Source organism: Octopus sinensis, linkage group LG4 (genome assembly GCF_006345805.1).
Source record: "Octopus sinensis linkage group LG4, ASM634580v1, whole genome shotgun sequence".
Taxonomy (NCBI): domain Eukaryota; kingdom Metazoa; phylum Mollusca; class Cephalopoda; order Octopoda; family Octopodidae; genus Octopus; species Octopus sinensis.
The window spans coordinates 103769792-103899791 of NC_043000.1; the positions used below are offsets into that span (position 1 = coordinate 103769792).

A 130000-nucleotide genomic window follows, 5' to 3' on the forward strand; every position below is an offset into this window, starting at 1 on the left:
TTTGTGGGCAGCATTTAATTCTTTTCAAATTATTACACCAATGTAATTTTGTATGCTAATTATGAAAATCACTTTCATTTTTGACACAAATTAATAAAAAAAAAAGTAACAAAACATTAAATTTCGAAATTTAAGTTAGTTAGAAACTTCCATTATCAACACACTAGAAGTTGCACTCATCATTTCCATAATAGACACACTTACATGGCATCTGTTTCCTGTTTTTAGCCAAGTGTTTGAATAGTGTGAGTTATAGTGTTATAGCTGCAGATACGACAATTGTGACCTTTTACAGATCTTGTCAAGTTCATAGTACAATTTCATAACTGTTACCTATCTATCTCTCTTACATTTATGAAATTTTCTTAACATTTATAGGTTAATGTTTCCATTTTCTTTCATTATATTTTTTCATACTTACACAGTTAGGTTTAGGGGTAAGGTAGGGTCAAGTTTAGAGCTAGGGTTTGGTTGCAACTGTAAAAATTATGACTTTTTCTCAAAATTTGTTTAGAATTCATAGAATGTCGTTCTTGTTCATTTGGTTTTTTTTTCTTCTTTCATTTCCAAAATAATGAAAATGAGACCCTATTTTTAGACATGAATGTATAGATTGTTAAAAAACATGCATTACATCAGTACACACCAAAGAATCAAACAAATGCATATACCTATATGGAAACAGTGAATATCTACACAATAATAAGACGTCAGTCAATCACTCCTCAGAAGATCATTTATATACTTGTCCCGAAACAAAACATTAGAGTAAGAAATATATAGAATTAACAAACATTAATTAACAATTTATATTCTAATAGACTAGTGAACTAACATATGGAAATACAGCAAATATGTCAGACAATACACCTAATAGAAATACACAAACCACACATAAAATCTATTACATGAACCAAATGCACAAAAACTATCAGTCAGCTTAACATCTAATAAAAACCTTTGTGAAATGCAGCACAGAATGCAACAATCACACCTGGCTGTAGACTTAATCTAGTATTATATTATAAAAACTCCAAAGCCACATTCTTATGAACAACACACCAGAAACATGTGCTCCCAACAACAAACTGTGGTTGACCAATATGATCTATAAATTTGATTGCAAACATTAGGATACTAACTTACATAATGTTGGGGACCCAGGAGGAAGCAAACCAAAGGGCTACCCCAGATGGCACACACTCTAACTACGCCATTGTGTATCATTGCCTTGTTTAAAATGTTAAAATGCGATTTGGTAACAATTTCGCTGCCATTTCTAGCTGGTTGAGTGACAGCACAAAGTTTACAAGAAACTGTATGGATGCATCCCAACTTCTATTAAATTACGTTTTGGTTTTAACATTTGCCTATGTCCGAAGTTCACTGGCATTTTGTTTTCAGACATCGTTTATTACACCATCACATCACTAACTGATCTGATGGAATGTTACCTAGAGAATTTAGAGACTAGATAAACAAAAGGCCAAGATATTTACTGGTGAAAAGTTTAGGTTGCATTTATAGCCAGAAAACTAACATTTTTTAGCAATATCTATTTAATTATTATAAAAATGGAGCTCAGTTAAAACAATCAGTGGTAAAGGCATGAATCTTGGACAAAAAAATTCTCATTCTGAGAATATTCATCACATAAATGTGACCATGTAATAATTTATACTAACAATTTCAGAGAAGATGGGTGATATGTAAATGTTTCTTTTAATGAGGTGGTGAAGCATGACCTTCAAATGTTGGGCCTCACCAAGGCAATGACAAGTGACTGAGACCTTTGGAGATATGCTGTGCTTGAGAGGACCTGGTAAGCCAAGTGAGACCATAACCATGGCCTATGCCAGTGCAGCATAACCAGCACAATTTAAGAGTACCCTTCAATCATTGGGCAATAAACTGTGCTTGCAAATACCTGATGAGGCAAGTAAAGTCATTGTCATGGTCGATGACAGTCCTGCTTGATTGGCCCTTGTACTGGTGGCATGTAAAAAGCACCCACTACACTCTCGGAGTGGTTGGCATTAGGAAGGTCATCCAGCTGTAGAAACATTGCTAGATCAGATTGGAGCCTGGTGCAGCCCTCTGGCTTGCCTGCCCCTCATGTTCCTCCCACCCCTCTCCCTGGGTCTGCCTCTGATGAGGTTACATCCAGCTTATATGCAATCATTATTTTATTGCATTCTGTTCACAAATGCGGTTGGGACCCACACATAATGTGGTGATCTATCAACTGAGTTTACTCAGTTATTAATCTTTCTATATTTGTTTTGTTGCCATAGATAGGTTTTCTTTATTATGTCAGAGCATTTTGAAACAAAGCCTACCATTTATGCAACTTTGACATAATTCCGGAAATCAAGAACATTGTATACTCCAAACCATATTACAGTAATAAAGTTAGGTGGATCACAAGGAACTTCTTAGTTATTACACTGAAAAGTGTTTATCCAAGTTTTAATTGAAAAATGAAGATGTTCATGTATAGAAGTATTATTATTAGAAATATATTTGGCTTTCCTATGAATGTTTATGATTTAGACACAAGGACAATAGTTTATGAGGGGCTGAGACAAGTTGCTTGACTGGTATTTTATTTTGTTGATTCCAGGAAATCTGGACAAATAAGAACAAAATCAGTGACATGGAACAAATCAATATTATAAAATAACTTCAAAAATAAATTAGTTTACAAAATCCTTGTCTGGATTTGTTAAAAAATTTGTAACATTTATAAAATATAAAGTAACATTTACTGATGTAGTTCACTATCATTTTGTTTTTGTTACCATGGAAACGTCATTTATTATGTCATCACATCACAAACTATTAGCTATTAACTAAAGAATGTAGATGAGAGGACTATTTGTGCCTTGTTTAAATCGATTGAAAATATTTGGTTGTCTTCATTCTACATTTTCTTTTTCAAATTCCCTGTATGGCACAGATAAGTATAAGATCATCATAAAAATGGAACTCAATACCAGTCCTTAAAAACTGATTTTCACATCACCATTACAATCCTAAGTTTGTTAATCTAAAGCAGTTCTTCAAAGATTTGAATCCACATCATGTCTTAGTCTTCACAAAAGTTACGCATTCATTATATTATTGTATTTAGTGAGGAAATATAGTTGGGTTTCACACATGTAAATATGGTGAGCTGAAAAACTTAGTGAACTTCAGTTTATTTGCACAATTATTCACCTGCCAATATTTGTTTTTTTGCAATAGATATGTTTTGTTTATTATGTCAGAAAAAAAACATTTGATTCACAAAATTCCTTAACATAAAGAATTGCATTCCAGAAACAGAGTAAAAAGCATTATACACACCAAATCATATTACATTCAAGGAACCTCTTAATTATTACATTGATGTATGTTTATCCAGGCTTAATTGTAAAAAACACAGGTGACCTACTTTCCTTTTCCTATTATGTATAGAGGTTATCTTCTTTAAGGTATCTTTGACCTTTCTATAAATATTTTTCATGATTTAGACACAAGTGCAGTCGTTTAAAGGAGGACATGAGCCACTTGACTCATATAAATTTATCAAACATGAAAGGACAAAGGGGATAAATACCAGAAAGCTTCTTTCCTCCAACATTACCAGTTCTATTAATCCACTATCCTCTATAAGAAAAAAAATTGTTTTTAATTATTACAAAAAATTTAGATCAGATTTAAAATTTAAGTTACTCCTCCTATCAGTATTTTTACCAGGTTTCTTTTTATTGAGAAATAAATGAACATCCCAGCAAAATCATTTTATTTAGAACTAGCAGACATTCATTTCCTACACATTTTTTTATTCCGTTGCACTATTTTTTTATTTTGTTTCTGGGTAATATTGTAAACATTAACCAAATTTTGAATAAGAAAAATTAAATATCACAAGGGAGCATCAGGATTTTAGAAATGATTCGATGGGGCATGGCCAAAAATCGTTTATGAATCACCGGTGTTGCTTGGGATTTAAATGGCATAGTTAGTTGAAACATGTGATATGGGGAAGTGCTACATTGAGGACAAAACATTTGTAGAGTAAATGAAGGGCTAATTCAACTAAGTGATATGTCGTGCATATGTTTGGAAGATTCCAGGTCCTAACCTTGTCATGGAAAAGTGGGTGGGGGTATGTGATGTTTGAATGCACCAAAAAGCTCTCAATAGATATACTCTCCTTTGCAGCTGTCACTGCCGCTACCACGCGGAACAATTAGCAAACATAGGAACTACATTTATATGATAAATTAAGCCTGTGGGCATGCTCAACAGTACCACATGAGAGAAATCTACATGAAAGAAATGACGTGATAATGGTGAGGGGTGGTGGCAAGGAAGCACTTGAAAACAACACTGTCAAGCAATATTTCAGTTTGGAATCAATAGTCGTAGCTCAACTGTGCACTTCTTTGGATAAACAGCATGTGACCATTGTAAGGACAACTTGGCTCCCAAACCAAAACAATTCTGTATGCAGTGTCCAGGCATGCAAGGTCACATTAAGGACACTGTCTCAAATTATTATGGTTGGGTCTTAGACACTATAAATTATTAGGCTAATGTACATGTGATATTTTGGTTTATAATCAATAGCTAAAGAACATTTGTATGGGCTTTGTCTATGCTTAAAAGGAAGACTTTGAAACTGAAGAAAATAGTTGAATAATTGCTCAGGATTTAACATATTTTAGCATATTTTTAATAATAAACATAATGCATTCCAAACGGATTTTATTCCAACAAATTGCCATCTATGGTACTATGGGAACAGGCTATTATTCCTACCACTTATACAATACAGTTTGAAGTCTACATCAGTTCATCCATTTAATACAACCTACTTATATCATTTCAGTAGTTGTTTTTTCTAGTTTGAACAGAAGCAATGCGTAGACCATGCGAGCAGTCATATGTACCCCAGGAAAGGGGGTTTTCTGCCCCCAGGGGCCCCATTACTCATTATGTGAAAAATTTTTTAAATCTAAAACCATCTCTGGAACATAAGTAATGTATGTTCCCAGTTTAGAGAAAATCAGTCTCAAACTTCAGAAGTTCTGAGGGTTTACTTACACACACATCCTCAGTTTTATATATATATACATGTATATATAAGTGGTTGAGAAATTAACATAAGTATGTCATCAAGAGTAATGTTCCTTGAACCAATGAAGTAACTAAGTTATGCAATCATTCATATTGTTTACCTGGGAAATGGGGTTTTCTGCCCCCAAAGGCCCTATTACTCATTATATGAAAAATTTTATGAGTCTGAAACCATCCCTGGAACATAAGTAATGTTTGTTCCCAGTTTGGAAAAAATCAGTTGCAAACCTCAGAAGTTCTACAGGTTTACACACATGCACACACACATCCTCAGTTTTATATATATAGATAATTCGTTTATGACCTTTTCAGTTTCACATGCAAGATCTGATTTTTTAAAAATGTCTATGCAGATGGAGATCTAATCTGGATCTCTGCACTTTTAGGTTCTTCATAGTTTCATTCAGTCATATTTTGTTCAAAATTTCTAGACTGGTATGGTTTTGCATGCTATGACCAAACCAATATGAGAACATCATATAAGTCTTAAAACTAAGTAGACATTTAACAAAAGTAATCTGTGATTTTTTTAAATTAAAGATTTGCTGTTTTTCTCAATAGATGTGACTTTACAAATTCTTATAGAATTGCAACTGGTCTAAAAATGTTTCCTACCATTTGGCTCATTTTTGTCTTCTGCTATAAATACATTCACATCTGTCTTACTTTGAAAAACAATATGACCTATATGCTTTCCTATCGCAAAAGGAGTCATTTCTTTAAAATATATCCAACCTTCCTATAAATATTGGTACTGCTTTAAGTACAAATCAGGTAAACAACCTTGGTAGGATTTGAACATAGAATGCAAAGAGTAGAAGAAATACTGCAAAGTATTTTTCTTGTCATTTACGATGGATGTTATTAATCCAATACCTCTTTTAAGTAATAAGTTTTAATTATTAAAAGGAAAGGAAAATGACACATGTCCAGAACATTCTGGAAAATCATAAGAGAACATTCTGGAAAATCATAAGAGAACATTCTGGAAAATCACAAGGAAGCATTCTGGTAAATCATCTTAACTACAGTAACTTATTTAACAGGGAGTGATAAGCACTATATTTAAAATTATAACTGACCATTCTCATATAATCAAATTATTCCAACAGTTTATATCTGGCTGACTGTATCTTATTACAAACATGTCATTCACAGACTTAGTGACTTAGAAATGATATCTGATAGTAGGTATGCCCCATACAGTTTTTATTTATTGAAACATACCATAAATTGTAGATAGCTTTCATTATCAACTTTGATAGTCATAAAATGTAGCCAGAAACTCTGCTTCTCTTGCCAGTGTTGTTGAAAATTATTCTCTCATATTAGTTCCAAATTTTGGCACAAGGCCAGCACATTCAGGGGAGGGGCAAGTCAATTACATCGACCTCAGTGCTCAACTGGTACTTATTTTACTTTCATAGAAGCTACAGATAGAAAAACTTCTGATGACCCAAATAAACATCCAACTAGAACTGTTCAGAATTTTTAAACAAAATCTGAAATGACAATGAATTTCTTAGGAAAATAGTTTCAGGCGAAACAGATGAAAGAACAGGGACTAAACATATGTCTACTTTAATTTATTTAAAAATTCCACTATTCAACTTGACAATATTTTATCATCATCATCATCATCCAGTGTTTTAAATCCAGGTTTTGTCCCCATAAATGGGAGTGAGTGGATCTACCTCAATGCCATAGCAACCGCCCTCACACCAACTCACCATCTTGCCCGGTTTTGGGCAACCTCTGTTCTCAAGCCAACCCTCCCAATCTCCTCCTCCACCTGTCCCTCCACTTTTTCCTTGCCCTACCTTGCTTTTGCGGATCATTTACCTCAAACACCCTCCTCTGAACATGCTCCTCATCCCTCCTCAACACATGCCCATACCACTGCACTCCATTCACCCTAGCCAGCCATTCCACTGATTCCTCCAGCCCAGCATCCCCATCAAGTCCTCAAATAAAAAATAGCTGTTTTTGTACATCTGTTTCAGTCTCACTCTCTCTTAATTTGCTGCTCATGCTTTTAAGTGATAAAGACAAATCATGTTTTGCCAACTCACATATATCACATCAACAGTTACAAAAACTGCCTTCATTTAAGAAAAATACATGTAATTATGTTAATATTTGTGGTAAAAAGAATCCCTGATTCATAGGCTGTTTTGAAGAGAAGGCTCAACATCAATTATTACCCAACCCACACACTATGGTTCTTCAGACTTTGAATGATATTCCCATTGAACTTGGTTTGAATTCCAATAGTCTCAGTTTTAAAGATCTACAATATTTATAAAAACAAATGGCATACTAGTATTAACTCATAGCACTCCATACTGAACTTCACAGTCTACTAGACAGTATTAATGTTATAGAGAACAAAAATCTAGTTATAATGCCCCGCCACCACAATGAACAATAAGTTTCAAGGTGGGAGACGAGGAGGCAATTGAATGGTAGCAAGGAGGCAAGCTGGAAAATAAAAGTGAAAAGAAAAGGAAAGAAAGCAAATGAAGACAAGTTACAGTATGAAAGTTGACTCAGTGTTCCAGCAGTCAATTACGAAGCCTATTTTGCTTCTCGTGCATTAAAAATACACTTCCATTATATTCTTATTGGAGTGATTTCCCCTAAGTTATAGTTACCTCCCTTGTATTACCTTCGTTTTAGAAAACAATCTAACCGGTATCTATATACATTAATCCAGTGATTCCCAAACGATTTTTGGCCATGCCCCATCGAATCATTTCTAAAATCCTGATGCCCCCTTGTGATATTTAATTTTTGTTATTCAAAATTTGGTTAATGTTTACAATATTACCCGGAAACAAAATAAAAAAATAGTGCAACGGACGTAAAAAAATGTGTAGGAAATGAGTATGAAAAATAAAAATGCGCGGAAATCAACAGCTGTGGGGAGGACTTCGAAAAATTCACAAGACCCGAGCTTTTCCCTCATAACTTTGAGGGAAAAAAAAAATTTTTTTAATGAAATTTTATATAAAAAATTTTAACCGGCATAGATTACGATTGTAAAGAAATTTGTGGGAAAATCTTTTCCAATGGGCGGGGAAAGGACTTAGCAAAATTCATAAGATCGAGTTTTTCGCCCATAACTTGGTAACAGTTTATCGTGGATAGCGGATATAAATCCAAATTTTAAATATTCCTCTGAATATTGACGAACTTCTTTTACTTGCACTACTGTATTTTTGAATCGGCATAACTACAGATTTCTGCGCCCCCGACTTTGGATGATTAATAACTTTCAGAAAAATGGATATTTTTAATGAAATTGTCTATGAATATGTGTAGATTCCGAATATACAAACTTTTGTGGGGAAAGTGTTTTAGGAGGGGTTGGGATGGGTAATTTCGGAAATTTCACCGGTGTCCACTTCATTATGTCTTTCAAGAAAATGGATATTTTTAAATGAAATTCTCTACAAATATACCTCGGACTATGTAGATTCCAATGACATAAGAAGTTGGGGGGGAAACAACTGTGGGGCTATTTTTGAGAATTGTTCTGTACACACACACACACACACACACACACACACACACACACACATATAATGACTAGAGACCGAGACCTTTGAAAGTATGCTGTGCGTGGGAAGACCCGACGGGACAAGTGAGACCATAACCCGTGGCCTCTACCTGGGACGTAGTCAGCCCACTTATGCATACCTTTCTTTCTTGTGACACAAACCCTACTTGTGCAGAACTGTTGAGGCAAGTGAAAATCAAAAATCAAAATCGATCAACATCAATGGAAATTGTAGCTGTGATACCAGTGCCGGTGGCACGTAAGAGAACCATCCGAACGTGGCCGTTGCCAGCGCCACTCCGACTGGCGTCCGTTCCGGTGGCACGTAAAAAGCACCATCCGATTGTGGCCGTTGCCAGCCTCGTCTGGCCCCGTGCCGGTGGCACGTAAAAAGCACCATCCGATTGTGACCGTTTGCCAGCCTCATCTGGCACCTGTGCCGGTGCACGTAAAAAGCACCCACTACACTCATGGAGTGGTTGGCGTTAGGAAGGGTATCCAGCTGTAGAAACACTGCCAGATCAGATTGGACCTGGCGCAGCCTTCTGGCTTCCCAGACCCCAGTTGAACCGTCCAAGCATTGCTAGCATGGAAAACGGACGTTAAACGATGATGATGATGATGATATATATATATATATATATATATATATATATATATATATTATATATATATATATATATATACATGTATATATATATATATATATATATATATATATATATATATATATATATATATATATATAATTAATCATATAGGGTAGCAAAAAATTCAGAAATTATTTGCCACCAGCGGTCCAGTGGGAAAAAAGAAAATAGTCAGAGACTATTAATAAATTCAACAGCAAAATTAAGGAACGGCCATAATAGGCCGTTCAACCCACTAGAAATAGCAGCCAAGGCTTCAACCGCAAAAGAGTATTAATTCCGTAAACCAGGAGAAAATTAAAAAAAAACATTTAACCTGTTATACTTTATACAATGCATCGTTTCATCTATTTTTTTATGGTAAATCAGCCTGATTAAATTAAATCAAGCTAATCTTCCATAAGCCAACAGATTCATCAGTAAAGTAGGCCAGACGGGAGAGATATTTTCACGAGGTAGCACCACTACTGCCTCGGCAATATCTAACCTAAAAATTTTTAAATCATCGTACTCGCGCCAAATTTATCGGCAGCAAATATAAGCTGCCGATTCCATTTCGGAATTAAACAGAAAATTCATACAGCTGGATGCCCTTCCTAACGCCAACCACTCCGAGAGTGTAGTGGGTGCTTCTACGTGCCACTGCACGAGGGCCAGTCAGGCGGTACTGGCAACGGCCACGCTCAAATAGTGCTTTTTACGTGCCACCTGCACAGATGCCAATTCAGCGGCACTTGCAACGACCTCGCTCGAATATTTTCACGTGCCACCGGCACAAGTGACAGTAAGGCAACACTGGAAACGATCATGCTTGAATGGTGCTTTTTATGTGCCACCGGCACGAGAGCCAGTCAGCGGATGGTGCTCTTAGCGCTCCACTTGAACGAATGCCAGTCATGCGAAACTGTCATCGAATTTGATTTCGATTTCACTTGCCTCAATAGGTCTTCGTAAGCAGAGTTTAGTGTCCAATGAAGGAAAGGTACGCATAAGTGGGCTGGCTACACTACTGGCATAGGCCATGGGTTATGGTCTCACTTGGCTTGCCGGGTCTTATCAAGCACAGCATATTTCCAAAGGTCTTGGTCACTAGTCATTGCCTCAGTGAGGCAACGTTCGAAGGTCGTGCTTCACCACCTCATCCCAGGTCTACCTCTTCCACAGGTTCCATCAACCGCTAGAGTGTGACACTTTTTCACACAGCTATCCCCTTCCATTCTCACCACGTGACCATACCAGCGCAGTCGTCTCTCTTGCACACCACATCCGATGCTTCTTAAATCCAACTTTTCTCTCAAGGTACTTACACGCTGTCGAGTATGCACACTGACATTACACATACAGCGGAGCATACTGGCTTTGTTCTTTGCAAGCTTACGCATGTCCTCAGCAGTCACAGCCCATGTTTCACTGCCATGTAGCATGGCTGTTCGCAGACATGCGTCATACAGTCTACATTTTACTCTGAGCGAGAGGCCCTTTGTCACCTGTAGAGGTGGGAGCTCTCTGAATTTTGCCCAGGCTATTCTTATTTTAGCAGCTACACGTATATACATATACATATATACATGTACATATAAAGGATGTTTTCGGTTTGAACGGCAGTTTTTTTAAATAATTTCTATGTAACTAAAAAATTTTAAACTTCGTATATTGGTAGAATGGGTTTATAAAACATCTTTTTCTCTTGGCTTTCTTGAGAAAATTTGTAAGATATTTGGTCTTTAATTTCTTGCATTTCGGTAATATCAACCAATCAATGACGTCTATTGAGGTGAAAACGATTTCTGCCGTAACATTTTATGGCGGCGTCATATGAAAATGTCTCTGTTTTTTATAAGAAAAATGATACCCTGTGGCCATAAACTGAGGGGTCACTCGTAAGCAGAGCTGGATAACAAAACCGTTCCCTCTTTAGTGTCCACCCATAATTATGACCCTAGTATCGATCTATTGCATTTCAATCTGTTTTAGGGTTAGGGTTAGGGTTAAGGTTTTGGTTAGGGGTGGGGGGAAGGGTATCTTTTTTTTCTTCCGAAATGTAAATAAACTCAATCTGTTTCTTAAACGAGGGACATTTTCATATTTCACCACCAGAAAATTTTACGGCAGGTAATGTTTTCACCTCAATAGACGTCATTGATTGGTTGAAATTACCAAAATTGAAGAAAATATCTTACAAACTACAGAAAGCCAAGAGAAAAAGATATTTTATAAACACATTCTACTAGTATACGAAGTTTAAAAGTGTTTAGTTACATAGAATTTATTTTAAAAAACTGCCGTTCAAATCGAAAAGATCGTATATGGGGATATATATATATATCAGCTAGAGGAGTTTAAAACCTCTAAGGAATAATTAAATCCAAAGGCGCTCCTGGTGATTACCTGAGTAGGAACAGTCCTTTGTAAAGTTGTACGGTAACAGGTAGTTCGGTAGGTAAATCGTAGTTTAGGTTATTTTCCTAAAAATTTACTCACAGAAAAACTTACAGAAATTAATACCGAGAGTCCTACCTATGGTCCACAATGGGGCAAATCTAAGTCTAGCAGTCTATACAATTGGTCAGTTACAATTTGAACCGAGGTCAGAAGTTAAGATGGTTACAAAGGATTTGTTTATAAAAATAAACAAGAAAAGGAAAAGAAGAAAAAAGTTACAGGGGAGAAGTCAATGAATAGGTAGTATGGGGCCGTTTATGTCTTGCAGCATCTTAACGTTATGACATGCATGAGGGAAGAGTGAAGGAATCCACGCGATAGTGGATAAGGGGAAGCAACTCGTACTGGTAATTCAGTATATCAATGAAAGCTATTACAGAATATACATAAACTTCACCTTACGAAGGAATTGTACGATAAAGAAGACACGGATGAATCAATCGTAAGAAACAAGAACAATTACAAGCCTATGTAAGGTAAGAATAAAGATTTAGATAAATTTTGTTATTTCTTATCTACCTTCTCTTATAAAGAACTTCCACACCCTAAAATCAAGCCCAATACCAGTCGAAAGGAATGGGATATTATACATGAACGGAAAAACAATAACAACATTATAATTAAGGCAACAGATAAGGGAAGTGGGCGATCTTTCGTTACAAGAACACACGACTGCTAGTTACAAACCACGTGCGTTTATTTACATTTGTGAAGATGATCGTCGATTTCCGTAAAAAACGGTACTTATTACATATTTAGAAGTTATTTGATGAATTAATATAAACTAGCTGGATCCGTGTAAAATTCACGGAAAACAAAAAATGTAAGCATCTGTAAACAGTGTACTGGTGCCATCAGTAATATTTGTATATTATGATCGTCTGTCTTTACGTTCTGAGTTCAAGTTCGGATCTTTTCTATAGAAAGTAATGTAACACCAATGAAACTGGGGATATACAAGTTGGTGATGATGGATGCTACCAATAAGGTGAGGGTTGGCAATGAATTTAGGGTACAAGTAGGGGTTGTAGGAGGGGTTCACCAAAAGTGATCAACTGATATTTGCTTGTGTACTCCTAACTTTTCTAATTAAATTAGGTCAAGCAAGAACAATGGGATTCTACTTTTGCATCAGGTTTGAATATGCTCAATGCCTCATAGCATCCGTGTTATGAAGCAATGTCAAAGTAGACACTGAAGCATAATAGAGTGCTCTACCTCATTGAATCCTTCCAAACCATCCAACTCATACTAAGATGGATGATGATATATGTGTGTATGAATATACACATATATAATGATGTCTATTGACATTCCATTGAATAAACAATAAATGAACAATTAAGTGTGTGTGTGTGTAAATATTTACTTATACTGAGGTGGTATCAAAAAGTTCCCAGACTTGTTCTGTAGCACACCAACAGATGGCAGCACATGGTTGTGTGTGTAGTGAGAGTTAGCAGTGACCTTCATGAGGTAGTGTGCTGAGAGTAACATCACTGTGTTTACTTCGCAAGTTGGGAAATTTGTTTTTGTGATCATGTGTATGCTGCAGTCTGTGATTTTGTCACAGACAAAAAGTTAGGAAAAAGAGCCACATGAAATTTTGTGCTAAACTTGGCAAGTCTGCTACAGAGACATTGGGCATGGTTCAGCAAGCTTATGGTGATAAGGCAATGGTTTGTACACAATGTTTCGAGTAGCTTGGGTGCTTCAAAAGCAGAAGAATGTCCCTGGAAAACAATGAGTGATCTGGAAATGTGGAGAAAATTCATCAGTTTGTGCATAAGGATCATCGGAGGACAATCAATGACATTGTTGATGTTGCTGGTCTGTTGTATGGGTCTGTACATGCAATCCTAATGTCTGAATTGAACATGCAGCATGTCTCTGGTACGTTTGTCCCCCACCTGCTGACCACTGAGCAGGAAGAACATCGCACTGAAGTCTGTCAAGATCTCCATCAGCATGCTGTTGATGACTCACCCATCATGTTGGGGATCATTACTTGTGATGTGAGTTGGGTCTATTGGTACCTTGAGACAAAGCAGCAATTGTCACAATGGAAGAAGCCTTGATCTCCGTAACTGAAGAAGGCACAACAGCTCAATCAAGAGCATGTTCATCATTTTTTTTTTGACATCTACAATATTGTGCATCAAGAATTCATCCCCCAGGGTCAAACCATTTAATCAAGAGTTCTACAGCAACTTTTTGAAACATTTGAGGGAGGACACTTAGCAAAAGCAACCAGATCTGTGGAGCATGAAGAATTAGATACTTCACGACAACAATGCACCATCACCAAACTCTCCTCACTCGTGGGTTTCTTGCCAAAAACAACATGGTGTTGCTTCCATTCATATTCTACTCACCAGATTTAGCACATGCAAACTTCCATCTCTTCCCCAAGATGAAAAGGCAGCTCAAAGGTCATTCTTTTAATACAGTTGTTGAGATCCAGAGCAAATTGCAGAAGCTTCTCGACTTGCTTACAGAAAATGACTTCCAGACCACATTCTTAAAGTGTTTTGCTATGCAAGGTGACTATTTTGAAGGACATGATGTTAAAACTTAGGTAAATAAGTTATTTTTTATTAAACATAACTAGGCCAGGAACCTTGTGATACCACCTCATATGGATATATATATGTATATATATATATATATATATATATATATATATATATATATATATATATATATATTATCACATACCATTCACTTTTTGTTGCATGTATGGATCAAACGGAATTTGCTGGGGCAGATTTTCTAAAGCTGACAAGTTAATATTTCCCCATGGCCAAACATGTTCTTCAAGGACGACTGGAAACGAAGATTGCTTGTATGAGTGATGCTCATTTACAACCATCACGTGATGGCAAAAGAAACACACACACACACACACTTGTAATCTACAGGCGCTGAAAGGTATTTGTAGAAAATCTCATAAAAAAAAGTAAACATTTAAAAAAAGTTATGAGGGAACAAAGCCGACACGTATGAATTTCCGAAACTCCTCACCCTACCCTCGTAAACAATTCCGATATAAACGAAACCAACACCATCAGAAGCGTATTTGTAGAAAAATTTCATTAAAAAATATTCATTTTTCTGGAAGTTATGAGGAAACAAATTCGAGCGGAGGCACACTTGTGTGGGTATGCCAAATAATAAACTTCTTCACCTTAAACTAGTTTCAAAAATAACACACACATACACACACACAAGCGTGCGTGCATGCATACATACATACATACATTCAAGGCGCAGGAATAGCTGTGTGGTAAGTATCTTGTTTACCAACCACATGGTTCCGGGTTCAGTCCCACTGCGTGGCACCTTGGGCAAGTGTCTTCTACTATAGCCTCGTATATATGTATATATATGCGTGTGTGTGTTTGTGTGTCTGTGTTTGTCCCCCTAGCATTGCTTGACAACCGATGCTGGTGTGTTTATGTCCCCGTTACTTAGCGGTTCGTCAAAAGATACTGATAGAATAAGTACTGGGCTTACAAAAGAATAAGTTCCAGGGCGGTGCTCCAGCATGGCCGCAGTCAAATGACTGAAATGAGTAAAGAGTATGCATACATACATACGTTACAACAACGAAAGATTTATGACATGAAGTTAGCTATTACTAAGAGATTACTATTAACAAATAGAGTTGCTATGGTGACATATAAACTCACGTTTAGGCGTGGAACTTTTATTTTCATAACTATAACGCATTGAGATGTATATTTCTCAATTCCTTTTCCCCTGTGTGTCGTAAATATAAGTATATATATATAATGTAACGATTATTAATAGATAAAATAAATCTTGATGTAGCTATTTTTTGTATAATAAATGATACCACACGACGCAAATCAATTGTTGATATAGCGAAGAGAAAATTCTCTAAAAATGGGAATCAGTATTAAAACGAAAAGGTTATGATTTCTCTTTTCATTCATGTAATTGCAAACCATTCATGTCTAATACATCGATAATTTTTTTTTTTTCTCTCTTTTCAGAATGTAAAAATGTAAAATTCTGCAGCTGATTACTGTAGTAGCATAGCGGCTTTGCCAAAATTTGACTCTTTTTTGAAGAAATAAAATTACAAAGAATAAATTTATTAATAACAATAGTGATTTCAATTACACGATGAGGATGCAAATCATAAATGGAAGAAACATATGGTATTCCAGAACATCAAACTAACCAGTTACGAAAAATTTGTTAGGGAAACGTCAAACCATTAAATTCTTTTGTCAATTGTCAAAAGCTGAAAAATGAAGCTTTTGGGGATATAATTCTACGTCTAGCGAGTATGAGCATGCATGGATCCGCCAATAAAAGAGATATAGGAAACCCTATATTATTATAGGGTCCATGCATGGACCCTATAATAAAAGAGATATAGGAAATTTAAATTAGGCGCTGGTAAGTATTAAACAATCCCTCCCCTTTACGTATACATCATAAAGCTGGTATCTTGAAATATCAGCTACGTATAGTTATACTGAAAAAAACAAACCCAGATAACTCATACTCACTCACGCTGCAACATTTGTTTCGTTTCGGTATGTGTTCCAAGTAGCATTTTAGAAAAGCATCAACGTCAATGTTGGTGTTTGTGTGGTCTGACTTGAGCAGATGAACAAGTACGTGAAAATTCGTCAAATTGGCCAGGGGTCATTCGGTAAAGTGTTCCTGGTTAGACATAAACAATCTTTTGTGAATTATGTTATCAAAGAAATCGTTATATCTGGAGTAAGTATATTTCGATGCGATTCTCTTTTTTTTTCTTCGCTCAAGGAGTAGTTTGCTTAATATAAGTTTAACTAGAACAAAAAAAAATAAAACGTAAACATTATACATTCAGTTGTCACTGTATATATATATATATAAGTATGTATATTTGTATAATATATGTATCTATGTATAATATTCAGTACGATTGTAACTTGGGTTCAATTTCCAGTCAGGACTCTTATAAAATCTCGCCGCTCGTGGGAAAGGCATGAACGTCAGAATATCCCATGTAGAACTTCTATAACTTATTACATTACAGTAAATGTACATTTATGTTTAAAACGTTAACCAAACATTCAAAATATGCTTAATCGCCCAACCTTTGCAGCGATCGGTCTTGTTAACGGTCGTAAACTCTTAGAAAAATACCAACAGAAAAACCAGTATAATACAATAGGTTCAAACGTTATTAGATTTTCGGACATGTATATTTAATATTAAAAACTATATACTTTATAGATCCATTATAGTCATCTTCACAAGAATCTTGTGTTGGCGACGGAGCATGAAATAATGTATAGAACACTCCTAAAGAATGTGTCATTACCCTATATTGGATCGATTGTTGAACATACATATTTAAAGCATCAATATCTTTTTTCATAGTTTTTTTAAGAAAATTTAATGATGATCGCGTTTGTATTATTCAGGCTTCTGTTTAAATGTTCTTTTGAGTTTACAGCCAATAATGGGAAGAATCGCCCTTTTCTTTCTTTCAATGGAAGATCATCAAATTAAATCACTATAAACATTCCTTCCTGGTGTATTTTAATATAATAGGTTGCAACTAACAAATTACAAGATGTGTATGTGTGTGTTACACACACATGCATATACATACATACATAACTGAACACACACACGTTTATGTTTATTTTTTTCTCCCTAAAGCATTACCATCCGTATCCCAGACGTTTGTAGTAAATAGGTTACAAACCCATCTCTTTTAGTTTTGTCAGCATGTTTATTGGTTTGCGACAGCCTTAATCTATTGTTACTGGATTAGTCTATAAAATGATTTACACCCAACACTTGAAACTAACAAAATATTCTTCAGTCACAAGTGTTATATTTTGCAGTGATGGACTGTACCTTACTAATGTACCTATCTATTCTACAGTCAAGTGGATAACCCAAAGATGGGGCATTGGGAGTGCTTAAACTTGTTAGAAGCAGCAGCCAAATTTCTTTCACAGGTCTGCTAAGTGAAGGTTGATCTGAACCTAAAGAACAACAAGAGCAACTGCTAGGTGGGCTGGATTAGTCAGAATTGTTGACCATTTGGTCTGATACATTTTTAACTTGTCTAGATACGTCTTTCTCTGTAAATTTGTAGTATTAAATATATACAATATTTTATATTGTGCTCTAGATTAATAATAGACATGGATAAGTTTTATACAGTAGTGTTATTTTATTTAATAGCATCAGACTTTTTAAAGAATTTTTCCAAATTTATCCCAGCCATTATGAATTTTTTAGTCACCAATTTAATTGACTATCAACTCAGATTAAAGTGATGATGTGGCAGATTTTATCTATTTATATTTACATTCATGCAATTTGTGCTATGTCATTCCAATGAATATTCAATAATTTCTTACATTCTCTACCTTCATCCTTTATCACACCATATATTGGTTTAAGATGGCAAAAATAGAGGCAAATTTGTGACTCTATCCTTATGGAAGAAGTGTTAGAATTGAGGTTAATATTTTTACCTTGTAGTTGAAGTATTGTTTGATAATTTTGCATTGTTGTTCAAGATGTCTTGATTGATATGGCAGATTTGGTTGTTTACCTCATGGGTCATGAGTCCAAATACACTGCTGGCATTTGGTGTGTTTCTAGGCAGAACACTTTATTATACATTGCCTCAGTTCACCTACCTGTTAGCAGGAATAGATATGAATACAAGATCTCTTGGAAACGAGGATCATTACTTGCCATAAACTGATGTGTTATCTAGGGAGCAGGTGTATTTTACCTCTGCATTACCCCATAAAGCCAGAAATAATTATTGACCCTGGGGACTTAGGAAGCATTATAAATTACAAATAACACTTGACAAGTAATCTGTAGAAATGGCAATTTCTGTTTACTTAGATATCAATGAATCATCAGATATCAGTACATTAGGAAGTCTATATGCAGTCCTAGATTTTAAAACCCAGCTTGGATACTGTAGCTACTATGTTCATTTTAAAAATATACTTTGATAGCTGAACATTTTATAAAACCTTCAGTTTATGTTACAGTTGCTAACATTATACACTTGAATAATTAATAATAATTGAACTGGAAATTCCACTCATGAATTCCTTTTTCTATGACAACAGTAATTAAAATTACAAATAGCTTATAAATGAATCCAAAACATAATCTTTATAACTCACAATATGTATTGTTTTATCAAATAGTTAATGTAGTTATTATATTACTAATCCTTTACAATACCCTAGTATTATATACAAATATCAACTGTACTTAGCTAGTCTGCTAAGGAAGTATCGAAAGACAACAGGGTGCCATAAAACCTCTACAAGATAAGGAACCACATGCTTTAAGATAGAATGAACTTGAAATGTATTATGAAATATATAATCAAGAACATTTTGGAATTTTTAATTTCATAACTTTTGATATGTTTTTTTTAGTCCTAAGTCAGCCCTGGTTTCAATAACCAATAGTTTGCAAGTAGTTTTTGCGTATGTGTTTTTTTTTTTAATTTATCAAAGCTGACGTGAAGGAGAAAATGAAAGTGAAGAGTGTGTAGAGGATAAGGTAAAATGGAGAAGGCGGTATTGGGACTTGTGAAACTAACCCCTACTTTAGCCTGGGAAATGATTTTAAATGCTTATTGTTGTGAGTGGTAGGGATAGTGTGCTTTTGGGTGGCACTATATTTGTGCTATGAGGATGTGGATATGTTCGGGTGTTAAAGAGTGATTTTGCATGTAGTGGAAAGGACCATACTGGAGTTTGCTATGACAATAAACTGCTCATCACACATCTAGATGTCCTTTTTTTAAGATGGTAGGAGATGATTAAAGAGGATTTACCTGTTATTTCTTGCAGGTCAAATAACTATGTAGATACCTCCTCTTTGAGTTAGTATTTTTGTTTCCTAGTATGAGTGATAAAACACATACTTACACAAACATGCAGAGAGAGAGAGAGAAAGAGAGGACAGGGTGATAGACAAACAAATATCTTATATATAGCTATCATCATCACCTTCCATGGTTGCATGTGTTGGACAGAGTTTATTGAGGCAGATTTTGCTGTAGCCAGATGCTCTTCCTGTCACAAACCCTCACCTGTTTCCCAAGCAAAGAAATAATGACACTATTTGTATGACAGTGACAATCATTTATAACTATCACACACTATTAAGATAAGAAGACACAAACACATGTGTGCACCACCCCCCCCCATTAGCTTCTTTCTGTTTCCATCTATCAAGTCTACTTGCAAGGCTTTTGGTTGATACAACACTATAACAGAGGACACTTGCCCAAGGTGTCATGCAGTGGGACTGAACCGAGAATCATGTGGTTGGGAAGCAAATGTCTTATCACACAGCCACACCTGTAAAACAATAGTAGTCAGGGACTAGAACATAAACCTGCTTAGCCCTTCCAAAAGGGTTAGGTAGGTTTATACAGAATGTTACTTGAGTAGCACAAGTAACATTATGTGAATGTAAACTAATTACGTAATAATATTGTCTTGTATGTATTTTTTTAAAAGAATAACACCAACCATTGACCATTAATTTTTATTTTGGTGAGAAACCTTCATCTGTAATATATGTTTTTTAGATATTTCTCTCATAATTTTTTTCTGTTTTGTAGATGTCTACCAGTGAACGTGAAGATGCTAGAAAAGAAGTAAGTATGAACTTAATTTTAACAAGTTATATCATTGTGCCTGCAGTTTTCGAGCAGTCCTATGATAAAATATGCTCCAGTTGAGACCATACCATTTTCTCAGCTATAGTGTCTCTTGGAATGTATTATTCAATTTTCCTTTCCTTTTTAAAAATAGTAGGGTGTGATGTGAAGGAAATTTCATCGTTATTTCTAGCAGATCAAGAGACCCTGTTAAGATTCCCTCATTTATTCATATACTTATAATACAGCTGGTGGAGGGTTAGTTTTATGCATGTAGCAGAGTGTACTTTAGTTAAATTCTTCTACATATTTTTTAGCTTGAATCAATGATGCTGAAATATATTTTAATGTTAGCCTATTAACCTAGTTGTGAAAGAAATAGGAATATAAACACATTCTTCCTATGCTTTTGATGTTTTGAAAAAAGAGATGTAGATCTCTTAATGGGCCACTTTTATGGTTTGCTGACTGCACCTCAGAGAAGATGTTCCTAATTTTCTTTCTTAATTAATAGCATAGATTCTTCAACTGCTATATAAAATATTCACAAATTAGACTATCAATGTAGCTTCCTTTGTAATTTCAATGGCTTGTCGTTAATCAAACAATACATATTTTTTGCACAACAAAAATTAAGCAGAAGTTCTGAAAGAAATTTCTTAGAATACTGGGGTTTTTTTGCTTTTTTTTTAACTTAACATATACCGTAACTTATTTCTTCTGTTTTAACTATTCTTACAAATTCCTTTAGCTTACTGTAATTATATTTTTAATAAATTATGAAATTTTGAATTTTAATTGTTCTTTCTTCCATTGAGTTACCACAATTCACACTTTATTTTTTGATAATAGCTTTTAATACAATAATGTGGGTGAAGTATTAAGGATCATTTTGTGGAAACATGCAAGGTAGTGGCCCATGGCTTGATGACCTCTTGGTGTGTCAAGATCATTGACCTGAAGTTTCTCTTTTTCAGTCAATGATTTACTTACATCAGAAAGTTGTCAGTGTAACCCTCTGAGACAAGAACAGCATCTGAAGGAAACTCATTACAATGGAATATATTTTTGTTGATTTTATTTTATCTGAAGCTTGCGTTTGCAATGACTTGTAAATTTTAAAAACATGTATTTATATTTCTTTATTTACTCTTGTAATTACGTTTTTTAAAGCAATAATAACTGCATTTAAAACAATAAATCCAAAGAAATTTTTTAATAAAAGAATTGTTTTTAAAATTACAGTGGGGTGCTTTTTTGAAACTTCATTTTCCTTTACATTTTCTTCCTTTTTTTTTTTTCAAGTGCAGCCTTGTCAGATAACTTTTAACTTTTGTGTTGCTTTCCAACAAATGAAGGCTCCCTGCTACTGTCATAGTTATGTTAGTATATATATATATATATATATATATATAATATATATATATGCCTCCAAATGTGAAGTACATTAAAAAGCTAACCAGAAATAAATATGCAGTGATGAAAAACAATATCAGTCATTAATTATTTAGGTAAATGAAGGAGACAACTCCAGATGTGTTTCAGTTTTCCTGTAAGCTCCTTAGCTGATGAAAGAATCTGAGTAAATGTACAAGCTTCTACACAGGTTAGATTAGAAAAAAAGAATTATTTCAGTGATGCCATCCTCATAAACTGTTTTGCTTTATTACTATTCTTGTTAGAGTGATGGTTGTCAGAGTTAGTAGTGCAAGAGACAGTGCATCATGGTATTTAGTTACATCCCTTTCGTTCTAAGTTGAAACCCTGCCAACTTCATTTGGGCTTCTAAAGTTGATTAAACTAAGTCAAGAACTGGGGATGAATATTATAATTGAGTGATCCCCAAAATAAGTAGTCATATTCCTATATTAGGAATCATTATTGTTATTCTTGTGTTTTTTTTTTCTCTTCTCAAGGTCGCAATGCTGGCAACTCTCAAACACAAAAACATTGTTTCCTATATAGAATCTTTTGAAGGTAATTTTTTGTTTTCTTGACTTTTTATTTATATTTTATTTTTAATGTCATGGCTGAATATAAATTTATAATGATTACTTAGTTAAATTATTGAAATATTAACAGTTACTGCTGTTCAGTTCTCTATCAGCCCTAATCAATCAAACTTGTGATCAAAAACATTCCTCCCATAACCATTCTACCTTATATTTTGATATAGTGTTCTTAGAACTACATAATCTAGTGTTTCCTTTCTTTAAGATGAGGGAGATTTACTCTTTGTAGAGCAGTGGTGGGGATTCCTTGCTTCATCATCATCATCATCATTTAGCATCAGTTTTCCATACTGCACCAGGTTCCAGTCTGATTTGGCATGGTTTCTACAGCCGGATGCCCTACCTAATGCCAAAAACTCCAAGAGTGTAATGGGTGCTTTTTACATACACCTCATCATCATCATCACCATCATTTAACATCTGTTAAGACCATACAGAGCTGTTGCAGATATTTGTGTGATGCCTCTCTGTTCTGAGTTCAAATTTTTAGTGTTAAATCTTGGTACAAAATTTTTTTCTCTTCATATTCAAATTTGATATCAGTTTTGCCCTGTGTTTAAGTCCCACCCCAAATTTTTCAGTTAATATCAAGTATAAAATAGTTTTATTTTACCAAAATGTTTACTTGTCATCACCATAACATTTGTAGTTGTTTTGTTCCAAGTCAGCTCTCACTGAGCAGGCTTAAGTTCGTTTGGTGTAATTTGAAGGATATTTAGCTACTTTTTCTAGCTAGATTAGATTATCTGGATTTGTTGTACACCATATTCCAATTGTATCAGTATTTTAAGTTCTGCTTTCACAACTGTAATTCTTATCCTTTCTTTGCCACTGCCACCTACTAATAGTACACCTAACATCTCAGGTGGCATTCATCATTCAGTCTCATGGGACATCCATATCAGAGCAAATTTCTCACCTACATATGTAAGCTTATGCTTACAATACTCAGTTCTGCCTTCATGCATAACATTACATATCCAATGGCATATGCTTGCTTCTGGATTTGAAAATAAAGGCAATCTTCCTGGATCCAGAGGCTAAGTTGGTGATCCTGGATGTGAACTACAGTGATGGCGGTGCCTCAGACTAGTGGCTACCTACTCTCCAACATGTGCTGGGCAGTTGAATTATTTCAAGCATCTGGAGGTATTCCTGGGTACATCTCGCACTTTAGTGCTAGTAGGGGATTGGACTGCTGTCTTAGACGAACATTCCAATTGGGTGGGAGTGGGAGCATCTGATAGGGGGGTGCTGACAGATATTGACTAGACAACCAGAATGTACCAATGTGGACTTGGACAAATTGCATCGGGTCATCTTGATCATACCTAGATAGAGTTTTCTGTAGGCTAGTGGATAAGGACAGCATAGGGTATCCACAGTTTCACATTAGTAAGGCTTTAGCTGTAGAAAAAAAGAAAATAGAGGGAGATTTAGTTAGAAAGCTAGATGAGGATCTTAGGACAGGCATTGCAACCGACGTGTTGGCAGCGAGGTTGGCCCTTGATCAACAATTCGATGTCAAACATGAAGACTCCATTGTCAGAGCTAAGGCATGTTCGGTAAGCAAGGAGGGGACTAAGGCCACTTGATGGGCCTACAAGGCAGAGGCTAAATGTGGCAACAGGTTGACCATTCTGTCATTGGTGGACCAGAATGGGCATGAGGTGTTTGAATCGAAGCAGATTTGTGCAACCTTTCAGCAGCACTTTGCTTGACTGTTTGGGACAAGCAGTGCGATGGATAACGGAGCACACTTTGGTATGTATGTGGACGGCCTGTCGCGACTCTCATTGAACGAGCCAGAGTGTTGCAAAAGACTGATAGCAACCTGGGAAGTATAGGAAGCGATGAAAAGCTGCACAACAGGTAGATTGTCAGGTCTGGATGGTCTGCCCTATGAGCTTTACATTTCAATGCCAGACTTGTTTGCAGGTATTTTTGTTGCAACGGGCAACAAAACGGGAGAATTCCTGCTTTTTTTTGTTGAGGGGTGGTGGCACTGCTGAAAAAGGACCCAAACAAGGGGGACATCATAGAAAATTTCAGGCCCATCACTCTGATCAATGCAGAGTTGAAGATTTTGGCCAAGGTATTACCCAAGAGGTTGGTGCTTGTCGTGGACAACCTGGTAAGGCGCAAACAGTCTTCCATGGGTAGATTGCTGCTTTGTACAGCAGTATCTGCTTGGTCATATATAAGTGAATGGTCACCTGTCAGAGCCGTTCAGCAACTTGCATTCAATCCTGCAAGGATGCTCTCTCTCTCTCTTGCCTTCTCTACGTATTGACTCTTGAGCCATTACTATGGAAGTTGGAGGCTTTGAAGGATGTCCTGTGTGATCTAGGATGTGGGAAGAGCATGTCTGCCTATGCTGATGACATCATTGTGATGGTGTTGAGTTACAAGCATATCGACCTGATTGGCAAGACACTAAGTGAATATGAAGGGGTGACAGGTGTGAAAATTAACATGGAAAAAAGTCAGTGGGCTTGCAGCTCAGCACCTGTAGGGGCAAGTCCATGCGTCCAATAGTGTCGTGGGGTGTTGGACAGACGGTCCTGTTGAATTGCTTGGGGTCTGGTTTGGTCCAGACCTCCAGGTAGAGAAAAACTGGGACGAGGTGAAGAACAGGATGGCCAGCCTCAGCCAGAAATGGAACAAGAGGAAGCTGTCCCTGAAAGGTTGAGCTGAGGTGGCGAACGCGTACATTGCATCGGTCATCTATTACCACTTGACCATTGTCCCTTGTCCCAACTGCTAGTTGACCAAGCTGGTGCACTTATTCTTTTACTTTCTGTGGAAGAGGCAGGTGCTCCATCTGCTGTCAACAGCTGCTGAACAGAGGCCTTGGCATGCCATGGTTGCTGATGCGCAGATATGCACTCAGGCTACAGCATCTCAAGCATTTCCTGGACAGTGAGCAGGTGTGGTCGCCATTCAAAAGACTCGCCTTTCCACAGCTCATCTCTTTGAGCTGCAATCTTGGATCAAGCGTAGACTGAGAAAGGACGCTTGGCACCTCGAGTGCCGTCAAGCACTCATCACCCTCCACCAGACGGGCAATGTGATCAGTAGTAGTTCCACTCTAGTGTTCTATATAGGGTTAGTGGAGGAAAAGTGCAACGATGTTCTTGGGGAAACTCTAGGCATCAATGATGATCAACTAAGCAGTCTGTTTGGGAGAACTTTTGGGCCAGGGCCCATGGATAACTTCCAGAAGTCCCTCGCCTGGCAGTGCTACCGAGGGGCACTGCCTGTTCAGTATAAACCTTACTAGTATGGAAGTGCGGTCAGCCAGGCCTGCCCAACGTGCGCTCAGAGTGACAAAACCATTCTGCACGTCCAGTGCCCAAGTATTGCTGACCTGTGGGCTTATGTCAAACAGCTGCTGTCAATTGTAGGATGGATCCAGCTATTAGCTGAATCCATAGTGAAGATTGCCTCACTGGCCTCCTTTAACAAAAAAGGGAAGGCAATTTTCATTTGTCTGGTGGCTGCAGTGAAAGAAATGGTATGGTGGACCCGTTTGAAAGGGCTAAAGTCAGGCACTTTCCACTTTGGTCAAGGTTTCATCAACTTTTGCAAGTTCCACTTGAAAAGGAAGGTGAGAGTAGAGAGAGAAGTGTTGTCTTCTAGCAAATTTATTGAAAAGTGGGTGAAAAATGGCCAGTATGAATGGACTAATTCTGAGATTACACCTGTAAAAGAAAAGTATAAAAGGAGAAAGGGCTCTTGCCCTGTTGACCAGGCACCCGTGGCTTTTATGGGTTTTTTCCAAAGCACTTCCCCCTATTGAGAGTTGTTACTTGTTATACTGTTATTTTCATTATCAAATGTTTACACGGACCTTTTTTTTTTTGCAAAACCCTTTGTTTATCGTCTTTTGTTGTCCTTCAATGTTTTGATTTATATTAGCCCTTGTGGCCAATAAAAAGAATGTATTATTATTATTGAGTGAGAGAGCAGTTCATGCCATCAAAGTGACACTGGGGTAAAATATACAAAGCCCAATATACCCATCATGACTACCCGTCTGATAAGGGTACACCAGGCACATGCATCACAACCATATATGCGCGACATGGTGATCTCATATCAAGATAAACAGCACATGACCTTGCAGGTGGGGCCCAGTTAGAATTTTCTTCAGGTTGAGTAGCCCATCCCGCTCAAAAGGTCCCTGAATAAGGGTTGTTTAAGGATGTTGAAAGAACCACCCATGTTTCCAGAGGTGAATTATTCAAACCCCAAAGAATCCCTCTCAACACATGGCTATGATGATCCCCCACTACTTCTGCTCGTGATCAGAGATGCACATATCGTCAGCCACTAAGGGACATCCTCAACTGGTTAAAGTCAAACAACTGACAAGCAAATCTGTGTTATTATTATTATTATTATTAGTATTATTATTATTATTATTATTATTATTATTATTATTATTATTGACATTTAGGTTTATCATTTCTGAAAATAACCTTGGCAGTCATTATGAAGTTTCTACCTTGTTTGTCCTTGCTTTATCATTTGTGTGCTTATTAATGAAACATGAATTATTTACTTCTAAAAGTAGTAAAACAGCCTGTGCACATCAATGATTCATTGAATAAATGAATTATTTTTAGTATACCACATTGTAGAACAAGAGGTAAGCTTTTAATGTGTTGTGTTCCTGACTTGATTATGATTTCCAATGTAGCTGTCTTCTGTTGTAAGTACCCTTCAGAAAGGTACACACATATCTTCTCTGTGTATCTGTATAAGAAATCAATATTTTATTCATCTTGTTCAAGTCTGATTAAGTCTAATTATTTGACTGTCTATAATCAAAAGTATCAATTCAGTGGTGATCAACCTTATTAAATTTAGGAGAGAGGAAAACAGATGTTGTAACATTCATGCTTTTCCCAGGTATTTAGTTATGCAAATAAAGGAAAATATTACAATTGCGAATTGAAACAAGTTCATATATTTGACTTATTGATGTTTAACCTTCTATACAATGTACATCCCTGATGCTTATTTTAGGATATATATATATATATATATAGACTTATTGATGCTTAACCTTCTATACAATGTACATCCCTGATGCTTATTTTAGGATATATATATATATATATATCATCATCATCATCCTCATCATCGTTTAACATCCGTTTTCCACGCTAGCACGGGTTGGATGGTTCGACCAGGGTCTGGGAAGCCAGGGGCTGCACCAGGCTCCAGTCTGATCTGGCAGTGTTTCTACAGCTGGATGCCCTTCCTAATGCCAACCATGCCGCGAGTGTAGTGGGTTCTTTTTACGTGCCACCGTCACAGGTGCCAGGGGAGTCTGGCATCGGCTAAGATCGGTTGGTGCTTTTAACATGCCACCGGCACGGAAGCCAGCCAAGGTGGCGCTGGCATTGGCCACGTTTGGATGGTGCTTTTTATGTGCCACCGGCACAGAAGCCAGTTGAGGCGGCACTGGCAATGACCACATTCGGATGGTGTTTTTTATGTGCTACCGGCGCAGATATCACAACTACTATTTCCATTGATATTTATTTCGATGTTCATTTTCATGTACTTGACTCAACAGGTCTCCTCAAGCACAGCGGGATGTTCTGGACTCCAAGGTACTTTGAATGGGCAGGGGCTATGCAGAACTGGTGCAGGAAGCAGCCCGGGTCTTTGCAGTCACAGCATATCTCCAGAGATCTCGGTCCTTCGCCATTGCCTCAGTGAGGCCCAACGCTCTGAGGTCATGCTTGACCACCTCATCCCATGTCTTCCTGGGTCTACCTCTCCCCCTGATTCCTTCAACTGTTTGGGAGCGGCACTTCTTCACACATCTCTCCTCATCCATCCACAGTACATGACCATACCATCGCAAGCATCGCTCTTGCACACCACATCTGATGCTTCTTATGTCCAACCTTTCTCTCAGGGTGCTTACACTCTGTCGTGCATGCACACTGACATTACACATCCAGCGGATCATGCTAGCTTCATTTCTTTCAAGTCTACGCATGTCCTCTGCAGTCACGGCCCATGTTTCACTACCGTGGAGCATGGCAGTTCGCACACATGCACCATACAATCTACCTTTCACTCTGAGTGAGAGACCCTTTTTCGCCAGTAGGGGTAGGAGCTTTCTAAACTTTGCCCAGGCTATTCGTATTCTAGTGGTGACACTCTCTGAGCATCCACCTCCACTACTAACTTGGTCACCCAGGTAGCGGAAACTATCGACTACTTCTAGTTTCTCCCCCTGGAGTGTGATGGAATCTGTTTTCTGAGTATTTGTGGTGTCTATTGTCCCTGTGCATCTGTCGCACATGAAGGCTATCTTATCAGTTAATTTCCCTTTGATGTTGCTGCACCTCTTATGTGTCCATAGCTTACACTGGGTGCATCTTATGGAGTTTCTACCTACGCCTTTCCTACAGATCGAGCAGGGCCACCTGCCCGATGGGGTATGTGCTGAGTTCGCCTTTCTGCTTACTATAACTTTGGTCTTTGCTACATTTACTCTAAGGCCCTTTGATTCTAACCCTTGCTTCCACACCCGAAATTTCTTTTCTAGTTCCGGTAGTGATTCTGCTATGAGAGCCAGGTCATCAGCATAGAGGAGCTCCCAGGAGCAACCTGTTTTGAATTCCTCTGTTATTGCCTGGAAGACTATGATGAATAAAAGGGGACTGAGGGCTGAGCCTTGGTGTACGCCTACTTCTACCCGGAATTCTTCACTATATTCGTTGCCAATCCTAACCTTGCTGACAGCCTCTCTGTATAGGGCCTGTACAGCCCTTATTAGCCATTCGTCAATCTCCAGTTTCCACATCGACCACCAGATAAGGGATCGGGGGACCCTGTCAAAGGCTTTCTCCAAGTCCACAAAAGCTATGTAGAGGAGTTTATCTTTAGCTAGGTACTTCTCCTGCAGTTGTCGGACCAGGAATATAGCATCAGTGATGCTTCTACCTGGCACAAAACCGAACTGCATCTCATCTAAGCAAATTCTCTCCCTAATGAGGTGGGTTATGACCCTCTCTGAGACCTTCATCACCTGATCCAACAGTTTAATACCCCTGTAGTTATTTCTATCTAGAGCATCACCCTTACCCTTGTAGCAGTTGACTATGGTGCTGCTACGCCAGTCATTGGGTATTACTCCATTATGAACCACCTGGTTTACAATGCGGGTGACTAGGCCAGCTGTTTTAAGCATCTCAGCAGTGATTCCTGATGGGCCGGGGGCTTTACCTGGTTTCATACCATTAATTGCCTTAACTACAAGGGAGCTGTCTATTCGGATAGCTGGTCCCTCTACTGGGTCAACATTTGGCAGGCTCTCCTCCTCCCATTCATTCTCCACATTCAGCAGTCTTTCATAATGGCTTCTCCAAGCCTCTTCTTTTCACCGTCATTAAAAGCAAGTGCCCCGTCATCCATGCGGACACATTTCTCTCCTGTAACATCACTATTTTCTCTCACACACTGTCTAGCAATCCGAAATACCTCAGTTCTTTGGTCCTCACGTCGCTGGACATTGGCAAACTTCTTCTTTTCTGCTACATCTTTGGCTATGTATACCTGCCGCCCAGCCTCCCTTTTGGCTACCTGGTACAGTTCCCTGCTACCCCCATCCCTCCAGGCTTTCCAGGCCTGTTTCTTTGCACTAATGGCTTTGTCTACTGCACTATTCCACCACCACGTAACTCTAGGTCTGGAAGGGACTTTGCACCATCCACAGACTTGGTCTGTGGCACTCAGCAAGCTGTCCCGTAGGAATTTCCAGCTACCTTCTATGTCCGACGTCTGTAGCTCCTCCTCCCTCTCATCAAATTTCTTGATGAGGATGTCCCTAAATCTCTGACCATGTGAAGGGTTCTTTAGCTTATATATATATATATTATATATATATATATATATATATATGGAAGTTATGAGAGGTAATGGTGTCACAAAGACCCAAAGGTCTCAGGTAATGCTGAGTAAGTGCTATGGACAGACCATAGTTAAGCTCCAGGTTCGGTGATTATGTGAATAAGGAGTCCATCATAGGTCATATATCAGCATGTGTATATATAAAAAATTTTCAGAATGAGACAAAAATCCAAGGCTGTGAAAGATTTTAGAACATTTATAAATAGAAGGTCTTACAGATGTTTCCGGGATATTTTATATATCCCTTCAATGGAGATGGTGTGAGAAAATGGTTAAGCAATAGTTAATTTAGATAAGATATGAAATAGAGAGTGAAGTGAAGGAATGAAAATACATGTGAGATATGCATGGATATTGCATCTGTAGATCCATTCTTTAGACAGAATAGTATACATATAAGATTCCAATACCTTGTGAGTAAGTTCCTATAGTATTTAAAATTGGTCATTCAAAGTATAGTGTTTGTGCACAATTTTATTGAATCGAGAGTTTTATTTAAAGTGACCTTGATTCAATAACACTGAAAAATATAAAATGGCAACAATTTACCCATCGCACCTGTATATCAACAACACACACACACTCATACTGATTTTTGCTGTTGTCAGAATTCAATATACATATGCTTCAGAATAAAGCATTAGACAAGTAGATTGTGTAATATGAATTAAATGAATGACAAGGGAACAAGAATTATATTATCAACTTCATTAGGTTACAGTTTTTTCAGCTATAAGAAGCAATGCACCTAGAGCTGAATGCTTGTGTGTCATCTTATAACATCTTCAGAACCTTAAAAAATTCTTTAAGGCTATGTGAAAGCTATAAAACAATGCACAAGCACTCAGCTCTGGGTGCATTGCTTTATATAGCAGAAACAGTTGTTAATTACTCAATTCCTGTTCCTCTGTCATTCACGTAATTTACACACACATGCGTGCATGCGCACACGTATTTATTATTTCATTTCTCTTTCTGCATCTTCTTCATTGTAGAATAAACCTTGATATCATATTTAGAACTTCATATCAATTTTTTATCTTTTCTGTTAATTATACTTTTGTTTACTTCTAGAATCTGGACGACTCTATATTGTTATGACATATTGTGAAGGAGGTAAGTTCTGTAGTAGTTTGGCTTTTTTTCAGTCTCACCAATAATATAGAAGTAAATATTAGAATATAAAACTATAAAGATTGTGTTCCAATTTTGCCCACTTCTCACTGCACTGTAATCCTATTATTGCATTGTTTTGTTGTATTACAACCTTATTACTGAAAATATCACACTATACTTATGTGAATTAATAATTATATTCAATATATGAAAACACATTTTGATTTTTACCATCATGGATATGTTTACATCCAAGTTAATTGTGGGACAAAAACAAATGTTCTATTATAATTTTGATTATCAGTTTCAGTTATTAGCTTCATTGTAGCTGACAGCTCATATATATTCTCATTAAGGTTTAAGTAACAGCTTAGAAAAACTTGTTGAAAATCAGATGATGAGCTTGATAAAAATATCAGATTGATACATGTGTGTACATGGGAAGTGTGTGAGGTGAGAGTTTTATACACATTACCATTGAGAGTGATAACTTTTTTCTGATAAACTCCATCTCTGCTTTTTTTCTTTAGGTGATCTCTACTCTAGAATTAATGACCAAAAAGGTATAGAATTCTGTGAAGAGCAAGTAAGTAAGCATTTTATCACCTTGGTGGTACCAACTTTAGGGATATATATTGTATTCTCTCTCTTTTTTTTTCTCCAGTCTTCTTTCCCATCATGGATAATGCATTGCTGAAAATTTGAACATTTTCTTTTTTTTTTATTTCCTTAGTCTGTAGAGGTGACATTGTACCCAGAGTATTTTAGATTCTCTTAAAATGGGGTTATTAATTGAAGGGAATGACATTTAGTTTGAAATAATTTAGAAGGTACTGGGAAAACAGGAGGCAAAAGATTTCCTGAGTTCGGAAAGGGCTGAGAGTTAATGTTTTACAAATAAGTGAAGGAATTGAGAAAGAAAATTTGAGTACATTTTGTGGATTCAAATGGGAATTGCATGCAGTAAACATTTTTAGAGAATCTTCAGATTTGGAAATGTGTTTCAAAGCTTTAGGCTCTTTGTTAATATTGATCCTTCAAACATACAATATGTGATGTACCAGTGAATACAAAGAAGAAAATATAGTGCTGGGGTTTGCTAAAGGATCCTCAACATTTATCTGTTGCAGAATTTGAAAACTATAACTCATCAGTACATATTCCAGCATGCTAATCACTTTGTGACTTTACCTGATTTAAGTTCTATTTTAGCAGCAGAATTTACTTACATTTAGAAGTAATTTCTAACAACACCACACTTTCATTTCTGCTCAAACTTACTTGTAGCACTTCCCTCTTGGGTTGTCATTTTTACAATATATATTCTTTCTGGACCCTTTATCAAGACTTATATGATACAATACTTCAATTTGAGGAATGGTGTTATATTGAACTCTTTTCCTTGTAATAAGCCCCTACCTTACAATAATCTTCAACTCCTCAAATACCACATCAATTACACTCTTCTTGATTTAGCCGTTGAGGAACCTCTATGTAATTCAAGAAATATCAGAAAACTCTTCCTCACATCTCACCCTGCCTCTTTAAAAATGGAAGGGCAATTTGGACAATTAAGTCTTTGATTGACAAAATGATTGGATGGTCAGGACTGCAATGGAATAACTTTTCATAATAAATCTACTTAATCAAAACTGTCCTGGGATTAAACAGTCTTGCTTTATAATTGAGAAGCTTACTGTTAGAAGATAACTATCATGCAGTTTCTCTAAAATATACAAATGTCTGCATTTTCAAAAACTATTGAAACCTGGAAAATTTGATTTAAAAAATAGAACAAAGAACAAAAACAAAGTAAGATGATAAAAAAAATGTTTAAAATTATATGTAATTTCTTTGTAAGGATTTTTGTTTTTGTTTTCTAGATCTTAGATTGGTTTGTTCAAATATGCTTGGCTGTGAAATATATCCATGACAAAAACATCTTACACAGAGACATAAAATCTCAGGTAATATAATTTATTTTATATCCAATTTTCCATACTGGCATGGTTTGGATGGGTCTATTACAGTACAATATCTCATCACTTGCCACAATACTTAATCATCTGATACATATAACACCAGAAAAAACTGGCCATGCATATAGTTTATGCATGCTTTTTATAGTTAGATACCTTTCTAAATCATGAATTACTTGACGGCATATACTGTGCGCATTGTATTAGTATCTTGTTATCAATACAAGCGAACTTGTCTGCTTGGATTAGAGAGTACTTTCCACTTTTTCTAATCTTTGTAAAATGTTCCAAGTTATTCGAGAGATGTAAAATTAAGTATTGACCAATGTCCTCCTGTGCCTAAATCAGAAGTTATTTTTATTATGAAGGTGGTAAGCTGGCAGAATCATTAGTATGTCAAAAAAGCCAAAAATTTTATATTATTTGTAGTAAAGATCGTTTGCCAATATAACATGGCAGTCCTGGTTTAGGATGAATGTTGTTGTAATTTAGCCCCAGGAGACATCGTCTCCAGCTGGCTATACGACACAATCTGTGTCCTTATATTTTCAAACAAGGGAATCTAGCACCCTCACTCAGCTCAAAACAATATCTGTGTATCATGATTTCCAGGTTATTTCCCTTCATCAGCACAGAATAATTATTTGGCTGGAGGTGGTGCTACCAAATTCCCATTCGAAATATATAGTTTTCAAAGTGACAACTAGTCACTGATCTATAAATTAGAAAATTACTATTTTTAAATTTCACAACGAGAGATATTCAGCAACAGTACTTTGTAGTAAAGATCGTTTGCCAACATAACATGGCAGTCCTGGTTTAGGACGAATGTTGGTGTAATTTAGCCCCAGGAGACATTGTCTCCAGCTGGCTATACGACACAATCTGTGTCCTTATATTTTCAAACAAAGGAATCTAGCACCCCCACTCAGCTCAAAACAACATCTTTGTATCTGTGCTGATGAAGGGAAATATTCTATGCTGATGAAGAGAAATAACCTGGAAATCACAATACACAGATAAAGTACTGTTACTGAATATCTCCCATTGTGAGATTTAAAAATAGTAATTTTCTAATTTATATTATTTGTCTAGCTCTTTACATACTGAGTTCAAATCCTACTGAGGTTAACTTTGCCTATTAACCTTTTGGGGTTGATAAAATAAAGTACCAGTCAGGTACTAGGGCAAATAGTATCAAATAAGCCCCTCCCCTCAAAATTGCTAGCATTGTGCTAAGTATGAAGCATTATTCTGGCAGAATTGTTAGCATGCCAAGTGAAACGCTTAGCGGCATTTTGTCTGTTGTCGCATTCTAAGTTCACTGAGGTCAACTTTAATTTCATTCTTTTGGGGTCGATAAAATAAGTACCATTTGTGTACTGGGGGTTGACGTAATCGACTATCCCCTCCCTCAAATTTCAGGCCTTGTGTCTATAGTAGAAAGGATTATTATTATTATTATTATTATTATTATTATTATTATTATTATTATTATTATTATTATTATTTCTTCTTATCACAGGTTTTGTTGGAACTCCTGGAGTCTTGCACATATAGTGGGCTTGGTACCTGCAGCCTACAGTACCATGCTATCTGTTCTTTTCAACTATCTAATATTTTCCTGATTATTCTGGCTGTGCCAAGGAGACAAGCTTTTGTATCAGTTTTACTGAGCACTCTATTCCAATTTCCTTTATATTCCTTTCGATTCCTTCTAATACTGTCCCCAAGGACCCAACAGTAATTGGCACTATCTTCACCTTCTTCATTTCGTACTTAAGAAGGTTGTATTTATCTATTTTTTCACCTTCCTTCTTGACTATTTGTGGGTCAAAGGGGCATGCAACATCAACTGTATAGTACATGTGGTGCACCTTGTCCACCACCACTAGGTTCAGTCTGTTATGCTCTAGCATCTGATCTGTTTGGATCGGGAAATCCCAGAGGATTTTGCTTCTCTCCAACTCCACCACTCTCTGTGGGTTGTGCTCATACCATTATTAAGATCTTCTCAGGTTAACAGTGTTTTTCTTAGGATGTGGGCACTACCCATGAGAACAGTCTTTTGTAGGTTTGCTATTTTGAAATTTCCTGGTATTTGATCATAGTGTTTAAGAGTGCCATTTGGTATTTTAGTCAAAGTTCTAATGATCACAGGTACAGTTGTTGTTCTTGAATGCCACATTTTTGAGACCTCCATTTCAAGGTTCTTGCATTTACTTAACGTTTCAAATGTTTTCACTGAAATATTGCTGGGATTGACATACTTATGAGCAGACACATTTTGTCAATGTGATTTTTACCATGATATCTGGTCTGTTAGCCTGTATAACACAATTAATTTGAATACTAAAGTCCTACAAATAGTAATGTCTTTTTTTCCTACTACTGTGGCATAGTGTGGTAATGTAAAATCGGTGTTAGTGAATAAAATGTCTAGTAGTATTTAGTTACTCTCCTGTACATTTTGATTTTAAATCATGCCAGGGTCAGCATTGCTTTTGTCTTGAGGATCCTTGGTCACCAATGTTGTGGGGTTGTGATGATGAATGTGTTTTGTGTTGATCATCATCATGTGCTGTAGCTGGCTGCATATGTAATAAATGAAGTAAACTCACAAACTTTCAACTTTTAACATATTCATTGTTGTAAATGGTTTACTATGCAGGCTGTTAACAAAAGCAAGATGCTGATAATATAACCATGGACTGGGAGGAGAGAGAGCCATGCTGTGTCTGTAGAAGGCTAGCTGTGATTCATTGTTAAGGAGTGTCTTTTGAAGCTGTCTGACTGAGACATCAAATATTTTTTATTGAGTGGAAAGGGGACAAATTTTAGATCATCCAATGAGCCATGTCACACCATAGCTTCATGCTGGTTAGTTGATTTATAGATCAATCACTTGAAACTGTGGAGGCTTGTTCGTGATCCCTAACTAAATATCTTGTGGTTGGGTTCAAATCCCTCCACTTTCATTCTTTTAGGAAGAATAAAATAAGTGTCTATCAAATATAGTGATTTCCCTAAAATGTATGGCTTTGAGCCTATCTTTGAAATTATTAAGATTATTATATTTATGTTATCAATGTTATCTTTTTTTAACAATATTATCGTTATGACTAATTGTTATTGTAATATTCATTATCTTCAGAATATATTTTTAACGAAAGATGGAACAGTGAAAATTGGAGATTTTGGTATTTCCAAAGTATTAAACAGGTAACTAAGATATTCATTAATTTATCCTTGATGCCTTACATGGGGTAGTTGCTTCAGGTATGGGGTAGGATTAGTAGTATAGAAGTGGGAGATAGGTATATATAATCTCTCCAACCTGAAATTGAAACTTGATCACAGGTACAGTCTATCAAGAGCTTACTTCTGTTTGGTTATGCTTACTAGTGCAGCTATTAGATCCATATTTTTAGGTAAATAGGGTAAAAGAAATTAAATGTTGAATTCATGCCTTAAGAATTACTAATCTTCATCGTTGAATTAATGTTCACTTTTTCAGGCATGCATGGGTTAGATGAAATTTGTTGAGGCAGATTTTTCTATGCTTGGATGCCCTTCCTGTCACCAGCCCTCATCTTTTGTTATATTTCTGCTGCTTTCAAATAAAGCATATTACTCTACCTCTGGTATTTGAGTACAGTATTTCAGACAGTTTTGTTAAAATGTCCGACGAACAGGAACATGAAACTGCTTTTGTTATATTTCTGCTGCTTTTAAATAAAGTATATATATATATATATATATATATATATATATATATATATGCCACGTAAAAGCACCTGTCCAGTGTCATGTAAAAGCACCCAGCACACTCTGTGAGATGGTTGGCATCAGGAAGGAGATCCAGCCATAGAAACCATGCCAAATCAGACTGGAGTCTGGTGCAGCTCTCCAGTTTGCTAGCTCTGGTCAAACCCATGCCAGCATGGACAACTGATGTTAAATAATGATGATGATGATATATATATATATTCATATATATATATATATATATATATATATATATATATATATATATATATATACACATAGAAGTAAATATATGGTACAACGAAGTACCGATATTTACTGGAAAATAGCAAACGTAATAAATACGACGCTAATGTATAGCTTCACTGCGTATGTACTAGCAAAAATGCGTGTGTGCAACAAACTTGAAAAAAATTGTCTTACCTCCAGGGAGAACATCTGAAAGATATCGGTACTTCGTTGTACCATATATTTACTTCTATGTATAATTTTCCCTCACGGGCTATTCTTTACTGGAAAGCAATACTTTCGTATTGCATTACTATTTATATATATATATATGTATGTGTGTGTGTGTGTAATACCAGTGTATGGGTCTGTATGTTGCTGTTTAGCCTCAGATCTGCTCTGATCTATCAGACCTATGATCAGATGTTTCAGATGAGCCCATATTATTGTCTTTTATTTTAAGTCAATATAATATCTCTGGTTACTGTATCCAACATGCTATTCTTTTTTTTCTCTAAGTATGTTAGGAATTAAAGGAGCTTTGGCTGCTATTTGTAGCACATTAAACAATCATTGAACAATCATGTAGAGTGGTATTAAGGAATTCAAATTTTGATGGAATTTTTGTATTCATACTTTTCTCTCAAAGGCATTGGTAGTATAAATTAGACACCTTCATTTTGTAATCAAAAACCAACTTAAGTACTTCAGTAGACACATACTGTTTTATATTAAATATAAAACACTTAGCCCTATCTTTCTGTCCATATGACTCTAAAGTAAAAACCTGTGTGCATTGTACATGCTCCTTTGGTTAACACATATACTTAATGATTATTCTGCTTTCATTTAAACTTAAATTGTAGAGCAGCTCCTCTTCCGTAAACTTTTAGCAATCATAGTTGTTATGGTGTTAATAGAAACCGATAAAACTATTACAGGTGTGGCCTCCCGTGTGATATGATAGAAATTTTCCTCTGCCAAATTTAATCTGTCAAAAAGGCTAAGCATAGCAATTTAAACTATCTTTATTGCTGCTGGATTTGGGTTATTTTGAATGCTAAAAGATTACAAGTAGCACAATGCAATTTCTAGATTTCTCTCTACTCATCCTGATTGACATCTGAAGTATTTGTGGTATAGCAAGTACTAGTATATATTTTTCTAGTACTCATGTTTCATTACCAGTGATATTAGTTTTAAACACAATGCAGTTTGTGCATTATCTTTTTTTTTTTAACATAGCTATGGTAGTACCTGCAATATATTCCTGGCTCAGATAATTTTATTTTTCTAACATATATTTTTCAGTACCTGTGATATGGCAAAAACTTGTATAGGAACACCTTTCTACCTTTCTCCAGAGATTTGTGAAAATCGGCCATATAACACTAAAAGGTTTGTTTTGTCTCTTGCTTGTTTCTTTGTTTCCTTTATATTTGTGACAATTTTAACTCGACTACTTAATCAACATCATCATTTCACTTCTTCCAGCCTGCATATTTGCTAACCTGACCATTCCATTGCGTAGATGGTGGTAAATTGATACTCTGTTATGCTAGTATGTCTGATTATTCTTTTAGCAGTGGAAGTCCTTGGGGCATAAGAACATTTCAACTAGCCAGGATGTTACTAGTTGATATCTGTCATTACAGTGCATCTTTAGTCAAGATATTTAATTCTCAAATGACTTACAGATTTACAATAGGTACATATAGAAATATGTGTTTGTGTGTGTATAACAAAACTGGAGAGTAGGTTCATAAATTAAATATGCAGGTGGGAGAGTGGCAGAAATACTTTATGGTGTATCTTCTAGCTCTCTAAATTCTGAGTTCAAATCCAACCTGCTTGGAGACAGCAATAGGAAACCACTCCAGTATTTATCATGTATATATACATTGTGATTTTTCTTACTATTTGAGACCAATGAAAGGAAACTTGAACTATACACAAGTTCTCTTTGCAGTTTTCTCTCTCAAAATATTAGGACGCATATGGAATTTTAAATAATTTTGATGCCATGTAATTTGAATTTGAATCGCACTATAAAAATACACACACAAACACACACACACACACACACATGCACACAGTCATCATTTAGTGCCCACATTTCCATGCTTCCATGGGTTGCATGGAATTTTAAGCAGATTTTCTATGGCAGGATACCCTTCCTGTCACCAACCCTCACCTCTAAGCAAGAAAATATTCCCCATGACCAGATATGTTTTCGCAGAAGATAGGGACACTTGTTTACAGCTTTCACATGAAATCAAAGAAAGGCGACAGTAACACACACACACATATGCACACAACCACCTACCCCCCCCCCCCACACACACACACACACAGTCATAAAGTCAGGAGGCATGAGAGGTGAATATTCCCTGTTGCTACTGGAATTGGTCAAATTGACGTAGACGCCTTTGATGAGAATCCAATAAGTTTTGAAACTTTATTAAGACTGTTCATCATGTTTCTATGGAGAAATAGCTAAAAAAAAAAGCCCTGTTTATAAGCTACCATCAGGTTTCTGTTAAATTGCAATGTATAAACCATCTTCTTTCAGCTAAATGTTACTTTAGTTATCTTCCTGTAATATATATTTCAAGCTTTCCCTTATCTCCAACAGTGATATCTGGTCCTTAGGTTGTGTTCTCTATGAGCTTACCAATTTACGCCACCCGGTAAGCACTATTTTAATTTGTATTTATTTTCTTAGTGAAAAATTTACTCCTTTACAGTTCATTTACAGATCTATTACAGTAAAATGAAGTAAAATTAAGCCTTTCAGCTTCAGAATACAAGACAGATTAGATCTGCTACCCCCAGAGATGATGTATCTATCATTTCCTTGGCAAAGATGTGGTGTAAAGTATGTTTTAATTGTTGTGGGTGGTTTATGGCTCATATAAAATATATCCCATTCCTCAAATTGAAAACATATCCTCTAAATTACCCTAAATGTACAGGTGCAGTAAATAATATCCTTCATGTTTCCATATCCTGTACATGATTGCATTGGTGTCTGTTATTCTCATTAATTCTTGACATTCATTAAAGAATTCAAGAATAGCAATTTCCCTAATTAAGCATTAATTATTTGGCAGTTAGTGGAGTTAAGTATTTTCTCAAGTATTAACTGCATTGAAATACTTATTCAGGGTTTATGAGTCAGAGTCTGACATCATTTCATCCTTTCAATCATCTTAACTCTTAACAAATTTGAGAAAGGAATTTCAAAAATTCACATATTCTGCATTCAAAAGTATTTTATTTCATTGCTACCCATAAACAAGTGCACGTATTTCTCTTCATGTTTATTTGTTTATTTTAAAATTTTTATCTTTTATTTTTTTTTTTAATTACTTCTAGTTCGAAGCCAGGAATTTGAACAACTTAGTTTTTAAAATTGTGAGGTAAGAAATGTTTTTTCAATATGATTAAATTATATGATAAAGAATTCCTTGTGAAAAAAACATTAAAACACTGGTTGGTCTGCTAAAAATATACTGTACACATTTCAGTTATAAAAATCAGGTCATCAGCATATTGTTTTAAACTCCTTTGTGATAATTTAGAGGACTACAGTGAACAGAAAGGAAACAAGGACTGAGTTATGATTAACCCTTAATATAGTCATGAGTCTCTTAAAAGCATACTTATTCTGTTGGAAACTCATCACTTAGTGCATTAAAAAAAAGCCAACTTATTTGTTAATCTGTTAGAAAAAATACACCTGTTAAAAACATACTTGTTAGTTTTTTGGGTTTTTTTTAAAAATATAATCATTAGTCTGTTAATATCATTTACTAGTCTGTTAAAAACATGTTTATTGAGACAAACATGACTATATATGAAATTAAAACCAAGGATAGGCTTTCTAAGCCATCAAACTGAATGTACAGTGCGGACATGATCTGTTTGATAGGGCTTGCACAGACGTATTATTTTAAGTGTATTTTGCTTAATTGTAATTAAATTTAACTCTAGGCACAGTTTTTAAAAATTTTATTGTGTTTACTTACAGTGGCAGATATCCACCAGTCCCTGCAAAATATTCATCCAATCTCAGGGACTTAATTTCTGTGATGTTGAAACGCTCAGCAATGTAAGTAAAACATCTTCTCCATTTTTAAAGTCATTTAAAGCAGGGAAGGTGATAAATGTAAGAGAGCATTGAATCAAATGTGTTGTATATTATTTGCACCTTTACATTGCTGCACATTAGGCCTTTTGATTCTCTGGCATCACATTCCTGTTTGTTTACCTGCAATTAGACTTCAACGGATAAAACTTTTCTTTTTACAAGAATGTGAATGCCTCTTCCTTTTAATAATATATGTTAAAAGGGGAAAGTATCAGCAGACTCAACCTCACTGCTATTTTCCAACTTCAAGTATTGCCTGGATCAAAGTTATTATCAGAATAATAAATCATTAAGGGTTGGGATAATTCTATTTATAACTTTGATTAGTGGTAAGATTAGATTATTCGTTAAAAAAAAAATTAAACTTTTTGAAATTATTTGTTTAGTATTTTTATTTCATCCTTTCAAAATTGGTAAATTAAACACAATATTCTGGGTTTGATCTCTTATTAAACAGTTGACCTAGTAAATGATGGGTCATGAGCCAGTTTTGATAATGTTTATTCCTTTTGTTTGATTAATGAACTATCAATTCATTGTAGCATAATAGAAGCGGTTTGTATTACATAATCATTTGTGCCTTTGGTATAATTTGCGATCAGACATTATGGTATTATGTATAACAAAGGCTAACCCTTTGACTTACTGTCTATCTCACTCTGTGTACCCAGTTTTACTCACAAGACTTCCTTAAAGGATCTTTATGGTTGAATCAAGCACAGAATTTTGCGATTGTGAAGCAAACTTCTTAACAATCAGCCATACCAACGTCCAGCTAAGTAAATAAACCAAAATTAAAAATATCATCTGAATCATCTTGTCACTACTATACTATATATTTCACTATATATTTTCACACAGCTTTACAACACTAACTTAAAGAAATTAAATACAAATGTCTAACAAATCTTTTTAGCCGATTGTAATTATTTCCCTTAATTCATATTTTTATTTTATTGCAACCACAGCCATCCTATTTTTCTCTACTACCTCTAGGCATTGTGTACTCTGGACTATATATTATCCATTGTCCTTATTTAAACAGGTATGTTGTGATTTGAGGGAGAATTGGCTGCTATTTGTAGCAATTTAAGTAATTGTCTTGAGTTTGCTTTATTGACTCCAATACTTGGGAGTGAAGCCTGTTAAATATACATTCTTATACAAAAATTGTTTTTTTTTTTTTGACAAAAGAAATTTTGTTTTATTTTTGAGTGTGGAAGTAACAAGTTGGTGAATCAAATCGCTGTCACAGTGTCTATTCCCATTATGCTGTAGAAATATTAAATTGTTTTTTGACATGCTAATTTTATTGTACTTTCTTTGAATTCCAGGGAGCGTCCTTCAATTAACAATGTATTGAAATATCCTTTTGTTGTAAAGAGACTAGTGAAGTTTACAGTTGGCATTGTAAGTATGTTCTCATTACGAAAGAAAAAAAAATGCCTTCTTTCAGTCAAAACAGATTAAATAATTTTGCAAAGCATTAAGTACAGCATTTGCAAATAGTTGTACAATAACTTATGCTAACAAAAAGTGAAAGCTTTTATGCAAATGGAATCATTTTTATGCAATAAAATATTAAAGTTTTCTATATTCAGATCATATGTTCAAAACGTCCTGGGCAACTGGGCCACCAAAACAAAGCTCACCATTAATTGAGCATGTACCCTTCCACTTGCTAAATATCATATCAGCCTTTCCCCTGGCTGGTGAATCACTTATAAATTCCTTCCATTGTTATTCTTTTAAAATTGGATCTCATTTCTCTAACACAATTGACTTATGTATCTGAAATGAAATGTGTGCATATAAACTTCATTTATTTAGTATTATTTTGAACTCAGTAGCTATTTTACAATGTTATCATATACTAACTTATGACAGAACCTGTTTTACCAATGAAAAACAATGGTGAAAATGCTATTAAATTAGAAATTTTCTTTCTCGCTTTCGAAATATTTTTAGGATCTTTCTCAGAATAATAACCCTCATGATGTTCGTTCCTCAGTACAATCTCGACCCCAGTCAGCAGCATCACGACCCTCTTCTGGTAAGAATTAACTTTTGTTTTTAATTATTTAAAAATTCTTTTGTACGCTTTCTTTATTGTTTCTCATATTTTATATTTCTCAGATAATTAAAAAAAAACAAAATTTTGTTGATCCTCAATTTACTTCTCTATTTTGATTTAATCTGAGTAGTGAAGCAATCCCCATCCTGAACCAGTGAGATCAACGTAGTTGATGTGCATTAGTTTCAACTTCTGTAGGTTTTGTTTTCAGAGGAAAACATGAGCAAGGAGATTCCAGCAGAATTTGGTTATTAAACAAAAAGATTGAGCAAAGTGTTTAATGAGGCTCTTGAAGAAGAGAAACAGAATAGAGACAGTAAATATATTGTGAGAGAGAGATGAGCTGTTGTGTACCTTGCTAATTTGATGTTGCTATTATTATTACATTTATTATTTTGCCTCTGGTCAAGCACACCTATGATCAGAGGCTTTCTTATCATGACCATCTCTTCTTTTTGCATATGTAGGACTACATTGTTCAATATATTACCTTTGTAAGGCAGTAGTGTGAACTGAACGAGATTAAGCTGCTATTTTTAACAGGCCAAGTGACTGTATAGAGACTCTTCTGCACTTGAAACCTTGAAAATAAAAAGCTCTTTAGTTTGTTGATTAGAAGTTGACAGACAGTGCAGTGTATGTGTCTTTAATCCAGACACATTCTAACATTCTTGTTCTTGTTTAAGTCAATGGACTATGGGCATGCTTGGGCATTGCCACTAGGTTTATATTTTATTTATTACTTATTTACTTTGAAAAGCTGTTCTCTTTTCTCTTTGTACCTAAGTACTTGCATTATTTTGTTTATCAATGCCAATAAGAACATATCTTTTATTCTCAGCGGCTTCTGGGTGCTCTAGAGCTTCTAATAATGGAAAGTATGACCCAGCACGGATTTATGGACGCAAAGCTAGTGAAAGGTGAATATCAGATGATTTATGTGTTGAGGTTTGGCATTGAAAGAGAAATGATGATGATGGTATGTATGAAAATAATGTTGATGATCATAACAACAGCAATAAAGATAATAATGTTTCATGGTGATTATGTTGATAATCATGGAGATGATAATAATGAAGATAATCATGATGATGATGATAATAATAATGATCATTATGATTATAGTGATGGTAATGATCATATTCATGATGGTGATGGTAATACTGATGAGTGATTGTCTTCATAATAGTAATAGTGATAGAATCAAGGATTATAGTGGTGGTAATACTGCCAATGGTATTTATAATGAAAGTGTTTTTAAGAGTATATCTATGACACAGAGCTAGCCAATCAACAAAACAAAGCCCATTCAGTTGAAATTCTCTTGATATTATCCTGTCTTTATTGTGGGTTATACTGTTTTAATATTTTACACCTTAATATTGATACCTAACATTGGCACATGCCCAAAGCTTCAGCAGGAATGAGACACGTAAACAATATAATAAACCTTTTACTTAGTGGAGACATATTTTATAAACCCTGAAAGGGGAAATGGCATACTCAACATCAGCAATTGAACTTAGAATATCAAGAAATGTAATTAAGTAATGAAAGACATTGAGTTTGACATTGTTTCTGTTTCTCCACCATATTTTGAACATCTTAGTATTATATCTCTATCTCTTCTATAGATCTTTCTAAAACAGTATCAGAATCCAGTCTAATGTAGTAGTAGTTGTAGATCCAAATAGTCCCTTTAAAAATAATGAATACTTTGGACAAGGTTATTTTCTTGGTGGGTGGAATTGAGAAACATTGTTGATTAAGTCAGCCCAAAGGAATTTTCCTTAGTATTTGACATGTATAAGAAAACCAGTCCTATTTGTGGGACCTCCTTTCAGATTAGTGAACCATGCTATATCATATCTAAAAGAAGAAAAGTATATGAACTGGTAATTCTTCTGTTGATTTGTCTGTAACTCTTGTAGTATCTTACTGCTATTTGTTTTTCATGTTTACTCAATATGAAAGTGGGCTAGAAAATGAAGTTGGGATATCCAGTGATAATGCCTGTGAAAGTAAGAAATGCTAGTTGCTCATTGGTTGGTAATTAAAATCCATTTCACCTATACAGTAAAATAGTATGCAACCAAATAATAAATGTAGCATAGTTTGTAATGAAACAATCACTGTATCATGAAGTAATTGCTCCAAATTGATTGGGATAAAGTTCAAATTTAATTATCATGGGATATAAATTCTAAAAAACAAGGTCTAAATTGAAATTTTTTTACCTATCTTGTGTGTGCAATAAATGAACTATATATATTGTGTATATATTTTTTGTTTATACATTCAATCTTTTTTACCATTTTTTTTTCATGCAGGCCTGGAAGTGGTACCAAAAAGAAAAAAGTTACTGCAGTAAGTGGTCATTGTTTATCACCTGGTTAAGATTTTATTTGTATTTTCTTTACTAGCTGTTTCATGACTGAGGATTCAACAGGTTGCCTTTCAGAAAAATTTGGCTTGAAGTGTTATTGAGCAAGAAACTTCACTTCCATTTGCCTGTAATCTAGAGAAAAGTATGGGTGTCAACAAATTGTAAATGCTTTTAACTCTTATTTGTTAGAAACTTATTGATGACTCAGTTATTGGGAAACAGTAGAAAATGTTTAGAATATGTTCAATTCTGTCTTTATAGTTTATATTTCCTCTCTTTCTATCTGTTTTAACAGTCAGAGAGAAAGACACCAGAGAGAACAGTTACACCAAGCAAACAGGTATGGCAATATCAGAAAATTAGATCTATTTATATATATTATAATATGAATTTTGTGAACAATAGTGTTGTTGGTCCTAGCTTCCCAGTGGGCCAATCACTTGTTCACTGCATTCATGATGATAAACTTGACAACTCAGGAGTTAATAAATGCCATGCTACTTTTGTTTAACTCACCAATTTATTATCAGTTTCTTTCACTATTGTAAACATTCTTTACTGACTCACACACACACACACACACACACACACATATATATATATATATATGCATATTTGTTTGTTTTATATCCATTTTTCCATGCTAGCATAGGTTAGTAGACTATCTTACAGATGTATTATTTTTGTGACAAGATCAAATTTTATTACAGCCATTTTGTGATACTCTTGTGCAAACCGCATAAAACTGTTTGCCCCAAATGGCTTCCACTTGTTTTCTGTAGCACAGATGAGCAATTAGCAGTGGGAAGGACATCCATCTCCAGAAATACTCACTCCAGCAAAACATAAATTTATCAATTTGAAGAAACACCTTGCCCATGCTAGCATAAAAAGATCGATGTAAAATACTAAAACAAAAATTGTTATTTACTTACTTGCTTATATTTTAATATATCATTATAATACTACTTATTATTTCCCTTCTTTTCATAGAGAACACCTGGTATTTCAGCCGTTCGTGGTGCAGGGGACTACAAGAGGTACTATGAAGCCCTTGATAAAATGGACAAAGCACGAGTAACCAGGTCACCAAAACCCTCTAATCAAGGTAATCTGAAATTTTGATAAATTAGCTTAGATTTGCCTGAAGTAAACAAGTTACTTTACAGCTAGCTGTGATTAACAAATTTCTGGAAAATTTACCTCAAACAACAGTAATATATTATTACGAACCTGCCATCGCTCAACTTCGAACCCGTGACCCTACTAAGTCGAGCGACGACGACGGACCAGCTCAGTCGAACTGGGAATCCGCCACAGAGAGAAAACGGTGGTGGGGGATGGCAGCGAACTCGAACCGGCAACCGGAGATAACAACAACAACAACAGGAGGAGGAGAGACAGAGACACGGCGGAAGGCAGTAACTTACATTTAAGAACAGTTTATACAATTATTACAACATCAAATACAATGTGAAACATATCAGATACATTAAAGAAAGTAACATGCAACAGAATCAAAAAGAAAACAACAAAGGCATGCACAATACAAGTCCGAAGACAGTCCACGCAATATAGTTCGAAACAGTTCAACATTAAAGTCTTTCTCTTTCTTTCTTTTTCTCTTTAACACAATTCACAATGTTCTTTATAATCTCATTTCTTTTCTTCCTCTTTTCCTTCTCTTTTTTTAACACAATTCTTTTTTTTTTTAGTTCTTTACAACAGATTGCAGCTTACGTCACAATCTCGTTTCTTTTACATTTCACATTAAAACATAAACAAAACATACCGTTACATTTTCTAGTTACAAACTCCTACTATACAGCAATCCATGCCTTTACGCCGCAATCTCCCTCACCTCCTCAATCCTCTGTGTATGTCTTTCTCAACGTTGGTGTTGCCTGTCGCTATCCCCACCTTCTTGGCTGACTGTCCATATCACTGCTGTCTTTTGCCAATTCACTGTCTCAGGCAGAACTGACCTGTTGCCATCTCACTGTCTCAGGCAGAACTGCCAAACTGCCCTGTTGCCATCTCACTGTCTCAGGCAGAACTGCCAAACAAACCCAGCTGGTCGCATTTTAAAGGGTGGTTTCTTAAACTCTGCTTGACCAGAAAAGGGTCAGAGGTCTCTTCCAAACCCATTAATTTCTCCAGAAACCGACAGGACAAAGGCTTTATCCGTCTGCCTGGTGCCAAACCACAAAACCAGGCCACAAGCACTCTGTTTCTCAACTGACCTCCATATCAATATAAATAACACTTCCAAAGTCAGAGTGGTATGATTATTTTTTATATTAGCACAAGGTAGTAGATTTGTAGGTGGGGATGTAGTTAATTGAACTGATGACTGGAGGATAATGAGATGAAATACAAGCCCAGTAAAATTTCAAATTGGAAGTTGAAACTAAATACTATTGGGTATTTCTCCATTCTTCATAATTTCTGCCACTCTGTTCCCTCTACATTCTGGAAATAATGATTTCTTAGATTAACACACAACCACAAATTTCTAGGGTGTTCATTAAATTGGCTCCAGCCCCTGCTTAATATTTATTTCATCAAGCTCAGGAGAAGGAACTTCTTTCTCCTTAGCTGTTGCTATAAAGGGATTTGGTAATCTTGTTGGTCTCTCATATCTATCTATCCCTTTGGGAGGATACACCTCTCAGTCCAGGGCCTTTAGGAAAAGTTGAATGCTTAATCACTAATGTAAATTGAATATTGAACAAGCCAGCAAAGGAGCCTCTACAGGTTTGCTGGACCTGTTAGAAATAGCTGCTAAATCTTTCTAATCACATTTCTAGCATTTTAATAAAGGGAAGAAATATTAAGCAACACAGTTCTATATGCTCTTAAACGGACAGAAAGGTTATGGCTGGAATGCTTTCATCATTGGTCTGCTCCATCATGATTCACCTGGTGGTAAACTACTACTACTATTTCTATTACTGCTGCTCCATACATAATCAGATCTAAACAACAACTAATTATTGATCAAACTAATTTGGGAGCTTTTTTGTATTGCTCAACAACCTGCTAGAATTAGCAGCTAAATCTTCCTTATTTGCTTTACTCTCTCAGAAAATAAGCTTTGTGAATTAGTGCAATGGAAAACAAAGTATTCTACCCTGAATTGCAGTTTAATTGAATTCCTAATCTATGAGCAGATTATCCAATACTTTATCCACTTAACCACATTGCCTTTAAAGGCCCAAAGATGAGGTAGATACAGATTGACAACCTTTCATCTGGAAATTTAACATTCTGTCAATTCAGCTAATTGCAATTCTATACTGGTGAATGTGTGACTCAAAATGCAGAAAATTATCTCTTTTATTCATCTAAACGATGAATTTATTAATCTATTTATTTACAATTTTGCTTTTTCTTTACAGCATGGTACATGAATCAAGCTCGACATAAACCATTAAATGTCTTAGGAGGAAAAGCTGTTAGTCCTAGGTCAGCTGTTTTGTTTCTTATTATAAAAAAAAATGTTTGATGTTAAAAGTATAAAATTTTGTCATTAGAGAAACATTTGGTCTATATATTAAAAGAAAGACATAATAGCTGTGAGGTCAAAGAGCTAAGTTACTGAACACATGTTCATGAGTTCTAAGTTTAGTACATAAACCTCCTGCTAACAGGTATAACCTTTTGATGTTTAATACATTAAATATGTTAACATTAAATTACCAGTTATTAATGAGATAGGCACAAGTATGGCTGTGTGGTAAGAAGCTTGCTTCCCAACCACATGGCTCTGGGTTGTCTCATTGTGTGGTACCTTGAGCAAGTGCCTTCTATTATAGTCCCTGTTTCATCAAAGCTTTGTGAGTGGATTTAATTGACAAACTGAAAGAAGCCTGTCATGTGCATATGAGTGTGTGAAGTTGTGTGATTTAGTGGTCAGGGTATTTGACCCATGATCTTAAGGTCATGAGTTCAATTCCTCACAGCATGTTGTGCTCCTTGGGAAAAACTCTTTATTTCATGTTGCTCCTGTTCTCTTAGCTGGCAAAAATGAATTGTACCTGTAATTCAAAGGGCCAGCCATATCACATTTTGTGTCACACTGAATCTCCTTGAGAACTACATTAAGAGTATGCATCTTTGTGGAGTATTCATCCACTTGCACATTAATTAAACAAGTAGGCTGTTCCATTGATCGGTTCAACTGGAACATTTGTTGTTGTAACCAACAGAGTGCCAGTTAGATGTGAGTATGCATTACAGTCTCCTTGCTTTGACATTGCATGGTAGTTGAGAGTCATCATCATACAAGCAGTGTCCTTCATTTCCATTCTTCTGTGAAAAACATGTCTGGTCATGTGGAAATATCACCTTGCTTTGGAAACAGGCAAGGGTTGGTGACAGAAAGGGCATGTGGCCATAGAAAACCTGCCTCAACAAGTTCCATTTGACCCATGCAAGCATGGAAAAGTGGACATAAAGAACAATGGTGATAATGATATATTTCTAAGAGCCAGCGCTTTCCTCCAGTTTAGAGCATGGTGTTAACAGGGTAACAGATATATTAGTCTGTACATACTGAATAAGTAAACTATGGCACAGTGATGGCAGAATTGGTTTTAACTTGCATAGAGTGGTGAGCATCAACAATCTATTTTTAAAAACTTGTTTTCCCTTGCCTTGTACCATCAGTTCTTAATGTAGTGGTAGGGATACTGTCATGACATACAGTGTGTCTTGAGCATCTAATCTTGGTGGATCCCATTCCTCTCTAGAATATAATGAGGAAAAGGCAACATTAGCTCAGTGATGTACTTTAACAAAAAAGTGACCTTAACCATATTCATTTTGTTATGTTGACTTAGAGTGGCCTAATTATAGATGCAGTCTCAGCAAGATTGTTTCAATACAAAGGAGACTAAACTATCTCTTTTGAAAATTTGTTCCAAAATTCACTTACTATTTACAAAAATATCCATAAATAAATTTTCTCTTTTAATCATAGGAACAGGTTCAGTCCTACACCTTGCCAAAGTAGAATTGTCTCTGATTTTCATCAACGTAGAGCTGATGCTGCTCGTAACAAGTTAAAGGTTCAGGTAAGAACTATATTCAATTTGACTCTTATTAAATCCACTTTGTACTTAGTCAACATCTGACAAAAGAATTTACTGATTTATTGTAGACTTAGTATTTTCTATTTTTGTAACTTTAGAAATCCCTTCATCCTTGATTATTTCAGTTTAATGCTGTGTAAAAAAAAAAATGAACAGGCACAAATGTGTGGTAAGAAGTTTGTTTCCCAACCACATGATTCTGGGTTCAGTCCCACAGCATGATGCCTTGGGAAAGTATCTTTTACTATAGCCCAGGGCCAACCAAAGCCTTATGAGTGGATTTGATTGATGGAAACTAAAAGAAGTCCATTGTGTGTGTGTGTACTTGTGTGTCTTTATGTTTGATTGTCCCCCACTACTGCTTAACAACAGACATTGTTTTCTTGACATCCCCATAACTTAGTGGTTCGGTAAAAAGAGAACAATAAAATAAATACCAGACTTAAATAAAAACTTGGATCAATTTGTTCAACTAAACCTTTTAAGATGCTGTCCCAGCATGGCCATGGTCCATGGACTGAAAAAAGTAAAAGATAAAAGTCCTAATCACTGATTAAGTAGTTTTTCATTTAAATGAGGGTGAAATGTAGACAATATCTTGAAATCTGTTTATGATTTAGTGCCATTGCTCTTTCATGTTAAGTCTGGGAAAGCTGAATCTTTCTTTCGATTCCCAGACTGGGCTGTGTGTGGCGTTCTTAAGCAAGACACTTTATTTTACATTGCTCCAGTTCACTCAGCTGTAGAAATGAGTTATGACATAACTCATTCAGACTTCTTCAAGCCTTTTCTTTTTTTCTGTAATTCTTATATTCTATATTTTATGCTGTTTTAAGTTATTCTCCTCTATTCAAGTTTTTTTTGTTTGCCTTCTAAAATAGAATGTCCCTGAAGACAACATATATAAAAGTAGTACCTATTTGATTGTCAATCTCTCTTTCAGCTTGTACAACTCTCAATGGTATTTGTACACAATACAATACTATAACTATCTGTCAGCCTAATAATGTTTTCTGTTTTTATTTTTTTTTTCTTCTTTTTTTGTACAGGGCCAGAAATTTGCACTGCCAGACCAATCACACAGTAAGTAATTTTACAATAACTATTGTTTTTGTTCCCCAGACAATTCACATAGTTGTTACCTTACTGTAACTACTGTTTTGTAATCCCCAAGGTAAAACTTGCCCTTGTCTTATTCTTTCCTGCCTGACAAGTACTTACAGTACTTTAGAGTTGACAGGGCCAGCAATAGAAAGGGTTATTTTCCCTTTTTCAACTTGAATGAAATTTAATAGACAGTGTGTGTGTGTGCTTCAGGGGTGGGTGTGACATGATCTAGCCACAATGTTTTGCTTTTTTGTAATTCATAACTAACAAAGGTGGGACTTAGGCCAAGAAAAACCTGGAGGAATATAGTTAAATCAGATTAAAGGACTAAATTATTTAGATAAGCTATTATGAAGAGCCTTACTATTTATTATCAGAATGAATAGTAAACTATCAATGAATATATATACGCATTAAATTTATATATGTACATATATACACATTATATATATACAAATATATATATATATATACACACACACACACACACACACACATATAATATATATATATATATATACACACACACACATATATATATATACATATATATATATATATATTAATAGAGATATATGCACTTTGTATATGTACATTATATATACATATTTATATATAGAACACACACACATATAAATTAACCCAATAAATATCTGATTCATAATATTTGTTCTCATGATTGTGTGGTGGTGGTGGTGGCGATAATAATTCTCTCTGAATGCAGACAGACGTAGAGAGAGAGAGAGAGAGGATGTAGGAGAAAGAGTCACAGCGCTGGCAAAGGCGGAGGCGGAAAGATAGTAGACACTGTCAAACGTCGTTATAGATAGAAAGTGAAGGTAAGGGAGGAAAGAGAGAGAGAGACGGAGGAAGACAGGCAGATAAGAAAATGAGAGAAGCGAGAAAAACTTGTCAAAGTGTGGCGTTTTTGCCCTAGTAACCACAGCGTTTGAGATAGGGATTTCTATCCTAGCCCACTCACATCCTAACCTCATTTTACATGTCCCTGTAAATTTTGGAGTGAATCCGACGGGATCTAGTGCCCTTTAACCTGTTCCAATGCCCAAACCAGACAAACAAACAAACTTTTCGCATTTCAAATTTATAGATATTGATTTTATGTTGTCATATGATGCCTCCATCTTTTATGCTGACTTTACCATGTTCTATGTATTTCACTCTATTCACTTTGTTTTAAAACTCATTTCCTCTTTGTTTTCTCTTCTTGATTTTCCATCTCTTTAGATTTCTTTTTTTCTTCTCACTTCTGAGGAGGGTGAGTAAGTAATTTTTCTTTGTGAGTAAATTTAACTTTTTTTTCTTTCAGCACCCTCACCTAGGAATGCCATACTTCATGGTACCACTGCTCAGAAGAGGCAACAACAGGAGAAGGTAATTAGTTTTCATCTTAGTGTTCTATTATAATCCCATTCCCATCTAGGAATATTAAATCAGCTCTCAGCATTTGACTGATTCTTTATTTATTTGACCTTGAAAGTGGTAACTGATGGATAACTTATGGATATGATTTAAAGTTTGATATATTAGAATGAGCTATTTCAAACCTGGCTATAATTAGTTACTTTTGATTAATGAATCTAGACATTTCAATGGAAGGATTGGAAGATTGAGATTACTTAATATTTTAGAAAGACAATTGCCTGTGTTATCATAATTGTGAACTGTTCTCCTAATGTTATAGTCTTAGTGTTTAGAGAGCAAGTGAAGATGTTATTAAATTGTTATAGTAAAAATTATATTTGTTGTTGTTGGCTCTCCCTAGAGATAGATTGATGTTTCTAACAGCAGCAAGCTAGAGCATTTCATATGATTCAGGGCTTAGATTATATTTCCTATTAAAAAAATTTGCAAGTTAGTTGAGGATGCATATTTTGTGAATTTTAAAGCATAAATGAAATGAAAGAAAGAAATAGGTATGAAAGACATCAACCAGTGTGTGCAGGAGGGGTTATATACTGTAAATGATACAATAAATTCTGAATGGAAAATGCTACATGTTGTTAATGGAAAGTGTCTGTTATAAGGGAAGATGTCTTGAGGTTCGATTTCACGATGATGACATAAAAGAAGATTAACTGAACTGAAAACGACCAGTCCCAGCCAGCATGGTAAAAAATATTAATGAGGATGATAAGCTACTATGTAAAAATACCCTTGTTGGGTTGTATAAATTATAGTTTGCTCTATAGCTATTTTATATCACAGGTAGTGAACAATAGCATCATTGGTTACAGGTTTCTAATGGGTCAATCTCTGGTTCAGAGTATTCCTCATGGTAAAGTGACAAGGGTGTATCTGGGCTTCATTTGAGGAGCATCAGCAAAAGATATAACATACATAACAGGCACATACCATAACTAAATTCTCAGGTTAGACAGTAGTCCTTCATAAAGGAGGTTGCCAACAAAAAATCAAATCACTATGTGATACTATCATCATCATTTACTGTCCACTTTTCTATGCCTGCATTGTTTAGACAGAATTTGTTGAGGTAGATTTTCTACAGTTGGATGCCCTTCCTGCCACCAACTTTCACCTCTTTCCAAGCAAGGTAATATTTTTCCAGAGTTAGGCGCGGGTATGGCTGTGTGGTTAGGGAGCTTGCTTCCTAACTACATGGTTTCGGGTTCAGTCCCACTTCGTGGCACTTTGGGTAGGTGTCTTCCGCTATAGCCCCGAGCCGACCGGAGCTTTGTGATTGAATTCGGTAGGCGGGAGTTACTGCCGTGTGTGTATGTGTGCATATAGCTGCTCAGTGCCTCTCCGAAAGAGAGAGAGGGAGATATGTTTTACTCAGGATACTGGAAGCAAAGAACCTCATTTACTCACTTGCAATCATCACAAAATGCCTAGACAAAGATATGCATAAGCATACACACATCATTCATACATACATTCATGCATGAATGGTAGGTTCCTTTCAATTTCTTTCTACAAATTTCACTCACAAGGTATTGGTCAACCTGTTACTATTGTAGAGAACACCAGCTGACAACATCCACATAGTGCAACTTGACCAACCCCTAACCATGTGGTTCTAAAGTGTACATATTAACCACATAGTCATGTCTGCATCTATAAGATTATTTGAGAAACTGGAATTCAAGGAGGAGGCCTTTTTTTTTTCTTGCCAATTCTGGAGCACTGCAACAACTACAAAACACTATAACATTAGACCAAGAACCAACCCCACCCTCTTCAGCTTAGCATTCTTTGAAACTGACCTATTGGAGTTGGTTACTAGCATCAGGCATAGCTGTGTGGTTGAGAAGTTTGCTTTCCATCTACATAGTTCCAGGTTCAGTCTCCCTATGTGGCAATTGTCTTCTACTAAAGCTCAGGGCTACCCAAAGCCTTGTGAGTGGATTTGGTAGAACGAAATTGAATGAAGCCTGTCGTGTGTGTCTATATATATATCTGTGTATGTATGTGTGTGTGTACCCTTGTCTGGACATCATGTGATGGTCATAAGTGAGCATCATTGTCAAATAAGCGTGACTGTTCATTCCCAGTCTTTCATAAAAATCATGTCTGACCCCAGAGAAATATTATCATGTTTGGAAACAGGTGAAGGTTGGTGAATCCAGCTGAAGAATGTTTGCTTCAACAAATTCTGCTTGTTCTGTGCAAGCATGGAAAATTAGGTGTTAAATGATGATGATGATGATGATTTTGAACCCAACATTAAGAAGACTACCTCTAATTACTTTTTTTATGTACCCTGATGTGACAGACAACTTACATTAATAGATATTCACTTTCATTTGAATGTTATTTTGTTTTGAAGACTATGATACTTAAAAAATTATTTACTTCATTTTTTTATTCATGTCTTTTCAGGAATATCTTTTACACATTCAGAAAATAGCTGAGGAAAATTTCCAGGAAAGGCAGAAACTATACCGAGAAGTATGTTTAATGATTATAGATTACATATAGCAAAAATTCAGTATTCAAAGAATTATATTTAGAACATATGCAATCCTGCTGTGGAATAAATCATAAAGGGTGGTGTACTCTAAATACTTGGGAAAATGGTATAAATGATTGAAAAATTGGTTTCATTGTTATTATCTTGAATAGCAAATGCAGTGTGGAAGATATAAGTTAGCCATTGAGAAACACACAAAGACTGTTAACTTCACTTAAACAGTTATTTGTAATATGGTGTTAAAATTTTCATACACCCGTGGACATGTTTACAAAGTCAGAAAACAGCACAGCTCCCATGACTTTCGGAAACATTTTTTCACGCTAAGAGTTGCTGAAGCATGGAACAGACTGCCGGCATCAGTTGTTAGTTGTCAGAGCACTGCATCCTTCAAAACTTCCATGCTTCCTGAGATTCGCCAACGCTACACCTGATTTTCTCCCCTCCATACACGCAAGCATGTATCTGACTCATACACTGTTCACTTTCCAGACATTTGTACATTACTGCATATATTTTATATACACTGTTTGACAAGTTGTGGTGCACCTGAGCACTGTATACAATAATTTCATTATTATTATTATACTATAGCTCCAGGCCAACCAAAACCTTGTCTATGAATTTGGTAAACAGCAATTGAAAGAAGCCTGTTTTGTGTGTGTATGTGTATGTGTGTGCATGCATGTGTTTGTATGTTGTGTGTGCATGCACATGCATGCATGTGTTTGTGTGAGTGAATTCATATTTACTTCAGCTTCACATGTATTTGCACACTTCTTGTAAACAATGGTTTCTCTGACAGTGTTGTTTGCTTACAGTCTATCACAAAAAGACATGCAGACTCCTTGACACATTGACATATTTCGACATGTTGCCTGATCTTTGTAAACAAAAGGCTCATTTACATGGTGTTGTTTGTTTCCAGTTCTCCACATACACATGTCCAGGCTGCTTGTTGTTCAGTAGTCTGGCAGACTGTTACTTTGCCAAGAAACAAGTGGGGTTGGCAATAGAAAGGACATCTGACTGTAGGAAACTCTTCTCCAAGTTGCTCTCATCTGACTCATGCAAGCATGGAAAAGTGGATGTTAAACTGATGCTGAGTCAGAAGAAAGTACTGCACCCACACCCTTTGCAGACCCTCCAAAACTTCTGAGATTGATACAAATGAGGTTCATCTTGAGCAGCTACAAGTTGACAGCTTAAACTCCTTTTAAAGTGGAGAGTTAAAAATATATTGTATATCACCATCGTTGTTACCTCTGGTTTTATTAAAACATATTTCTCTATCATCATCATCATCATCATCATAATAATGACCATAAAACTTTTGGCCAGACCTAACTAATTAGTTCTATTTATAAAATAAAACCCCCACAAAACAACAGTCATCATCCACATGAAAATCTATTGATAAGTATAGGAGAATATATTTAATACAGATCATCAAAAATCTATTAGAATTACTCATGTGGAGAAGTTTTATAAAATTGAAACATATCTGGAGTTGTCTCCCATACTTAAAATTATTAAAATATTAGTAATTTGTCAGTTACTGAGTAGTCTATCCTGCTAGTGCTAAATGACTAACAAATAAAATAACAAACACATTATAGTACCTAGTTAGGGTATCTGAACTGGCTGGTGAACTTTAGTGGTTGTGTTCCATCAATAAACCATATCTTTTCTGTCTCAAAATCTCTAAGTTAATTGCTGTGCTTGATTTATGGAAAATATGGTTTTACTGGAAAGAAAACAACACACTTAAACCTGTCTTTAATGTTGTATCCAAATGCTTAAACCATGTCAGAAACACAAATATTACTCTCATAGGTTAACTAATCTTGTCCAAAATATTCTAGAATTTTTAGCAGGAAATTTATTTATGTTTCCCTAGATGATGTAGCTTGCTAAGATTATTTTTTTCATGCGTGAATTATTGTTCAAATCTTTATTTTCTTTGATTTTTCCAGCAAAAATCAAATTTGAAACAAAAAGAGTAAGTATATTTAATATTTTTATGTTTTTCTGACTTTAAATTTAATTTATTACTTCTTGACTGATAAGGTAGTTCCATAAAATATATATGCTTAATTTACTGTTGATTTCATAAACATGAAATCAGTAACTTTCATTCTAAAGTATACCCTGGATATGAATGTTGAAATATGAACAGAAGTTTTATAAAATGTGAACAGGAATATGAACAGAAGTTTCATGAAATAGGAAATATCCCTAAATATCATGGTTTAAAGAGGTATTGTAGATAGCAGAGGTTCTAATAAAGTCCTGTTCCAAAATACCATAACCTACATGATATAGTGGTATTACTGTCCTGTTGAAGCATTAAGTGGATGAGTGATAAATAAATATCCACCTGGATAGAATGCTAGTGTACTGTTGATAGATATTAACCACAAGTAGAACTGAACTCTGCACTGCTCTGCAAGCCAATGAATCACTTATCCAATCAACAGTATTGCTATTATTGGAGGCTGTAAGTTATTGATAGTCTTTTTCTCTGACTCTTCAAATTATCAACCACACTAACTAAAAGAATAAATATATTTAATTTTTTTAATATTTTTCTGACTTTAAATTTAGTTTATTATTTTTTGACTGATAAGATGGTTCCACAAAATGTATCTAACTTGCCTCTATCTTCTATTCTAAGTGCAGTTTTCACAAACTGTGAACATTTCGCTTTAGAAAAAGAACAGTGTTATTAGATATAATTTTGTTAGTTTATCCATATGAACACACATAACTATATTTTCAGGCCTAAACCATCATCGAAATCTGTGACACAAGTATTGAGAGAGATTGGAGTTGAAGAGAAACCACGTCTGGAGATCTCAAAGGAGTATGTAATACACAACCAATAGATTTTTAATCTGGTTTTATTATTTTAATAAAAGGTTATACATTAGTTATATTGAATTACATAGATCAGGATAAGATACTGGACTATTAACCTCAATGTCAAGTTCCAGGAGAGATAAAATATTTTGTATCATCCATCAATTTTCTGAGTGTCGTTGTGCCTTTCATCCATCTAAGATCAATAATATAAGTTCCAGGCATGGACTGGAATCAAGTTATTCCCATATCCGCCTCCACTCACCACCTCTGCTAAAAATCTGTGGTTTTCTTTTAATCTGAAACATGATTATTTCTCTCATTATCATCTTTAAGGAATCATATGTAAGTGCCCACCAAAAAATGAAAATTTACTGAGGTGTTTTTAACATTTAATGGTACCTTAATTATCCTGATGTTAACTCAGTCTTGTTAGTTACGTCAATAAACAGCCAAAGGCTAGCTTCTACCTGGTCACTGCCTGTTGATGCTAAAACCTCTCATCTCTTTTATATTTTTAAATAAGTTTCCTGAAACGGAGCTGACTTGAAATCTTGGTGCTATTGGGGACAACTCAAGTACAGGAATAACAAAAGATGCCAGAAAACATATCAATGTCCTGTTAGGCTGGCACTTCACTATCAAATCATTCTTTTACTTCTCTTCCTTTACTACTTCCTAATAAGTAGGGTATAAAAGAGGATCATTGTTGTACTCCAGAGTTTATCAAGGCATTGATGAGAGTCTATAAAATTTAGCAAGATTTACTTATTGCAGTTTATATTGTAGATGTATTTGTTACAGCCACATGCTCTTCCCTACAAGCTGCCAATTTCTCAACTGTGAAATTATTATCTATTTTTGAGCTAAGGAGAGAAAGACAGATATATTGTGACATGCCTTGCCCAAGCACAAAGCTGATTGACTAGCTGAGTTTGAATTTGTGACATTTCCATCCAGTGATTTGACCCAACTTATTAGTATTCCATTTCACTTAATTATTAATAACCCTTAAGAAAGCACAAATATTACATGATGCCACCTTTCCTCCCTTAAAAATCTGGATAAGAAAATTTAATGTAAAATTAATTGTATGCATAGGCATGGGTGTGTGGTAAGAAATTTGCTTTCTAAACACATGGTTTCAGAGTTCATTCTCACTGCATGACAACCTGGGCCAAACAAAGCCTTGTGAGTGAATTTGGTAGACAGAAACTGAAAGAAGCCCTTTGTATGTGTTTTTGTGTTTGTCTTTGTCCCCAACCACTGCTTGACAATTGGTGTTGATTTGTTTATATCCCTATAACTTAGCAGTTCAGGAAACAGAGACCTATGAAATAGGTACTAGACTTAACAATAAGAACTGAGGTCAATGTCTTTGACTAAATAACTCAAGGCAGTGCCCCAGCAAGGCAACAGTCCAAAGACTGAAACAAGTAAAAAGTAAAAGATAAATATAACTTCAAACCAATTTTGACATTAATCTTAACAGATTTGTTTTCTATTTCTAGGGATGTTGTCATAAGAGCTAATAAAGATGAGAAAAAGGTAAGTCACGGTAGTGGTTGAATATATTCTTAAGTCCACCATTTCATCAATCGCAGCGGCTTCCAAGCTTCACCACTAATTCTCAGCTAAATTGCAAACTGTTAATAGTTTTAAAGGGGGCACTTGGAATTCTTCACTGTACTCATTGCCAACCCTCACTTTACTGACAGCATCCCTGTACATGGCTTGCACAGCTCTCACTAACCATTCATCTATCCCTAGTTTCCTCATTGACCACCAGATAAGGGATCAGAGGCCCCTGTCAAAGGTTTTCTCCATGTCAACGAAAGCCAGGTACAGAGTTTTATCTTTGTCTAGGTATTTCTCTTGCAGCTGTCATACCAGAAATATAACATTGGTGGTGCTTTTCCCTGGCATGAACCCAAACTTCATCTCATCTAGACTGACTCTCTCCCGAATTAGTTGAGCTATGACCATCTATGTGACCTTTATTACCTGATCCAACAACTGTAATTATTTGTATCTAAAGCATCACCTTTACCTTTGTAGCAGTTAACTGGTGTTGCTACGCCAATCATTGGGTATGACTCCATCATGTATCACCTGGTTAACTATATGGGTGACTAGGCTATAGCCAACACCGCCAGATATTAACACCCGGATGATTTTCACTAAGCAAAGCCCTCAAAATTTTTTGCGTGGAATCAAGTATCCTGACCTCCTAATACGCTGCAAATCCCTTATTTTGGTTTGGAAAAAATGAGGTGGGGTGTGTTCCCCGTCCCGGAATCATTGGAGTTTTTTTAATTCATTGAACGAATTCCTGTGACCTACTAATATTGCAAAATTAAGTTAAGGTGAGCCTGGTAACTGATGGTCTTGGTGTCTTGTTGTTTGTAACTTTTGGTGAGCCATGGTGCAACCAACAACATGGTAAAAATCCCTGCCATTAATTTGGTGAGGATGGGTAATATCAAATAATTCAATCACAATATATATTTAAATTAAACAGGAAAAAAATTGAAATACTATCTTTCAGTATTTTATAAGGTAAAATCTTAAATTAGTAATTGACACATTAATTATCTTATAACAGCAATGCCTGGAAAAATCATGGATTACATGGAAAAATGCAAGCAGGAAAACTAATATTCTTAAGATTATAAATCTGGAAAAGTACAGGACAAGTTATTACACCTGTAAAAGTATAGGACAAGCTACTACTTCTAGTAAAGTAAAGAATAAGAAACTTTTTACTTAAAATATTGCAGCTAAAATTAAAATTTGAATATTAAAAATTATTCAATTATAGTTTACAAATAACACTATACTTATTTAAGTAGAATTTGGCTAATTTACTACCTTAAATACAGAAAAAAGTGACTAATTAGACAAACTTACAAATTAGCTGAACAGTTTTGTACAATAAATTTAAAAGATGAGCAATATTTTAAGTAAAATGTTTCTTATTCTTTACTTCACTAGAAGTAATAGCTTGTCCTATACTTTTACAGGTGTAATAACTTGTCCTGTACTTTTCCAGTTTTATAATCTTAAGAATATTACTTTCCATCCTCGCATTTTTCTATGTAATAACAATATGTCTGCCAGCTTTTAAATGGTCTTGTATTCAAATCAAGGTCATCTTTGCCTTTTGTCCTTCCTAGATTGATAAAATGGAGTACCAGTTTAATACTGGGATTGATTTAATTGACTGCCTGCACTCTTCAAATTTGCAACCTTGTGCTTGCCTGTATTTGAAAGAATTATTTGCAAATGTAATTCCTCCTTGGATGATAAAAAGTATTTTGTGCCAAACAATTTTCTCTTATAATTCCATTCACATCTAAGATGTATTGTAAAACTCCAATACTTATTTTATCACCTGCTCCCCCATCCTTCAAAGGATGACAGGTAAAGACTTTGATGGGATATGAACTCAGAATGTAAGAGGCTTTAACTAAATACTGCAATGCATTTTGTTCAATTCTGACAATCTACTCAATTTTATTTAGTGATCTCTCCTAACACACTAGTCTCTCTACTATCATATTGGCACTATCCTTCTTATAATGTAGTAGTAAATACCAGTACAAAAGAATCTCTTAACAATGTGATCTTTCTAACATGCTGGTCTCCTCTTAAAAACTAGTCTCCATAGTAACTTATTATTGAATAAAGTTGTTGTTGTTCAGTCTTGATTAAGCAAACCTACAATTAAACATTTATACTGTAAGCATCGCTTCTTTTATTCAGATATAGTGTAATCTAGAACTACATCATTCAGTGTGCCCTTCTTTTTAAGATGGTATAGTGTGATTTTAGGGAGATTTAGCTACTATTTTTAGCAAGTTGAGCAACTACATAAAGTCTTAAAACTAAACACTGGTATTAATGTAATCAATTATAGCCATCCTGTACAATTTATTGGCTTCTTTCCATGTTAGAACTCTGTAATGTTTAATTGGAGAGAATGCATTGTCTTTGACCAAACAAAATGGGAAGATTGAGTTCATTCAGTTCAAATCTCTAGGAAAATGGGAAAATTCTAGAAAATTGCAGTTTTGGAGAGGAATGATTGGGTATAGTTTAATATTTGGTAAATATTAGGCTGAGATGACAAGTAACCTTCAATAGAAGTAGTACACAAGTTAGTTGACATGAGCAGTTGCTGTTGTGGTAGTTGTAGAAGAAACTAGGAGAAGAATTAATTCATCTGTGGCTTATTTTTATTTCAAAGTCAAGTAAGATTTTAATAAAAGTGAAGTGCTTTTGTTTAAATCATATTAAATGTATGTTTGTGTTATTTTCTTCTCTCAATCCACTCAGCCCCAAGATCCATCCCGAGCTCCTCCTCGTCTACGATGGAGTCAAAAAGAAACTGTTCACTTAGAAAACCTCCCCCTTGAAGATCCCCTCGCAGGTAAACTCTTTTGGGGTTTTTTTGTTGTTGCTACATGGAAGTGCATTTCTCTGTATGTTTCTTAAAAACTTAGATGATACTAATTACATGTGAGTTAATAGCATTGCAAAAAGTAGATAATATTACAGTACTTACTCTGCTTTTATGATATTGCAAAAGCCTATAAGTTTCTGCACTTTGTTGAGGAAACAGAACATGCTACTTTAAAAGTTGACCTGAAGATCAATACCAGAAAAACAGGCTTAATGCAGATAATAGTAGTAAAAATCCTATTAAACTAGGCAGAAAGCCAATTTAACAGATGGAACATTTGAAGTGTCTTGGTTCATACATAACAGCTGGTAGTAACAGCATACATAAAATAAAAGTATAACAAGGCATGGCCAGATAAACCTCTATACAACCCATGAAGATATGAAGGTCAACAGAGATTAAACTTAGTCAAATCACTTATAAGGAGTATTGCTATGTAGGGCTGTGAGAACTGGGCTCTGAAGAAAAGTGATGAGCACATGTTAGATGCATTTGAGCTATGGTTATAGCAAAGAATTCTGCATATCAGCTGTATATCAGAATATAGATCCAATAAATGGATCTATGAAAAGATTAAACTACCAGAAAGCAACAGTCTATTAGCATAAATCAAGAAGAGGAAAATATCAGAGTATGGATCCTGAAGCCACCAACTAGTAATGAAGACTGGTGTAAGAGATGGAGGAGAAAATTCCAAAGGGAAATAAGTTGCATGAATGATATTATCTACTGGACTCAGGATGGTCTTGTACTGTGCATGCAAAAACATATGCAGCCTGGATGGTTACAGCACCAGTAGATTTATTATTATCAGTATTACTTGACAGAAACATTTGAATTTCTGGAAATACTCAACATTACCACATCACTATTACTATTGTTGAAATCTTCATCAGAATTGTTATATACATTATACAAACAAAAGATGTTTTTTATAAAGAATATTTGTTAATACAAAGCCTACATGTCTTCTATATGTTAAGGGAGTTTAACAGAAACATTTTGCATTTATACTGAATCAGTAACTGTAATGTTTCCATAAGGCATTTTAACAGATAAGGTTCATATGAAGACATTACAACCAAACTCTAAGTGTGAGGGAATTAAGATGGTTGACAAAATTTTTTTATGAACCTGTTTCACAGCAGCAGTTGTTTTGTCTGCTTGTTTTGGAACATTTGCTCCCTAAAAACATTGAGATTTATTGAAGATTCCCTATTATATTTTCACATTTACTTCTAATATATTCTTGTAAGTTAGCCTGTTTTCACCTTTTAGTAAAGTCAGTTGAAAATAAGGAACTTTTCCATTTTAGAATCTGATGAAGTTGCAGTCTCTCAAGCTCGACAAAAATGGAAGTATCGAAATTCTGTCATTGAAATACTGGAGAATAAATCTTTAGTTGATCCAACACTGGTAATAACTGGTAGGTATCTCACTCTGTCTTTCATGGTATATGAATGTTTTTATTTATTTGTATGTTACATTTAGACAAAGTTGTGTATTTGGAGAATTCATTTTTCTCAATATTCATCACCCAAAAATTTTTAGAGTCATTCAGTTATCAATTACCACAGATTCTCTGAGGATCCAGTTGGGGTGACAGCTGTGTTGATATGCCACAACTTAATGGTCACAGCAGATGAGGAAGAATCTTACATAGATGGGAACTGACTGAGACACTGCTTTGAGGGTCTCACAGGACAACCTGAGCAGATACTAACAAATGATGGATGCAGCAATGCACTTCAACGGCACATACCCTGTACCTGATCTGACCTTATGTTATTGTTTATTCCCAAATCAGTTGTGATTAATCAGATCCATGATTAAAAATCCTTCTAATCACGACCATCCCACCTTTTTTCAAACATAGTGTACTCCAGACTACATTATCCAATATGCTCTTTTAAGAAAGTAGTGTAAAGCTCAAGGACTAATTGGTTGTTGTCTTTGACAGGTTGAGCAGTCACAAAGTAACTCCTTGTTTCAGCTCTTGTAATATCTAACATCTGTGTCCTTCATTATTCATGTATGTAGTCAGTAGTGTTTTCTTTCATTGCTGATTAACATACATATATAAGCACATAAAGGTGGATATCACTGCTAACTGAAACTATAAACAGATTGACAACTGATTGGTGGTTCAATAGTTCATATCTTTCCACCAGCATCATGCTGTCTCCACGAACAAAACACTAAAATTCTTACTAATTCAGTTTACTTTGCCTTAAACAGGTACTTTAGGTAGGTACAGTACTTATGAGAAATGGCAAAGGTATATAGTTTATAATTATTTCATTAATTTGTTGTTCTTAGTCCAGTTCTGTTAATGAGCTCCACCCCACAAAAATCAGTGCTGATACTAAATCATGGACAGTTGCTTCCATTTGTCTTTGACTGCATTACCTTTGTATTGAAATTCTAGGTTTAATTATGCTTAGGTAAAAAAAATAGGTGTGACTCAAGAAGGAGGTGATACGTGACAGCACAGAAAGGGTGGAAAGCAGCAGTATACCAAAACTGTCGATAGATGAAAAAATAGGGAGATGATAGGTTGGACAAGACTTTTTCAGGCAGTATTGTATGACCAGATGCCCTTCCTGATGCCAACTGTTACTTTTTCAAGTGAGACATTTTATGCCTGTGGTCTTTGCATGTCACTTTGAAGCAGAGGTTTTTGTTTAAGGTGAATATGTCACCAATATCCAAACATTGCCAATGCAAAGACTCTTGAGACAAACACTTGTGCACAAACCTCACACACACACATACACATACACACACACATGACAGGCTTCAGTGTAGTTTCCATTTACAAATTTTATTTCACTCAGAAGGCATTGGTCCACCAGAGGCTATTGTATTGGGTCATCCCATAAATAATGCAATTTTTTAATACTTCTTTTATTTTCCAAAATTAAGATAAACAGAGTTCTTTTTTAATCTAAAATATACTCTCCTTCATTTTCTACAATGCTCTGGTAGACTTGCAAGGCCCCTCTTCCAAAATGCACTTGTCCATGACGAAAAATATTCCTCCAGTACAGTTCTGACCTCATCTACAGAATTCATATTTTTTCTGTCCAAATGATTTTGAAGACTGCGAAATAAATGTTAATCAAATGGGGCAATTTCCAGCGAATATGGTGGGTGGGGCATTGTTTCCTATTCAAACTGCTCCGACCTTTGGAATGTCATCCTCGCTGTATGTTGCCGAGCATTATCCTGATGGAAGAACATCTTTCATTTTGAAACCAAAGATGGTCATTTTCCTTCAAGTGCTGATTTAAGCCGCTCAAGCTGCTCACAGTAGATCTTCTTTGTTATCGTTTGGTTTGAGTTTAAAAGTTCAAAGTGGACTAAACCTTTCATATCTCACCAGATAACAACACTTTGCATGGGTGAAGATTTCTAGCCTGGGGTGCTGGTGCTTCTTCTTTCACTGCTCACTGTCTTTGGCGGTTGACATTTTTATAGAGAACCCATTTCTTGTCACCAGTCACTATTTGGTCCAAAAAAGGTTCAGTCATGAGACGTGACAGCAAAGAAGAGCACACATTCACTCACTGCACATGATTAGACTTGGATTAGACCCAATTTGTTGACTTTTCCAATGGGGCACAGTTGTTGATGAATAGTTGAATGACCAAATCCAAGCTTCTATGCTAGTTCCTCAATAGTTACAATGGGATTTTTTTCCACCAGGATTTGTAGGATGTCCTCGTCAAGCTCTACAGAGCTTCCAGGATGAGGCTCATCTTCTAGGCTATAGTTTCCAGCTCGGAATTTCTGGAATCACTGTCGACACTGACTTATGCTTCCTATCTGATCCCTGTATACTGCATTAATATTCCTCTCACTTTCCGTTGTGTTGTTGCCTTTATTGAATTCATAAAGCAAAATGTGCCAAATATGCTCCTTTGCCACTTCCATTATAACTTAGAAAAATAACTTTTAAAATCGAACTGTACTCTTCAAAACTTACACTAAGAATAAGGTAAAATTACTACCTACTGTTATAGCAAGTTAATGCAGGTAGTTTATCCCGTCCCCCTCTGACTTTTCATACAATTTAAAAAACCGCATTATTTATGAGATGACCCAATAGATAATACTTGACCAAGGTGCCATGCAGCAGAATTGACCCTGAAACCATATGGCTGTGAAGCAAACTTCTTAACTACATAATTCCTGCACTCTCTCACTCACACATGCATATTTGCTTCAAGCTTTGATCTACTCCATTATTTCTCAGAGTATCTAGTTATGTGCAATATTTCAACTGAAGAATCACATATAGGAAGAAACTCTGAGTAGCGGCAAGGTGAATCATCTGCTTCAAATGGATATATAAATTCTGCTGCATGTATTGAGTACATTTTGTATTGATTGCTTCCTGTCAATATTTCAGAAGAAGCTGCTGAGGACCTTCTTTCAAAGAATCAAGTATTAAGAAATCCTGTTCAAGGCTTGACTTCAGGAAATACTCCAGTGACATCTGGCATAGCTCCACCAAACAGTTCCAAACCAAAAGCATTGAAGCAAGAAAGTATTCCACAACCTGAGTCATTTTTTGTGCCTTTTGACAATAGTCCAGGAAATAACAATAAAGCTGAGACCCCACCCAAAACTCAGAATACTAAATCTGTCAGTAATGCTGTTCCTGTTGAAAAACCAATCTCAAATGCAACATTTCAAATTCCAAAACGTGTAGATGATAGTGCTTTCTCTGAAAACAATTTACAGCCAATAAAACCATTAAAAGGTAATAAATTTATTATAAATTAAAAACAAAAAAAAAACATCTATTTAATATTTTTTTGTTTTATTTTGTAACAGTGTTATAAAATATTTACTTTATCAACCAGACTATTGGATGCTGTTATACACTAATGGTCACAATGCACTTCCTTGCATTGATGTAGCTTTTGTTTGATGCCACCCCACTGGCTAGTCAGGAGGTCAACATTCCCCTTGGACAGAATGCCAATCTGATGCAAGGTTACCCATTTACAGCTGTGTCGACTGGAGCAACATGAAATGAAGTGTTTTGCTCAATGGTCTGGGAATTGAAACCATGATCTTATAATCATAAGTACAACGCCCTGACAACTTGGCTATGCACCTTCACTATAAAGTATTAAATGTTTTAAACAATGTTGGCAGATACTTACAACCTAATTACTGACACAACTTCCCAGCAGCTGGATAGTGTCATGTTGTTGATATATGGTGACATTTTGTTTTCTCTTTTTTGTTTGTCTTTGGTTTCTAAAATGAAAATATTGCTGAAATATTTGACATCTCTGACTTGCAATATTATCTGCATATTCTGGGTTAAAACGAAAACGTTGACTTCCTATCTGTAGCCATGGAAACACTTAGAAGGAATTGGCATGTGCCACTGTCAAGAAATTGGTACAAGTATGTTTCTTAAGTCATTACAGTGCTAATGATAATGATAATTTGTATCATAAAACACAAAACTAAAATTGATTAAATTAACTCCTCTACTTGACTGGTATTTTATTGGCCCAGGAAGAAAGAAAGGTAAAGATAACTTTGCCACTGCTCTACCAACCTTGTCAGCTAATGTTAGTAATTTGTAAACACAAGGCCAGTGTTGATTGAATATACCCTTCTTGATTAGTTTTTTATCAACCCAGTAAAAATGAAAGCTAAAGATAGCTTCAACACTGTTCTACTAATATTGTTATTTGAACCTTAATGCTAATGATAATAATTTCTTACATTGATACACAAGGCCTTAAATTTGGCATAAAATGGGTAATCAATCATAGTATTTGAATGTTACTTTATTTTATTGACACAAGAGAAGTGAAAGGCAAAGTTGACTTTTGCAAAATTTGATCTTAGAAGAAATATCACAAGACAAACCACTATCCTTAAAATAATTATTTTTAAAATAGGTACAAAGCCACAAATATTGGGGAGGGGGATGATATTGTCAATTATACTTTTGATTGACCCTTATTTTATTGATATTGGAAGGAGGAATTATGAAATCAGCCATGGAGCTATTTGAAGCCAGGCATAAGTAAATACTGTGAAATATTTTGAACACCATATGGAGGTGCTATTGGTGGTAACAGCAATGGTGGCACAGATAATTGTGGTGGTCTGTTCATGACACAAGGTGATGATGTTTATGATAAACTGTTATTTGTTTTGCTTTTGTAGGTGACGTAAAGCAACAAGAACCAAGTGAGACGGAGCAGACATTGCCTGTAGAAAAAGAATCTCAATCTTTAGTGGAAGAGGTACCTGTGTTACAACATTCGTTTTCAAGGTTTGTAACTAGTCCTTATTATCATCATAACTTCTTCAGTGTCATCTTTAATACTATTATCATCATCATATATTTATCAGTTATCTTTGTCATCGCCATTGTTATCATAATTGCTATCATTTATCTTCATTACCACCTTTATCCTTTCATCATCATTGCCATCATCTTCATTATGTTTTTTATAATATTAATGCTCTTCGTTTAAGTTATTTATTGTAATTATTGGTTTGACTTTAAGACACGATAGAAAAACATACGAAAATGATGTAATTCAGTTTTCTTACTGCTTTTGAGCTGAGTTAATCTAAACTGTGGTTGTCATGTAGTTTGTAATAGTGATATAGGAATGTGACATGATGATAACGGTATACTAATTGACTTCTGTAGTAATGTGACAGTGAGCTATTCTCACATATAGTGATGTGATATAATGTATTCACAAATATAATGATATGACAGATGTATTCACACATACAGTAATGTAACAGGGATGTGTATTCACATAAATAGTGATGAGTGATGTCTTCATATGTAGAGTACTAGGACAGTAATGTATTCATGTATATAGTGATGTGACTGTTATATAATTTGAAGCAAAAATGACAGTGATTTAGTTTCCTTTCTCCCTTCATTCTTTTAACTGTCCCCTGCCATACTGCATATTGAACCATCTGTGCTCACTATGTTTCATAGTTTCTTTGGATGGTTTCTGCTGCAAGTTGGATGAAAAGAGTTTGTTAGCCCCTAGCTCAACCCCTCTTCATTTCTGATAAAAAAAAGAACACTAGAAGTGGCCTCCCATAACCTTCTCACAGTGCTACATAGCCAATGCAGAGAGAGAGAGAAATTAAATCCAGTAGTTGACTGATATATTTTATTTATTGAGTCTAGAATACAAAATCTGGAATAATTACCATAAGGGATTTGTCCAATGTGTTGCTGAATTGATGGCCTTCATTTCCAATTCTTAAAAAATCTTAATTCTAACCTATTTTAAATTTTCAGCCCTCAGTTGGATTCAATAAATGATCTTCCAGAACAAAAAGATGAGGTTTGTATTATCTGGGTTTTTTTTTGTTTATATTTCTTTCAAACCTCTGGTTATGATGAGAAAGATCAATTTATGTGTAGTTATTGTTGTTGCTTAACCCCAGATTGATCATAATCTTGTCAAAAACTCTAGTTTATAACCATTGTCTCTTCTTTTTTAGATATGATGAGTTTAGGACCACATCTAATATGTCTTTTCTATTTTAATGCAGATTTGCCTGTCATCCTTAGTAGCTTAGCTTTTTTGTTGACTTGTGTATTTCTGTTGTTGAGTTCAGTAATTTGATGAGGGGTTAATGTAGTCTCTTGTATCATGTTATTATAAGTGTTATCCTTTATTTCTTTCAGCTAATGAGGACTCGGTCAGTACCAGATCTCACTAGTCTGTTCCAAACTGCTGATAGCAAAATAAAAGAAACTACTGAAAATCTAGATAACTTAAAAAAGGTGAGTAAATACTTTGAGTACTTATGTTATGTCTGATATTGTGTATATGTAGTAGTATATATGTGTATGTGCTTGCATATCTATGTGTCATTTAGTTCTTATTTTACAACTCAAAAAAAATCTGCAGTTCATTGTCTGAGATTTCCAAATTATCTAATTCCATTAGAAATATATGGATTTTTAATGATTTTTTTTTCTATATTTCCTTGGAACATAATTTGAAGGAATCACAGAAAACTGATGTCCTGAAGCGACTTTCTCAAGTTTCTGGTGATTTTGAACCAAGCCTCGAAGAGTGAGTTCATACTTAATTCTTGATATTGTTGTTCAGTCTCTGTATTGCCTTGTAACTTTATAGTTTGTTAAAATACCATTGAAAACTTTGTATGCATGTCATGATTCAAGGGAGGGATGAATTGTTAAAGTGATATTAAGACACCGTACAGCTTCTGTGAGAGGATGCGCACCGCTAACATTTCAAGTAGTGGAATTGTAGATGGGCTATCACTCCACTAAAACAACTTATTCTATTCACATTCAATATGTGGTTGCATCATTTGATGAAGATATTGGATATTTTAAAGTAGTTGGTTGCTTGATAAAGGATGAGTGCTTTATTTGAAAACTAAAGAAATTTTTAAATAGTTTAACCATGATTGATGAACAAACAGATGAGAACAATGACATTATGAAAATATCCCATTATGTGTTGCACCTGTCATACCTTGTCATGTAATATAGCTATTTTCTAATTTTCACACATATATTAAATACCAGTATTCCAGATAACCAAATGAAGTAGTCTCTACAAAAGCTTTGGAGACCCCCTTGCCCAACAGTGAAATTTCACCATCTTTCAAATTTGAAACTAGTCACAAACAAAGCCTGTAAAAGACCTTGTAAAAAAGTTTTATAACAAAGTACATACCTATGAATTTGTAAAATTAAAGATTGATTATTTTTCTTGGCACAGATGTGATCTCAGGTTCTTGTGCTCTTACAATTTCCACCTGATACTAAGATTGTTCCCCATGCTTACTTTAGATGGTAACTTGACCTACTAGAAATAACAGCCAAATTTGGTTACATCTCTTTACACTTGAATTCAAATCTCACTGAGATCTATTTTACCATCAATTCTTCCATGATTAATAAAACAAACAACAGTTAGTTATTGAGGTAGATTTAATTGCATCCATCTCCTATTATTTATGATCATGTGATAAAAGTAAGCAATCATTATCATAGTTATTATCATTAAGAGGGTTTGATAATAGCGAAATAAAGTTATTACAATGGATGTAAATATATTTGCTTATCTCAGTAATATAGTTGTAAAATTTGATAATTTAAATATTTATCTGTTGGTTTAAAAGTACCTTTGGCTTTTAATATTTATAAATAGAACTGGGAGGTGGAATGAAAAGATCAGTGAAGTTTCAGATAAAAGGTTTTGCAGTATTTTAATTATGTTATAAGTAGATTTTTAGTAGTTTTTAATTTTTATTATTTTTGTTTTATCTGTTGTTATTTCTTAAACAGTTTCTATGCTCTACACTGTAATGTAGGGCAAGAATTCCCGGTTGATTTCGTTCACTTCACTTTGCTATTCATATCTTGCCCAGCCATTTTAGATCGACTACTGGATGAAACCATAGTACCTCTCCTGACTTTAGGCCTATGTGTCTATGCTAACCAAGTCCAGATTGGACAGGATACTCCCATGGTTGAATTTATAATCCCAGCCATTGGCACTTTGCTGTTAATGCTCTTGTGAAAAGCATTAATTTCACTAACATTCATTTTTCCTCTCCTAAAAACCACAACCTTTTGCTCCTGTGATGTTGGTGATCAGGCTTACTAAGTTAAAAGTTAACTGCTTCTGATATACTAATCAACGCTTGATACATTGCTTATAATTGTGCTTTTTTTTTTAGGACAGATGAAATTAGTCTGGTACGGCAATCTATGCAAGATGTATTGACAAAAAGTTGTAAGTTTACTCCTTTTGTTTTTCTTTTTTCTCTTAATTTTTTTTTTTATCTTCAGTGTCTTTAAAATTCATTGCTCTGAAAATGAAAGTGATAAATAGTTGAGTGGATGAGCTTTTGAACTATCAAATCACATGTTATTTCAAATCTACTGCAGTTATTTCATTTTATTTCTGAATTGGACTCTTTATTATACAATGCCACACTTCATCTCACTTGTGTTAATAGGTATCAGGTTCTCACAGAAAAAGTCAGTAAGGCTTGTTTAGCCCGTCATTAAAGACTTTTTTTCAATCATAAAAAGTTATGTAACTATTACTATTTATTCTAACAATGTGTAAAGTAAAGGTAAAGACCTCCTTCAGTCATGAATGTCCATGGGATTGCACCTAGAAAGTTCTCCTCCAAGATACAAGTCCAGGCAAGGTTGTTTATGGAACCCTGCATACCGACCCCATCATCCTTTCCACACCGTTGATGTTATCCAGTGACATTGCAGCTCATTTCTACAGCTGACTGAACTGGAGCAACATAGAATGAAGTGTCTTGCTCAATATTAGATGTTTATAAATTATGAAGATATATGTTAAATATTGAAATGAATTTAAAAGTTTCCATTACAAAATACTATACATAGTTTAAGATTACTAATTTTGAAATCATAGGAGTGGCAGCTTTTGAAATTTGTTTAGCCATTTTGAGCCCAATGCTCCAATGACTGAGTCATGCACCTTCACAACAATGTGTAGAGTGAATATACTTTTCTTTTTTTTTTAATATTAAGCATTATAAGTATCAGCCTTTTCCCTCATTTTCATCCTTTTTTTTTTCCATTTTAGTTTTATGATCTACAGCTGCAATGTGTTTGCATCATATACATTTAGATCACTCCTAGAAAGTGGGGAACAGAAAAGAGTCAATAAATAAAGCAATTGTTGATTATTAAACATTTATATTTCTGAATATTCAAATGTGGAAATGTGAGCTTGTCCTGCTTCAAGAGTATTTTATTACCCTATAATATAACAGAATTCAATTCAAGCTTTTGATTGTTGCATTGTTATTCCAATCCATTATTAGCAAATTGCCACTGGTGATAGCTGGAACTTTTCATTGTCTAATGACATGTTTTAACACTAACAAAAGAAATTTCTCATTTGGAAGCAACTCAGTTTAAAATTATATTTTTAATTTTTCTTCTTATAATTTTAGTAGATGATGAAGATAGTGATGGAGATGATGGTGTCAGCTTAATGTCTGACCAAACAGAACCAGAGCTGAAGAATATTAAAGAGGAAGATGAGTGTGAAGATGATTATGATGATGTCAGCCTAGAACATAGGGATACTGACAGTAAATGCAATTTATATCTTTCAGGTGCGTAACTAACTCACTGTAGCAGTCGAAGTGATTAGCAGTATAGAGGGAAATAGAGGGAATGTAGTAATTCTGATAATGAATACCAACAATATAGTTATGTGTGTATTAATTACTCTTAGTCTTGTCAACTTAGTAGTATATGATTTACTGAGGAGGAGTAATAAAATCGAAACATAATACCATTGAAGCTGGTTTTTCGACTATAAACACTTCTAGAGGGAGTTTTATCAACTATTTGTTTGGATAATCTCAGTTGATAGGAGTTTTTCAACTCACTATATTTCATATACGAGACCATACTGTATTTGTTTTTAGCATGTAGAACATACCCCTAAGGTGTTTTCTCCTTGCCATTTATTTTTTTTATTCTTTCAGACAGTGAGTATCCAGGTTTATATTTTCAAATGTTTTGTTTTTTTTTTAATGTGGTAGTGTGATTTGAGGGAGATTTGGCTGCTAATTGTAGCAGGGCACTTCAATGGCTAATTTAAGGTATTTGGCTTCTACTTTGAAAGTGCTAAGTAATAGTTGTTAGAGATTTCTCTTATTTAACCATTACATGGGCACAACTAGGGGTTATGCAGAATCTTCAGGTTTGTTGTGATGAATAATTTGTGAGACTATGGCAGGATGATGGGTTGGTTTGGGTTTGTGTTAGTTGAAGGTGCCAAAGGTAAGCATTAATGTATGAGCATATCCAATAGTGTTTTGAAAATTTCCCAAAGCGGAACTGTTTTTCTTGGGTGTTTTCATTGTGCTTGAAGTAATTTTGTGATTATATCATCATCATCATTGTTTAACGTCCGCTTTCCATGCTAGTATGGGTTGGACGATTTTGACTGAGAGCTGGCAAACCAGATGGCTGCACCAGGCTCCAATCTTGATCTGGCAGAGTTTCTACAGCTGGATGCCCTTCCTAATGCCAACTACTCTGAGAGTGTAGTGGGTGCTTTTTACGTGCCACCAGCACGGGGCCAGTCAGGCAGTACTAGCAACGACCTCGCTCGAATCTTTTTACACATGCCACCGGCACAGGTGCCAGTAAGGCAACGCTGATAACAATCATGCTCAAATAGTGCCTTTTACGTGCCACCTACATGGAAGCCAGTTAGCCGCTCTGGCAATGATCATGCTCAGATCAATATATAAAAGTGTTTTAAAACATTTTACATGAACATGGAAGGGATTCTAGAAAAATACAGTTTAGGATAGAACAACATGTAGGATATCATTGTCATCATTATCAACATCATCGTCATCATCATCATCATCATAATCATTATCATCATCACCACCATCACTACATTTTCATCTGTATCCCTATGTTTGTATGGGTTGTGCAAATCTCCAACACATCATTGCACTACTTGCTGCATTTCTTTATCATCTCCTTTGTGAGTTTCAGCACCATTAAATTAGCTTTCATCACTTCTTCCTATGTCTGCCTTGATCTTTCTTTTCCACTAGTCCTTTCTACATTGAATCCCTTGGCACTAATTTACTCACCTATCATTAGCAATGAGGTTGTCTCCTTTGCACATTACAACGATTACTCTCATACACAGTTCATCTCCATTTATGTCTTATTTTTCATGCACAATAACGTTACACATCCAGCAGATTATACTTACTTTGTTTCATTCCAACTTTCGAATATCCTCTGCATTCAGTGCTCATATTTCATGACCATCTTGCATTACAGCTAATACAAAGTACTCTTTGCTTGGGGAGAAAAATTCCTTGTCAGTAAAAGTAAGTGCCTCCTGAATTGTGTCCACCCTATTCTAATTCTGGTTATTATACTTTCAAAACACCTACCTTCACTGCTGCTTAGATCACCCAGGTAGTAAGCTATTAACTATATCAATAGAGCCTTCCAAGTTTTGTATTGAATTTATTTTACTGGAGCTCTGACTACTAATTACTCCTGTACATTTATCACAGGCAGAGTTTTTACTCATTGTCTGCCTCTCTTCATTTTCTTTACACCTTGAGTATACTGTATGAAATATATACCTATTCTTTTTCTGTATATTCAGCTTGATCATTTCCTTGATGGCACCAGAGTCTTGCCTTTTTTCCATTTGAACTTTAGTCTTTGCTAAATCTATTCTGAAGCCTCTTGATTCTAGGTTTTGAATTTCTTCTCAAAATCCTCAACAGTCTCTGTTATGTACTGTATCATCAATTCCCACTGGCAACCAATCTTAAGCTCTTCTGTTATGGCCTGAATGCCTCTAATAAATAGGGTGTTACTGTCAACTGAGCTTTGATGGTCACCTACTTGCACTATAAATTCCTGCTTGAACTCATTAACAACCTTCACTTTGGTGACTGCATCTCTGTCCTTGGTTTGCACTACTCTCACTAGCCATTTATCTACTCCTAATTTTCTAAATAGTCTGCAGACTATAGACTATGGTATCCTGTCAAAGGCCTTCTCTAGATTAACAAATGCTAGGTTGAGAGGCTTATTCTTAGCCAAGTAATTCTCAGCAGTCTCACTATGAAGAGTGCATTAATAGTACCCCAACCTGGAACAAATCTGAACTACATTTCATTTAAGATTCTCTTCCTAATCAATTGTACTAAGACTCTATTACTTTCATGACTTGGTCCATTACTCTGACACCTCCGTAGTTGCTTCCTTCTAGGATATCTCCTTTGCCCTTGTGGTAGTTGATCGTACTGACATATCAGTCATTGAATATGACACTTCCCTTAGAAGCTTGAGCCTCATTTTGCCAGAAAGTTTGTGTGTCTCAACAACTATATTATTTTATGCTTGTTTCCATATTAGCATGGGTTGAACAAGTTGTCTTTTTCTTTCTTTTAATGGTTTTAGGCATTAGGTCACCATCTTCAAAGAATAATAGTCAATCATATCAACCTCAGGACTTATTTAACCAATCTCAATTTAGTAAATGGCTAACTTAACTTTTTGACATAAACAGAAGCAATTTGACACACTTGTTGATACATCATCATCTTCATCATCATCATCATCGTTTAACATCTGTTTTTCATGCTGGCATGGGTTGGACGGTTTGACTGGGGACTGGCAAGCCAGGAGGCCGCACCATGCTCCAGTCTGATCTGGCAATGTTTCTCCAGCTGGATGCCCTTCCTAATACCAACCACTTCTTCAGTAAAGCATCATCTTCATAACAATTAAATCATGAAAACATATTACATGTATCTAGATGTTATAATGTTCACTGCATTGTAGAAATAATATGGCAAATAAACATCTGGATAGAAAATTTTAACAAATCTTCACACATATATCATGTCATATCATAACACACACACACACATATATATACATCTTACACAAACACCTATTCTCATATTAATAAACACTATTTTGAAAAAGTTTACTCAGAGATGTTATCGGCTTGAAAAAAATACGATGGTTTAGTTACTGTTTATATTTAATGTAATGAACATTGGAAAAATCTAACTAGAAATAATTGTGAAAATACTAATGTCATTTCTCTCTTCCATGCATAATCATTTTTTTGTTAGTTTTTTATGCTCGTCATATTAAATATATGAATGCTAATTTAACCATTGTTTTCCATATGTGATGTGGTTTGTATATTTTAAAATTTATGTATGTATATATATTTTTGTGTGTATATATATATATATATATATATAAAACACAGTAGATGATCCACAAGCACTCAAGCAAACTGAGTCCTCAACTTGTTCCATTTGTCAAAAGGTTTTACTGAATGCTCATATGTTGTTCACAACAAACGATGATGATGATATATATATAATCAAAATAAGCAACAAGGGTATCCAAAGGTAATGCAGTACGATCGTTTCGTGCGACTTCATTTAATTAAACAATGCATTACATCAGTTTTAAAATGTAGAGCAATCATCAGCTGCATATGGAATTTTTTAGTTAAATTGAAAAGATCAATTTTTATACTTATTCCGTTTACCAACATCACAAAGGGGGTAAGTAGATAGACAGAGAGACCAGTCTCATCAACAGAAACATGGTAGTAAATGATATTTATTCATGGATACACTACTTATCACTGAATTTACTTTGTTATTCAGATTTACTATTGGGGGAGGGGGTTTAATATTATTCTATTAAGTCTAGTGGAGACAACACTAAGAAGCTATCTTCTATAGATAGAGGAAGAGACAATTTAATTGGAAGAGCCATATATATATATATATATGTTATTTTCAAATATATTTTTAGCTTTAATGGAAGAAAATGCTGAGGATGAAGAAGCAAATGCTGATATTTTCTCAAAGCTGGAAGAACGAAGGGAGCAACTTGAAAACGATGTTGGCGGTGCACTTTTGAAAAAGGTTTACTGGATGATACATGTAAGTAAACTACTTTTGTTTTCCTCCAAGAACTGGAAAGTTGAGAAATGATGCATCTTTACCTAGTTATGTTTTAAATTTCACCATTGTTTTCTTGTATTGTCTACTTTTTGATACAGACCATCACTAGTTTCATTGCCTTCTACTGTTTCATCAAGTTTGAAATGTTTTGAAATAGTATTATCTCTGACAAAAGTGTTGAGTTAGCTAGAGTCCTCAAAGAATTGAAATCATCTACACTATGCAATGTAGAGAAAGGTATAGAAGATTTAGTCAAATCCTTTTCTCATTCTGACACAATCTTGGATATTCTTATCATCATCATTTTACATTTGCCTTCCATGCTAGCATGGGCTGGATAGATTATCACTACCCAAAATCAGTTTTATTTGGAGTTACTGTTCTCCTAGACGGATTGGAAGACCAGATCTTTAAACAATTCGTTTCTGACATGGTTTCTATGACTGGATACCATTCTTAATACCAACCATTTTATAGTGTACTTTGGATGCATTTTATTGTGGCACCAATGAATTCTCTCCTCACATTGTCTCTGTTCTTTCAAGGCAAGAGGGCTAACAGAAGAGAATAATGACCAAGCAGGCAAAAGAACTGAGAGTATAAGTGTGATGTTATGTTATGCTTCTTCTTATATCCTTACAGGCTAATCTTGTTGAATGGTATGTATTTGATTATCTCTAATGTTGCATTTACAGGACAAACTGCAGGAAGATGACATAGATGATGAAGAAATAATTAACTTACTGTCTGACAAAGCTGTTTACTACCAGTCAATTGTCCAGTTAGTCCTTGCTGATACAGCCTTCACCAATAGTAAGTCTATAGAATTGTTTGATAAAATATATATTATAATTGGTTAATAGAGTATCAGATGATGGCAGTGTACAGTAGTGTAGTATTAGAAAATTACCAAATAATTGTAAACTTTGTCTTTCTTATTTGCCCCCCCCTCTCTATCTCTCACCTACACACTTTCACCAACATTTTGTCTATCCCTCACTCTCACTAACAAGTTCTCCCATTGAACCCTTTCCCTTTACTCACTGCTATCAAAAAACAGTCAGTACCACTAGAAGGTTATCTAGAACTAGATCCTTCTCTTTCACACCACTGCTTTCATTAACTCATATACAAAATAATATTTTTGTAGATCATAAATACAGTGCTCCCTCTCTATAATGCGGGTGACGGGGTCCAAGAAAACCAACCACGTTCTATCCGGGGGGAGGCGATAATAGAAGAAAATGAGATATTTGGTTTGATTAGTAAAGTGCACGAACGAAAAGCAAACACATTCAGTCAAGTTTAACATTTATTATACAATAAATTACTTATAAAATATCATGAATTATAGCACTTACAACAACTTTTAAAAAATACTTACTTCTGTAAGTAGTTCCTGTTGACTCTAAAATAAGAATTTTCAATAAATGCTTATGAAATACTTTTACATTGCATTTTAGATGTCATGCCACCTAGTGAATGATTTGAAAGCCCTTAAAAGTATGTTTAATTAATAAAGTTACATTGTATGAAAGTTCACATTTAATTGTTTTTTTTATTCAGTCATATAAAAGAAGTCTGTCAGCTTCTTCTGGCACAGTCTTTTCCTCATCTTAATCTGTGTCTGCCTGAGCAGGTTCTTCAGGTGCATGACATGGACTGGTTCATAGTCTTCACACTCAGTGTATTCTATAAGCCACTTGAGGTGTGAGACAGCCTGTGTTTGTGTCTTGGCTGGGGCTGGTATCTCTGCTTCTTCTGTATCATCTTCTTCTGGCTTATCCTTAATCTGCTCCAGGGAGCACTGTATTATGATTTTTTTTAAAAACTTTACACATTTCAAACAAAACTAAACCCTATATTTGTCTGTTTTATGCTCATCCTTATTTTGAACCTTATCTTTGTTCTGAGACGTATCAGAACAAATCATTTATTTGCTCCAGTATTTCCTTGGGTCTCGTATGAAATACTAGTAAGTGTAATTATTGATCAACTTGTACTTTTGTAGATTTATGCAAAGAAAATCACTTTAGAGTAATATGAGTAAAGCATTTGTTTTCAGCATAGAGTTTGAAATCCTTAAAATAAAATATTCAAGCCATTTCGTTTATGTACAAAACTAATTATTCTTTCAAAAATGTGATAAACCCATTCCAAATAGTTGCTCTCAATTTGCATAACAAGAATTAATATCCATTCTCGTCATTTTACATCTTTTTCCATGCTAGCATAGGTTGAACAGATCTGTTCCATCATGGTGTCTCACAACTTGTGCAGTCCCTTTTCATCTTTGTGAGATACAGTACTGAGGTCAGCTTACACCAATTTTTCTCCATCTTCCTCTTATGCAAGGTGTTTCCACATAGCTACTGTACTTCTCATACATCACGTGCTTGTACTGCTGCAGTCTTCTCTCCTGCACATACCTACTGATTCGTCTCGTACTCTTTCTCTCTCTCTCAGCTCACCTATTTTCTGTCATTAATGCTCTCTAACATTACACTATAAAGCATACTTGTTCCTTTCCAGCCTTTGTGATTTCTATGCATTGAGTGTCTATAGTTCACTCCTATGCAACAAAACACTTCAAACACAAGCATCATATAATTCTAAATTCTGCCTTCACTTAGAAGAAGCCATTTGTTGCCAACTGTTAAACATGAGATTTCACAGTCAACTTTTGCTTAGTCAAATAGCTTCCTGCTTTATTCGTGATATAGATATTTTTCTATACATTGCAGTACAAATTAGCATCAATATTATTTAATGTTTGATTGTAGAATTTGATGATTAAATCCCTTTTATTTATTTTATCTAGGTGACTAAAGAAATATTTGATAGAAATTTTTACATCAATAAATTACTGACTTAAAGAATGATGTTCAAGCTATTGGGTCTTCTCTGACATGTCATCTCTGGGATTCTTGGACCAAGTGAAAACTATTGCTATTTATATTTCAATTTTACTGTAAACTCAAACATATCCCAATTCTTTGAAGTTGTATACCTGCAACACAGCTAATATACCCTTTTTTTTTTCTTTTATAAATATTTGTAAATTTATTTGTGCAGTCATTCATTTCTCATTTTCCTTTTACATTGTTATTCATATCAATTCCTGTAAATAAAATCAGTAAAGTATCTATATAATTTTTGTTATTCTTTTCTTTCATTCAGTATTTTCTTTATTTCACACAAACATGATAAAATAGACAAGTACTTGAGTGTGTGTGTGTGTGTTTCATTCATTTAGTCATGTTATTTAAAGGCTCCTCTGATACTGTTGAGTTTGATATGGTTTATGTTCATCTTCAACAACTGTAGGAAATTTCTTGGGTGAGGAAGGAATTTCTGTGGGATATGTTCTGACGAAGAAGGATTTGATACAGTGATTAATGCATGATTTAGATGAGAAGAGACAGTGTGAGTGATGAGACAAGAAGATACAAATATGTTGAGTGGGCTTGAATGGAGGTGGCATACAACCAGTTATCTTTGAGCTACAATAAACTAAGGCTATTGTAGTAACAGTAGAAAAATCAGTGGACTAAATGTTGAAGTGTGTTTATGGGTGACTCTGTAAATGATTAGGCCATGTGATTTGTGTGAAATTAAGAGAATCAGCGTGCCTGTTTTGCCAAGAGCTTTAGTGACGTATGTAAAATAGAATTGACTTCCTGAAGGCTTATTCTTCATTAGACCAAACCAGTGGTAGTCAGAGAGTACCAGATCCAGGTTGTACAATAGAAACGGGATTACTGACCAGCCCGGTTTACTGATTGCCTGATTTCTGATTTGTTGCAAAAGTTATGTGTGGTCATGCATTGTCATGGTAAACATGGATCCTTTTCATATTCTTTTTCAGTCTCCTAAGGGTTTCTCTAAGCATTTTGGGTGTCTCAGTGTACCACTGCTCACTGTTCATAGTATAACTATATTTGAGAAATCAAAGAGGATACCCCTGTCATCATCATCGTTTAACGTCCGTTTTTCATGCTGGCATGGGTTGGATGTGTAAGAAATAGGATCACGCTTGGTCGTATCATGTAGGAAATACGATTGCATGCGGTTCTACTCTTAACGAATTATTCAAAGCCATAAACTACATACAAACGACAATAGTACATAAGTGAATTGACACAAGTCTTCTGTTGGTAGATAAATATTATTTATTTTACGTATTTTACAATCATGTGGATTTTAAGAGTTCGTAAGCGTTAGCATGTTTTGTGTCTGTGTGTTCGGGTGGCGTGGAGCATACCCAACGGTACTGAACATAGAATTAACAATGGCATTTAGTTTACTGTTCATAGGGCAAGGTGCCGGAATCTACTCGAGAGACTTTCAGTAGTTGTATAGATTAGCGTAGCAACAGGTAGTAGCAGAGACAATCGCATATCTCTAAGTTGAGCAGCAGGTGGCCTAAGTTAGTTCTTAGAAGAACTGGAACCCAAGACCTAAGTGTCTGTGAACCCTGCTTTATATACTGTTTGGTTGGCTCACCGAACTCCAGAAAATGGAATTTTAACCGAAAGTCTTGATTGGCTGATTCGCAATTATGGCACGAAATAAGTCGAGACAATTCGCGTCACGTGTCAACCAGTGGCGCAGACTTCGTAGGGACCCTCGTGTCACATGTCCCCCAGTGGTGCGAAACACGTAGAGACCACTTGTGTCACCTGTCAGCCAATCAAGTTAGTGTTTAGAACAAGAACAAGTTGACCCAAAGATGGTTGTAACCTCAAACGAGATCATTTCTGCCTTGCCTTTCACACAGTGAAGATATTAGCAATCGCTATAGCCATATTTCAAAATGGCTGAAACTGCCACGCTACATCAGCCTCTCAACAGAAAAATTGTTACAATTTTGCGAACGAAATTAGTTATACATATGTATTTTTTTTTTTTTTTATATATATACACAAATGCATTTACAAGGTTAAAACATATGAATTTAGTCTTTCCGCTTACATTTCATGTCCGTACATTGTTTTTCTCCTTTCATTGAGAAAAAAAAATAATGTTTTTTTTTGTTGTTTTTTTTTGTGAACCCATGAATATAAATCAAATCTGTCTTTTATATATATATATATATATTATATATATAATCCATGGATAAAAATAAAAATAAATTTTTCTTTTTTTTTTTTAAAAAAAATATATCCTCAAACAAACTGAGAAAATTTTTTTGGGAAGTGTACAGTTCTACCACTTATAGTTTTTTTTTCATTTGTAGGTGGTTTTAGAATTGATTTCGCTTTTCCCTCAACATCGGATTTGTTGTTTTCTATATCATTTTTTTGTTTCACGTTGTGTTGATGTGTGTTGCTCATATCTCTGGTTTCATGACATGGATAATGGTCGAAATAAGCTTTTTTTACTCTGTCGACACTGACAATTTCTTTCTTTCCATTCATCTCCAAAGTCATAGTTTTGTCTGTAACTGATAAGACTTTTAAAGGTCCGGTGTATTTATATTTCAGCGAATTATGAGCTGCATCGTTACGGACATACACATGTGTCCAAGATTTTATATCCGAAGGAAGAAAACTTTTAACATTTTGCAATTTTCTTGTACAAGAAGGAATATCCGTAAGAAATCTTTTTAGACGAGTTACATAGTCATTAACATCTCCATTGAAAAAATTAGTTTCTTCGAACATTTGAGCAGGTAAAGTTAACGTTGTTCCATACAAAAGTTCAGCTGGAGAATACTGTATAGTTTCTTTAACCACACTTCTAATTCCCAACAATACCACTGGCAGAGCCTCTAGCCAATCGTTAGAATTAGAATAAGTTCTTAATGAAGCTTTCAACTGTCTATGGAACCTTTCTACCATTCCGTTAGATTGTGGGTGATATGAAGTTGTACGAATTCTATTAATTCCCAACAATTTATTGAATTCTGCGAACAAGCTAGACTCAAATTGTCTACCACGATCTGTTGTCACTGTATTTGGGATGCCGAATCTAGACATCCAATTGGTAAACAAAGTTTTTGCTATAGTTCCTGCAGATACATCCTTTATCGGATAAGCTTCTGGCCATCTGGAAAAACAGTCCACACACGTCAACAAATACATATTATCCTCGCACGGAGGCAAGGGTCCCACTATATCGATGTGGATATGTTGGAATCTCGCATCCGGATTTGCAAATGTGCCTAATGGTGCTTTGATGTGCCGCTGTACTTTAGATTTCTGACATTGCATACATGCTTTGACCCATGAACGAATATCCTTATTCATACCAGGCCAAACAAAACGATTTGATATTAACTTCAACGAAGCTTCTATACCTGGATGAGATAAATTATGTAAGCTAGAAAAAACATTTTTTCTATGCTTTTCAGGCACAAATGGTCTTGAAAGCCCTGTAGAAATATCACACCAAATATGTGAATTACATGAATGTATCGGCAACATTTAAAATTTTAAAGCAGTTGAATCAGAATTTTTATATGAAGAAAATTCTTTATCTGCAACTTGATCCTTAGACATCTCTTCCAAATTTATTGTGCTTAATGAGCTTAATGCGTCTACATTCATTCGAGAAAGTGCATCTGCTGCTATATTTTTTTCCCCCTTGATAAAACGTATATCCACAGTAAACTGTGAAATAAAATCAAGGTGTCTAATTTCTCTAGGAGAATATTTTTCCGAAGAGTTTTTCAATGCATATGTTAACGGTTTATGGTCAGTGAATAAAGTAAATGACCTACCTTCAAGAAGATGTCTGAAATGTTTGATTGACAAATAAGCTGCCAACAATTCTCTGCCGAAAACACTGTATTTGGTTTCTGGTGCCTTGAATTTTTTTGAAAAAAATGCCAATGGTTGCCAGGAATTACAATGAAATTGCTGTAGAACCCCACCAATCCCCACATCGGAAGCATCAACCATCAATGATAATTTCGCTTCAGGAACCTGGTGGTTTAAAAGCGTTGCTTTACACAGTTTCTCTTTGATTTCTTTAAAGGCTTGTAATTCCTTTTCTTGTAAGGTTATGGCTTCATTTTTTTTCTTTCTATTTTTCAATAGCTCAGTTAAGGGATATAGGGTTTCCGTAACTTTAGGAATGAACTTTCTGTAAAAATTGACGATCCCTAAAAATCCTCTGAGCTTCCTTAAACTATTTGGTACTGGGAAGTTTTTTATTGCTTCCACCTTCTCTGGTAATGGGCGAATTCCATCTTTACCGATTAGATGACCCAAAAAGGATATGGTCGTTTCACCAAAAACACATTTCGATGGGTTTATCACAATTCCAAATTTTGTTAATCGTTCGAAGATTTTTTTTAAATGCTCTCCATGTGTTTCTTCCGATGGACTAGCGATGAGAATATCGTCTATATAAGCAAACACGAAAGGTAAATCTCGTGTTACTTCATCCATAAACCTTTGAAAAGTATTTGCCGCATTCCTCAATCCGAAAGGCATGCGAAGAAATTCAAACAAACCAAATGGAGTGGTAATAGCTGTCTTCGGTATATCGTTATCTGCCACAGGAATTTGGTTGTATGCCCTGACTAAATCTATCTTTGAAAAAATGGTACAACCACTCAAAGAAGTCGCAAAATCCATTATGTGGGGTATTGGATATTTGTCAGGCTTTGTTTTCGCATTCAGTTGTCTAAAATCTCCACAAGGTCGCCAGTCGATGAGGTTTTTCTTGACCATAACTAATGGTGTTGACCAGCTACTACTAGAAGGACGGATTATACCCAGGTCCATCATATGCCGAAACTCCACCTTAGCCACCTTCAATTTCTCCGGCGATAATCTCCTCGGTGGTCCGTGTGTGATGATGTGATGTGTCACCGAATGCGTACACGTGGTATTCAGAGTTAACTGCTTCGTGATTTGTGGATAGTTTTCCAAAATTTTGTGGTACTTATTTTCTGTGGACGCCATGAAATATAGTGGACTGATTGTTGCTCTTCTGCATCTCATTCCCTGAATTTTTAATGACGTTTGTGTGTCTATTAATTTTTGTTTGTTCACATCTACCATTAAATGATAGTGCACCAAAAAATCCACTCCTAATATTGGATATGGTAAATCTGCTACTATGAATACCCATTTGTATTCTCTTCGCAAATTTATGTCAAGTGTTAAGCTGATCTCTCCAAACGTTTGAATTTCAGACTGATTCACCGCTTGAAGAGTCATATACACGGGTTTGGTTTTCTGTTTTAAGAGCCTTACAGGCCATATCGAACACGCTGCTCCTGTATCCACGAGAAATCTTTCTTTTGATTTTAAGTCATATACGAAAAACACGCGACTTTTTACAATGCTATCCACAGACTTCGTCGCATCCAATCTATGGTTTAGAAGTTTCCCGAATTTCCTTTTTTTTTAGCAAGGAAATCGAACGCACAGGGTTTGATGCACTTACAGGAATTCTCTCCGAATTTAGCGTGATACCAGCATATGGCGTTTCTGTTCACGCTAGGGCTCTTCGATCTCCTGCGCCACTTTGTGTTTTTTCTCTGATCGGCGCGGCTGTTTCTCTCCAGTTGCAAGCTCCCAATTTTTTTTGTCAATACTTTGAACTGTTGCTCGTAACATTTCTTCAATTCTTGTATCTCATTTGAAATTGAAGGAATCGCACTAATAGTCTCCTTGGACGATAACTCCAAAATACCGTCCGCTAGGTCCGCCAACTGTTGGATTGAGTTCTGGTTTTTACTGCCGAGAGCAAGGTTTGTGTTTTATGCGGCAGTTTGTTGAAAAATACCTCTTTGAGGTACGATTCCTCTATTTGCTGGTTCCCCAGCAGTTCGTTCATCCTTCTCAACAGTTGCGTGGGTTTTCTATTACCCAGCTCTTCACCGTTAAACAATTTCGCAAATTCCTTTTGCTTGGAACTAGACGTGCACTTCAATATTTCTTCCTTAATCGAAGAATATGACACCGGTTCCATAGGGTTCAGTAACAGATCCCTGATTTCATTGCTTAGCGGTGGCGGCAAGTTACTAAGCATGATGTTGTACTTCTGTTCTTCGTTCGCTATTCTGTTGGCTCTGAAGGTTGCCTCTAGTTGCGTCAACCACATCAGTGTATCACCAGTCCATGGGGGACTACTCAAGACATTGACAGAAGCTTGTGTGTAACTTCTGTCGAAGTACGATGCTCCGCATTCTTTTTTTTCCTGCTCCATTATATTTGTGGATATGTATTTTGTTTTTGTTTTTTTTTCAAAAAATATTCCTTTTTCAGCTTCTTCTGTGTCAATACTTCCGTACTTATGTTTATTATCGGCTGCGTAGTATATGCGAATGGCTGCGTAGTTGGGGTCACCAGTGTAAGAAATAGGATCACGCTTGGTCGTATCGTGTAGGAAATACGATTGCACGCGGTTCTACTCTTAACGAATTATTCAAAGCCATAAACTACATACAAACGACAATAGTACATAAGTGAATTGACACAAGTCTTCTGTTGGTAGATAAATATTATTTATTTTACGTATTTTACAATCATGTGGATTTTAAGAGTTCGTAAGCGTTAGCATGTTTTGTGTCTGTGTGTTCGGGTGGCGTGGAGCATACCCAATGGTACTGAACATAGAATTAACAATTGCATTTAGTTTACTGTCCATAGGGCAAGATGCTGGAATCTACTCGAGAGGCTTTCAGTAGTTGTATAGATTAGCGTAGCAACAGGTAGTAGCAGAGACAATTGCATATCTCTAAGTTGAGCGGCAGGTGGCCTAAGTTAGTTCTTAGAAGAACTGGAACCCAAGACCTAAGTGTCTGTGAACCCTGCTTTATATACTGTTTGGTTGGCTCACCGAACTCCAGAAAATGGAATTTTAACCGAAAGTCTTGATTGGCTGATTCGCAATTATGGCACGAAATAAGTCGAGACAATTCGCATCACGTGTCAACCAGTGGCGCAGACTTCGTAGGGACCCTCGTGTCACATGTCCCCCAGTGGCACGAAACACGTAGAGACCACTCGTGTCACCTGTCAGCCAATCAAGTTAGTGTTTAGAACAAGAACAAGTTGACCCAAAGATGGTTGTAACCTCAAACGAGATCATTTCTGCCTTGCCTTTCACATAGTGAAGATATTAGCAATCGCTATAGCCATATTTCAAAATGGCTGAAACTACCACGCTACAGATGGTTTGACTGAGGTCTGGAGAGTCAGCAGCTGCACCAGGCTCCAGTCTGATCTGGTAATGTTTCTAAAGCTGGATACCCTTCCTAATGCCAACCACTCCAAGAGTGTAGTGGATGCTTTTTACGTGCCACCAATACAGGAGCTAGTCAGGTGAGCCTGGCATCAATCACGTTTGGATGGTGCATTTTATGTGCCACCAGCACAGGCGCCAGTCAGGGGACATTGGCATTGACCATGTTCGGATGATGTATTTTACGTGCTACCAGAACGAGAGTCAGTTAAGTATATCATATCACCCAACGCATCACAACATATCTCCAAAGGTCTCAGCTTTCTGTCATTGTGTCTGTGAGGCCCAGTATTCGAAGGTCATGCTTCACCACCTCATCCCATGTCTTCCTGGGTCTACCTCTTCTCTAAAAAACAATCACTATAACTTTATGTGTTAATTGCTGGCCCTTGAACTTTTTAGGCCTTAGCAGTGCGATATCATTCCGTAGGTATATTATATCTTTGTGTAATGTCGGAATGCAATGTTTATGATGAAGACATTATCACAGCACAACTCTGTAGGTCACCTGACTCCTAAAGTTCAGAACGTAAAGACAAACTAACGACCGCTTAGCATTTTGCCCGGTGTACTAACGATTCAGCCAGCCTACACTCTTGCTGTATAAATATTGAACGAAAGGAAGATCCTACGCATTGAAGAGAATCTTAATTTGCAATGTGGAGGATTTTAACTCTCGTGAGTTAAACAAGAGAGTGGAAAATGTTAAGAAGGTACTATAGATGAAACGCAAGGTATTTAGAGTGGGGTTTCATTTTCCTTAGAGAATATTTAAACCAGGTTCAAAACTTATATTTTTAAAGCATTTAAAAATATTCATGGGGATTAGAATTACAATTAGACATGACGAATGTCAAGATTCAATATAATTTCATCGTATGTCCTCATCTTTGGTAGACAGGACAGACGCAGCTGAAGTGGTTTGGGCCATAGGTTTGGCCGATCAGTAGTGACAGGGGCTAAACAACATCTTTAGAAATACCAATTTCAAATTTTGGCACAAGTTCAGAAGTCTGGGAGAAGTGGGTTAGTCGATTACATCGACTCCAGTGTTCAATTGGTACGTATTTTATCGACCTCGAAAGGCAAAGACGACTTTGGCCGAATTTGAACTTGGAACGTGAAGACGGACGAAATGCCGCTTAGCATTTTATCCGGCGTGTCAACGATTCTGCCAGCTCGCTCCTTAACAACTGTAGAAATATTGGGTACTCACAGTTCGTGCACTCGCGTAGTCGCACATCCGCGCTAGCTAGTCGTGACTAGTCGATCCTTACTTTGTATTTTATTTACTTTGTTTAGAAAAATTATTTACTTTGTTTTTGTGTCTTATTTACTTTGTGTAAAAATATATTTATTTTGTGTTTTATTTACATTGCTAGGTAGTCGTAGGATCGACTAGTGACGACTAGCTCGCGCGGATGCGCGACTATGATAGTGCGCGCACCGGGATCACTCTTCTTAAATAGTACCGAAATATTGTATGGAAACGAAATTCGCATGCGGTCATTTATTTATACTCATTCATTGACTTTACAAACAAAATCAAATTAACCTTACGATTTACATAAGTTAAAACCAGTAAGCATTTAGTAAACAAACAGTTTTAGCTATTTTGAACAGCGCGCCAAATAAACTAAATAACCTTTCAACTATACGTGAAAACAAGAACACAAAAAAGAGTGGTTACGAAACTGAGATCCTGAATCAGTTTCCCGCATTTAGCACTACTAATAATGGCGGCTTCTTCGGGATACACATGTAAGATAGGCCCGTCTATTCTTAATTCTGATCTCTCATCTTTATCCGAAGAATGTCAACGAATGATGAATTGCGGTGCAGATTACTTGCACCTGGATGTGATGGATGGCCACTTCGTACCGAACTTAACTTTTGGACATCCCGTTGTCAAGTGTTTACGACCGAAAGTTCCCAATGCATTCTTTGACATGCACATGATGGTTGCGAACCCTGAAAGGGTCTGAGCGATGTATTTCTTTGCTAATTTATTTTATTAATTCTTTGAACTCTGTCTGTGTCTCTCTTGTAGTTTAGAATATTTTGTCTGACGATATTGTAACTTGCCTGCTCACTATTATAAAGTTTTATTTTGTCATTTTCTTGATGACAACAATTGTTTTTGTTAGTGATTATTTAGTTTATCATCGGATTTTATTCAGTAGGCCTATGATTACAGACATTCCAGATGTGACCAGCAACTCTCTTTTTTACCTCCTTTTCATTTTTTAAGCATATTTAGACTATATTGCACATTTTTCATCTTCTAAAACTGATTTGAGAAAACTTTGGCTGCTGTTTCTACCCAATAGAGGGACCATATGGGAGCCTATTTAAATTCTTATGAATTCTTCAGTAGACAGTGCACATGATCTTTTTAAAACCTCTAAAACTGGTGGGAAGAAGTTATCGGAACTGATTGTTTATATCATAATACAAGCTCAACCTTGATCAAGCAAACCCTATGATCATAGACATTCCTTCCATAACCATCCGTATTTTTAGGGATATCTAGGGTTATATTATCCAATGTGCTCTGTGTTTAAAATTATGGGATGTAAGTTGTGGAAGATTTCAGATAGATCGAGTGACCTGGTAGCTCGTTTGATTCTTATTATTGTTTGTCATCATCCAAGTGAGCGAGAGAAAGAAGTGATGGTGGTGTAAGGACGGCGAAAGAAAAAAGTAGAAGCGGTAGCGTCTGACTCGTTACCCTACGTGCGAGCTCCTTGCTCATTCAGTGTCGATGTTTCCTTTCATCCATTCGAAGTCGATGAAATAGCTACCACTCGGTTCTAGATTATACTGGAATTTGGAAGCCGTTATTACGTCTTATTACAAGACTTGCACGTGTTATATATTTAGTTTGTGTGTGTGTGTGTTTCTTTCTTGTTAATGACTACTAAAAACATTATTACTATCATATGCACATGGCTGCCTCGCTTCGACCCCGAAAAAGTGTATAGGCAGTAAATCCATAAAGGCAACATTGGAATTCAGTAAAGTATGTGTAGGTAAACACAACAAAATATTTTGTCTAATCCATCGATTCCGTCCACCCCGTAAGTCACATGGCCTGAAATTTTATGGGGAGGAAACAATCAGTTATATGGAATCCGATATATGGTACTATTTTATCGACTTTCTGACAAATGAAAGGCAAAATCGACCTTGATGGAATTTGAACTCTGAATGTAGAGTCCTAGCATGCCATTTTGTACGACGCTCCAACAATTCAGTGTCATTGTACCTGACGTGTGTATCCAAATTCATCTGGTGTAACATTTCATTTCTCTAGTATTGATGTGTACAAGTGATATACTTGTACGCTATTGAATGAGTTCTTTAAAACCATTTAATTTCCAATTAATATTTTGGAACCACTTCAAAATCCAGACTAATTTTCCTTTGTTTTTTTTTTTTTGTAGCAAGGGAGCTTACTCTTCTATACTCACAAATTGATGTAAAAATTTGATAATGCTCAACATTGTAAATACAATCAGATTTATTGGAATTTAATCAGAAATCTGTTTCCAAATCAATACTTAATGAATTGATTTAAATGGCTCAGCTGCAGTTATTCTAAACTATATCAGTATGTCTCAGTTGTATTTGTAAAAGATATACCAAATTGAGGTCGATCAACATCAGGGCCCCCGTGCAGGTGACACGTAAAAGTACCATCCGTTCGTAGCCGTTCGCCAGCCCTGTCTGGCCCCGTGTAGGTGGCACGTAAAAAGCACCATCCGTTCGTGTTCGTTGCCAGCCTGGCCTGGCCCCCGTGCCGGTGACACGTAAAAGCACCATCCGTTTGTGGCCGTTTGCCAGCTCTGTCTGGCCCCCGTGCCGGTGACACGTAAAAGCACCATCCGTTCGTGGCCGTTTGCCAGCCCTGTCTGGCCCCCATGTCGGTGACATGTAAAAGCACCATCCGTTCGTGTCCGTTTGCCAGCCCTGTCTGGCCCCCATGTCGGTGACATGTAAAAGCACCATCCGTTCGTGTCCGTTGCCAGCCTCGCCTGACCCCCGTGCCGGTGACACGTAAAAGCACCATCCGTTCGTGTCCGTTTGCCAGCCCTGTCTGACCCCCGTGTCGGTGGCATGTAAAAGCACCATCTGTTCGTGTCCGTTGCCAGCCTCGCCTGGCCCCGTACCGGTGACACGTAAAAGCACCATCCGTTCGTGGTCGTTTGCCAGCTGTGTCTGGCACCTGTGCAGGTGGCACGTAAAAAGCACCCACTACACTCACGGAGTGGTTGGCGTTAGGAAGGGCATCCAGCCGTAGAAACACTGCCAGATCTGACTGGGCCTGATGAAGCCTTCCAGCTTCACAGACCCCAGTTGAACCGTCCAACCCATGCTAGCATGGAGAACGGACGCTAAATGATGATGATACATCACAATTATAGATCATTGTTTTGACCAAAAAGCTCTTTCTAAGACACTACTTAGAAACAAATTACAGACTTTTCAGTAAGTCAACATCTCGTCAATTTTAACCTAGCAGTAGATTTTAATTTCCCTTCAATCTATCTACTGTGTGTATAGATACAATAGTAAATTGTTGGTCATATTGGATAATGTGATCTGAGATAAACTATGTTTGATAAGATCAGATGCCTTAATCATAGGTCTGCTGAAGCAGTGACATAGCATTTGGTGGGGGGGGGGACTATTATGAAAGGTAGTTTCTATGGTGATGATGTTATCAATAAAGTTCTGTTCAATATTTTTTGTTTCTCTTCCAAATGACTTCTGGCACCTAAAGCTCTAATACAACTTCTTGTGCTGTTAGTTTCTACAGCAGTATGTACATAAAGGAATCAGCAACTGAAACAACATTCAACTCTCCTTGTAGCTGGAGAAAAATGTGTCATTTCATGAGGAGAGTGAACACGGCCCTGAGAGATGATGAAACAGTTCTCAGTATGAAAGTGCAGTTGCAACTAACAGCAGTGAGCTGTAGTAATCATTTACCATGTGGTAGCTTCTTACAGCTAGATGAACTTGATCATTAACAGTTCTACAGTTACAGCTGTTCAGAACTTGGCAAAATAAATGATTATGTCAATTCTTGTGAGATTTGAGCTGCAAACTATGTGAAATTAGATATGCTAAACTAAAAAAGTTGCTGCTCAACTATCTTAGCCAACCTCACTTTATTCTTTTAGTGTGTTGCCTTAAAGATTTAATAAAGAGAATAACCTCTATAATTTGCCTTTAATTTTCTCTTCTAGTGGGTAGAAGGTATGGCAGAGGCAGGTGCAAATCAATATACCTTCCATATAGAGGCCACTGACAATCCTGAGGACTGTGTGCGCAAGATCAAAGAATCAGGAATGAAAGTAAATATATATTTTTTTACTTTACACTTTTTATATATACCCTAACCCTAATTTTTATATACTATGAAACCCCATTTTTCCTGTAACAAAATTACAAACGACTTTCCTTCTCATGTTTTACATAAGTTATTATTTTTTTTCTTTATCAGTTATAGCATAGCTATTATGGATTTTGTTGAAATTCTAAATTTTACATTTAAACAGTGGGGTCAAAGTGGAATCTGTTGTAAATCAGTCAAACTGATTACAATCAGTTTTATTGTCCTAATATACAACACCTTATTATAGTTTGATTTTTCTGGTCAAAAGTCAAGTACTTTAATGTCACTGACATGGACTTACAATGACCTTATTAAACATTGATAAACAATTATCAAAATATGGCATTTAAATAATTTCCAGTAAAACTTTGAGGCACTAATAGTGTAGTGTAAGAGTAATAATATCATTACAAAATATATGGTAAAATGCTTTTTTTATAGACTATTGTTAGATTAAATTTTCCTTTCACTCAAAGTACTAGATTATCCTTTATATTGGTTTTCTTGTAAATGTATTTGTCTGTTTCTTTGATTAATTTTTTTTAATACTATGATAAAACTCTGCTTTGTTTTCAGGTTGGAATAGGTATAAAACCAAATACAGCTGTAGAAACAGTGCTTCCTTATGTACATATGGTTGATATGGTCCTTGTAATGACAGTGGAACCTGGATTTGGTGGGCAGTCATTTATGAAAGAACAAATGTCAAAAGTAAAGATTTTTCTCTGTATTACTTGGAAATTTAAGAGCAGTATAATAGTGATTGACAGAATCCAACTCTAGGTGAATTAATAGATAAGTAACTCCCAAACAGTGCACTGTGACATGCTGGCGTGCCAGGAATGTCTTGGTGCTCCTGTGGATTTTAAAAAAAAATATGATTCAACACATTAGAAATTCCATACATGAGTGCCTTAAAAAAATCTTTTATTCATTAGTTTATGTGCATAGCTAGGTATGAGGGTGGTGGTGGTGGTGGTGAATCGGCAGAATCATTAGAGCATTGTAGTATTTTCTTGGCTCTCTAGATTCTGAGTTCAAATCTCACCACAGTCAGCTTTGCCTTTCATTGTTTTGGGGTTGGAATCAGTGTAATCAACTAACCATCCTAACTCCAAAATCACTAATTTGTGCTTAAATTAGAAATCATCATATATAAGTACAACCAAGAAAACAAGGTATGCAATGGTTTTCTATATTTTTAATCTTAAATTTTTAACTTTCAAACAATATTTTTTTTTTAAATTTCCGTATGTGAGCCAAGTGCACTGTAAAATCAAAATGATTTGGAATAGAGTAAGGGATTTGTTTTTAATAAGCCCTGTATCTCAGAGAGAGACAAAGTGCAAGAAAATTGGGTTAGAAATTGAATATTAGAGGCATTGAAATTTCTATGCCATATATATTTAGGCAGTGTTGAACATATTTCAATCAAATTGTTTTTGTCCATTCTAAAGGTGCGGTTACTTAGAGAGAAATTCCGTGAGTTAGACATTGAGGTTGATGGCGGCGTTGGAACTTCTACTATTAAAGACTGTGCTGATGTAAGCAAATATGACTTCTTATTTTATGCTGTTGGATACTATACCATTTAATATATTTGCAGGAGGTAATACTGAATGGTAATGTGAGAGACCTATCACACTGATGACACTTACACTACATCATAAGCACCAAAATATATCTTAGTTTAGATTTGGCATGAGCTCTAAGGCTCGTAAAGATAGATCTTAACTTGGTCTCTATGGCTTATAAGTGACTGAGATTATTAAATCTCAGAATGGGATGCCAGCCCATCACAAGGTTAACTTCCCTGCTATTGCTGGAACTTGTTTACAGCTGAACGGGATGGAGTAACATGAAATGAAGTGTTTTGTTGAAAAACACAGAATTAAAACTACAATCTTACAATCATGTGTGAAACATCCTAATCACTAGACCATGCATCTACACACCAAAAAATTAATTTTGAGCTATATTTAGTTATATATGGCTCACAGTTAAGCTGTAAGGATACTGCTTAATTGCTGAGTTTTGTTTGAGCTTGATGTACTGAGCTCAAACCTCTAAAAGCATGTTTGGATTACTTAACCCTTTTTATACCAATCTACTTGAGATTGCTGTTGGTTCCAAAATATAAACCTGTTTTAAAATGATCTAAATTAAAAACATTCCATCAACATTTCATGTTAATTTATATTCCAAACACCAAGTGAATAATGATGAAATTATTTTACTAAATTTTTCATTGTTTTCAAAATAAATTGAAACAAAAGCAGTATATTCCAATAGAAATATGACAACAACAAGGTTAAGGGAGAGAGGTGGATACTTCTCAAGTAGTATTATTAAATAGATGCTATAAATAAGAGTGTCAGGTTCATCACAAGACATTCAATCAATCATTTCTTTTATTCTTTCACTTTACTGGTTTCAGTCATTGAACTTTGGCCATGCTGGGACATCATCTTCTAAGGTTTTTAAACCAGAACCTTATTGATCCCTAATGAAATCCAAAGTTACTGTTTTTACTATACAGTGACACAACTTAACACTGGTAAACAATCACAGGCGCAGATGGGCACACTTATATACACCATGCATACACACACACACACCCACACACATATATGATGGCCATCCACTTGTGACTGAGGAAGACCATTCTTGACCTTCAGGAACATTGTGCACTCTAGGACTAACTTATATTTTGCATTTTGCAGCTCCATTGGTGGCTAATGAGCCCTCCTCTTGACAAGCATACATGACTGCAAACATTGCAGACCAAGCTTTCCCCATTCACTACACCAGCAATGTGCTTTCAAGCAGCATGCTTAAGTCCTTCATGCATCTGTCTTGCTGTAAAAATTATATCCATTGTCCCTCTACCAGATTAGAAGCCACATTGAGATTCAGATAGGACATCATTTATGAGACGCCCATTCAGGCGGGTAAGAAGAATATTTGCCAGCAGCTGATAGTGGAGCAATACCTCTGTAGTTACCACATATTGTTCTGGCTCCTTTTCCTTTATAGAGAGGAAGAATAAAATCACCACCAAATCACAAGACCTCAGCACAAATTCCATCTTTTCCAGGTGCCCTACCAAGATTCAATTTACTTATTGATGTCATTACTTCATCTATTGAGGGTGTAGAATTTAAGGAGCCAATGATAGGTCTTTGTTGCATAGTATCAATCAGTGTTTCATCCACAACTGACTCATGGTTTAGGAGTTCAGAGAACTGTTCGATCCAGCAACCTGTGATTTCTGTTTTAGTAAATAGAGTAGAAAACTGAGCTGATATGGAGCTCTTAGGCCCATAAATTTGCTTCATATGATGGTAAAGCTTCTTGCTGTCATTTGCTTCAGCAGCAGCCTGAACATCACCAGGGCTGGTGAGCTGGAAGGCTGCACTAGACTCCACTCTGATTTGGCATGGTTTTTTTACAGCTGGATGCCCTTCCTAATGCCAACCACTCTGAGAGTGTAATGGGTGCTTCTATGTGCCATTTGCATGAAACCAGTATCCACCACAACTGTGATTTTACTGGGCTTGATGGGTCTTAAACATGACATAATACCAAAGGTTTCGTTCATTGCCTCTGTCAGGCTCAACACTCAAGTGGAACTCAGCCACTTTGCCTCCCTGGGGCCCAATACTCAAAAGGCACCCAGTCACTTTACTTCCATGAGGCCCAATGCTTGAAAGGTGCTGTTTATGTGCCAGTTATGTGACACCAGCATCAGCCATGATTACAATTTGACTTGGCTTCACACGTTTTCTCAAGCACAGCATATTGCCAAAGGTCTCAGTCACTAGCCATTGCCTCTGTAAGGCTCAATGTTCCCATGTCTTCCTGGGTCTACCTCCACAGTTAGAGATTGGCACTTCTTTACACAGCTGTCCTCGTCCATATGCATCACATGACCAGTGCAGTCGTCTCTCTTGCACACCTCTCTGATATGCCTCTTATGCTTACTTTTCTTTCACCTCTACTACTAACTTGGTCACCTAGATAAGGGAAGCTATCTAGTACATCTAGCCTCCACCCGCACCCCCGCAGTTGATGGATATATATCATCATCATCATCATTTAGCGTCCGTTTTCCATGCTAGCATGGGTTGGACGGTTCTACTGGGGTCTGTGAAGCCAGGCTTCATCAGGCCCAGTCAAATCTGGCAGTGTTTCTACGGCTGGATGCCCTTCCTAACGCCAACCACTCCGTGAGTGTAGTGGGTGCTTTTTACGTGCCACCCGCACTGGTGCCAGACAGAGCTGGCAAACGGCCACGAACGGATGGTGCTTTTTATGTGCCACCGGCACGAGGGCCAGGCGAGGCTGGCAACGGACACGAAACGGGGCGGTGCTGGCAACGGTCGCGAAACGGAAAGTTCTCTTACATGCCACCGGCACTGGTAACACATCTGCAATTTCCATTGATCGATTTCGATATATATATATATATATATATATATATATAACAATTGCAGCGTGGAATGTGTTTATAAGCCATTTAAGAAACACACAAAAGCCGTTCAATTCACTTCAACATTTAAGTTTAATTTGTCAAAATATTTTCGTCGATAAAATTCGCGACCTGTTCACTGACAAAAGAACAGGTCGCGGATTTTAGCGACGAAAATATTTTGACAAATTAAACTTAAATGTTGAAGTGAATCGAACGGCTTTTGTGTGTTTCTTAAATGGCTTATAAACACCTTCCACGCTGCAATTGTTTTTGTTTCAGCACACGATCTCAGATCAAATTACTTGCTATGCGAGTACATCTCCGTAATATATATATATATATTTCTACGTGTGTAAATGTGTGCACATATGCACACAAAAATGCTCTCTAGTACATGTATGCAATCTTACAAACAGAATTAGTACTTTATTGCTTTTTGTTAAAACATTTTAATTTCTGTTTGTCTAGGCCGGTGCCAACATGATCGTCTCAGGCAGTGCCATCATCAATAGTGATAATCCACGTCAAACTATTAACTTCTTACGAATGACAGTGGAAGAAGCTATTCAGAAGAGTCAACTAGAACGATAAAGGATACAACAATCATGCTACTTGAAATGTTACCATTCCACATGCTTTTAGGACATTGAACATACATCTCCCTAACTTGCTACGAGACTGCCCCTAAACTGTCTTTTTCATTGTGTGTACAACTTTATCATGTTAGTTGTCATGTTAGTGACATTGTTAGCTGTCACCTTCATACATCCTTGATTTTATGTGATTAATTGACGTCTTGTTTTCATACAAACATGCTCAAGCTACTGGTTGGTCTATAAATGTTGGTCAATTTGGTGACTGATTTCAGATTAATAAATTCCATTGCTTAGCTTTATTGCATTTGCAATTGCTTATCTTTCTTTCTTTTCCTTTTTTTTTTTTCTACTTTTTTTCAGTCATTGGACTACAGTATTGTCAGTTATATTGACAACAATACTTTGTCTGGTACTCGTATTAGCAAACTGTAGTGTGTGAATAGCTACAATTGACATTAGTTACCTCCCTTGTACAGTCTTAATTGTCAGATAGCATTTATATTGGTATTCACCAACAGGTAGATATCCGCGTGCACATACACATACATATACATACCTGTCTTTTTATCTTTATATATATATATATTGCTTTTAAACAATATTATTGGCAGAGACTTCGAAGTTTTAGCTAGCTGAGCCATTGTCGTACTGCTGACGATGACTTAGCTGGCCGAAATTTCAAAGCAACTATCAATAATTTTGTTTAAGAACAATAAATCTGTTCTCTACAAAGTTATAAAATAACCCATCAGACTAATGTAAAATTGTTTTTATTATAATTGAACATAAAAACAAACATAGATATGTATGTATATATATATATATACGAGTGGGGGCTGAAAAATGCCTGGCTTTGGGTAAAAGAAAATACAGGAAGATCAGTTATGATTTTATTCAACATATTCCCCTCATATTCATACTTATTGCAGTAGTCCTTCAGTTTTACATAGCCCTGTAAAATAACTTGGAAGGTTGGGCCTCCATCGTAATACCCTTAAAGCTAGGAACTTTTCAGTACCTCCTCATGTATATATATATATATGTGTGTGTATGTCTAGGGAGAGAAAGACAGTGAGATATATACAGACTCCCACACAGTTTCTATTTGCTAAATTTCTCTGACAAAATATTGGTTTACTTCTGGCTATGATTTTGGACAGTTGCTTGAAGTATCATAACAAAATTGAAAAAAGAACCATGCTATGTACTTGTTATGCAATCTTCTTAATTATACCGCCATAAACAACAGCAAAATCTTTAAATCACATGTTCCCATCTGCAAAAAAAAATGAATTATCTAATACCTGAAAAAGTACAGGCTAGATTGATCATAGCTGAATCAGGGCTAATTCTATTTTCTTCTGCACTGGCATGGGTTGGACTGATTTCACAGCACCTCGTGGCTGCATCATCTGGCACACAGTAATAAAGTAAACTGGCTTTGTTGCAGTATATGTATTACTGTGTACATTTTATTGCTTCACTTGTATTAGATAGGTTGTTTATGGCTACACTAAAGTGTTCTTTCTGACCTGTATTAGGTCTTATTTGGAGTTACTGTCCTCCTAGACAGCTCACATGCAATATAGTTTGCAGAGTCTATGTCTTGTTCATACATTACATTTAAAAAAAAAATTAAATGAAAATTATTAAATAAACAAATATTCTACATGGTTCCATTTCTTAATCTATGTGACAGGTGTCTAGTTGAACAATAAAAATATACAAAGCTTTTCCTTAACAAAGACACAGATAAATAGATTCATGACTCTGCTAAGAATTGCCACCGATTCAAATACCAAGAATTAATTATGGCAGCAGGTGATGTACTGCAGGAAAAAAAACCTTGTATTTCTTCTGACAATTGATGATGAATTAGGCAATTACAAGGACTGGTGTCAATGTAACTGAATATAAACTTGTTTTAGTTAGCTATTACTATTAATGCTATTATCAGTAGTTTCATCATTTTTATAAAACTGACATCATTAGTATTCAAAACTAAAACTAAGTTGGAACTAAACCTATGTAATGTAATAAACCTCCTACCCCTAAATGTTTAGTTAATTAAAATTTCAACTGCATTGAGGAGAGAAAATCATTAGCTTTCATGATTAATTCTAGTAAAGGGTAATGAGCTGGCAGGGCAGCTAGAGTGTTGGAAAAAAAATGCTTACTGGTTTTTCTTCTGAACCTTTACATTCTGAGTTCAAATCCCATTGATGCCAACTTTTTCCTAGGACTGATTCCAGAGACAAGATGGAGAAGTGAGTCTAAAATAAACAAGCATTAGGGCTAATGGCAGTACCTTAGCATAGCCACAGCCCTTGGATGGAACTAATAATAGAAAAATAAGAAAGAAAGATTAATTTTCATGTGGTGCGTAGGTTTTCTTCTATAATATATGTTGAACATGATTCCTCAAGATTCTGTAAAAAAATAATTTGCATGTTATTTTTTACAGAATTCTGGGAAATCATGTTTAACATGTTATAAAAGAAATCCTACAAAGCACATGAAAATTAATCAATAGTTGCTGGAGTGATTACAGCATTACACAAGATTGATTATATTGAATTATGATGAAAAAGGTTGTAAAATGATTGCTAAATCCATTCTTTGATATTTCTCATTATATATATATATAGAGAGAGAGAGAATGTATGTGTGTGTGTGTGTTGGAGAACACTAAAGTAATCATGGTATAGATATTCATAAAGTAGTGATAAATGAGAATTTAAATTCCAACTCCATCCTTGGCAAGTGGCTTCAGTGTAGAAAGTCAGCTATATGAATGGGAGGCATGATGATTGAGATTGCTATACCATTGCCAGATGATTGGGATCTTGACTGAAGATAGAAAGCTCCGAATGATCCATCCTTGTTTTTTCTTGTCCTTTTTTTGTATCGTCTAACTGTCTGGATGTTTTGTTGTTGCCTGTTACATTCTTGTTCCATTTTTTGTTTTGTTTATATATATGTATTGAGTGTTAGGTGTGATATACAGAATTGAATATTGAGAAAAAAAGTCATCAGAATTTTGGGAAAAAAATCCTTTCATTTCTCTCTAGAACTTGTCAAGTACAATTATATATATATATGTCACATCAAAGACCCACCCTGAGTTGGAGCTGTGGTTTAAATTGGATTTGGTATTTGTATATCTACGGTATCCTACCAACACTTGATATCTTCAATGTTGTTTATTTCTTTGTGAACTCTTACAAGTTGGTGTGTCTTGATTCTTATAACAAATTCATATATATGTGTGTATCATCATCAGCAGCAGCAGCATTTAATGTCTGTTTTCTATATTGGCATGGGTTGAACAGTTTGACCAGAGCTGCACCAGGTTCCAGTCTGGTTTGATTTGGTTTCTATTACTGGACTCCCTTCCTAACGATATGCTTCCACCCAAAGCTTTAGTCAAAATCACTAGCTCATGATATAGTGGAATTGACCCTGGAATCATGTGGTTCTAAGCTAGCTTCTTAAACATATGCTCCTAAGTCAATAAAAAAAAGATGAGATAGTTACTGATCAGGACTGGTTAGGGATTTTTCTGCTGGATCAAGGCTGTCGTTGAATTAAACAACAGACAGATGAGATCATAATTGTTGTAATAGCAACATCAGAGGTAAGCAAACCAGAGCTTATCTGTCATGACCAGAATCAGTGTCAATGAGATCAACGCATTCACTTGAACTACTAAAAATAGCTATCAAACTCCCTTAAATTCCACCCTTCTATCTTAAAACATGAAAGACATGTTGGATAATGTAGTCTTAGATATGCAAAAAGACTGGTCATAGCTGAAATGCTTTTGATTGTTGGTCTGCTCAATTAGGGCTAACCTATATGAAACAACCATCCAATATTAAATGTGAAACTAACAATTTTCCACAAAGTACTAAGTAAGCTTTGTAATAAAGAGATTTAGTATTTTATGGTTGAGAATCTTTTTTTTTTTTCTCCGTTTTTGCTTTTCTTTTCCTGTTAAGCTAATGAAAAAGAACTCTGTAGTCTAAGAAAATAGTAAATGAAATACAACACTATAGCTGACCTAGAAGATTACATGTCTGATAAATACGAATATTATTACCAGGGGTATATATATTCTGGGTTTGCACACCCGCCAGAGATGGTACAATTTCCATATAATAATTCTGTCTTTGTACTGTCATGATATAATCTGCCTGTAATTTGTTTTCAAATCCAAGAAACAAAGGTCAAATCAGAGTTGAAGTTATTTTATGTATAGAAGGAACCTTAAGCATGACTTTCATACTTTTGTCAACATGATTGCACACCCTACAGCTATCTCAGCTACTGTTGTACCCTTTTGATACCAACCCACCATAAACCGCCTCTGGTTCTGTGGTACAAATGTCTTGTTTTCATAAATTTTGAATTAAAATTTTCCACCAAACCTTAGTCACAATTTATGTTCCTAATACTAGCTTAATGATAACTAAGTTATTTTACTAAATTCTTTGTTATATTTAAAATTAATTGAAAGAAACACAGAGCATCTCAACAGAAATATGGTAACAAAAGGGTTAAACATGTGAATACTTTGACATTTTACTGGGAATAGATTATACTTTTGTTACATTTGATTTCTAGAGGAAAAAAAAAACTCATTCACTCTGTTTAACTGCACTGAGTTCTTTAATTTGGTTTGAATTTTACATGTTTTAATGGACAAGCACACAATAACATTATATTATTAAACAATTGTTAATAATTAGAAAAGACTTTTCTTCTATAAGAACCAAGAAACCTGATTTGACAGGATATTTCTAATCCAAGTAGATTTGCATGTTGGACACAGCTAAATACTTTGCTAATAACAAATAATTTAACACTGTTTGCAACAAATTTCTTGAAGACATACTGGTTGTTGCTGTTCTTTAGACCCAAGCATGCTCTGATTGAGCAGGCAAACAAACAGAATCATTTTTGTATGTGCAATGAATCAAGGTATCATAATCCAAAGTATCCATTTCTCTCTCTCTCTCTCTCTCTCTCTCTCTCTCTCTCTCTCTCTCTCTCTCTCCCCCCCTCTCTCTCTCTCTCTCTCTCTCTCTCTCTCTCTCTCTCTCTCTCTGGTATAAGGTGCAATGGCTAAGAAATATAACAAAGTAGGTTTCCAAAAGTCCTACTGGTAGTCATTAACGACTGAAAGAGTGTTGGATGTTGACTTTTTTTTTTTCATTCCGCGTGGCTGTGTGGTTTAGAAGTTCACTTTACAAATATAGTTCTGGGTGACAGAAAGACCAGACGGGACGGGGCGGTAATGGGAGAGTGTGTTGATAGATTTATGGCTTTCAAATAGAAAGAAACAAATGGCTTTGCAGACTGGGTCGTCTAGTTCAAGACAGTTTTAGAACATAGGTGAATGGAAAACCAAGTCTAGTGCTGTAACACGCGCACGCATTCTTAATTCCACTGAGACGCGCACACACAGAGGTCCGAACACAAACAAACTCGCGTGCGCAACAGCCTCTCGAAAACCACGGATACACGTGCATAATCAACCCCTAAAAAATCACGATGGTATAGACAGCAAATAATACAATAGGTACAAGGTCTGAAATTTGAGGGGAGGGCACAAATCGATTATATCAACCCCCCAGGGTTCGACTGATACTTATTTCATCAACGCCGAAAGAATGGAAGGCAAGGTCGACTTCAGCTGAATTTGAACTCAGAACGTAAAGCTGGAAGAAATGTCAGTAAGCATTTTGTCTGGCATGCTTACAATTCTGCCAGCTCGCTACCCTGAAGATATCGATGTTATCGACTAACACTTTACCCTCAAAATTTCTGACTTCATTCGCAAAATGAGTCCCCTTTAATTTTGCATAGATTGCTTTCAATTTTGGCGTATTAATGTAACTGTGAATTTTGATTACGAAAAGTTCTGTCTTGCTATTGACTAAAAATACAAAGTTTTTCCGATCTTTAAACCTCTGTAACTCTTTCCTCCAATTTTTTTCTCCGCATCATACCTTCATAGCAATGAGACTTCAGGTAAACAAGCTGGCTATACAGAGATAGAGGGCGTTACACAACATTAAGGTTCAGACACGTGACCTCATCTCTTCCTCTTTGCAACCTCAAACTGTGAAGATGTGATCTAGTCTCTCTCTCGACACACACCAGCTAGCAGATAGGAGAATAGCACCGAAGACCAACGCCTTTACACACCAACCATTCTATTGTGTATATAAGTGTGACCACAATAAATGTGTCAAGTTATAACCTCGCTTGTATATGTTCTTCATGCAGGTTTACTACCAACGAGATTACAGCCTTCTGAGAGTCATATTAGGTGACTCAATGACAACCAGCACCATCTAAAAACTTAATAATGTAATGCTTCTAATATTAAGGCTAATCACGTCGAATGCTGATTAAATCTAATTTGTTTATTAATCTTCATCTGAGGTTGGAAGGGGAACTCACATTAAAGGTAATATTAGAATGGCACATTACAAACGTTCACGTGATCTTCTGCTTTTAGTTGTGAAACTATGTTTTTTTCTTTTGAACGCTGTTCCCTAAGTCATCAGACCAGTGCCATGAATGAACCGTGCAATTATCACGAGTGTTTTCTATTTATCGATTAATCAATTTGCAAGGGATCACACCACAAAGTCAGAACAAAAGTGAATGTCTTTGAGATCAGCACTCTTTTCTCTTGCCATAAGCAGTTCGAGACCACAAGGAGAAAAAAAAAATTCCTCTCTCGCCACAAGCAAGCAAGCATCTTTGCTGAAGTTGAGAGCAGCCAGGGACACACATCTAACCTCTTGCCACATGCAAGCCAGAGCAAGGCTTTAAAAATATTCGGTGGATTAACAACTCCTTATCTCTCGCTCCAATATAACCAATGGCTGAATAAACACAATTAAAAACACGTTAATTCACTCTTGTCTAAAGCAAACTAGTAATATGAGTAGATTCGTTCATCTCGATTTCCATTCAAGACCAATTCGCTCCTGTCTCTAGAGTAATCCATTAATTGACTGTTTAATGTCGGCACTATGAAAGCCGTTCCCTATATCCTAAGTCTCTGTATAGTGAGTATCTGAAAATTTATGTCTCTTGACAACATAGACAGCCCAACTTGATACATAATAATCTAACACCAAAACCACAGCAAAAATGGTGATGAATTCTCTTTGCGACGGCACTGACAAAACCCTAAATTATATTTAGGGTTTTGTCAGTGCCTCTTAAGGCATAGGAACACCGAGAAGTTGCTCGGAACATCACAGGCATCACGGCTCTAGGGGCCCAATTATGTACGTTGTGGCATACTATCAATAAATAAATATTATAGAGCCCAGTGCCTGAGAGTCTGCCATCCTACTAAGATAGCCCTGGGTATTGTAGGTGGAGGAGCTAATTTTTGTATCTTTTGGTGATGTTATCTGACAAATGTTTCAAGTTTGTGATACAATTCATAAGAGCAGGTTCAAGGTTTCAAAATTCCTTATTTAGGGTGGGGGTACATTTTGGCATTCTGAATTCATATATGTCTCTGACCATTTCATTAGTCTCGTTTTCGTGAGATCCTTCTTTCAAGCATGCTTATGCGTTTAGTTTTTTAAATGAAGAGTATGGTATAGCTCGTTTTAGGGATCTTCTCGGTTTGAACGTCAGTTTTTAAAATAATTTCCACGTGACTAAACACTTTTAAACTTCGTATACTGGTAGAATGTGTTTATAAAACACCTTTTTCTCTTAGCTTTATAGAGAAAATTCTATAGTTTGTAAGATATTTGTTGTCGTTTTTCATCAATTTCCGCAATTCCAACCAATCAATGACGTCTATTGCGCTGAAAACATTCTGTGCCGTATGAATATGTCCCTCGTTTAAGAAACACATTGGGTTTATTTACATTTCTGAAAAAAAAAAAAGATACCCTTCCCCCCACCCCTAACCCTAACTAGCCCTAACTTTAACCCTAATCCTAAAACAGATTGAAATGCAATAGATCGATACTAGGGTCATTATTATAGGTGACAATTTCATATGACACCGCTAGAAAAAACTGCCGTTCAAACCGAAAAGATCCCGTTTTAGATGATATTTTGATGTTCTTCATAGAGTGGATGCTGTGTCTTTCGATAGAGAGAGAGAGAGAGAGAGGGGGGCGGGAGAGAGAGAAGGGGAGGGAGAGAGAGAAGGGGTAGGAGAGAGAGAAGGGGCGGGAGAGAGAGAAGAGGCGGGAGAGATAGAAGGGGCAGGAGAGAGAGAAGGGGTAGGAGAGAGAGAAGGGGCGGGAGAGAGAGAAGGGTAGGGAGAGAGAGAAGGGGTAGGAGAGAGAGAAGGGGCGGGAGAGAAAGAAGAGGCGGGAGAGATAGAAGGGACAGGAGAGAGAAGGGGTAGGAGAGAGAGAAGGGGCGGGAGAGAGAGAGAGTCAACAGTAGCGCTCAAATGATTTGATGCAGATAAATAAATAAAAGTGATATACACACTAATATACAAAACGTATATACATTTATATAGACTTTACTTCCTCGCTATTTACATGTATACATGTATATATATATTTTGTATATCAAACTCAAGCAGATTTTGTTTTGGCCTATTTGCATCATTCTCTCTCTCTCATTACACACACACACACACATATGCACACACACACACACACACACACACACACACAAGCACACACATACACTAGCAATGCATCACGGCGTTGCCCGGGTGTTATGACTGCTACCACATTGTATTATTTGTTTCTTTCTTATGGGCAGAATCGGCGCAGCTGATATATAGTGAACTGGCTTACTGATATAATGGGAGTTATTGTTTGTTTAAAAGTGAAGGGGGAGGGTACAATTTGCATGGGTTTGCATGAAAGTGCTTTCTGTTCTTATGAAGGATCACAAACTATGTTTCATCGTATAAAAGGCAGTTAATACGATTTTGTCCAGAAATCACGTTTTCAAAATTTTTATTATCTCCCCCCCCCCCCGTCCCCACTGCAATTTCATAAATTGTAACTTCTTTCGATTTTTTTTTTATCTACGTAGAAAAATACAGAGATTACGAATCTGGGAATTATCTTTTTTTTTTAAAGTTTAATTTTTCTTAAAGAAACACAAAAATTCCCCTTCCTCCACCTCGCACACCCATCACCTACCTCCTTTCAAAAAGCTAAAACCTCCCAATGTTCCACTTTCGTCTGATGTTTCACGCATGCGTAGAATTGTACTGAAATAGCAGACCACCACCACCAGAAAACCCGACATGCTAGAAACAACAGGTAAACGTCATTATTTCTGAAGAAACTTCCCCGATTTCCAAAAACCTAAGAGTGAAACATTGGAAGTTTGTAGCTTTTTGAAAATGGTGAGGTGATGGGGGGATTTCATTAAAATTAATATTAGTATTTCCGAAGATATATGTTAACACAACGTTATCAAGGCGATCCAAAGTTAGTGAAATTCGAATTGAACAAACGAAATATTACCAGTACACAAACGCCTACAAAAAGAACGCTTAGAGGGAATTCAATCTAAGGCTTAGCTGTATTCAACCAATGGTGACGTCAGTGGATAACGAAAAGGATATTTGGATGTCAGGCATGAGGATTTACCTGGGATCTGTATTCTACTTACATTTACTGGTGTCTAATTATTGAATATTGTCAACCAACTTCTTTTAATATTGATTGCTTTATTGGTCTGCCAAGACTTTTTAATTCCGTTTTTCTTCATATTATGTGTGTGTGTGTGTGTGTGTGTTTCTTTTGTCTGTTTTTGCCCCCCCCCCATCACTGCCTGACAACCGATGTTGGTGTGCTTACATCCCTGTAACGTAGCGGTTTGGCAAAGCAAATTGATAGAATAAGTACCGGGCTTTAAAAAAGAATCCTGGGGTCGATTAGCTCCTCTTAAAACCCTTCAAGGCAGTGCCCTAGCATGGCCGCAGTCATATGACTGAAGCAAGTAAGAGATAAAAGATTATATATATATATATAATATATATATATATATATATATATATATATATATATATATATATATATACATACATACATATATATATATATATCATCATCATCGTCGTCGTCGTCGTCGTTTAACGTCCTTCTTCCATATTGGTATGGGTTGGACGGTTTGACAGAAGCTGACCAAGCAGAAGCCTGTTTCATACTTCTGTGTCTGTTTTGGCAAGGTTTTTATGGCTGGATGCCCTTCTTAACACCAACCACCGAGCGGAGCGGACTGAGTGCTTTTAAGTGGTCAGTTATATATATTCCGAAACTTCGCCTAGTATGTATTTGCACACACACAATCGCGCGCGCGCACATACACGCACGCACACATGCATATATATATATATATATATATAAAATAATAGAATAGATATACTATTAAATTAGTATCTAATTCTCTCACCCTTATTAATTAATTATATATATATATATATATATATGTACATACATGTGTGTGTAATAAGAAAAAGAAGAAAATGGAGAAACTGACATATAGGCATCAATTTATTGAAACAAACTCAATTTCGAACAACATCAAACTCATAGAACCTACAATTGTTTCCATGTCCAATCAATTAATTCAAATTAGAAAACTCAAATTAAAGATACTTATTGAATTATATAGTTAGTTAATTGAACATTTCGTCAGGGATGTAGTTCCTTTTTCTATCAAGTTCTGACCCTGACGAAATGTTCAATTAACTATAATTCAATATGAATCTTTAATTTTTCTAATTTGAATGAATTGATTGGACATGGAAACAATTGTATCTTCTATGAGTTTGATATTCGAAACTGGATTTGTTTCAATAAATTGATGTCTATATATCAATTTCTCCATTTTCTTCTTTTTCATATACATAAAATGATAATATACCCATATCCATCAATCTGAAGCTAACATCTTTTAGTATTTCACTGATACACTGGATAAAACTGGGGAACTTGAATGCTGACATCCCTTTAGGAGGTATTTATATCCCTGAAATAAATTTTATATATATATTAACAACCTGTCTTCTTCATTTTTTATGGGACTTCTTTTCATAAATTCATCGCACATCATAAACAAGTATATTGGACGTATCTTATATCTCTCTCTTCTATCTTTTCTCTTATGAAAGAAAATATTTCTCCAGCGTTCACTATTTTACCCTCGTTCTGGTCTAACGACCCTCCATGTTTGTTTTCGTTCGGTTTCCTTGTATGTCTCCACTGCCCTGTTTTTGTTCGCAACTTTGCTCCTCCATAAATCCCAAATATTATTTTGGTACCTATTGAAAATCGGTGTGTGTTTGCTTGTGGCGTTGTTAGCTAACTCCTCCAACATCGTTTTATTGATTTTGATGAAACTTGACATGTGAGTAGAATTCATGTCTGGAAACCTCGAGACATACTTAGATTGTTGAAAATAAATCGATAATACCGCCCATAGAAGGGACCTTTATATCTATTTCATATAACTAATTTTATTTTTAACACCTATGGGAAATAACCCATAGCACCTGCACAATATTATTTTAAACACTCAAGGGAAATAACCCATTTAATTGTTTATGTTTGATTACTTTGGATATTGATTTTTTGCATGTCCAATTTCTAATTTTTGCAGACAATATCCCTTTTATACTTTATTTGACACGTGAGTAGAACTCATGTGTGGAAACCTCGTGACATACTTAGATTGTTGAAAATGATGATAGGGCCCCTCCAATGGATCCTTCTATCTACTACATATTACTAATATATTATTTAAACAACTCAAGGGAAATAACGATACCACCTGCAGTTTTTTGTGAAGCGATCAATATCTGATCAGCCGACCTAATTCTGCATTTCACTACTCACAGTTTTGAACTGCTAAATATTATTATTGCATTTCCTTGATTTGAATCTTAAACCTTAAAGACGTCATTCATACATTTCTATACATACATACTTTTTTGAATGCCCAATACTCCGATGATTCTGCATTTTCACAGTTACACTTTTTCCATGACAGTAGATATTTTTTTTATTCCATAACGTATTTGTAGTGGCTTCATGCAGGCATAGCGTGGAATCGATGCTCGATTGCCAAATTTCACTTAATACTTCAACAGCACTTTTCTGATGATAAAACAATAGTTTTTCTGTAAATGACAGCAGTTATACATTTCCCAGATGCCTTGGCTAAGCAGAATAATGTCTCTGCCAGTTGACCCTTCTAACCTCTTGCAGGCCACCAGGGGCTAGAACCTCCAACGAAACCATTTGCTCTCAACAGTATGTGTATCCTTCTGGCTGCTTTTCAATAGTTATAAAAACAAGAACTCCGTAAGCTAAAGGCAGTTACTGAGAGTGACCATCAGTGAGTGTGAACGTTATTATTGCACTTTATTCAAACACTTCATTCATATATTTATATACATATAATCTCTCCCTCCTCCAGCTGACAGTTTTTGTACTTTTCGTGACGGAAAATACACCGTTTGTGACAGTTGTAACGAAATTGCTTTCTTATATCAGAGTAATAAGGCGTTTCAATAGAAAATTTTACCTCCGGGAATTACCGGGTACACCAGCTAGTATGTATATATATATATATTATATATATATATATATATATATATATATATATATACGTGTTCGAAAGGCACAATTTACGGCCCTTCCGATGCCATCATTCGGTCATCAGGATAGGGCCGTATATAATAACATTAACAATTTAAGTAAGGACGGGAGCGCGGCGGATGCCGGGGTAGTCGCTCCCGCATTTAATTTAGCGAACAAGGATAATTATCGGTCCGGGAGGTCTTACACTAACCCAAGACCCGTTATTCATCCGAGAATCACCCACCCGAATGCGAGAGCTGGCGTCCCGACCCATCACACTGATAGGAATAAGCATATATGGTTTGTAATCCCCTTTGGTAAGCAGATTAGAACTAACCTCCCCCTCATGTTTAGACAAGCCATCGCCAATAACTTCCCCAGAAATTCCAAATATTACTCCACGGTTAACTCGCATAAAGTTAGGATAGCTTTCTCCAACACTAAAAACCTCGCCCAGATAATCGCCTCCCATAATAATAGGCTACTTACTAAGACCCTATCACCTTTTTCCGGAGGCACAGCCTCTTCCGCTCCCGGTTTAATGCTCAGTAGGAATAATTATAGTAGTAATAATGATATGAGAGCCAGTACAGTGACACATAATCTCAGCTCCAGCCAGGGAGTACCCACTAGGGGTATAGTTATAAATAGGGGTGTTGTGGTTGACGGTAACAATGGGAGTAGGGTAGAGAGCCCCAATAGCATCCCCAGCTTCATTTCCCGCAATAGCAGCACCACGGGCACTAGCAATGACAGCACTCTGATAGATAGTGGAGAATCAGGGGTTATTCCTATAGTTAATAGTGACGTAGTGGAAAATAGAGTAGTAAGCGGCTGCAGGTCTCGGAACGAATATAGTGACAGGAACGCAGTTCTAATTTCAGAAACTAATCCTAGCAGAATAAGATTCACGTCGGCGAACTCCAAGATCAAAAACGCCGTCTACCAATGCAAGGTTTACACGGACTCAGATGTCTTCACTTATGTAGGGGCCTCATCCTCAAGATTGTCTTTGCGAGTCTCCAACCATTACGCAACTTTTCGGGACATGAACAAGCGCCAGACCACGAGACTCAGTAAGCTAATATGGCGACTGAAGGATACGAACTTAAGCTACAGGCTGGAATGGTCAATTTTGTCGGTGGCCCTCCCATTTGATAGGGGCAGAAGGCAGTGCAACCTTTGTGTCTCCGAACTCTTCCATATTTTGTTTGCCAGAGGCCGGATGGTAAACGGGCTTTTACAGTCGGCTTTTCGATGCCCCCATTGGCGGCGTTACACTTATCTGGCTTTTAAATAGCGTTTATAAATAATACCGGCACCCATAGCCCTTGGTAACTAATTCTGAAATAGCCTTTAAGATATCTACGATTAACCACTGCAAGGGGAATGACTCCTGTAAGATAAACGGGGCTTGGTTTTTTCACAACGGGGGGGGGGGGGTTCCTTGACAAGGCAGGCTTAGATGAACACACACACACATAAAACATAATATATATTTTTTTTTTCTGCCACCCAACGGTTCTCACTGCAGTAGCCACTGACAGCCGAACGATCAAACGCACACACGTACACAAAAAATGTTTTCTACCCCTACGCCAGCACACACATATATAGAACAGTAGACACACACACGTCTCTAAGTAGATTTTTTCTCGCCCCTTATAAAACATCCAATATTCCTTAAATAGTCAGAACTTTATTCTCGGTCACAAAGAACATCTACACACCCTCACCCACATGATTGACCGATGCCTGACCCGTTAAATTCTTCAGCCACCGGTTCTCAACATACACTGATAAACAGTTTCGCCATGGGCTCTTAGGAGCCTAGTTCGATTTGTTTTTGCTCTGTTCTGTTTTTGTTTTTTCCAACGGATTTCCTATTTTCTTCCTGAAGAGAAAGACACAATATGGTCCCATTATTCAATCGGATTTTGGTAAATTGTGCCTTTCGAAACACGTGTAGAATGAAATAAAACGATTTCTGTTCAATCTGCGTTCAGCTCCATTTCTTCAATTCACCAATAATATTTTAATTTCAATTATCCGCACCAACGCACGGTTGCAACACCATATGGTTGTACCTCCAACCGTGCTGTTTACTGCTGTGATTTTTGCTACCAAGGTATCGGTTAAACTTTTGATTAATCTACTACAAGATTATTCATCTTTCTATTTCACATAATATATATATATATATATATATATATATATATATATAGAGAGAGAGAGAGAGAGAGAGAGAGAGAGAGAGAGGGATAGATAGATAGATAGATAGATAGATAGATAGATAGATAGATAGATAGATAGATAGATAGATAGATAGATAGATAGATACAAGCGCGCGCGCACACACACACAAATTTACAAATATATAGGGGTGGATATAAGCTGGTGTGTTCATGGATAAAGATTGATGAAGTTTTTTTTATTGAGAATGTAAAACAGTATAAGGACATATGTAAGCTACAGGTTCTGTTCGCTATCGTTTCCCTTAACTTCGTGTAACAATTACGATTTCTAACGCAAACACAAGGCCAATGGATAATACAAAATGCAGAAGATTATATCTAAGTACTTAACTGGTACTTATTTAATCGATCTCAGGAGAAAGAATGGCAAAGTTTACCTCTTTTATCGCACAGTCAGATTTGATCTCAGCACCTAAACGGATGTAATAATATACCGTAGGGTATTTTATCTGGCGCTGTAGCGATTCTGTCTTCAAAAAGTAAGCGCATAAAAAATAACAACAATAACAACCACTACTAAAATTACAGTATGAGTGGAACAAAGTAGCGAGTGTCTCCGAGAAAGCTTAACGTCGTCTTTTCCCACGCAACCAGCTAAACTAGAGGGCGGTGTAACCGTTAGTAGGATATCTTGAACTGCATGACTGACTGGCTGGCTGGCTGGCTTAGTTAACCCTTCGGTTCCAAAGCGTATAGTAATTATGTTCGACTTGACACAGGCATGCACGCAGGAATACTTACACACAGATAAGTGTAATGTATATGCGAAAGAGCGTGTCGCCTTTGTGTGTGTGTCTGTGTTGTAATGTGTGTGTATGTGTGTATACACACATGCGCATTCGCATATATGTATATACTCTTACATACACACGTGTATGTTTGTGTGCATATTTATGTATATGTAGTGTGTAGAATGTATGTATGTATGTATGATGTATATATGTATATATGTATGTATGTATGTATGTTTATATGCATATATGAATGTATGTGTATACACACATACATGCATAGACACATGCATGTATACATACATACATGTTTACATTTATACGCTCGTGCGCGCACACACATGCACACACTCACGCACACACACACACACTCACGCACACACACACGCACACGCGCACACACACACACACACACACACACACACACACACACACACACACAATGCTCCTTCGCATAGATATTAGAAAAGCGTAAATTTCACACAGTTCGTATTTTAATTATGCTCAACGATGTTTCATTGTATTTTCTGTGTAAATTTAAAAACTGTTTTCATACAAATCATCCAGATATTATGTTATGTTAATCAGAAAACCATAACTCGGTGATTTGGATAAACACATTTTTTAAACTAATTTAATTTAACTTTATTAATTATGTATCATAATTATGCTATTATGTGATTATACACTCAATGACGTTTATCTTAATAAAACAACTGCTTAGCACTATTAAAAATGATACGAGCTATATGTGAAATTTATGCCTTTCTGCTTTTATGCTAAATAAACTGGATAATGTTATAGATATGTTGCTCTTAAAGATCGTTTTAGCCGATATACATGATGATTGTTTCATCTTGAGAGATGATAGCCGTCCCATCAACACACACACCACATCCCATCACGCAGTACAATCACTCCGTTGATGAGTCCTTAGATGACTTTTAAGACCAGCTGCTGACTAACAGGGTTTAAAACACAAGTGACAGATATTATTTAAGTTTCTTCTATATCTTTGCCCTTTGGAATCTGATTCTGAAGGTATGTTTTTGTGAACTAGCATATGTCTTTTAAATCTAGATATTGTCTTATAAGTTTTTTGACATATGACACAAGTCGTAAGAGGTGGTTGGTGTCCAAGATCATTACCAATCTGGGCATTACAATTTTCATGTGACTTCATATGGTTCACGTATCCTGCTTTTGACAACAGAACACGATCACATATAATACATATCCAATGTTCACTGCTCATTACAGTTCCAATTGGTCCTTTGCAACTGACCCTTTTAAGTTCAGAGTGCTGAAGCATATTTTCCTCCTAGACATTATAACCAATCCTGACAGCACCTTTCCACTTTGTTCCGATCTAGAGCATCATTTTCCCAATCACTTTTGTTCATATCTAGTTTCTTCATGTTTTCCTTCACACAGTCATTATACTTTTCCCTCGACTTATGTTGTGGTTGCTTACCAAAGTTGAGCTCACCACAAAAAAGACGTTTTAGCAAATGCTCGTCTTTCATTCTAATAACATGTCCTGTCCATCACATTTGAGCTGCAACGTGCCATGCGCAAAACCTCTGTATATGGTATGAAACATTACTACTTGACTCCTAAGATATGTCTGGATACTTGTAAGTGGTCCATGTCTCACTTGAATAAAGAAGCGCAGACAATACACACGCTTTATAGACACTGAATCTTGTCTGCAGGGAAATACCTCTATCCGTCCATACTCGCTTTCCAAATGCAACACTTTCCTTCCCTATTCAATAGTATATCTCTGCATCAAGATTACTATTTCATGATAGTGTGCTTCCTAGGTAAACAAAGGTGTCAACGACTTCTAACCTTGTACCATTCACACAAATGTTTGATTCAGAATATATTTGTCCTGGCACAGAAGTAAACATTACTTTGGTTTTCCCAAGACTAAATGTAAGCCCGAAATGTACACATGCAGTGGAAAATTTGTCCATTGAATATTGCATATTCCCCTCTGAGTGTGCCAACAAATCAGCATCATCAGCATAAAGTAATTCTCTAACAAGTATTTTGAAAGTCTTTGCTTTGCAGTTAAACTGGATCAAATTAAAAATATGACCAGATGCCCCAATATCTGATTCCGATTCCCCTGTTGCAATCCTTAAAAGCATACTAAAGTAATGCAGCAAAATAAACAGAGAAAATTGTAGGGGAAGGAATATCTCAATTTGACACCGTTGTCCATCGAAAATTCATGAGATAGCTCACCATTAAAGACTACCTGAGCTTTCATGTTTATGTGTAGTTCCTTAAAGATGCTCACAAAATGTGTTGGACAACCAAGTTTACACAAAACAATCCACAGTGCCTCCCTGTTTACTGTGTCAAATGCCTTAGTTAAATCTATGAAGACCAGATATAGTGGCATTTGTTCCTCTAATCATTTCTTTTGAACTTGCCTCAGAGAAAATATCATGTCCATTGTTCCTCGCTCAGGTCTGAAACTACACTGTTCTTCAGGAATCACCTGTGGACACACATTCTCAACAAGACGATCTAACATGATCCTTGAAAGTATCTTCCCGGTATGTGCCAGAAAAGTTATCCCTCTAGAATTACTACACACTGCTTTCGGGCCCTTACCCTTGTGTAGAGAGATAAGAATGCCAGTTATCCATTCTTATAGCACAGAAGATTCATTCCAAACTCGAGTTATCAGGTTATGAATTTCAGATGAAATATGATCCCCACCTGCTTTCAGAATTTCAACTGGAATACCATCCAATCCAGGAGCTTTACCTGATCCCAGTTTACATAATGCTAGATTTACTTCTTCAATAGAAGGCATATCATCCTTGTGTTGCACTATCTCTCTTTGCGGAATGTTGTTTATGATATCCATGTTCGCAACAGACGGATTGTGAAAAAGATCTGCAAAGTGTTCTCTCCATCTATTCATTATTCCAGGAGGATCTTTAATAACCTCATTTCCATCTTCCGACTTCAAGGGAACATATGATAATGAAGATTGCGGTCCAAAAGCTTGTCACAATAAACTATAGAAACTTTTAATGTCTTTCCTGTCATAGACTGCCTGTACTTCCTCAGACAAATTTCTCCACCAAATGTCTTTAAGCCTCCTGAGTTCTTTTTGCAAGTCTTCTTTCTGAGACTTGTACAACTTTTCTAGTTGCACTTTGTTCTTAACGTTTGGGTCAAGAAGCTATTAATGAGTGAACCTCTTTGTTGCTAAAATCTCATTTATCACTGTATCATTGGAATCAAACCAATCTCGGTGTTGTCTCCTCTTAAAACCTAACACCTCTGATCCCATTTTATATATTCTATCACGGAAAAATTGCCATGAACCTTCAAAATGAACACTGCTGCATCTCTTCTGAACCAACTGCAAAACTTGTGGTTGTTTTTGCTGCTCTACATCAATTTTCTTTGGTACCCGTACACCTGCACTACGAATCTTCTTACGGACCCTGAACTTGAACTTGGCCCTAACCGTTTTGTGATCAATATCACAATCAGCACTTCGCAATACTCTGAAATTGCACAAATCTTGTAAGTCAGCTTTCCGAGTTAATACAAAGTCAATCATGTGACCTTGCTTTGATCTTGGGTGAATCCAGGTAACTTTATGTTTCATCATATGATGAAAGAAAGTATTCCCAACAATCAACCCTAGCTTAGAGCATATTTGTAGCAGATGCAACCCATTGTTGTTCGACTTTACTATTCCGTAACGCCCAAGTACATTCCAAACACCCTAGTCTCTACCAACATGTGCATTAAAGTCACCAAGCACAACCAACTTCTCATTCAAAGGGTCTGACAGAATACTTCTTAAAATACTTCATAAAATGCATGGATATTTTCCTCACTAGCTGAAAGTGTAGGAGCATAAATAGAGAAAACAGTTACAAAATATCCACAAGAAAGAAGGGTCCAGAATTTCATTATGCGTGTATTTATACTTTGTGGTTGTTCTAGGTCTTTTAGCAAATCACTTCTAATTGCAAACCCAACACTACCTTCCCTTTTCTCTCCCTTTGGCTTACCAACCCAGAATAATGTGAAACTTACCGCTCTTTCGACAAGATGATCTTCATCTGAACATCTTACTTCAGAAAGAGCAGCAACATCAACATTAAGACACCTCAGCTCCTTAGTTACAAGAGCTGTTCTTCTTTCAGGCCTATCTGCTAGATGTAAAAGGATTCTCACACTCCAACAAGCTAAGTTAAGAGAAACCCTGTTCCTTGCATACTTGTTATCATTGTTTATATCAATTCTTTGTTTATTCCTGCTAAATTGAAGCACCGTTAGACGCAGTAAACTAACCAACAGAGAGAGGACAGACAATTTTTAAAGCACCTTTTCTAGTACCTTCCCAGTATATCCAGGTGAACAGTGTTCTCCTTAAAAGGGCTGCTCAGACACAGGATTCGCCACCGAAAACAGTTCATGTCCATTAAAACATGGTAGTGATGTTAAGAAAAGAACCCTGCCGCCTTATGTGCAGATTTTGTAACTGTATGCTCCCAACTAGTCAAGTCTGCATAAGTCGCCACGCCTTTATCGCCATGGGACTTTTGAAAAGTGATGATTGTACAATGATGGTGTTTTGTCGGGGACATCTGTACTTCATTGGATTTCAGTAACAAACGCTTGTACAACACTTTTGTGTGTGTGTGTGTAGTTGGGGGCAGATGAAGATTATTAGCCGTGGTGAAGGCAACTCTTCCAGGAGAGGGACACTCTGGCATAAAACCAGGTCATGGTAAAGACAGTCCCGTAACTGGCTGCACTGTCAAAGCCATAAGTGTTGATGGGGGAAGACTTATACTCCGCGTAATAATAGAACTAGGAACAATAATAGTCAAATTATGGTTCCACATTCCTCAAACCCTGGGACACCGGAACCAGGACCCAACTACAAGATGCAGGGCGCCTGTTTTGAAACGAAGCCGTGATTAGGACAACCAGTATAGGAGAATAAAGCTCTGCATTCAAATTAACCTACCACTGCTAGTCGATATACATACATACATACATACATACATTACATACATACATACATACATACATACATACATACATACATACATACATACATACATACATTACATACATACATACATATATATAAGCCATCACTGGAACTGTAAAAATCTGTAAAACTTCCCAGAAGTATATATGAGCACGTCTGGATATGCAAGTGTATGCATGAGAAGACATACGTAAAACAAAACTTACAAATCTGCACACATACATACATACATGCATACATGCATACATACCCTATTGAAATTCCAATGAAGGAACCTTTGATGTAGGTTAGAATCCGGCTCTTTCTCTATTGGCAAGAATTCTTGAAAAAAACAACTAAATAATGACATACATACATACATACATACATACATACATACATACATACATACATACATACATACATACATACATATTCTTTTACTTTTACTCCTTTCACTCATTAAACTGCGGCCATGCAGGGACACTACCTTGAAGAATTTTTAGTCGAATGAATTGACCCCAATACTTAATTTTTTTCTTTAGTCTGGTTCTTTGTTGGACATGTTTGACGAACTGCTATGTTACAGTGACGTAAGCACACCGACACTGTTTGTCAGGCGGTGGTGGTGGACAAACACAGGCACACGTACAGAAACACAGACACACATACAGAAACACACACACACACACACACACACACAGACATACACACACACACACATGCGATGGGCTTCTTTCAGGTTCAGTCAGCCAAATCTACTCACAAGTCTTTGGTCGGCCCCAGGCTATAGTAGGAAACACCCCACCGAGGTGTCACGCAGTGGGACCGATCCTGGAACTATGTGGTAGTGAAGCAATGTATGTATGCGTTTATGTATGTATGCAAGTCGTTCCCACTTGGATTTACTAAGAGAAATAACTCAGAGTGGCCTGCGACATTTGCCTTAGCTCATTTTTGTTTACATTATGCATTTTCCAGTAGGCCATAAATTTCTGCTTTTTTGCATATAGAACTTTCATGTTAGCTGAAGTCTAGACAGGACAACTGCTAATTATACCCATTGTTGATTTATTGTTATAGAAACACGTATCTACAGCTGTCTTCTTGCCCTAGTTGTCCGCTCTACTGAAACAACGTTATCTATGACTGATCAATCCGATGCGCAAATAACAGTCTCTGTCACACAAGCTGCACTTGTGGGCTGTCTGGTTTAAGTTGCCCGGTACTAACTCTCCAGAATAGGACGTTCAATGGGATCCAAGCTTGTTGCCATACAGAGACTTTTACCTCTCAACATCAATAATGGATCGAAAGGAACTGTACCAATGTTACAATTTAGCACCAACATTGTCGCTGGAGTTGCTAGAACAAGGTTGTAGACAACGTCGAACTGCCTCAGGGGCTCCGATTTTACCTCATGGTTTACTCCTGAAGCCTTTCCTACGGCTGGATATGGCCACAATGCAGAAGATATTTGGAATCAAGATTTTCCTTCCCGTAGATGGGTTGCCCTCCCAGAATAACGAACTCTATCTGCTCGACTGGCCTGCTACCTAACCCTTAATCGGAACCCTGACGGGCGCTACTACTCCGCATAAGAATAGAAATAGGGACAATAAATAGTCAAGATATGGTTCCACATTCTTCAAACCCTGGCACACCGGAACCAGGGTCCCACTGCAAGATGCAGTTTAAATTCATACCCAGGACAACGAAGCACCGTATTATAGAAATATTGAAAATTTCATAATAAAAATCCATTTAATGTAATATTTTTCATTAAATGAACGATTTATCGAACTCACATTCAAGTAAAATAAGTTGTTTCTCCACTTAGTATATTTCAACGATAATTGCATATAAATATATAATTCGACCAATAAGTGCAAGCGTGACTGTGTGATAAGAAAATTGCTTTCCATCCACATGGTTCCGGGTTCAGTCCCACTGCGTGACACCTTGGGCAAGTGTCTTCTACTATAGCCTGGGGCTGATCACAGCCTTGTGAGTGGATTTGATAGACGGAAACCGAAAGAAGCCGTCGTGTATAAACACATACATACATACATACATATATATATATATATATTATATATATATATAATATATATATATATATATATATACACATATGTTATTTGTCCTTAGTCGAAAGACACCTGTTGTTAATATCCTGTTATCTGCATTTGTATTTGTGTAGCATTTCTCCGTTTTTTTTTTTCGTCCTTGTTTTCGTTTACATTTGCTGCTTTCTTCCAAGGAATCTAATGCTCTTAGCTTAATTTTTCCTTGAGGATGGCCAGATTTGAGCAATCTCGAGTATAACCTGCCGAAATTGCAAAGATAATCTGGAACTCGACTGAGCGAAGAAAACTCCGAAGTGTATGCATGAGAAGACATACGTAAAACAAAACTTACAAATCTGCACATATACATACTTGTTTTTTCTTGTCCCCTTTTGTATCATTTACCTGGATGTTTTGTTGTCCATATATTTCAATTTAGGTTTTTATTTTTCATGTTTATCTTCGTATTTCATTGTTATATTTATATTGGGCTGTCCGGAAAGTTCGTTCCAATTTTTAAAGGAAAGTAAAAGGTCAGTAAATACTTGCCATTACATTTTTAATGAACTAAATTTGAACCATTTCGTTGCACAATACGTCTCCATCTTTCCTTTACCTTGAAAATACCCTCTTCCCAGAATTGGGGTGGTTTCATGGCAAAGAATTCATCAAGGTATCTTTTTACGTCATCTAAGGAATTGAAATTTTCACCATTAAGTCTATTCTGCAGAGACCGGAATAAGTGAAAATCTGAAGGAGCAATATCTGGGGAATAGGGAGGGTGGGGGTAACACATCCCAGCCGAGCTGTAGCAATTTTTGTCTGGTTCCCGAAGCATCAAGTGCCGAAAAGGAACTTTCTCATCTTTTATTTTAAAAGGTTACAGAATTAACATGGGTTATAGGAACATAAACCTTCTTCCAATTGGAAGCCCCGAATGTAAGCCACCACTTTATGCATAATTCAATATTTATAGATCTCTATTTCTAACTGAAATTATGTCCTCAATAATTATAGATCTCTATTTCTAAATTGATTATTTTTCTTCTCGTTCAGCTTATAACTATAAGACGCATTCTCGTAATTTATCTTGACAAATCTTTTTTTCTTCAGCGTTCACCACTTCACCTCATTAGGGTTAAACATCCTTACCGAATGTTTTCACTGTCCTGTCTTTGTTAGCAGCTTTGACGTTCCACGTATCTCAATTTATTTTTAAATTTGCTTTGGGGGAGCAATTGCTTTGACGAAGACGCATCTTGTTGTAATGCTCGCAATGCGGAGTAGGTAAAACTGCCAACAACTGAGGAAGGGTTGTTTTTTTATGCTGCCTTCGCGCTATAGTTGTCTATATATATAATTGAAATTCTTTCTTTCTTTCTTAGCCAAGCCAAGCCAAGCCAGAGCGCTCATTGTGGTGTCGTAGCCTTGGACAGTGAGCCCAATGGCGCCCAGAGCGAGCCCATGACACTACATGGACCCTAAGTAAGGCATGTGTAAAATTTGAATGAAATTGGTTGTGTAGTTCTCAAGTTTTAGGGATTCACACAGACAGACACACACAGTTTTATATATAGAGAGATATATATACATACATACATACATACACACACACACATACATACATACATACATCATACATACATACATACATACATACATACATACATACATACATACATACATATACATACATACACACACACACACACATACATACATACATATACATGCATATACATAGATACATACATACACACACATACATATATATATACATACATACACACACACACATACATACATACATACATACATACAGACATACACATTTATTCACATATGTGTGTGAGTGAATGTGTGTGTGTGTGCATTTATATTAGAGCATGTACGCACACACACACAAACAAACAGATACATTTACTTAACTCGTTTGCTGCACCAGATTTGTTTTGAAATATCTCACTTGGATTGTTTGTACAACCTAAGTGGTTCCCTGTCGTGATAACAGGCTGAGAGCACATGGAATCTTAAACACACACACACACACACAAACCGACAAAGATACACATACTTACGCACTTACACAAGCTCACATAAATTTGCTTACTGTCATAGATACAGGATACTCGCGTATAATATATATAGAAACTATACATCAGTACAGGGTGGACATATGTGATATGAGTTTTGAACTGTGCTTACCATAACCATTTTTTAATCCCCCTTTATATCATCTCTCGCAAACATGAATATGTGAATGTATGCGTACAAATCATACTAGTGCATACATACGTGTGTGTGTGTGTGTGTATGTGTGTGTGTGGTGTGTGTGTGTGTGTGTGTGTGTGTGTGTGTGTGTGTGTGTGTGCGTGCGTGTGTGTGTGTGTACGTCGCGTAGGCATTGTGAGACTGATAACTTGGTGTAGAACTCCATATAGATATGTTTCAGAACGAAGCGTTAGTCGAGTACAGAGCGGCAATAAGAAAATTAGATGACAAAGGCAAAAAGATTATTCTATGAACTTCATTAGCTTATAGTTGTTTCTGCAATAAGATGCATTGGACTCATAGTTGAGTGCCTGAGTAGCACCTTATACCTTCATTGGAGCCTCGAATATGAAGTGCACTTCATATTCGAAGTTCCGATGAAGCTATGACACTCAACATTGAGTTCACAGCATATTATAGCAGAAACAGCTGTAAGCTAATGAAGCTCATTAGATAATCGTTTATTCGTTTGTCATCTGATGTTCTTATATATATATATATATATATATATATATATATATATATATATATACAAGATAAGAAAATGGAGAAATACATCTAAATCAAATATCAATTACCAGATAATACTCATCACATACTTTATTAAACCACCACATAAGAGACTGTAAGGTTAAACATAAAAAAGCAGAACAAATCAGTGTACATAAAGGAGTGTACATAAAAAAAGTGTACATAAAAGAGTAATGTTGTATAATAAGTAGAATATATATAAAAAAGATAATATAAATATAAGTATAGATTACATCTTACAGCTGTTTCGGCCATGTAGATAAGTATGTCTCATTTTACCAATATTAGCCTTTAATGGTAGGTCAATATATAGATATAAATGAGACATTTACAAAGATATCATAAGGCCTCTTCGGAGATATACATATACATATGAGTGCATATACTCACACTCCTATACATATACATAATGATGTAAATAAATAATATAAATTAGTAAACATATATATGTTCCACATTCAATGTTTCAGTTTTTCAACTTAATATTGTGATAATAAACATACACATATTAGTACCTAGATGTAAATATACATAGTCAATAGTACATTATATTATTTCCTACTAATTTCTAAAGTGTCATTAAAGTTAGCATCATTATCGTTGTCAATACCATTAATGATACCATTATTATCATTCACAATATTATTAATAACGCTTACATTAGGATCCAAAGTGGCACATATGTATGTCCGGGTTCCAGTTAGTAATTTTCCTTATGGCATAAATACACTATTGGATTTGAATTTAAATTATCACTGTCTTCCTCACGGTTGGTCCGCTGAGAGCCTCCCGACCTCCACCACACCGCACAAGAAAAACATACACATCCACATCCAACCCTAAACCCACACATCCACACAAAAACTGACACACACATGCACACACACATGAATACACCCCGACACATCCCTACACATTCACTAAATTGCAGAGTGTATGTCTGTCATCGCATGGCTTATAGACAAATCAGTACAGGCAGCAGTGTCTATACACTAGCACACACACTCACACGCACATCCGCAAATACCCATAAATATTAATACACTCTCATATACTGTGTCAGGGAACATTCGCACACACATATATACATATTTAAATATATACCTGCGCACTCATACGTACAAATAAAACCTATACTTATATCCACCCATGAATAAATATTCGCATATACATATATACATATCCAAATACGCACCTGCGTACTCATATGTATAAGAAAAACATACATCCGTACATCCACCCACGAACATACCTATACGTACAAAAACATACATACGTACACATACACATTTTCACACACCTCGACACCTCAACCCACATCCACTAAATCATAAAGTAAAATATATGTCAGCCCATCCAAAGACATATATATATATATACATACACAAAAAGTAAACAGAAGTTACTATTAATTTAGATATAAGTTCATTAATTATAAATTAAATTAATTATAAGTTAGTAAGTGCCAAATAAACAAAAATAAATAATTAAACCCCTATCTCAATTTGTATATATATATATATATATATATATATATATATATATATATATATATATATATATACAGGCAGGCAGGCAGACAGACAGAATTCAGACATAGTAAGTACATGATTTAAGTTATAGAACGAAGTTCGGTTAATTCGATCATATTTTTCGTAAATGGAGTAGATTAGATGTTAATATGGAATAGAATATTTTTTTATTCCATTCGCTATACGATCGTTTCATACATTAGTTTTTAATATTTCTTTCTTATTGTGCTACTGATTAGTACTTTTTTTATAACTCAGGTTCTTAAAATGAATTTATTGTCTTTCTGTACGAAACGATCGCATAGCGAAACGAATAAAAGATATTTTATTCCATATTAACATCTAATCTCCTGCATTTACGAAAAGTATGATTGAATTTGTCGAACTTTGTTCTATATCTTAAATCATATACTTAATACACTTTTGTAACCTTTCATATCTACGCCAATATACATTAGTAAATTCAAAGTAAGTATGAAGAATCAACGTTAGAAATCTTTTGGAAACTACTTCCAATTAAAGGACGAATCCACATTCAACCCTTTTTAAAATATATATATATACATATAGTTACAAATTGAGATAGGAGTTGTAAATGCAACCCTCCATGGGATAACATATATCCAATATACTGCTAGGGAAGTACCCAACAAGGTTAATACATAAATGTTAAGGATTGCGATGCAATCGATTCATTTACTGTATTATATGGGCAAAGGTAAAATGTTTTACCACAAATTCATAATACAAAATAAGAAAATGGAGAAATACATCTAAATCAAATATCAATTACCAGATAATACTCAATCACATACTTTATTAAACCACCACATAAGAAACTATAGGGTTAAACATAAAAAAGTAGAACAAAACAGTGTACATAAAGGAGTGTACATAAAAAAAGCGTACATAAAAGAGTAATGTTATACAATAAGTAGAATATATATAAGAGAATATAAATATAAGTAAATATAAATATAAATATAGATTACATCTTACAGCTGTTTCGGCCATGTAGATAAGTATGTCTCATTTTACTTATATTAGCCTGAGACATACTTATCTACATGGCCGAAACAGCTGTAAGATGTAATCTATATTTATATTTATATTTACTTATATTTATATTCTCTTATATATATTCTACTTATTGTATAACATTACTCTTTTATGTACACTTTTTTATGTACACTCCTTTATGTACACTGTTTTGTTCTACTTTTTTTTATGTTTAACCCTATAGTTTCTTATGTGGTGGTTGAATAAAGTATGTGATGAGTACTATCTGGTAATTGATATTTGATTAGATGTATTTCTCCATTTTCTTATTATTATTATATATATATATATATATTATATATATATATATATATATATATATATATATATATATATGTATATAAAACAAATATAAGAGAGTGGTCAATATATTGCTCACTCTAGCACCAGTTAATCCAAAAGGTTTCAACCACGAAGATAATGTTTCCATGAAAGCCAGTACGACTGTTAGCTCTAACAGTCGTACTGGCTTTCATGGGAACATTATCTTCGTGGTTGAAACCTTTTGGATTAACTGGTGCTAGAGTGAGCAATATATTGACCACTCTCTATATTTGTTTTGTAAGTATTGTAATTGTTATAAATATTATAATAATCCAGGTTTCTCGTAGCACTAGCTAGCCACTTGTTTGAATAAATATACTATTAAATTAGTATCTAATTCTCTCACCCTATTAATTAATTATATATGTATATATATATATATATATATATATATATATATATATATATATATATATATTATATATATATATGTATATATATATATATATATATATATATATGTATATATATATATAGATATATATATATAGTATATATATATATATATATATATATATATATATATATATATATGCATACATACATACAAACATACATACATACATATTGTTAGTGGGTCATATATCCGAGAAAAAAGCACATTCTAAAAGGTTACATCAGTAATGTATTTAGATGAAGTTAATTTAACTTCATCTAAATACATTACTACTACATGTTTGGTCACTGAGTGACCAATGGTTTCGCATCCATAAAACGCTTAGCTTTATACACGAATTGTTAGACTCCGATGGCCGCATTGAAGATGGAAAACGGTTACGGTCAGTTAATTTGTAAACAAAAGAATAATATAAACTGTCTTAGCCTTTAACAGGACTGGTTATCTCCCTTAGACCGGTCCGGTCAGCAAATCTTATGGCAAATCTAAAGAGCAAACAAGGAATCTCCGCCTTGTGGTTGGTTCCGGTCGTTAAGTGCATTTTACAGTCCTAATCGACGAACGGGGAATCCATGCCTGCAGTAGATAGCGTTCGAAACGGGAGCAGGGGCTACATAACCCGTGTCTTGAGTTTAAGAGAGAGTCCGAGTCCAAAGCTTGCATTGTCCGCTCCCGTTTATATAGAGCAGTCGTAGTCCGATATAAGCGAGAGGATAATGCAAGTTTTGCATAGCAGAGCAGGCAAGTATCCTCAAAGACTCACTGGATCTGGGATCTCTCTTAAACTCAAGATACGTGACCTGTAGCCCATGCCCCCGCTTCAAACGTTACCAGCCCCGTTCGTCGATTAGGGCAGTAAAAAGTATTTGCCGACGGAACCAACCATAGCGCGAAAATTTCTCGTTTGCCTTTTAGGTCCATAAGATTTGCTGACCGGACCGGTCTAAGGGCGACAACCAGTTCTGTTTACGGGTCAGACAATGTATATTATTCTCTTGTTTACAAATTAACTGACCGTAACGGTTTTCTACTTCCAGTTTGAAGAGAAACTGTATGCCCGCGGTCACTGGAGTCTGACGAGTCATGTACAGGTATTATAGATGCGAAACCATTGGTCACTCAGTAACTGGACATGCATTTAACTTCATGTAAATGTGTGTGTGTGGTGTGTGTGTGTGTGTGTGTGAAGGCGCATGGCTTAATGGTTAGGGTACTGCATTCACAATTACGAGATCGTTGGTTCGATTCCCAGACCAGGCGTTGTGTTGTGTTCTTGAGCAAAGCACTTCATTTCAGGTTGCTTTGCGATCATTTCGGCATCCC

General features: G+C 35.9%; 3 protein-coding genes across 9 annotated transcripts; 2 read left to right on the forward strand and 1 right to left on the reverse strand.

Moving 5' to 3' along the window:
- Nucleotides 1-16337: 16337 nt before the first annotated feature.
- LOC115211008 (serine/threonine-protein kinase Nek5) lies at nt 16338-82335 on the forward strand. 7 transcript variants are annotated; one of them, XR_004998805.1, is made up of 38 exons: nt 16341-16542; nt 20441-20476; nt 22396-22456; nt 31507-31548; nt 32079-32134; nt 33432-33515; nt 36682-36749; nt 38835-38921; nt 40159-40213; nt 40902-40945; nt 41557-41637; nt 43011-43086; nt 43645-43729; nt 44592-44670; nt 46078-46117; nt 46432-46476; nt 47130-47244; nt 49538-49604; nt 51121-51214; nt 52282-52315; nt 53667-53731; nt 56201-56269; nt 58268-58293; nt 59074-59157; nt 60665-60701; nt 63492-63585; nt 64934-65044; nt 68033-68386; nt 69823-69931; nt 70937-70982; nt 71330-71428; nt 71653-71723; nt 73366-73421; nt 74632-74796; nt 79031-79161; nt 79878-79995; nt 81414-81495; nt 82004-82335. XR_004998805.1 is itself a non-coding variant. In XM_036502284.1 (37 exons), exons 1-37 carry the CDS (start codon nt 16426-16428, stop codon nt 82009-82011), a joined length of 3006 nt encoding a protein of 1001 aa, XP_036358177.1. In that variant the 5' UTR covers nt 16340-16425; the 3' UTR covers nt 82012-82335. The 7 variants fall into 7 exon arrangements, 6 of the variants coding, with proteins under 6 accessions (XP_036358178.1, XP_036358179.1, XP_036358177.1 ...); XM_036502284.1 differs by lacking the exon at nt 81414-81495 and having other exon boundaries at nt 16340-16542; nt 74635-74796; XM_036502283.1 differs by lacking the exon at nt 81414-81495 and having other exon boundaries at nt 16340-16542; nt 68036-68386.
- A 5505-nt stretch (nt 82336-87840) lies between these two features.
- On the reverse strand, nt 87841-88350 carry LOC115210544. The gene has a single exon (XM_029779147.1). It carries the CDS (start codon nt 88348-88350, stop codon nt 87841-87843), a length of 510 nt encoding a protein of 169 aa, XP_029635007.1.
- A 2636-nt stretch (nt 88351-90986) lies between these two features.
- On the forward strand, nt 90987-100166 carry LOC115210409 (ribulose-phosphate 3-epimerase). The gene is made up of 5 exons (XM_029779009.2): nt 90987-91367; nt 94644-94751; nt 95369-95503; nt 96250-96336; nt 99735-100166. The coding sequence occupies exons 1-5, from the start codon at nt 91125-91127 to the stop codon at nt 99855-99857; spliced, it is 696 nt and encodes a 231-aa protein (XP_029634869.1). The 5' UTR covers nt 90987-91124; the 3' UTR covers nt 99858-100166.
- The last annotated feature ends 29834 nt before the right edge of the window (nt 100167-130000 follow it).

What these genes read in the sequence shown, in the direction of transcription:
- LOC115210544 (XM_029779147.1), bottom strand. Translation starts at nt 88,350, where the DNA reads ATGGAGCAGGAAAAAAAAGAATGCGGAGCATCGTACTTCGACAGAAGT.
- LOC115211008 (XM_036502282.1), top strand. Translation starts at nt 16,426, where the DNA reads ATGAACAAGTACGTGAAAATTCGTCAAATTGGCCAGGGGTCATTCGGT. An exon ending in ATTTCCAAAGTATTAAACAG is followed by an intron (nt 36,750 to 38,834) that starts GTAACTAAGATA and finishes TATATTTTTCAG; the next exon opens with TACCTGTGATATGGCAAAAA. An exon ending in GGACGCAAAGCTAGTGAAAG is followed by an intron (nt 44,671 to 46,077) that starts GTGAATATCAGA and finishes TTTTTTTTCATG; the next exon opens with CAGGCCTGGAAGTGGTACCA.
- LOC115210409 (XM_029779009.2), top strand. Translation starts at nt 91,125, where the DNA reads ATGGCGGCTTCTTCGGGATACACATGTAAGATAGGCCCGTCTATTCTT. An exon ending in TCAAAGAATCAGGAATGAAA is followed by an intron (nt 94,752 to 95,368) that starts GTAAATATATAT and finishes CTTTGTTTTCAG; the next exon opens with GTTGGAATAGGTATAAAACC. An exon ending in CTATTAAAGACTGTGCTGAT is followed by an intron (nt 96,337 to 99,734) that starts GTAAGCAAATAT and finishes CTGTTTGTCTAG; the next exon opens with GCCGGTGCCAACATGATCGT.